The sequence below is a fragment of the Homalodisca vitripennis genome, chromosome 2, assembly GCF_021130785.1.
Source record: "Homalodisca vitripennis isolate AUS2020 chromosome 2, UT_GWSS_2.1, whole genome shotgun sequence".
Lineage (NCBI taxonomy): Eukaryota > Metazoa > Arthropoda > Insecta > Hemiptera > Cicadellidae > Homalodisca > Homalodisca vitripennis.
In genome coordinates this window covers 107,004,971-107,119,445 of record NC_060208.1, presented here as the reverse complement: position 1 = coordinate 107,119,445, position 114,475 = coordinate 107,004,971, and the positions used below count along the sequence as shown (strand labels likewise).

General features: G+C 34.2%; 2 protein-coding genes across 3 annotated transcripts; one reads left to right on the top strand and one right to left on the bottom strand.

Moving 5' to 3' along the window:
- Positions 1-6,777: 6,777 nt before the first annotated feature.
- Positions 6,778-35,571, top strand: LOC124354521 (protein mono-ADP-ribosyltransferase PARP16). 2 transcript variants are annotated; one of them, XM_046805047.1, is made up of 7 exons: positions 6,778-7,000; positions 9,429-9,704; positions 11,638-11,778; positions 19,717-19,926; positions 26,153-26,318; positions 29,258-29,405; positions 31,680-35,571. In XM_046805047.1, exons 2-7 carry the CDS (start codon positions 9,450-9,452, stop codon positions 31,843-31,845), a joined length of 1,086 nt encoding a protein of 361 aa, XP_046661003.1. In that variant the 5' UTR covers positions 6,778-7,000; positions 9,429-9,449; the 3' UTR covers positions 31,846-35,571. The 2 variants fall into 2 exon arrangements, with proteins under 2 accessions (XP_046661003.1, XP_046661004.1); XM_046805048.1 differs by lacking the exon at positions 11,638-11,778.
- Positions 35,572-40,784: 5,213 nt separating this feature from the next.
- LOC124354520 (sodium-independent sulfate anion transporter-like) lies at positions 40,785-105,849 on the bottom strand. The gene is made up of 14 exons (XM_046805046.1): positions 105,764-105,849; positions 79,047-79,831; positions 53,686-53,852; positions 52,242-52,337; positions 51,613-51,808; positions 48,258-48,478; positions 47,231-47,408; positions 46,923-47,087; positions 45,889-46,050; positions 45,145-45,285; positions 44,163-44,308; positions 43,357-43,530; positions 42,123-42,276; positions 40,785-40,985 (listed from the first exon to the last, which is right to left on the bottom strand). Exons 2-14 carry the CDS (start codon positions 79,243-79,245, stop codon positions 40,948-40,950), a joined length of 2,037 nt encoding a protein of 678 aa, XP_046661002.1. The 5' UTR covers positions 79,246-79,831; positions 105,764-105,849; the 3' UTR covers positions 40,785-40,947.
- Between the last annotated feature and the right edge of the window lie 8,626 nt (positions 105,850-114,475).

Sequence of the window (114,475 nt, the reverse complement as noted above, 5' to 3'; positions counted from 1 at the left end):
CCATATTACGGCAGACGCGGAGGCCCTTCAATTTCAACTCTTCAACGTTTGGTAGCTAAGTTCGAGAAGACCGGTTCTGTAAACAACCAGCCTACACCCAGATGTCAAAGGAACAGCAGATCTATCGAGAACGTCGCCACTGTCCGTGAAAGTGTGCAGAAGAACCTGAGGCAGTCAATTCCTCGCCCACTTGCTTATGGAGGATTTGGAAGAGGACCCTAATCTCGGCCGAAAAATTGTCTTCAGTGACGAAGCACATTTCTGGATGAATGGCTATGTTAACAAGCATAATTGCCGTATATGGGACAATGCAAACCTACATGAGGTTCACCACAAAAAGTTACTATTTGGTACGGATTTTGGGCTGGCGGTTTGATTGGTCCGTATTTTTTTGAAAACAACGTTGATGATGTCATCACTGTCAATGGCGAACGCTACAGAACTATGATAACAGATTTCTTTTGGACCAAATTAAACGATATGGATGTAAACTACATGTGGTTTCTGCAGGACGGCTCTATGTGCCACACAGTGAACGAAACCATGAACGTATTTTGTATCAACGATTTGAGGGTATGGTTATCTCTTGCAGAGGTGACGTGAATTGGCCACCAAGATCGTACGATTTCACGCCCCTAGACTTTTTATGGGGTTTTCTGAAGTCACAGGTCTATGCCAATAGGCCTCAATCAACTGATGAACTTAAGATCAACATAACCCAGGCCATCGCTCAAATTCAACCGGATTTATGCGGCAGAATAATTTAAAATTGGACCACTCGAATCCGTGCTATTGTGAGAAACCTCGGTGGACATTTGAACGATGTTATATTCCACACATAATGGCATACATGGGCCTTTCAAATGACAAATAAATTTCGTTAATATATCATACATAGCGTGTTTTATTTCGTCTCAACATCTACCCGTCCAAAATGAAAAACGCTATAGTATTTTACATAATAATTATTCTTGTTCTATAAAATGATTTGACAGAACATTTGATGTGTATAACACTGGTTAACAATTGACTCTTTTTTATTCTTTTTTGGAGAAATATTTAAAATATCTTATTTGTATGTGAACCCCTGGACTGCTATTACTTACTAGTGTGAAGTTGACACTACTTTACTGCGAGGATGTTCACAGAACAGGATAGTAAAATAATATTGTTTAATCAGTCCGCAGGTGGCCACCAATGGAATAGTGTATAGAACAAACATCTTATGAATACTCAAAACATCAACTACTGTTCATTGATTCTTTAAATTACTACTTTAATTTGTTTTATTTTAATTATCATACTAAGCATCAAATTGAAATGTGGAGTACCAGTCATTGTACAGAATTGTCTGGATACTTCAGTTTATCCCAGTCATTAATGACAGCTACTAAATTTCAAAATTCGTGTTTTTGTAAAATGAGTAAAAGGCACTCTTATGTACATAAAATTGGCTGGTAGCTAGTGAGCCACATGGTCTATAATTAGACAAACAAAAGAATAGCGAGAGTCTGTAATGCCACCAACTTTAGTGCAGCACAGTGAGATATACTCTTGAGGTATGGAGGGAATCAAACCCTAGAATAATCCCAGCTTTTTGTAAAGTGTTCTTCACAATATGTACTATGTATGTATGTTCTTGTTTTAAATGAGCAAGAATTTTGTATCCAAATTTAATACTGTTAAGCTATAGGTCAGCACAAAAGATAAAATGTTAAAAGTCCCTAATTAAATAAAAACTAATTTTAGCAGGATATGGCTATACATTGTTAAAATTATCAAACTGATGAAGATGGGCATACAGCGTGTCAGGTATTCAGCAGGCAACATAATGCGAAGTGTATAGAAGGTAATCTAAGCTTTCTTAAGAACTTCTATACCAAAAGATTGAGGTAAAGCACTATTTCATCTGAAGCATACTTATATAAAAATTCTGCATATCCTTCTCACATATATAGTTATATAGACTAAAGATACCGAACTCACCCGTCTGCTATAACCGAGAGCTTGTATTAAGAGTTCGCCGCTACAACCGACGGAACAGCAATTAGCTTGTACCACTATCAAACAAGTGCCGGAAGTAAAGCCGCTGTCGACAAGGAACGACTTCGTCGTTGATAATATACACGGCATACATTGGGAGGACGGCCTGATTTACGAACAGCTTCAGAGGTACACGGCGGCTTTGTTCGCGACCGGCCGCGAGGTGGTGGTGAAAAGCCGCTACTAGGTGGACGTTCTGGTGAACAGGCTGAACATCAGGAGATCGGACGTCACGGTCCTAGGAGACGTTTGTCCTTGACTCGAGGTGCTGAAAACCCTGCGGACGGATGTCCGCCCCACCGACGCGTAGACCAGCACCTGAGATGCGTCTCGAGAAACGTCCACGCGACGGCGTGTTTCCGTCTCGGAACCACAACGAATGACGGATGGACATAGGTTGGCATGCATAGTTTCACTATGCAGAATCGTTCCTTATCACTATATTATATTTTGTGAGTAAATTCTAATCGTAATAAAAACACTCAACCGTATTAATTGTTTTAATCAGTATTCATAAACTTAGCAGACCCCTAGTTTCGTCTGACCCACACGCTGTTTCAGGTGACAATACTGACAGACTTATTGATTATTTATATATACACGGGTGTCCAAAAAGTCCCGGGTCGGTTAAATATTTTTCAAAATATTTAAAATAGAGCTACAAAACCTTACACAAAGTTACTGGACATAAAAATCTATTTTATCACATATTCAGTGATCCGCTACTTCCTCAGGGGGGCGGCCCGCTAGGAGTCAGAAGAAAATCTTAAATGTAAGCATAGGTTGATATGCATATCAAATTAAAAGTCTATATTAGTAGAGTACAGAGCCGCAAACCCGACCTCAAACGGACAACCGAGTCAAAAATGACAGCTGTTCAAAGATGGCTAAGAGTTTGCAACTTAGGTTAATGTAACAAAATACACAGATGAGCTTTTTGATTTTAACTTTACTAACCCAAAACTGTTTACAATTTAATGAGTTATTCAAATGACCCTCAAACACCTCAAGAAACACCTCATGTCCATATTTTAATGTTAGGAAAGTTAAAATCAAAAATCTCATCAGTGTATTTTGTTACATTAACCTAAGTTGCAAACTCTAGCCATCTTTGAACGGCTGTCATTTTTGACTCGGTCATCCGTTTGAGGTCGGGTTTGCGGCTTTTTACTCTACTAATAAAGACCTTTAATTTGATATGCATATCAACCTATGCTTACATTTAAGATTTTTTTCTGACTCCTATCGGGCCGCCCCCCTGAGGAAGTAGCGGATGACTGAATATGTGATAAAATAGATTTTTATGTCCAGTAACTTTGTGTAAGGTTTTGTAGCTCTATTTTAAATATTTTGAAAAATATTCAACCGACCCGGGACTTTTTGGACACCCTGTATATTTATTGCATTTAGTACTTATTAACAAAACCACAATAAAAATTCTGTAATTATTATGTTGAACTATGCAAACCATGATCGTTGTGTTTTCTAATCTGAAATATTCACGGACCAATTCCTTGAAATTATATTTCCATATTCCTTATCGTAGGTTATCTGTACTAGCTGTAGACACGGTCGATAAACTTCTCCGGGTGATCCTGAAAATGTGTTTTAGATTTTCGTTGTTAACAACATTACATTTAGGATCAAATTTTAAAAATTATTTAATGTTTCTTTCTCTTGGAAAGTAATCTACACTAAGTTTTATGCTAGAGACATTAAAATACTTTATAGTTACTTTTCAGCTACAGATGGTATGACGGTTAGGGGTTTCTAATCAAAACATCTACTTTCAACCTTTTTGATCACTGGTCAATCATCGCTGGTAAACTTGTCGACAGAAATCCACGAGATGCAACATAACCTCATTTTCAAGCCTTGTGACCATTATACTTGGGAATCGTCTTACGACTGATCGTACCGTACTCAGTAACAATGAGAGGGAACAAGCAGAGAAATGATTGGAAAACGCGGGGAAATGTGGGGAAAACGGACTTTTTACGGTTAGTCTGGTGTTAGGGCTCGACGACGACGGTCATATATGACAAAGTGAGGTTATCTTTACCAGCAGATTTCATTCCTCGCAGTCAGTGAACAAAGTATGGAACAAACGTCACTGTTTTGACAAAATAACGGGACAGAAAATTGCTTCATAACTCGATACTTTTAATGTTACAATTAATATTAGAGCAAAACCGAGTATGTTTTATCTATTGTAATATATTAAAAACGCGACATATTAGTGTTTTTTTATATTACCAGTATTTTTACACAGGTCAGTAAAAAGTAACATTTGTACAAAAGATTTATTAAACATACAATAACAAATAAATGCGCTCTCCTTAACATTCTAACCGTTTATATTCAACATCTGATGTTGTGCTATTATTATAGCGCCAAATCAACCGCCAACGCTTCCGCGTACTTCTCGTCTACAATCAACACCGGAGGCGGTGCAACCACGTTGGCCCACTGCTCTCTGATCATGGCTAGGGGGTAAGTCCAACAAATGCAATGGTTTTCCGAGTCGATGTTAGCCATCGCGTAGTACGTGGCCATGATGGTGTTTCCACCCAACGCCTCGTCCGTGGTGATGCCGAAGCACATCCACGTGAACAGTTCACTGGCCCTCAGGGCCTGCACCAAGAACTGCTGGCGCTCTTTCATGAAATGTTCCATGTGCTTGGCGTACGTGTTGGTGAATTTCGTGATTGACGAGACGACGTCGGCGGCGGTTTCGGTATTGGAGTTATTTCTGTTGGCCTTCTCGAAAAGGGTCTGCATGTTGTGCATCCGTAGAGAGGTGGACTCTTGTGTATCAACGTCGGGCCAACCCTCATGGACGAGGGAATGATCAGAGATTCGGTCTTCGTGTTGACCAGCTCGGCCGCCGACTTCAACGCGTAGCGGTCGTACAGTAACCGCATGTACTGCTCTCAACGGCTGCCGTCGACGTACTGCTTCAGGGAAGACGTCTTGTCCGTGGACGACCGGGTGTGATATTTGCTCAAGTCGAGGCCGTTGCACTGGAACATGTAAAATTCTCCCAGCTTCTCTGCTCCAGATACCGCCCGCTGATGAACATCGGATTCTCCAGTCAATACCAGCGGGTCGGGATCGATCGCATGCAACTCCTCGACGATCTCTCTCAGCGCCTTGCAAACACCAGGTCCAGGGACATTGGATCCTGTTTGCAGCCGGGTTTCAGAGCGTACATCAGTGATCTTTCGTGAAGATCCGGGTTGTAGTACAGCGTCTGGTAATCGTAGCCGAACGACTGCACTTTTGCGCAGAACAGGTAGCTGTGAGGGTCAAATGTTGGGTAGTCGGATGGAGGTTGTTTTCGAACGGCGTTCGGACTTAGATAGATCATGAACCTCGTCCCCTCGCCGAGCTCACTCATTTTGACGGTGCATACCAACGCCTAAATGGGCATACGCTGATTTTCTTGGTGCACAGCTCCTTGCCTCGCAACGGATCTAGCACGAAACGCTCCAGATCGAGCGGCGGCCTCGGGCGCTTGTGTGTGGCGGACTCGGAGACGAGCGAAGCGGCTCTTGAAGCGGAATCAGGTTTGTGGTTCCGCATCGTCTCGAGCATTTCGTTGGTCACGATGTCGGTCGCCTTCGGAGGATGTTGTGGTCGGGTCGGTGGGTGCTGTGGTCGAGGAGCGTAAGTTCCTTTTGAATCGGTGGGTGCTGGAGTGCTCTCACGGGTTCTTGCAGCCTTGTTGCCACGGCGTTTGTCGGGAAACTCTCGGGGACGCTTCGGAGAGACGGTAGGAGACCGAATCGAGCATCTCGACCGGCTCCTACTTCTCTCTTTCCTCCGTCGCCGCTTTTTGACATTTGTATTTTAAAATTCAGGTTACAGAGCACCCGTTTACAAATTTTCATTACGGGCACTGGTTTAGTCTCAGAAGAGACTTTTAGTAGAGAACGCCCGTTTAACAATACATTTTCTACGGTCAAGTTTTTATATTTGGGATTTTTATTTATTATAGATTTAACGGGAAACATTTGTGGAAAATATAATATACGAAATACTATAGATTTTGAGAAAGATCACTTTTTAATAATTAGTTTTATACATTTTATATAAGTTTTTGAATTTTTTGCAGCGCCTTCAGATTGAGAACTGCAACATTGATGCACAGAATACAGACGGACAATAACTTCACGGTCTGGACGACAATTAATTGGTGATATCTGTTCCTGTACTGGCACCCTTTTTTATTCATTTGTTCAATATTTTTTTAGCTGTTTATATGAATTATATTAAACTGTTATATACCTCTCAAAATTTTTCAAATTTGTACAAATTTAATTTAATTAGCTTCACGGTGGTTCCGCGGCCCCCATCTCATCATGTATGTTAATCCTGACTTCATGATTCTCATGACATCTATCCTTAGAATCTACCACTTAAATCTAGAATTTTTGACTAACATTACATTGATAGGATACCTTTTCTAATAATAGTGATATGTTCGTTTTAACAATTTATATATATTCACCAAAAATAAGACCTATTTATAATGTTGTATGTTTTATTGATGTCAAATAACTCATATCACATTCAACAATATTTCTATAGAAGCAACCACAATCGAACCAGACCCCCCCCCCACACACAGCAGTACACCTCGGGGCTTCATGATGCCAAAAAATCCCTCTTTTTTATAAAGTAAACTGGAAAAAAGGAATCATCTGGTCGTCAATCTAGTCGTCATCCATATCACCATACTGTAAACGTAAACAAGAAGTGGTTGAGAAGTAATTTTGTTTTAGAATCATATGAATTTATTAGTTAAAAAATTTTTCGGTATAGAAATAATATTTTGGAGGAATAATCTGTTGCTAATTTATGTATTAATGCACCAGTTTCATATGTTTCACAGTTAATTGGGAAATATTAGATAAATTGATTTGCTAAAATTGAATCTCTGAGTTAGCCTCTAGTAAGTACAATTTCGTTGTGTTTTTATAAATTATCTTGAATTTATAAGAACTTGCTTATGTTTAATCTATTTATCTTAAATTTACAAGATGTAAATACATAATGATAAAGCGTAATAAGATCATTATATAACCCATGGTGCATGAACCAAGGTGAATTAAAATTTTTAAATGCAGGCTTATCTTTTTTGTGTATTAGGCATAGGTATACGGTTTTAAGACAATTTTATAAGAGTAGACTATTGTTCTGTATGATCTATGCACATGAATGAGAACAGAATTTGCTCTAAAGTATCAAATATAACAGATGATTGTTTTAATTATTAATATCTCAAGATTTTAGTTCACACCTGACAAAATACTGTTTAACCCTCTAATTGGTGATATCTGTTCCTCCTGTACTGGCACCCTTTTTTATTCATTTATTCAATATTTTTTAGCTGTTTATATGAATTATATTAAACTGTTATATACCTCTAAAAATTTTCAAATATACAACTTATAATATATCATTGTTTTCAGAATATTCCAAATAATAATAAATAAAATTCATTAATATTTTCTTAGGGTAGGGTACGATAAGCGGACCCAGTTTTTTTATATCGAAATTGGCAAACGATATTACTTAATCATAACCATCGATATAATCAATCGATACTGATTAATTATTTTTAACGATTCATTAAATAATCTACATCAATAGTTGTAAACACTTTCAAATAATACTCTAAATGTAATATTTCAATTTTATATAAGTAACATTTGATTATTAAAAATGACAGTCAATTTTAGAAAACTACACGTCATTGCTTTGGAAGATGATAAGACGTGTTTTTCATGACTTCAACATGTTGGACTCGTGCGGAAAAACCCATTATGTGAAATTTGTGGGAAAGAAACAACTTTAACTGTGAGAGGAGTAAATATGGTCATCATCAGTTTTCCTAATTTTGGTTATAATAATTTGTTTGGTCACTGTTAATATTAGATTTATATTTTAATTTAAAACATATGATTGTTATTGAAAACTATACATACTTTATATCGATTGATTGTCTAGGATTTGAGATGCGAATATTAGGTATATCGATGATTACATTCTTCCATATAAAAATCTGGGTCCGCTTATCGTACCCTACCCTTTTCTTATTTAAAAAAAATTTGTTTGAATCCGTTTGATATAAATTAAAAGAAATATTTTATAACTTTATACAATCTTATCATATGAAAGATTAAAATAAACAAAATATATATATATATAGTTTTAGTGGTTTTACTTAAAATATATTTACTGTTTTAGCAGTTTTTAACTTTAGCACAAAATCCACGAAAAAGTATTTTTAGCCATTTGTACAACAGGGATTCCATGATAAATGGTTGTTACAGTTGGACATGTTTCTATTAAGTAAAACTTATAAAAGTAGGCTACACAAATATAAAATATCATTAGAATTTATTTGAAGTATATTGCCCTAAATTGTTATACCAAGCATCATATTGATATATTTTCAGCTTGAATTATAGTTACAAATTAACTAAAAATTACTTGTTTAAGGGCACATTTTACCACAATTGTACTTTTAAATAATAAGTACACAATTAACCCTTTGGATGCCAGCCCCCGAGGCTGCTGCCTGACTCGTAACCACCAATGCCCGACAGGCCGGTACTACCCAAAATCGTCAATGTTTACTTGTACACTTTTACAATGCTTTATGTTTTGCTCTGTACTGCCCTTAGTTTTAATGTAAATTGAATCATATCTCTTTTGTTTTATAGCTTTTTTAGATTGGCTATCGATTAGCTATTTATATAAAGTGCACTATGAATATAACATATTTGGTAATTACAAAGCAATAGGTCAGACAAAATCTTCTTGGACAGTAGGTTTAAGACCTAGTTAAGGTCATAAGCATCACATAAATCAAATTTATAACAATAACAGTTACATGAAGAAATTAAAAAAATAAAACAGCAAGAAATATTAACCAAAGGGAATTTGAAATTAAACAGCAATACTAGTAGTAATAGGCACTTATTTACACACACTGCCTTGAAGTAAAATAGGAAAGTAAGTGTTCAGTTTTTAGTTTCTGTACCATTTATTAAATAACACTTGTCAAAAAAGTAGTAAAATTAAGTGCATAACAAATTAAGTTGTAAGATTTTTAGTGTTATTATATATACTTAAATTAGAATACTCATTGGTACACAGAATGTTTAATATATTGAGTTGGTAATTGAATATTGTTAATTGTTGAAGTGTTGCTTATGTAACTCTACATAAGACTACACCATACTCACCCATTACAGTCATAATTTATTCTTAATATTCCTTAAGTATAAGTACATGTAAACATTTTGATCTACAGAGTTTTGACTTGTGAAGGCTGGTATAAGGTGTTGTCGATAAATACACTTTTATTTTAGGCACAAGTGAACCACGTTCTAATGGAAGCGACTGTTGACGAAGATAATGTGGTATTGAAGACAGCTGCCGATGTGACAGCAGTCTCAAGCTGTGTACCAGGAATGGAGCGTTGTATGAAAAAAGAAGTTCTCTCGGCTATCCAACGAGATCTAACAGCAGCCGATATCAGATGGAGCCTATTTGTAGCAGCATGTCAGAGCTACAAACAGGACTCTTGTCTTCGCCCGTTTCCTCCAATGTTTTTAGTTGATGGCACTAAGGATTTTTCAGCCCTGGTAAGTAGATATTTAATAGCACGTGAGAGCTACAAGCATGATTTTGTCTCTATGTTGGTTTCCTTTGCTGTTAGTAGTTGAAGGCAGTAAGGATTTTGTAGGCCTGGTTAGTAAATGTTTAGCAGTATCTCATAAATACAAGCAGGAATCTTTCTTTACCCATTTCCTCCCTATTTGTAACTGATTGCAGTAAGGATTTTGTAGGTCTAGTGAGTAGATTTATAGCAGCAAGTTGTAACTACAAACAGGGTTTCATCTTTACCTGTTTCCTCTGCTGTTCTTAGACGGAGCAGTAAATATTTTGTAGGCCTGGTAAGTAGATTTGTAGCAGCATGTAAGAACTATTAGTAGGATTTTGTCCCTCCGCTTGTTTTCTCTGCTATTCTTTGTTGAAGAAGTAAGGATTTTGTAGGTCTAGTGAGTAGATTGTAGCAGCAAGTTGGAGCTACAAACAGGGTGTTATCTTTGCCTATTTCCTCAGCTATTTGTAGTTGATGGCAGTATGGTATATTTGTTTAACTTGTATTGGATGATTTGTTAATAGCCAAATTAAGTTAATTTGAATAGTTTAAAAAAATATTTGTTTGTTCAATCATATAGAGTTACATTAGAATATTAAAAATTAATTTATTAGTCACTTTCAACCAATTTTCTAGTTTAAGTATTTTTCTACAATTTAACTTTGGGTTGGTAAAAAAAATTGTAGTATTCACACAAGTTTCTTGTTATTGGTTTTTTAAATTACGTGATTCACACTAAGAAATCTGTTGATATTGGTTATTAAACCTTAAAGCACATTTCAATTAGCATGCATTTAGAGATTTGAACAAATCTGTTTTTGGCAAAGTTAAATTTACTTTCTGTTTAGTGGAAGAAGAAATAATGAATAGATAAATGTTTTTAAATAAAAAAGCTCTACTGGTATTAGTGACAAAATTTTACTTGTAGACGCATATATCCGCATACCATGCCACATATTGTCAAATAAAACGACGATAAAAGAATAGTACTGGTTATTGATTTGTTTTTGGTATGACACGCAATCCAGTTTGCTTCCTGAAAGTCATAAATCAACACATAAGGCATTTCAACACATTTGCAGCTTTTTCTTGAATTGTAATGTACACAATAAATTAAAATTAGACAATATGGATATTCCTGTATGTCACGTTTAGTGCAATTCCAATTGTATGAATGTATCTGTATGCTGTGTATTAAGAGTTAAACTAAGGACTTCACACACCCAACAGGGTTCACTTCTGTCTGGTTTATAATTAAACCATTTGAGTCCATTTAAACTCACACTGGGCACAGCAAAAAACCGATGTGTCACTTATAACTAGGCAAACTTATGGATGTTCAGGAGTGGCACATCACTAACTGCAAATGTCAAGATTCTGGGGCGCAAGGGCAAGGGTAGTTTGATAAGTCTAGTCTACTGCGGGAGATCCACCTTTAGTTAGAGTTGGTGGGGGTTCCCTAAGAGTCAAAGGTTCTTGCCAGCCTATACTTGAGGGCGTGCTATCTCCTGCCTGCTTTGACTGAAAAGGCTGGTTCAGAGTTGGCATTTCCTTCCGAGGAGATATGACTGAGATTAATGCCCCAAATATTTCCTCATGGATCTTGACAAGAGGTGGCCTCTTACCCATCCAGAATGCCATGTCACTCCAGAAGTAGCACAAAGATCCTTTTAGGACTAGGTGAATTTCTAAGCTCCTAAGAGAACAAAATAAAAAGACTTCAGACAAGAACTTTTTGGTATTCCTTAAATTGTGAACTTTTGTGAATGTAAAAAATTTATTGCACTAGAATTTAACATTTGCTCCTGTTCTGAGGTCTAACAAAACTTGGTAGCCAATATGATCTATTAATCCAATGTTTGAAAAATTACTCCTATCATGCAAACAAATTCTCAGATGAATTTTTTCTGTAGATGGAAGCAATTGAGACTGTACCTCCGTTTGTGCAACTGGAATCTTCTATACACACTTTACTGAAGAAGACTTTGATGCTTCTACACTGGTTGCTTGTTGAACTGAAGGATCCCTCTCTGACAGTTGTCCACAAATCAAAGGTATGGAGGTGTTTCATTCCTTTAAAGAACTTTCATAACAGTGACTCAAGTTTGAAAATTTGTGTGAATGTTCTTTACGTGAGAGTAAAAAAAACAACATCCAAGAAGAAATAATGAATAGATGAATGTACACAATGTACTTTGACACAATGCACATTTGCACATTACACATTAAACTTAGATTGTTGAAAAAGTGTTAATAACAAATTATTCAAAATATAACTTAGTTTTACAATAGTAAAAACATCTTGGTTTTAAATGTAATGTAAAACATCAGACAAAAGACTAATATAATCTCAAAAAAGTGCTTGATTAATTTGAAAATAATTGAAATATTTTGTAACAGAGCAGCTTGTAACTCAAATATGATTATTCCAAACAATTTCTATGTTCAAGCTATTCAATTTTATAATATAATCAAAACAATCCCTTAAAGTCTTAAAATAATTAATACTACACTGAAAAATAAATCTTCATTACAATGTGTAGTAAATTATATTATATAAAAACATCAATTATTATTTAAATGATATAATATTTCAAAATAGCAGTTATATTACTGTCATGTCTAAACACTGGCTAGGGTATTTTTATACATCAGGGAATTATTTTATGTGTTTTGATTATTTTGAAAAAAATGTATTATTCTAAAGAACTGAAAAACCTATTGGAATGTTAAAATTATTTACTAAATATAATAAAAAGATCAAAACATTTGAAATAATTGATAATTGATTATTTTTGTTTTTTAATGAACGGTGACTGCTGAAACCTATTGAGCAGCCTTATTTTAAAGTATTTTTTTAAGTAAAGCAGTAAATTTTTAATTGGCCTATAATTGTCCTCCAAACATTGACTGTGCAAATAAGACGAATGATGCATAGTGGGCCTATACACTGAAGAGATAGAAGGGATATAATCCTAAAAACTTTTTCTAGAAGACATGTATGTGCTAACTATTTTTAAAAGTTTTATTCCGTAAAAAAATGTAAAGACTGAAAAATGTAAAATATTTCATGTCTGAGCGTAACATTACTGTAAAAGCCTACTTTATAACATTTTATTACATATCTTTGTTTACAATATAACGGTAAAAGTTACATTTTCCTAATATACGTTTATAATTGTATTAGAAAGATTCATTAAAAATAAATTTTAAATTATATATAATTTGTTCTTTAAATATTTTACATTACTATGTGAACAACGCAGAGGAAATTGAAAAATAATTCCGATCTAGAGAGGCAACAACAAATATGGCCGCCAAGCTGTCAATGACAGTAGCGCGGCAATCTGTACTGGCCATACAAGTTGCGTGGACAAACTATGGCAAAACTAAAGCAAGCTGTCTGCATAAATTGAGTTACTAAAACATGAATTTTGCACTCCTAACAATTGCACAAAAACTTTTAATTTAGTCCTTACCGAGCCAATGACGTTACTAGACGTCATGCCTAAACTAGTGCTAAAAGTCAATGACGTCCACTGACGCAAAATCAATTTTTTATTTTAATATTATTTAAAAGCATTTCTGGGTAACAAACTTAGTAAAAACTGTTAAACAAGAGACAACCGTTCATGTCTATTTTGAAGGTCACGGCTCTTGTTCGATCGACAAAATAGCGGGCGGCCGGATGTTCATAGTCTCCCGCAGAGCCAACAACGTCTACTGAAGTGCGCTCAGTCCGCCTTTAGACTTCCGTGAGGTTAGATGTTTATTCGCCCTTCCATTTTCGATCCGCGTATTTATCTTTTTAATTTTGATGTTAATCAATATTTTTTATCAATGTGCAGTGTAGTCTATGTATCTATATCGTGATGTAGAGCTTTATTGTCAAGTTTTTTTTTTAGTTTCATTGCTTTTATTTAATTTGTATATATAAATTTTTACTATATTCTTTATATTTTCTCTAAATAGAATTTACTATATGCTTGTTTTTTGTAAAATATTACAATAATTGTGTTCAGCTATTGTTAATTTGATATATGAACACATAGAATGTCAAAATTAAATTTTTTTAATTTCATCATAGACCAATAAAAAAATAATTAATATAACCCCAAATGAAAAATTTTTTGTTTGTATGAATTAATATTTTAAATTAAAATATTTATATGCTTAACTTACAGTTAAAAAACCTTTACATTTTATGTACCGTATGCTTTTTATGTTGGATATGTATAATGTTGGACCTGACTGTTTTCTGCTTATTATAATCAGCAGCAGACCACCAATCACATATAATGTGAATGTCAAAATAAATATTTTTTTCAAATCTGTTAAATACATACTATAGTAACTATTTGTTGATAAGTATAATTAAAAAAATTGTGTAAGAAAACAGGTTTAATTTAGAACATTTTTAAAGGTGATATATTTAGGCCTACATTATTAACCCTTTTAACCCCAGAATTTTTTCATGGACTTGCTAATACCCAGGGTGACACTATTGGGAGTGGATGAGTTGAAGGTATAACAGGGTTATGGAGATTTGCATCCCACAGTAATAGAAACATAATGTTTGAAGTCCTGGCATCTCTTTTTAAGATGTCTGATCCTAAAACACAAATTTACTCCTCCGACTGATACTAGTAAATTCACAGAATGATGCATTGGTATTTGTCCTTGCATAGTACGCTTTTCAGATATAAAAAAAGTGCTAAACAGTTAGGAATAAGTGTTGTATGTAATTATTTTGTTATAAACCAGAGAAATTGTAAAACAATAAAAATATGCATTTACCAGAGCCTTGTTTTTTTTATATTATTTTTTATAAATTGAAAAATGTTTATATTTGGTTTTTCTAAGTTTTACTCATTATAGCTTTTACATAACTTGAAATCTAAGATACTTCATATATACAAAATGTACACAGTTTTGTGGTAAACAAAAAGATATAACATATATACACTTGTTGATATCACAAAAAAGGATTCTTTTTGTAATTATTTAAATTGAAAGTATTTACTACTCTTTTTAGTCATCGTCATTGGAGTTAGGCCCATTTCTCTTCCCTGAATGTTAGCCTAGGGTAGAGCTCCGAACTTGTGTGGTAACATGTAGGGAGTGGATGCCACAGTAGTAACTGGGACTCCAGAAAACACTTATTTCTTTTTATACTTGGGTTATCAGTGCAAACAACAAATTCTTTAGTTTTTTAACAGGTATGTATGCAAGTAAATGACCACCATCACCCATATCATTCAGCCATACCTTCCTAGCTAACTAAAGCTCATTTTATAAACTAAACAATCAACTACATAAAAAGCCTAGCAACAATTGGTAAGAATAAACATCAATATTGAGGAAGGCATCATCATGCAGCAAATTGTGTAGTTGGTCAGCTGCGTGCTGTGCGCTCTTTGGATCGATGATAGCTGATAACTTGTAGTTTTAGGAAAATAAACTATGTAAATTTATTTTTTTATTTATGAGCAGAGGAATCCATTGTGCAAGTTATATCTATATACTTAAACCCTAGAAAGCTAAGGCGTCGTCACTGTGACGACGCGATACAGTTTTTTTTTCGAGTGTACCGAGCTAAGTTATTGTGGCTACAATGAGCTGTGCGCGATTTGATTTTTTAGTGGAGGCCCTTCGATTTGATGGATATGAAACAAGGAATGAGAGACATAGGCAAGATCGCTTCGCTCCAATAAGGGAAGTCTGGGAGATGTTTGTGGCGTCTTGTAGAGACAATTACAAACCAGGGTCATACTTAACATTGATGAACAGCTGTTGGCATTCAGAGGTCGTTGTAAATTTTGTATGTATATCGCTAACAAACCATCAAAGTAGGAATCAAGATTTTGATGGTTTGTGATACAGGTTCTAAATACATGATAAATGCGATGCCATATTTGGGTAAAGGAACCACTCCCAGAAATATACCACAAGCCGAGTTCTTCGTAAAGGAGCTGACACAATGCGTCTACGGTTCAAATAGGAACCTCACCATGGACAACTGGTTCACTTCGATCTCATTAGCAACACAACTTCTAAATCCACCAATAAATATGACTTTAGTTGGGACTCTACGTCGGAACAAACCTGAAATACCTCCAGAGATGAAAGAAGCTGGAGATCGACCGGTTGGGGTCTTCAATGTTTTTATTTTGACGGACATAAAACAATGGTAGTCGTACAAAAGCAAAGAGTAAGAGAGTCGTGTTGTTGCTCTCAACTACTCTTGAGCAACCATCCATCAAACCCAAGGAGCAAGAAGCCAGAGATTATCGAATGTTACAATGCAACCAAAGGTGCCGTTGACAGTCTTGACTAGATGTGCAATAACATGTCGTGCAGCCGAAAAACTAGAAGATGGCCATTGTGCGTTTTTTTATGGCATGATTAACATAATGTTAGTCAATTGCTACACAATTTACGCACATAACATGGTTGCTCAGAGCTCAAAGCCAGTTTCGAGACGTGATTTTGCAAAAGAATTGCACTGTGAACTCGTCAAGCCTTGGCTTCAACATCGAAATCGCATCACAACTTTGCCAAAGCGTCTACGCGAATCTATCGCCAGCATCCTGGAAGTTGATATTCCTGCTGCCCAAATAGATCCTCAACTTGTCCAGGGAAGAAAGATTTGTGCATTTTGTCCTTCAAAAACACGATGAATAACCTCCCATTTCTGCCGGCGCTGCTCAAAGGCAATGTGTGGTGAACACCAAGGGAAGTGGTGTGTGGACTGCACTTGTTAAGTTTTCAATTGAAAAAAACTATTATATTTGATGTAAGTAAGCTTTAATATTACTTTTTTCTCATTAAAACCCTTTTTATGTAAAATAAAAATGTTTTTATTAATGGTAGTCTCCCTGACGAATGTTTAGCTGTAACGTGTTTTTTACGAACCTTAGCTTTCTAGGGTTAAATTTGCATAATGAAGTTGACCGGAGCGGGAAGTTAACCAATGACTGTGTCATCTATCAGTTAATAAGCGGTATTGATGAATGTCTGTGCCGTCTGTCATTAGTTTGAGGGTTAAGCATGTGACAAAACAACAATTCAAACACATGGCAATGAACACAAAGTCCGTTGACAGCAAACATATCAAATATCAAATATTAAATATCAAAAACATAATCATAACTGAATTCTGCACCATGTCAGGAGAAGTGCAAATAAAAAAATATGACACAACAAAAATGTTTTCAACTGATTAGCTTTTTGTTTCAAAAAGTTTTCTTCACAATGTATTATATTTAACCTTCATCCTACTTTTGTACCAGTAATGTTGAGCAATTCTAGACTTCCACTAACTTTTTTCTTGTTTCATCTTTCTGTTCCTTAATTGTAATGTTAGTGCTCTTACTGTCTCACCTATTCATTTCCTATTGCAAAAGTATTTTATACTGCAAACACAGTGTAAAAAAAATCTTTAATGCTATTTTTGGTTGGGTTTTTATGAGGCTGCCTCAGGGTGTTTGAGTTATAAATGCAGTTCAATTGTTATATATTCTGCCTACTCTTCTATTTATTTATTAATCTTGGTTCAGAAGGGATTTTCTCAAGTCAAAATTTAATTAAAAATTCAGTTTTACTAGCAGGTCTGAAGATGTTCTAAGTTTATGGAGTTTCAGGAGATTATACCTGTGTAGAATTTTATAATTATGATGAGTTAACTTATATGTGCATTTATTAAAAAATAAAGAAATACTCTTTATTTTTTAAGAGTTTTCAAAATTGTTCACTAAAAGACATGTGTTGGATCCTTGTTCAGTATAGCAGATTTTACCATCAGATTTTACCTATGCTGATGACGTTTTTCATAATATTATTAATTTTCTAAATGGAAAGTCCTTTTTTTCTGTACTAATCAAAAAAGAAGGTTTCATAACATAACATTCTGAGATTTCAATCACCTTGATGTAATATTATGTTCGTAGTTGATAACATATAACAAAACAAGATTTTTGTCAAATTCAAATTTTGACAACATATTTTGTAGGAACATTTCTTCCACATATTTACAAAATTATTTATATTGATATATTCCTCATAAAATTGGACAATATTTTTATTTTTAAAATTGATCTTAAAACATTCATGGTGATATCAAAATAATGCTAAAAGGAAGAAATTATATGTAAAAATTTAAACAATCTGAATTTACACATAATGTGGCTGTGATGGGAAGGATAAATTCAATGTGAATACAGACTTGAGTCGTGGAATCTGGAGTAGTGTTTGTCTGAAGAGATTTTAAAAAAGTCGATGACAACGGAGCTCAAAATGAACTCTACATTGTTTCAACATGTATAAATATGAGGAAATCTTACACGTGTTGTGACTAAAAAAAAAACTTTCAAAGGGCTGAAAATGGGGTAACCATTTTGAACATTTAATATTGTACAGATCTTAGGTTAATGAAAATGATTTGTTAGAAATGGACTGTGGAGACAGAAAAAATACATTACAAAAACACCTAATTATTCATGAACATTTTCAAATTATCAAATCTATGCTGGTTTTACTGATCGCCTATGTTAGGACATGCTGGCATGCCCAAGGAACTCAAAGGGTTAATCTATGAACAGTAAGTGCACAAGTTGTAAGTACAGTATAAATAATTTTAAGTCAGCTAGCTGTAAGGCCTGCAAATGGTCTACTTCTAGCGCATTTTGTGCTTTGTAGGTTAGAACGATGGTGTCTTCCATTAAAATTACTTTAACATGTACCATAATACCATAATTACTTTTTAACATGTTAATGGTTAGCCATGTGAGGGGTCTGTCAGTTTTATTGAATTGTTTTGTGCATAGTGAGTTAGTTCAAGAAAAATAGTTGTAAACAGCTAATTTTTACCTCAATTTATTTCAAGAACTTACACATTTTAAAAACTATAAAATACTTAATTTAATATTATAAAAATAAATGATTTTTCTGAATTAAGCAAATATATTTCCTTCAACATTACAAATGTAAAAGATGTACTAGGCAAATTGTACTTAGCAATTTTCCACTGACATATTCTTCTGCCATTGTAATACATAATCTAATAAAATATATTGAAGAAAAAACAGAACTGCATGTAAAAATAATATCATAAAAATACGCCTATTTGCAAATTGCTATGTCAGTAAAAATGACAGTTGACCATCACATGCACATTAGTAAAATGTTCACATACTGATTTAATGATCGATCAGTACCAGACCGAATACTGCTGAAGACTGATTTTACCCAAAATCAGGTAATGGATTTAATGAGTGAGGATAACATCCCACCTTTCCTTAAAACAAGTTAATGGGAATCTGTTTTTGTGGCATTTTGCTGTGGGAGCATATAACAACGAGCTAAACAATTCACAATCACACCAGCACAGGCTATAGTGAGATGATGTGTAATTGTCTTACTCATGTGATTGTGCTCGGGACTTGCATCCTGTGCAGTTACAGCACCTGGACTGGACTTCAAGCAGCTTTTGGGTATGTTTGAACCCTTTTCTTTCCCTTTTTTCTTCTTTCTGTTCTTTTTTGTACATATTAATACCTCCTCCATCTGATGAAGAGAATAGATTCCAATCCTTGAAACGTTATGATATACCATTTGTAACATATAACAATGGTAAATGTCCGAAATCCTTTTATTTTGTAATATATCAGTTTTGTGTATCTTAAATGGCTTTTGAGGTAGCACAAAACTTCATCTATAAATTCTCGATTAAGTTCAAGCTTTAAAAAACATTCACAACTCCGTTATTTATGGACAGAAAATACAAGTCTAGAATAATTTTAAAATTTTAATAATTTATTTTTTATCTCCAACAGTTTCACTGTGTACATCTAATCAGATAATTAATTAATAATATTTCAGATATCACAAAATCTACCTACTTCTTTCAACTGAGCCTGAAGGACTATTTTTCTAATTATAATATTTTTAATAGTTGCACGCTTTGCTAAGTCATTTGATAAATTGTTGTACAGATGTCAGAAGTGATGAGTCTAGTGCCATGTGAGATGGCAGTCCCACCCCCTACCTTGATACTGAGAGTGGGCCCTCGCCCTGGGTCAAGTGCTGAAGGGCGATGGGCAGAGCTCCAGCAAGACTATGGCTCTGTACACGCCTTTCATGGTAGCCGGGTAGAGAACTTCCATTCCATCCTACAGCATGGGCTACAACAGTACATGACGAAGGTGGGAGCTGACATACTTTCTCTTTTACGTACTAGACATTGTATTTCACAAATCGCAACCGTGAAAATGGGCTATGAATAGTCAAATCAAAATTGTCTCTTTGCAAAACAAATTGCTTTTCTTTTACAAAAAACTTTTGTCACTTGCTTTAACGAATTTGTCCTCACTTCTTATATTTTATTAAAAGCAAAATATTTATTTTTAAAATAATTACACAATATTTATGTTATGTTATATTAAACATATTAACTGTAATAACCAAAACAATTGGTAGTGCACCACTGGTGCAGGTACAAATATCACAAAAATGTAACTAAAAAAAACCCCAGCTGTACCAGCTAAGGCAGGGACAGAATGCAGAACACTAAGACCAGTAAATTGAACCTATTTGCCAGAATACTGAAATATAAAGAAAAAAAAAAAAACTGGCAATATTCTCACTACTACAGACTAACACATACACATACATAGTGGTATTCAGCATGGAAAATGTTAATACATCACTTGATGATTATTTTGTGGTTTTATATATTTTGTAATTTTCAAGAGCATTCACGACCGGGCTCTTTTACATTTGTGTAGTATTTTAAAATTGTCATTACAACTCTTTATATTATGATTTGCATTATTCAGGTGTTCAATAATATTGGTTGGGGTAGATGTTTAGTGAATCGTTTGAAAATGAACAACATGATTGTCTGACATAGAACTTTGAACATTTGTTACGTGCTAATTTGTAGAGGCATGTATCATCTAAAATGTCATAATTCTTTCTTATATTTAGATAAGGAGTTCAAACCTATTTCAAATTTTATATGCAGAAATTGTGTTGTTTTCTCAGTTCAATTTTAATAATACAGTGTATACTATTTCGAAATTTAGTTAATATAAAAATATTGTTTTGTTTTTGCGGACATTTATGATTTCTTGTTTACTTGTGATGGTATGTATAATATTATTCTAGTAATCATTCATTGCTAACAGCTATGTTTCAATATCGTATGTATATTCATTATTCAGAGACATTAGAACCCATGAGCTTATTGGGTATTCAGTTATAGCATGGATTATGTGGTCTGTAGTCATTGGTTTTGGCCTGTAAATCTTATAATTTATTTATTGGTTTTCATTTACAAAGTTTAACACCTTTACTGTGGCTCTATACTGTCCATTCTCTCTCAGACTCGCCGTAAGATGTCAGCTGCAGTCAACGTGTTAAAGAATGATTCTGTTAGTTTCCAAGGTGAAATTTAGGTTATTTGTTATATTTTTTGTTTTTGTTTTCTTTTGTTTGTGTTACCAAGCAAATTGGGGATTTACTATGCCACTGCAAGAAAATAATCTTGCTATTTACAATATACTAACTTGAAGATTGGAGTTGTGAAATAGATTGAGGAATATTCCGACTCTTCACTTACATTAATGGTATTCCTATACCAATAATTCAAACTGTAAAATTGTTATTAACTGCATTAACATGATTTAGATTATTCCTGGTGAATTGAAATATTTTAGAAATTTAAAATATATAAGGCAACTAATTCTAAATTGTACTGTGGTTTTTGTACGACAAGACAAAGATTTATTATATTCCACTATTAAAAAAATTTCTAGTTTAGAAAATTTTGTCTACACAGTGATATTGGACACAGCTGCACTAAGATAATGTCATCATTAGAAAAACAGACGTTGATATCCATTTTGTCTTGTGACCGTAAAAAAGTCTGGAAACACTACATGGGTGTTTGAACAACTTGTAAATGCTGTAATAATCAATGTGAATATATCAGATCTGTTTAACTTTTTTCACTCATATCCATGAGGTTTTCAAAAAAGTAAGGGGGTTGGACATTTCTATTACAGACATCACATCAGAATAACTTAAAAGTACTATAATAGTTAATCCAGATATATCAAAATTCTCAAGTTGTCTCTCTGTTGACTAGGAACACCAAATGGACATTTTTGCAACAAGAGAATGCTGTAATAGTCAATCCAGGTGTATCAGAATGTTCAAGTAGTGCCCTCGTTGACTAGGAACACCAAATGGACATTTTTGCAACAAGAGAATGCTGTAATAGTCAATCCAGGTGTATCAGAATGTTCAAGTAGTGCCCTCGTTGACTAGGAACACCACATGGATATTTTTGCAAAAAGAAAATGCTGTAATAGTCAATCCAGGTGTATCAGAATGTTCAAGTAGTGCCCTCTTTGACTAGGAACACCACATGAACATTTTTGCAACAAGATAATGCTGTAATAGTCAATCCAGGTGTATCAGAATGTTCAAGTAGTGCCCTCGTTGACTAGGAACACCACATGGATATTTTTGCAACAAGAGAATGCTGTAATAGTCAATCCAGGTGTATCAGAATGTTCAAGTAGTGCCCTCGTTGACTAGGAACACCACATGGATATTTTTGCAAAAAGAAAATGCTGTAATAGTCAATCCAGGTGTATCAGAATGTTCAAGTAGTGCCCTCGTTGACTAGGAACACCACATGGATATTTTTGCAACAAGAGAATGCTGTAATAGTCAATCCAGGTGTATCAGAATGTTCAAGTAGTGCCCTCGTTGACTAGGAACACCACATGGATATTTTTGCAAAAAGAAAATGCTGTAATAGTCAATCCAGGTGTATCAGAATGTTCAAGTAGTGTTCTTGTTGACTAGGAACACCACATGAACATTTTTGCAACAAGATAATGCTGTAATCCTCAATCTGGATATATCAGAATTGTCTATTAGTGTTCTTGTTGACTAGGAACACCACATGCACATTTTTGCAATAAGAGAATGCTGTAATCCTCAATCTGGATATATCAGAATTGTCTATTAGTGTTCTTGTTGACTAGGAACACCACATGGACATTTGTGCAACAAGATAATGCTGTAATCCTCAATCTGGATATATCAGAATTGTCTATTAGTGTTCTTGTTGACTAGGAACACCACATGGACATTTGTGCAACAAGAGAATGCTGTAATCCTCAATCTGGATATATCAGAATTGTCTATTAGTGTTCTTGTTGACTAGGAACACCACATGGACATTTGTGCAACAAGAGAATGCTGGTAATCCTCAATCTGGATATATCAGAATTGTCTATTAAGTGTTCTTGTTTGACTAGGAACACCACATGCACATTTTTTGCAATAAGAGAATGCTGTAATCCTCAATCTGGATATATCAGAATTGTCTATTAGTGTTCTTGTTGACTAGGAACACCACATGCACATTTTTGCAATAAGAGAATGCTGTAATCCTCAATCTGGATATATCAGAATTGTCTATTAGTGTTCTTGTTGACTAGGAACACCACATGGACATTTGTGCAACAAGAGAATGCTGTAATCCTCAATCTGGATATATCAGAATTGTCTATTAGTGTTCTTGTTGACTAGGAACACCACATGCACATTTTTGCAATAAGAGAATGCTGTAATCCTCAATCTGGATATATCAGAATTGTCTATTAGTGTTCTTGTTGACTAGGAACACCACATGGACATTTGTGCAACAAGATAATGCTGTAATCCTCAATCTGGATATATCAGAATTGTCTATTAGTGTTCTTGTTAGACTAGGAACACCACATGGACATTTGTGCAACAAGAGAATGCTGTAATCCTCAATCTGGATATATCAGAATTGTCTATTAGTGTTCTTGTTGACTAGGAATCACCACATGGACATTTGTGCAACAAGAGAATGCTGTAATCCTCAATCTGGATATATCAGAATTGTCTATTAGTGTTCTTGTTGACTAGGAACACCACATGGACATTTGTGCAACAAGAGAATGCTGTAATCCCTCAATCTGGATATATCAGAATAGTCTATTAGTGTTCTTGTTGACTAGGAACACCACATGGACATTTGTGCAACAAGATAATGCTGTAATCCTCAATTTGGATATATCAGAATAGTCTATTAGTGTTCTTGTTGACTAGGAACACCACATGGACATTTTGTGCAACAAGATAATGCTGTAATCCTCATTTGGATATATCAGAATAGTCTATTAGTGTTCTTGTTGACTAGGAAACACCACATGGACATTTGTGCAACAAGATAATGCTGTAATCCTCAATTTGGATATATCAGAATAGTCTATTAGTGTTCTTGTTGACTAGGAACACCACATGGACATTTGTGCAACAAGATAATGCTGTAAATCCTCAATTTGGATATATCAGAATAGTCTATTAGTGTTCTTGTTGACTAGGAACACCACATGGACATTTTGCAACAAGATAATGCTGTAATCCTCAATCTGGATATATCAGAATTGTCTATTAGTGTTCTTGTTGACTAGGAACACCACATGGACATTTGTGCAACAAGAGAATGCTGTAATCCTCAATCTGGATATATCAGAATTGTCTATTAGTGTTCTTGTTGACTAGGAACACCACAATGCACATTTTTGCAATAAGAGAATGCTGTAATCCTCAATCTGGATATATCAGAATTGTCTATTAGTGTTCTTGTTGACTAGGAACACCACATGCACATTTTTGCAATAAAGAAGAATGCTGTAATCCTCAATCTGGATATATCAGAATTGTCTATTAGTGTTCTTGTTGACTAGGAACAACCACATGGACATTTGTGCAAACAAGAGAATGCTGTAATCCTCAATCTGGATATATCAGAATTGTCTATTAGTGTTCTTGTTGACTAGGAACACCACATGCACATTTTTGCAATAAGAGAATGCTGTAATCCTCAATCTGGATATATCAGAATTGTCTATTAGTGTTCTTGTTGACTAGGAACACCACATGGACATTTGTGCAACAAGATAATGCTGTAATCCTCAATCTGGATATATCAGAATTGTCTATTAGTGTTCTTGTTGACTAGGAACACCACATGGACATTTGTGCAACAAGAGAATGCTGTAATCCTCAATCTGGATATATCAGAATTGTCTATTAGTGTTCTTGTTGACTAGGAACACCACATGGACATTTGTGCAACAAGAGAATGCTGTAATCCTCAATCTGGATATATCAGAATTGTCCTATTAGTGTTCTTGTTGACTAGGAACAACCACATGGACATTTGTGCAACAAGAGAATGCTGTAATCCTCAATCTGGATATATCAGAATAGTCTATTAGTGTTCTTGTTGACTAGGAACACCACATGGACATTTGTGCAACAAGATAATGCTGTAATCCTCAATTTGGATATATCAGAATAGTCTATTAGTGTTCTTGTTGACTAGGAACACCACATGGACATTTGTGCAACAAGATAATGCTGTAATCCTCAATTTGGATATATCAGAATAGTCTATTAGTGTTCTTTGTTGACTAGGAACACCACATGGACATTTGTGCAACAAGATAATGCTGTAATCCTCAATTTGGATATAATCAGAATAGTCTATTAGTGTTCTTGTTGACTAGGAACACCACATGGACATTTGTGCAACAAGATAATGCTGTAATCCTCAATTTGGATATATCAGAATAGTCTATTAGTGTTCTTGTTGACTAGGAACACCACATGAACATTTTTGCAACAAGATAATGCTGTAATAGTCAATCTAGGTGTATCAGAATGTTTATTAGTGCCCTCGTTGACTAGGAACACCACATGGATATTTTTGCAAAAAGAAAATGCTGTAATAGTCAATCCAGGTGTATCAGAATGTTCAAGTAGTGTTCTTGTTGACTAGGAACACCACATGAACATTTTTGCAACAAGATAATGCTGTAATAGTCAATCTAGGTGTATCAGAATGTTTAAGTAGTGCCCTCGTTGACTAGGAACACCACATGGATATTTTTGCAAAAAGAAAATGCTGTAATAGTCAATCCAGGTGTATCAGAATGTTCAAGTAGTGTTCTTGTTGACTAGGAACACCACATGAACATTTTTGCAACAAGATAATGCTGTAATAGTCAATCTAGGTGTATCAGAATGTTTAAGTAGTGCCCTCGTTGACTAGGAACACCACATGAACATTTATGTAACTTGATAAAACTGTATTGGACATCTTGGATTACCAGATCCAAGACATACCAGATTTGCTTAGTAGTTTCCTTATTTAACCTTATTCGAATTAACAAGTTGTATTCTTCACACAAGCCAGTGGCTTGTATAAGAGTATTAATTAAGAAAAGTTTTTTAACCAACTCAAAGTGGAACTGTTTAGTTCATTGTGAACTAGAATATATGTTGTAATTGAAGTTTTTGTTTTCTGTGCAGCAAGCCTTGTTTGGTCAGGGTGTCTACCTGTCCAGTGAACTATTAATATGTCTTCCATACAGCAGGACTGGTTTGGGCTGGACGCACAGCGTGCTGGGTAGTGTGCTGAGTGTAGTCGTGCTCTGTGAGATCTTGGACCATCCTACTGTCAGCTGTCAAACTACAGGTGAGTGTACAATATACATATGATGGCCACAATTGCTTGTTTCTGGAGGGAAAAAGAAAATTCCTGTGTATACATTTAGGTGGCCACAAAAGGTCTTCTTTAGAAAAACTTTCTAATGTTGTCTACGTCTCTCCTTTCATGGCTGCCACCCTTTTTGTTACCTTTAGAACAAGTGGCAGAATTTCTGATGTGACAAAGAAAGCTTCAGTCGAAACTGTCCTGTAAGAACTCAACTTTCAGAGCCATTATTCGTTGCAATTCCATTGATCAAGTGTTTCCTCGCTTTCTTTATTTTAAGCATAGAAATCCATGCTGGGGATCTGTACAATCTTCAAAAAGAATTTGTAACATCTAATAGGTTTATTGCTGGCAATAGAAGAGAGTGTCTTACCCTCCTGCATCTCCTTTCTTGTAAGTTTTTTTTGCAATATGGAGCTCCTGTAAAATGAAATATGGGATATTAATCTCTGCAACTTTCTTGTAATCTGGAATTTGGAGGATTAGAAAGTCCATTAGCACATACTCTTTCTAGTGTCTAGTTCTTGTTTCTATTTCCGAATAATTTTACACAGTCCAGAAGTTTTACACATATGGTTCATGCCTTAACTATAGGGCGGGATTTGGAATATATGGACTGTGGGTTAACCTAGCAATGCCCCTGGGGAAAACATTCCACAATTTTCCAAGCGGAAGTCATCGCAATAGAATCATGCACCAAAAGACTCATACGAATTAGACCAAAAGGAGCAAAATACTTAATACTTTCTGACAGCCAGGCTGCACTGAAGGCACTTGATACCTATTCATTTGATTTGAAAGCAGTATGGGAATGCAAGAATGCTCTGGTAGAACTGGCTAAGAAAAATAGAGTAACACTCGGTTGGGTGCCGGGCCATGAAGGCATTCATGTAAATGAAAAAAACAGATACCCTCGCCAAAAAGGGAGAGGAGTCCTTTATGGTAGGGCCAGAGCCGGGTTGCGGGATAGCTTTCTCCTACAGCAAAGCTCTTGTGAAAGATTGGGAAAAGAGGACAAGAAACTTTATTTGGAGTAGGGCCTCAGGATTAAGACAATCAAAAATATTTATCTCTCCTTATGCTAAAGGGTGAGTATCTCTCCTAGATCAGAGCAAGGAGGATATAAGAATGATAATAGGGATGCTGACAGAACATGGCCTCCTTAGAAAACACCTCATGAAGGTGAGCCTTAGCCAGACTGATGAATGCAGACTCTGCGGAGAAGAAGAGGATCAGCGGAGCATATTTGGCTAATCTGTCCTGCCATATTATCTAAAATTCGGAAAAGATTCCTACGGGTATAACAACAATATTTATATAACAATAACACATCAATAAAGGTTTGTAAGATGAATTCAATAACATATTATCTGATCTTAATGATGAATGTACTGATTTCACTGGTTACAAATTCATGTACAAAATAAAATACATTCTTGGAAAAAAACTACTTGAAATAAATTATTGCGTAATTGTTCCACATGGCTTAACCCACTATTTAGAGTTAAACCCAATTTGATAGATTTGAAATAATTATAAAATAGAAGAGTGTAATAAAAATATAATCTTTTCAGTCTTTTGGTCATTTACAACTAAAAGGTTTAAATTGAACCATTCTAGAACTGTTTCTAAAGGTCAAGACTCTTACATCTGATCAACTCACCGAAATATTTTTGATGGTTAAGAAGTGTGGTATCATTTCTATATAAAAGGCAAAGCCCTTCATACACTCACTTATCACTAATTACAATATCTCAAAAAGTTGAAGTTTAGCACACATATGCCTCGGACTGAGATAGACAACAAAGCATTTTCTTGAAGACTAACCACTCATAGGTTGAAATAGGTTTGCAACTCCTAGAAGAACTATATTTTTGTTTTGTCAGCATCCCTATGCCCTAGAAGGATGAAATTAGAAATGTGTGTATGACAGATAAAATAAAGATTTTTCATGTATATCAACCAATCATAGGGGTTAGAATAAGGTTATGACCCCTTGAAGAAATATATTTTTGTTTTCCCAACTTCATGATGTACTCAAGCAGTTTTTAGTATATTGAATCTTTTGACAATGCCACTGAACATGTTGTTACATGCCCTCATGGCAAAATATCGCAAAGGCAGATTTTTATAGTTTGAGGACAGCAGCAGTGGAACGTCCATATTATCCTTATTCCCTACCTACACTACCTGATTTTGGGTAAAATCAGTCTGCAGCGGTCTTCGGTTTAGTACTGATCGATCATTAAGTTAATATGTGAATATGTTGCTTTAGGGTATGTGATGCCAGACTGTTGATTTTGACTGTTGTGAGCAAATTGCTAACAGGTTTATATTTACTTAATTTTTTTACTTGCAAATCTATGTGACCTTCAATGTGGTAATATATTACAGTGGCACAGTAATAAGTACCGTACACAGAAAATTTCTAACATAGAGTGGAATCGTGGCATTAAATGTTTTTATTTGCAATGTTAAAGGAAATATATACTTTTTAGTTCAGAAAATTATTTTCATATAAAAACTCGTATATATTAAATACAGTGAACTAACAGAGAAATTTGCTCATATTTTGGAAGATTTTTTTTTTCATTTTTATCATTTGTATCGATTGTACAAGATGTGAGTGAATTGCTGCAGGGCGTGTACTTGTGCACAAACAGCATGGGGTCTAATGACATTTTTAAATATCCTCTGTGGCACTCAGCATCCCAAATTTTATTAAAACCCAGATTTACAATTAAACGCCTATCATTGCCAACACTCAACCGGAGGTTTGGGGGAAAATCCTGACCAAGTGAAACCTAGTCATAAGTATGAAACTGGATATTAGCTTATGTCATTGATAAGACAAAGAATTTAAAGCCTTAATTGTCGATTTTATATTTTTAGTTAGATAGTTGATCGATATCCTATTACAGGTGATGAAGCGAAATCACGAGCAAGGCCAGAGGACAGTCTAGCTGGGGAAGTGCCTCACAAAGTGTATGTGGTACCTAACAGCGATTTGCTTCGTTTGCGCTACTTGCTAGTCTACAAAGCTCAGCCTTCATTGCTCGCACAACAACAGTAAGTCTACAAGACCTTAGTAAAGAATGAATCAAAATATTTTGTAATTTACTGACATTAAAACATAAAACCAACATTTAATACTTTTATTTTTTGTGAGGCCTTTCGATAGCTACCGAAAGGCCTCACAAAAAATAAAAGTATTAAATATTGGTTTTATGTTTTAATATAAGTAAGTTATCAGTAACCAATATAAGCTCCATCTACAACATATTTTGTAATAATACATTTTTAATTCATTTGAAAAGTATACATACACAAAATATGTATTTACAATAGTACAGCTTCATGTATCTTGTATCTGAATTAATTGGGACCGGAAGTGGTCCAAATAAAAAAGTCCATATTGCCTGGAAATACAATACAATCAAAATAGACTACATGGTAAGGATTTTTTGTTACAAATACAGTAATAAAAGAGAGCCAATTTATTATTTAATTTTACAGAGTTTAATTATACAGACAAAAAATAAAATAAAAATAGGTGTTTACTATTTGATGAGAAAAGTTAATTTTTTTCTACTGTGGTACACTGCTTCCAGTAAGCATGATCACATGGACGTTTCAAGGCTATAATTTTCCCTATCACGACATGTTGGAGTATCAGCAAAAGTAAATAATCAGTCGGTTTATCTCCGCCACTGTGGAATCAGAGTGACTCATGACATCTTTTGGTTCTTTATTATTAAATTCGTTTTCACTGATCTTTTTTATCATTGAAGAACAAGCTGCTAATACAAATTTATGTTTGTTATCAAACAGATGCTACTGTTGGTCTTAAGCCAATCATTTACATCTTTCAGATTTACACTTATCAATGTATTGTAGATATACTACAACATTGTTAATTTGTAACACACTTAAGTACATAACTAAAACAAAACAAAAAGTTATGATGAAAGAACCACTCTTTTTGATTCCATTGATATTTTAATATCATCGCCAAACATGATTTCCAATATCTTAACAATAAAATCATGTGATAGCATCATGATGTTAAATTTTTAATGACTGCCACTGCGGTGGCTATTTTTGTCGTTCAAAAATTAAACGACTAACAGCTCCAGAGTTCAATGTTTTATACAGGGTGAAGTTGTGGAATAACATAAAAGTTTTCAGCAGGCTGCCATTTTGGGTCATGTTGAGAAAAACGTATGACTTGCTCGAAATAAGCCCTATTAGTTATTATACTTCTCTGTTTAAAATTTGTTTTTGACAGTGGAAAAATTGTGAACAGTTGTTAAACAGTTGCCAAGCTGGAGGTTTATATCTCAAGAGTTTAATATGCAAAAATTCATAAGAAATACTTACAGATATATGTATGGTTTGGGGTTATGTTCATAGCACTATTTTTCCATTTTCATGAGTACGTTTTTCCAAACTTATGTTTTGTACGGGGTGTTTTACGAGAGGTTAAGTTCAAAAAAATCATAGTAGATACAAAAACTAGCAAAAGAATTCATATGAACACATGTACTGTATCACTTTTTTTAGTCTGTCTATATGTGTTTTTTTTAATGTATAGAAGCATATCTCAAAAACGGTTCATGAGTATAACTTAAACTCAGGCAATTAATTTCAGCTAATCAAAGAGATGTTATTAAAAAACGTAATAATTAATGTAACTTTCCATTTCAAATTGGGAGCAATAAAAACTTATCAAAATCAAATATATTGAAAACTGTTAATCCGACATTATTTAATACTCGAATAGTTTGTTGCAAAAATGGCCAATTCAACAGAATCCTATTTGTGTAAATTGGTTGAAAATTTGTAAAAGTCACAGCTATTTTAGTGGTATTTGGGTGTTTAAGATTTCTTATGCATACATTTTTGACTACTGGTTTTTGCATCATTTACAGCTGTTTTTAATTCACGTAGAGCATTATTATCCAAAAGGAAGCTTTTACAAACACTTAATAACTAAAATAGCCGAAACTCTTATTTCTTTTATTTGAAGCAATAACTTAACAAACTAAAATTATTTTGTATTTATGTTTTTATTACTTTTTAGTTATACCCTTGCATAAACCTTGTTTGAAATTTGTCTGCCAATAAAAAGTAAAAGAACTGCCTCAGTTAAATTTAATTCATAATTTTTTAAATAATAAGAACTGAATCCATCTCCACCCTCGTGAAATATGGGATGAGTTTGGCCTTTCTCCATACTCCTGGGAACTTCTACTGTGGATAACATAAGTAGTAAGTGGATAAGATTTATGAAATGTACGCATATTTTTGAAACACCTTAATAATTAGTCTTATCACTTTTAGATTGAATCGTCCAGGTTCTTCATGCCTGTCTTGGCTCAGCAGCAACAAGATGACCATCTCTCTAGTCATTTACGTGATAATGCTTGCATCAATTGGTCTCTCGCGCAGTGACACCTTTAAGCGCTATTGGCAAAAACTGTGCCATATGCTTGGATTCCACTTCTAGCAAATCTGCCAAAGTCTTACCAAAGTTTTTGTGTTTGTTTATAGTTCAATGTTATGGTAGTTGTTTAAATGTAAGATTATTATTGTTTATACAATCACATAATTATATACAGAGTTTATAAAAAGTACATTTTGAACTATTGCATGTTATTTTCAGAAAGGTATTTAGTACATAATACTTGTGTTATTTTAAAAGTTAAGGTTATTAATGTCGTAAATACCACAACAAATAATTTATATTAATAGTATTATTTTAATGAGGGTTTAAAATAACTATGTTGGTTAGTATTTATTTTGCTTTACTTCTTGAATATAGATCGTATCTTACAGTTGGGCCTGTTTTATTACTATTAGATTGAATTGTCCAAATTCTTTATTCCTGTCTTGGCTCAGTAGCAACAAGATGAGCATCTTATAGTGTTTGCATAATGCAACGTGGTAATGCTTGCATCAATTAGCCTCTCGTGCTGTCACCTTTCAAATTCACATTCCTATTTAAGCGCTAATGGCAAAATCTATGGCGTTCGCTTGGATTCCACTTCAAGCAAATCCGCCTAAGTCTTACCAAAGTTGTTGTTTACTGTTTATAGGTTCAATGTTAAGCATTTATGGGGTGCTGTTCAGTTATGTATGGATTACTGTTAGCTTAGTATGTACAGAAAGTCTTATTAATTAATTGATCTGTTGAGTTTAAATGTTTCTCCATTATTATACACAAACAAATGTATTACATAACATTACGTTTAATACATACTTATCCCAAAACAACTCTAAAAAAATTGTCTTCAGTTAATACATAAAAAATTCATAGGATATATGATACAATGCTATCTCCTCTTTCTAACACTCTTTGCATTCATTGTCAAATTTTATGTTGACTGAGCCTTTTAACCCTTCGCACACCACTAATAAGTCCATTGGTTTCCCTATAACACCAATATATTTATATAATATATTTTTCTTTAAGATAAAAACTAATTTTTATTATAAATATGCTATAAGAGGTAAATGCAAAAAATAAAACAGAAGGGCATTTTGATTAAAATTAACATATTTTTTGATAAAAATCTAAATACAACTATTTACCATACTGTTATAATTGATCTATTTGATCAATAATTACATCAATAATAAATTTGATCTAAATTCAAATTTATTATAAATACAATTTTAAAAAACTGAAACATTATATAGACTAATAATTATATGAGAATTTTCTTGTCTAATGTTTCGTAGATAAGGTCTATGGTCTATAATATTATCTTATCATCTGGGCAGACAACTGATATATTTGGTTATGGCTCTATAGGGCGCAGAACAGATGAACAGGTGGAAGGAACTAGACAAATGGCTTCCCCCTCCCCTGCCGCTGAATTGAGGTTGTCTATAAATACTTCCTAGCCAACAGAGATAGGCACGCACCGGCCATTTCTAAGTCCTTTTGTGAACTAAAAAACTCGAATATTGAATTTAATTGTGTTTGGCAATTTGGTCAAAGTCTACCAATATAATGTATCCGTTTATAGCGTGGTAAGGGTTAATAAGTTTTGCAATCAATGTAGATTTTGCTAAAAGTAAAAATTAACTTAAATAAATTTAATAACAGGTTAACCCTTTAAGTGCTGAGTTCTCAACGGTGCTGTCACCTAGTATTGCTGGGTTTATTTGCTGTATACAAATCCGCTTCACAATAGCATACATGTTGCGTGTTTCTCGTCTATGAATCAATTTATTAATTAACTAATTAGTTTTAGCAACATCTTTATTTACTAAACTGCCGCCAGAATCTCCTGATTGTCATATCAGATTGTTGTTAAAATATTGAGTACACACCCGATCACCATCATTCTCAAAAAAGTTAGGAACTGCTGAACACCTGACTCACCTAATGCATTTAGACTAATCTAAAAATGATAAAAAGTCTTTATCAGTATTACAAATCATTCCTGCCATACCGACTGAACCACAATCAAAATAGAAAAACTACAGTAGCTACTTTAAAAATGCAATTGAAAAAACTAGTAAACTACAACGTTCTGTTTCTGATGTCCAGGTGAAACTCCACCATGTGCTTTCATGATAGTTCCTTAGTTTATCGTCAGAGTGTAGTAGTAACACAGCACTACTGTGGATTTGTAGTAGTTCAAATAAACACTACCAGAGGCCAGTGTGTATCATCTTATAAGTGCCATGCGTCGTGTAGTGAAGTAGCCGTTTGGAATGTGTTAACACGGGTGTGGCAGTTGAACGCAAAGTAGGATCGCTCATGTTACCACGGGCATGGTAATTAAGTGTTTAAGGCCATCTCTTTTGGTGATGGGTAGTGTGTGATTTTATAAAGGGTATTACTGCCAAAAACGCCAAGGCATTTTCAGCCTTCAAGCAGATTTAGTTCCAAACATCATATTTATTTTTAATTTTCATTAGAAATGAATGTAGTAATATCTACTTCTTGGTTATATATTATTATGTCCTACATATTTCTTAGAATTAATCTTTTATAATGAATACTAGGCATAAACATTGTTTATAACATTTTTACATACACAATCACAATCTAAATTTATATATTAGCAAAATGGAACAAATTTGAAGTTCCTACCTTTTATAGAATTTAAGTAATAACAGTTTATGTGAAAGTTACATTACTTTTAGGTTTATTAGTGTATATGTTCTTAGCTATTTGCAATTACTTACTGGTAAAAAACTCGTAAGCGTAAAAAAATGGTTTTTACATATACATTTAAAATTTAGCAACAATAAAAACTAAGTTTCCTCTTCATACCTACAAAAACTTGTTGCAGTAAATTAATAATGTTTTTTAAAGTCATTTGATTTAGAGTACCCTCAAGAAAAGAATTTAAAAAAACGAATGCCGCCCACTGTGACACAGATATGTTTACTTAACACAAATCTTGTTAACATTTGATTTTTGCATTTAGTGGAAGTTTATCTATATTACTGAATGTCATTAAAATTGTACTTACTTTTGTGATAATCTTTTAAAACTTTGACTTAAATAATTGAAACTGTTTTTAAGCTAAACACACGAACACTGGCACAAATACAACACTTTGAATACATACAGAAACCATAAAAATTGTTTTGTATTTAACAAAAAAGTTATGGAGTATATAAAGGACAAAAGAAAGAAACTAATTTATTTAGTATTTAGTAACAAACACCCTTAATAGTGTTTGAACATATCACCTTATAAACAAAACAATTAGAACAGGGTATAATTGTGCGCTAGATATAACTATGTGCTAGGTAAAATATATTTTTATGTAAATAGGATTTTTAAATATTTTACAACTAGTTTGCAAAAACCATGATTTTTTTGGTTGAAACATATTATTACCAAATATATTTACTTGTAATATTTGTAGCTATTGTAATTTATACAAAAGTATTAAAAAATTCAAACACTTGTAATGTTGGTGTACAAAAGACATTTATGTTAATGGTTTCTTATGACATTTTGCATTTGTTTATTGTATGTAGAATTCATGTTGGACTCTGATATGTTAAAATCATTTACCTGTTTTAACATTTTTTTAATGTTACGTTATGACAATTTCTAGTAGAATAGTTCCTTATAATACTATAATATTATTTTAGCTATGGTTAGTGTAAATTTTGATTTGTTAAGGGAAATATGTAAATATGTCTGTTACAGATACCTATTACCAAAACTTAAATCAATTAAAAATAAATATTTGGAGAACTCCATCTATTATTTTCTACCTCTGCTGTATAATTTCATTAGTGATTTTCTAATTTATAATAAACTCTGTATAATCCTTACTTTCTGTTTTTAAGAAGTCTGACCTCATGAAGTAAGCTTTTCCAGAGAATGTTTGTGTGTGCATGTGTGTGTGTGTGAGAGTTACTGTACAGTTATGTGAGAGCTATCACTCTGTGGAACTGACACAGGTGCCGACAGTAGTCGTAAGTCTGCGGCAGCATTTCAAACATTTCCAGAGAAGAAAAATCACTATTGCACCAATCTGGAGTTTGAATGGCATTATTATCTGGAGTTGTTAGATTGTGTTGATTTTGAATTTAATATATTTTTGTTTCGGTTTTTAGTTTAAGGACAAACTGTCAACACAGTATTTTACCTGGAGGTGCTCAAGAGACTGAAATGTTGGGTCACATGTGTTTGAAAGAGAAAAACTCCAGTTGAGGATTATAATGAGGTAAAAACTGCATGATTCCAAATGATGGAGCGGGTGTACACAACTAACTAAACTATACTACACAACTACATCTCCATGGAGTTGTGTAGCATCTCAAAACTTTTGCCTGGTCTTTACTCAATTCAACTTGTATTGGTCTGTCAATTGTTTTGGGACCCATGATGTGGACAGTTTCTGATATCCAAGGGTTTTTGTGCTGGTTTCGTTAACAGAGATCTGGAGATTTACGGAAATATCGCAAAAAGTTCATCCAAAGCCAATCATTACGGAGTACATTTCCAAATGTTTCCAGAATTTCAGTCACAAATTGGAGGTCTTCCACTCCTCTGATCATTATGCACAGTCGTACAACCGTTTTTAAACTCTGACATCACTTGGACTAATTCTTATGATTTTTAAGCTTTATCACCAAATGCAGTTTTTACCTTATAGGAAAAAGTCTTTCCTGACACGAGAGCCTCGTACACTTATTTTCTGGATATTCCTCGTAGATGACATTGCAGGTTAAGCTAAAATGTTCAAACTTTTTATGAAACCAACCAGTCCATCAAAGTAACTACAACGTGTGTTGACAAGTAACTAAAATATATCATGTTAACCTTCACAATATATTCTGTTCACTGATTTGTTTATTCTTGTACCTAACATGGTTTTCCATTAGACCAATATAACTATGATAACTCTTGTGACAGACAAAGATTGTAACTCCCAATAGTTTGATGTTTACTATTGTTAATACCGATGTAGAGGTAGAGAGTTTCATATTAAACTTCAACCCTGTAGGTCAACTAATTCAACAAAATTATATATCATACAGACAAAAATTGAATTTTGTCATCAACTGGTGGTAGAGGCTTCACTAAACACTTGCCCTCAACCAATTGTAAAAACAAATCTACTAACAGATATTTCTTTTATTATAGTACAGTATTAAACTATACTTCCTAACATTATCATCTCACACTCATTGGAAACATTCAGTTAATAGTCACTACACAATACATTTTACAATAATTAAACCAATTGGCCTATTCCATCCAGTTCATAAAGAATAGGTTAAAATACAAAGGGCAACAAAAAATAAAATGTACTGAATAATTAACCCTCTGGATGCCACAGCGATGATGTTTCATCATTGTTTAACTAAACTAGAAATGCCAGGGTGACAATTTGGGCAAAAAATAAATTTCTAACTGTAACCATCTTTTACTGCCAAATGATAGAGTGAATTTAACCCTTTGTGATTGGGAGGCTTTTGCGATCTCTCGCTCAGTTTGGATTTAGGCTCAGGTGGTTGTCCTCTCAGCTTGCCAGGCCATGCATAGTGATCAGCGGCGTTCTGTATCACCACTTAGGTTTGCGAAACTATATACGTTACTTTTACTTGGATTTAAAATGCAGTATTTAACCTTCAGCTCTTTAAATGACAGATTAAAATTAAATTCCCAAAAAGTTTATTAGACTAAAGGTTAAAACCTTATCGATTGGTTATTTATTATTTGCTTTTAAACAAACCAAGTAGTATAAAATTTAAGTTATAGGTTGATTTGTTTATAATTATTTTTATTTGCGGAGTAAAAGTACAATCCATCTCAATTAGGTCTCTCGTACCAACAGAATATAAATTTGTTTCCAATTTTTGAGCTTTATCTCCAAAGGTTTGGAGGCTTTGTCTCACACACTACTCAGTCCTCCTCCGTAGACTAATGGTTATAGTCTCGGCTCTCTAACGGAGAGATCACGGGTTCAAATCCCAGGGAGGTAGAATCATGTACTTTGTACTTTGAAAATAAAAACCAGTGCACTTCGAAGCCGGCATAGCTGATGTTGAGGCTTAAATGAGATAAAAAAAAATTAAAAAAACGCTGCTCAGGGGAATAGCAGTCTGTTTGGTCACATTTTTATAGGTGGAAACAGGATTTTTCCGGACATTTGCCATCGTTCAGTGAAACAAGAAATCAGTAACACTACGTTTTGAGATCTGCTTCAGGTAAAGAACTAACCTAATACATAATTACAAACTAGGTTAAAATAAACAAATCTTACCAAAGCGTTGTGGCACGCCTAGGTCAGGAATCACAACCACCATATTGTTTGTCAACTTCACTAACTCTATAAACATGCACTTAATAAAAAACTATACACAACACTAATCATTAAAACTAAAATACGGAATACAGGTCACAATACGTCTTCATTCATCTACTCTCGAAACGTAGTGTTACTGATTTCTTGTTTCACTGAACGATGGCAAATGTCCGGAAAAATCCTGTTTCCTTCACAACCCTTCCATCGTCAAAAATAACCTTCAAACAAAAAATTTTACAGGTGGTTAGAGGTTAGGGTTATTTAAGTGCTTTATTACAGTTGCATGGATCGCAGCCTTGCAACTGTAAGTGAAGTTGACAGACAACTGTTGAGTGATGTGTAGTGACATTGGTAGTGTATATTTGGTGATAGCACTAATGAAGATCCTACTTACACACTAGAAGCACAAACGTGACCAAGGCCTGTGAATCACCATTCCCTGATCATAGGCATGCACAATGACATTGACTCCTCTAGGCCTTTAGTTAAAATTGACAGACAAGTCTTAGCAACAGTTCTGTACATTGATGATGAAGTTAATGAAATTTGGTTGTCAATCAATTATAGGGAAACCAATTTTATTAATTACTGTATTTTTAGAAGCTGGCTATTTAGGCTATTGGATTTAAGGGTTGTATAATGATCAGGGCAGTGTTTCCAATGAAGTTTATGGATGAGAATTTCAATGGCACAAATGCATAAAGCCTTTGAAGGCTGTGCATACGAGATTGGTCTGCCTGTTTGAATAGAACAGAAAACCACTCCTCTTTCTCCCTCCTATTTAAGTATGATTCAAAATATCCACAGACCAACAGGAATTGAGTAAGGAAGTAATAACCCCACTATGCTTATTCATTGTTCACTTTGTAATGTTCTCAGTCAACTTTTTGGTTTTACTCCCGCAGGATTCAGTATCTCAGCAAATTTGCCAACTCCACATGCTTTGTTCAACTCACTTGGTGCTGTTTGAAATACTCTTACACAACTAACTGGTTCAGAGAAATTACAATATTCCCCTATGAATTTGTTAAAAATTAGTGTAACTACCTGAAAATAATCTTGAAATAAATCTTGGATGTTTGCAACTTTAATTATTTATTTTACAGATACTTTAATATAGTACATGGATTATATTTATAATTGTAGTCTTGATTTGAAATTAAATTCTAATTAATAATATTTAATTATTTACTGGGAGTAAATTCTGTTATACTGCTAAATTCAGTTTCACAAGACAAACTTGAATTTTCATTTTTTAAAGAAATAATTGGGTCAATTATCTGAATAGGAGCAGTTTTTTTGGCACATTCAAAATCTATATAAAGTAGAACAGTCATACTTATATTATTGTTTTCTTTAGGAGTCAGCTTTGACATTATGTACTATAGTTGGTGAAGTACTGTCAGTAAGCGGACCATCTGGAGCATTTGGATCCTGTCACATCACTGTATTACAGTTATTTAGTGCTCTAAAGGTTATGGAACTTGCCTGATAAAGCCTTTTGGTTAATCAACAACTTTACTTCTATTTGACAAACAAGCTAATGATGATGCAGTTACACAAAACATATTCTGAACAAAACATATTTTTTAGCTGAACCACAGTACGTATGTAATCTAGTTTGCATAAAATATTTACTCAGTACTGATGAGTGCGAAATCGTGAAACATTTTGTAAAAAATAAAACTTAAAATACAATACTCAAATATGTTTAATTTCTACAAATTATTACTGGAACCATATGATAAATATCTTTTCATTCTTATTTTCAAAATTTGCATTATTCCCCAATTGATTTCTGCTACAGTTCCATCTTATACTTTAATAAAATCTTTGCATAATGACTCTGACAACACCATTAGCTTCGCACCATGTAACATTTCATTAATGAGACAGAAAATTATGTTTGAGGAGGATTAACTGCTATTCTTGAATGGCTGGCTCTAGACCAGGGGTGCCCAACCTTTTTTACCCAAGGGCCACATTGTAAAGCCTTTATGGCCAGGCGGGCCAACATCCCAGGGGATTTGAAACCTCAAACAAAACGTATTGCCCGGGGTTTGTTCCAGAAATCTTGTGCAAAATATGAGTTTTAAGGTTATTTGGCCCTTGTTTCCTGATTATTGTAATTTCTTATTATTTATTAGTTCTTAGGTAAAGGTTTATAATATATTATGTTTTTAGGTTCTTTTAATAGAAATAAATATAAACCCAGACTTTAGGATGTTTGCTCTAATTCTGAAGGAACAATAAAAAAGTCACCAATACATTGAATACATTGATTTTAATTAATCCTACTAGGAGTTGGGTAGGGGTTACGTCGCCGCACCGCGTGCTGTGTCGTGCTTACGTGCGCTCTATTCGCCAGCCGGCAGCCACCACCGTAGTCAGTGAAACCTGTCTACAACTACTTTACTGCTTTCAACACTCATACTCCACCAAATGAATACGGCTCGTTCTACGTGAAATCGGCTGGACTGCTTGGTTCTCAAAAGTTATATTTATTTAATATTTTAAATGCTTGTTAACAAATTTGGTTGTTTTGGCAACAAGGCGGGCCACATAAAACTGACTCGCGGGCAGTATTCGGCCCGCAGGCCGTAGGTTGGGCAGCCCTGCTCTAGACTATGGAAATAAAAACTATCAAAAGTCAAACATAAAATATTTAATTAACAAATAAATACTGTTTTCACTAATCGTTACATTAAACTAATTTAAAGTTAAGCTAAATCACAATATTCGTTATAGTTACAAAAGTTTACGAGTCTTAGAGTAAATTATGTCACTATTTGTCCGTTAATTGTCCTTAATTTTCACTGAATTTGAGGTGGAGTTGTTTTCGCACAATGACCTGGAAATTAAGAAAAAGAAATTAATAAATAAACTAAATATCTTTTTAAAGTTCTAAAATACAATATTTACTGTTATAAAAAAATAAACACTAATGCACATACATTGTTTACTGAAATAATGTAATTATCTTGAGAATCAAAACAGTGGCGCTGAGTTTTTTCAAGATAAAATTGTCATGTCAGTATTGATCTCAGTTTATTTTGACTACTTGTATTAGTAATGTGGTATTTAAATCTATTATAACAGTGTGCATTTTTCAAATTTACATGTAAACTACTTTTTCTGTGATCCTGGTAACAAGAAAAAATCTAAGATAAAAGTGTCTTGCTGTGTAGTCTCATATGAATAAACCAACAAATTATTACCAGACTACGGAGTGTTTGCTTGAAGTTACCTAAGTTATTGACATGCGTTTTTTCAAAATACCTAATCCGATATCTATTTACATTAATATATTTTTATATTACTAAATAAAATTTCTTTAATATCTACAGTACATGGTGTATATCCAATCATTTATAAATTTAGGTTTCGTGATAATCTTTACTTTTCAATTTTTCTCAAAACATGGTTAAAGAATTAAATTAAGCATTGTTAAAGTTATTGGTGGCTGATAAATCCTTTTTGGACCTTAATAGTTAAAAATGATCAGCTAATTCCTTTTGTAAATTAAAGCTTTGAAAATAATAAATCAAAATTATATTTCTATAATTATATTGTATGCTTTTTATCCTTCGTATCTACCAATTTCTTCACAAATTGTATAAAAAATAGCTGGGACCAAGAAAGTACCTTGTGGAAGCTTTTACATTTTCTGTAATGTTACATTATATTACACACTGTAGGGTTATCTTTATAATTAATTTAAAAAAGAAACTAAAACCCTTTTTAAACATTTATTGCATTATAAACATGTGCTTTGGCATTATTAAATTGTGCATTAAAAATTGCTTAATGCTAAAACATGTCTACAATAAAATAAATGTTTGAGAATGGTTCATTTCTTTTTTCATATCAATGTTACATTAATTTTTAGCGCTGGTCTTGATTAGCTATAACTAAAAATATTCCTTTCCTAATGCCATTAACATCTTACAGAAATCAACATAACCTAAAACCAATCAGTGTTACCAACCTCTGAGCAGGCTGTGTAACTGCTGCTCAGTGTCGCAGTGCAGGAACTTGACGGGTTGCATAGCCTGGAACACTTCTACAACGCTGGGTTTGAGGTTGTAGAAGAGCAGTGGTTGGTTGCGGAATACAAAGTCATCTATGAGTGACTTTACTCCCTGGAACATAATCACAACATTAGATTCAAGCAACCTTTGTCATTTTGTATACATGCTATCTTGGATTATATAAAGATTCTTCAGCATATCATCTCTAATATTGTGGCATAGTTACCTAATCTCAGATTTTCACTATCTAATATCTTCCAAACAAATCCAAATAAAATAGTATGAAAAATAGATAGTACAGATTAATAACTACTAGTAGTAAGTAGTGTTAGTGTACATCACACATTTGTTGCATACCAAGTAATCTATTATATATCATATCAAATGTTCTCACAGGATCACAATCTAGACTACACAGAATTAATTTGCAAAATAAACTCCATAAGTTATCAATTGAATAAAGTCAGTGTTGTGACAATTTTTTTTTCGACTGTATACTTACATTTTTATAAGTTTAACTTTAATCAAATAAAAACTTTGGAATGTTTTATCTAAGAATTAAAATGACAAAAAACTAAAATTAAAAAAATTAAATTAAAAAATTAAATTAAAATTAAAATTAAAATTTCTGTACATGTCAAACAACAGTGAGGTAAAGTAAGCTCACATCAGCAGTTTTTTTAATGTATTGAACACTAAAGTACAAATACTGAATAGGCTGTTGAAATATTTAATTTAAACTAAAGAAAATTGGCTTTCAGTGAGAATTTCTTAGTATCTTTAGTGCCAAAGGCAAATCTCGAACCAGGCCTTTTCTGAAACCTTTTTTCAGACAATATTTTCCCGCGCCTGTCCACATGTCTGTTTGAAGTGTCTGTGTTGATGGAGGTTGACGCATTGGTGGGACATGATGTAACCAGTCAAATATCTTTTCCAGGGCCTGCCAAAGCTGAGTACAACCCTGCCTTGAATTGTGTTAATATGAAACAAAGATGTTATGCTGAATAATTTGTTGGATGAACAATTTCATGTTAGACGTCTTACAATATAATGTGGCAAAAGAAAATTATTCTGGACTGCGGGAAAAAAGAAGGTTCCTTCAACCGTCACAGAAATGTGGCTCAATCTCAATACAGTATAGTAACAGTTCAACAATCACAACGTGCACATTAAATGATATTAAACTATTACCTTAGCAGCAGTGAAGTCAACACCTTGCACGTGCCTGCTGTCAATCACAACTGGTATGCTACTGGAGCCATGCTTTACTCCTATCTTGCGTACAGTGCTGCGTACATATTCTACAGAGGGGAAGACAAGACTTCTGTCCGGCGTGATCATGAGATACTCACAACCCCAGTCTGTCTGTAAGAGAGAAAATATCATAATTATGCTGTGCCCTTTTTAGAAGATGGATAGATCAGTTGTCTTAGAATTAAGTCTAAAAGAATTATTGTTATAAATATTCTATTCTGTTTTGATGGAAATACAGAATTTATATAGTTAGGTCTTCAAACAGCTTTTCGCTCTAATTTTTGATTGTAGAATTATAGGAAATGTCTCATTTAAAAGATCAAAGCCCGATGGTCAATTAGATCATTGTCTAAATTGATACTTTTAGATCACTTTAGACATTTGCAATTTGGAAAACATTATGAAAGCCAAAGATAAGAAAATAAGATTCTTTGAGCAAAAGAGAGGTGATGAAAGGAAAAAAGGAATGAGAAAATTAGAGATAGTTGAATGAATTATAATAATGAGGTAAGAGATAGAAAGGAATCAAATGGACCTATGAAAAATATAATGGTCAAACACGTTCAACATAAAAAATAACGACACATAGAAAGATTGTATAAAAAAAGTAGGAAGACATAATTTAGTAATGAGGATAATGTACTTGTTAAAGTATACTGAACAAAATTAAAATGATGTTGGTAATAATCTAATGTATAATAAATTAGATCAGGCATTTACTCCACACGCTTAGAAAAGCTTACCCTATGTTTCTCTACATGAACGGAAGGTCTTGCAGATGCGTACAAGAGACCTATAACGTTGATTGAGATCCCGATGACGATACCGAGTTCCAACCTTATAAGCAGACAACTGATAAAGGTGGCTGCAGCTGGGATCAAGTCCATTTCTGAAACAAACAAAAAATACCAGTTAGGAATAGTCAGTCTTAATATGGCATAATTGTTGGTTATACCTACATCTTTTAAAATCAGCTGTTTGATAAGTTTTTTTATGGAGTCATTGAAATAAAAAAATAAAAAATCAAAAACATACATAGTCTCATGAAAAAATCACATTAAAGGTATTTGAGCAGTGGCTAATACCTTTGCCAAATAAAAGGTGAAATAGGAATGTAGCCTATAGAATCCAAGATTACAGTATTTATTTTACTTTTTACTGTTATTGGATTCTTAGGGACTTTGACGCAAGATTTTGGGTGGCTGGGAGAGAAGATACAATACTTCATATTCTAGCCTCATAGGAGGCTATTGTTGAGATCAGCTTCTAATAAATATTGCATATGGGAAAGATTCAATTTGAATCACATAACACATTGAAACATTGATATACCTCAGTGCGTGTTTTAAGGTGAATGAAGGCATGAGATATAGTCTTGTTATTAGTCAAGCTCTACTGTTTCTTAACTAGTGTTACAGCCCACCAATGGGAACTGAGAGTGTACACATATTTACAACCCCAACAACTGTCATGCCAATCTCGTGGGCTGCTGATATCTAGTTTTTAATGCAGAATTTCATCCTCTTACTGTGCAAAAGTCACCTAGATTTTACAAAGGCTCTTTCAAAAGGACTAATTTGAATGTCTGATCACACAAGAAACCTGATTACAATACACTCTAGCCTGAAAACATTCATAACATGTGACTTTAAGTAACTGGATTATAGGTCGATACCACAACTCCAGGTTAGACATTGTAATTTTGCTTTTATAAAGTATACATACTGTTAGTCCTCCAGATTGGCTTGATCACATGGAACTCCACCATGAAGACAACAGCTGCAATAATGACTGCAGCCAAGGCAGCCTTGGGAATGTAGTGGAAGTAGGGGGTGAAGAAGTACAGTGACAGCAACACTAAGATACCTGCAAGTACAGAAATTACATGAATAAAAGTATTTTTTACGTTTGGAAACAACTACACAATGACAAGAACCATAAAATGCGGAATTTAAAACATTTATTAACATGCTTTGACATGGTTTTTGTGTACATATGGTTTAGAGTCTTGCCTATCATTAATTCAACATTTAGAAGACTTTCCCAAAATAAATTAAAAGGATAATTTTTCTGTAATCAAACATAAAATTTAGTATATATATATTCATTATGGTTAGATTTTTCTTTTAGGTGTGCATAGAAGTTAATTCTTTGAGACCTGGTTTCCATTGCATATAGCAATAAGAGTTTTATTTATGAAAACAGTATAATTGAAGAATTACTAAATGGTGTTACAAAAGCGTTTCATGAGATTCAATCATCTTTTTAAGATAGCTTTGAGATTGAATTAGACTTCCATACTTGTAATAAAGCTCATTTTCCTTAGGAAATTACGTGAAACTTAATAGTAGATTCAGTTTTTGTTAAAACTGAAGAGAAAGTAGTTTCAAATGATGTACTGTAATAATTTGATATTTTCACTTGCATATGGGTTAAAGCCATCATAGCCAGATACAGGTCTAAACTCACCAGTGTAGATACCACCACAAGTGGTTTTAACTCCACTGGCATTGTTGACTGCACCTCTGCTGAGAGCCCCAGAGACGGGCATTGATCCGACAAAGGCAGAGAAGAAGTTACAGAGACCCAAGGCGAGCATTTCTTGGGTAGCGTCGATACTTCGTCCCTCCGCTGTAGACAAGAGATCATTCATTGCATGTTACATATTAACTGACGACACATAAGCTAGAAGAATTTATTAAAGATGTGTTTTGTTTAGTTACACCCTTCTATAAAATGTGTAATGGATCTACCAAATGCCTAATGCTAGATTAACAATTTTTGTCCACCATTTACTTGACTATGAAAAATTTCAATGTTGAGGGCAGCAGTATCTTCTCATCAAACAAGATCACTTCTTATGACAACTGTATTTTCAGAACTCTAAAAAAACTTAATTTCTTGATATGGTAGCCAAATTATGACTAGGTATTTTCAAGACAGCTGTATGAATCTTATTCAGTAGAAGAAGATAACCATCAGAGTTAAAGACGCTTTGCAAGGTCAGGTAGCTCTCCCACCTCTAAAAAGATTTCTTTCTTTTTTGGCTTTAGTAGAATAAACCTCTTCAGAATATTGTATAATACATTTATATTTACTTTTACAAGATTCTCTTTTTTAGTTTTGAGATAATTTAGGATGTTTAGTCTCAAAGTGAATCACTTACACGAAACTGGTTAATTGTCCTAATAATGTGGATATCAGACAACTGACCATTACTGAGTACTTTGAAAGATATTTAAAATCTCAACTTTACTAAATATTATAACATAAATCATTTTGTCTTTTAATGAAAATACTCAGACAGGAGATTAATTTCTTATATTTCCGTTCCAGGAATATATACAGTATACAGAAGCTATGATCGGCTCATCAACCTATGCTGTACCGGGTGTCAGCCTCGTTTCATAAAACTACTCACAGAACAGTTCTTAGATGGATGGGCAGAATAAAACATGAACGAAGCCATTTAAAAACATTTTGTAGTCCACTGGAAAACTTACAGAAGACTTTGGCAAGTGAGATGTTTTCCAGGATAGACAAGAGGGGAAGGACGATGATGGCCGACTGGAAGCTGGAAGTCATGTCCAGGAAGCTATGGGTCACGTTGTTGGTTGTCACAGAGAATGGCGGAGGCTGAAAGGTCGGGAGACCTCCCTTCACGTGGGCTGTAACAATTTCAAAATAACAAATTTACTATAACAACAATTGATACAAATCCATAAAGAATATAAAGAAATTCATTAAACAAAAATCTAAGAGAAAATTTGACAAACAATGTTTATCTGACCAAAAGCTCACTTCTGTTTACCTGAAAGGACAAAAGGAGCAGTGCCGTGCAGCTCAAAGACGTAGGACATGACTCCACATGCCAACACGACCAGGATATTTCGTGCAGTGGAGATAAACCATAGTCCATGTGCAAGGCAGCTCTGTGCGCGTGTCCTCTTGTTGACATCTGCAGGGCCCACCGGCAAATCCTTGATTTTCTACAACATCAATCATGCTTAGTCAACTATTTCAATTTAATCTTTTTGCTGTACAACTATAATAATATTGTATATTATACAAGATATAGTCTAAAAGAAACCAGATCGAGGCTGTCAAACATTATATTGATTACTATTTATAATATTTAGACTGCCCTACTTAACCTAGCTCCTTGGTGCTTACATTACCATATGTATTTTCATTATGCACAAGAATTATTTAAGTAGTTTGCCATAAAATCACCATAAACTCAATTGTTTTAGTGAATAAAAAAATACAGGGAGTAAAGTCAGGTGAATGGAATATGTGTGGTTCAACTTTCAAGATCTTGATGGACTAAGTATAGTGAACTGACATTGTTTTTAATTATGGAATTCAAGAAAGAATTTCAGAAATTATTGAGCGCTTTATTTATGTTTAGTGTTAGTTTTAGTGTTAGTGTGTAGTGACAATTTGGTGGTTATCATTACAATGAAAATAATTAGACCAACAACCATAACCTATGTTAAACTATCGATCCTTTATATTCACTGGTCGTTGGGTTATTAGATCACCCAGTCTTGGGTGGTAACAACACTACACATAGCACTCACACTTATTCTATGCAAAATTTGTCTTGTATGAAGAGTTTGGATTGTTCTCTTTACAAGTTAATAATGTCACTCTTAAAAAAAGACTCCAATTATATTTAGTGTACTATTTAGACTTCCAAGTTAAGATACAATAAGGAAAGGAAAGAATTAGCTTTTGAGAGACCAGCATTAAAAATGTAGCACCACAAAATTATTCATTAATTTTATTATCTAATAATGTTTCTACTCTTCCATCAATATCTTCCTTGTACTCACCCTCAGGAACAGAAGGACAGCCATACAAGTGACACCGAGAACGGCATCCCAGACCCTAGTCTGCCCCAGGTGAGCGACCACAGCCTCCAGTGTCTCCAGGAAACTGTTGGCAGCGAATTGGAGTCCCAGGAGATCCTTGAGCATGGTGGTGGCGATTATGATGGCGGCGGCTGAGGTAAATCCAACTGACACAGGTCCGGAGATGAAATCTATCAGGAAACCTGAAATGGTAATTAATGAGGTGAGAGGGTAAGAGCTGTGAGCCTGAACAAAATTTTAAGTAGAAGATTCCAAAAATGTCAAGAAGAATTTGGTATCATAAACTAAATTGGAATAAATTCTATAGAGTATGAGTTATTGTGAGAAGTGAACGCCTTTCCCTATAAAAAAATAGTTGAGAGAGAAAACAGGTTATAACCACATTGAAGATACCTGTAGCATATCTATATGGTATCCAAACAAGTAAGTAAAACGTTTAACTTTTTGTAAATATGTATAAGATTGAGTCCCACTTGTTTAAAGAACCAATGTGTTACCTTGTTCAATCTTCACAAAAACATTTTGGATTTAAAAAAATCTTTATTTTTATAATTTTTTAGTTTCTTTAGGCCATTTATTGAGAAATCTTTTATAAAGTTTGATTATGTAGTATAGCATGTGCAGACATGGATCTAATCAGCACAATGATTGTTCATCTTAGCCGATATGTTATGTTACTTTGGAGATATATAAAATGCTTGATTTGAGTGGAACACATTGAATTTTACTATTGTCCCTTGACATATCTTATAAAGTACTAATTAATTATTTGATTAATGAAAGCTTTAAATGAAACAATGCCTATGACTGAATTTCTAACAAAAAATGGTCATTAGATTTTAGCTTATTGTTTTTGTTCTCCTTTTGCACTGTACACTTACCCCAATATTTCTCACTGCGTCACTTGGTAGTCAAAGGTTATCCAGTGAGAAGACTTCATAATATACTCAAGTAAAATAATAAATTTGGCAATGGTTTTATGGACTTAATTTTGTTTTTATTGTCATACACTAATATATCTAATGTTATGAGGATAGAATAGTGTGGTGGGTAAAATCTGAAATAAAAGGTATTTTGAGTATGTGTGAAAAAATAAAAAAGTATAAATGAGAAGAATAAATAATTTTTTTCTAACTGGCCTCAAGAACATTTTATTATGCACCAAAAGAAGAAAATCGTCAGCAAATTGTTGACCTTGCGAAAACCCACGAAGCATCTATCGAATCAGTATGAAGGAAAGGATTATCTGAAGGCCATGGACATGGGTGGTTCCCAAATCGATGGACCATCTTCACACTACAAATATAGAAGCAGTGGAGGTCATTGCAACAAAAACAAGTGAGAGAGGATCCACTGTCTCTCTGGAAAGGTAACTCATTCATTTATCCTTTGTCAGAGTTCATTGCTATCTCAAGGCTGAAGGATGATGACTATCCAACATCAATTATTCTTTTATCATAACACAACTGTTATAACAGTGACCTTCACAGAACAGCTCTCAAGCCAATGATTGTTCTTAATGTCTGAGTTGATTAAGAGAATTTTTACATTGCCTCTTATAGCTGTTAGAATTGATTAAGAGCACTTAAGGTAACTTCTGTACATAATGCTTTTGGTGAGTTGAGAATGAGTTGAAGATTTTTTCATTCCATGGAAGATAATCCGACATAAGCAAGTGCTACTCTCAGAGCTATTCAGTAGTTCCGGCATGGCTTAATCATTTTACAATTGCTCAACTTATAAAAGTGATTTAATTCATCTTATATAATGTAATGAACTATTGATGATAATGTAATGTGTTGAATTGAATGATAATCCAACATTGGCATGTGCTAAATAAAGAGCTATACATTAGTTCTTGCATGGCATGATCATTTAGAATGGCTCAATTTATAAAAGTGAAATTCCAGTACACATAATGAATAAGCAAACATTTTTGTATACCATCAGTAACTTTTCAGATGACATAAGTATATTGTTTCAAAATAGCATATCAAGCAGAACTGAGTCATAAAATAGCTAAAATTTCTAAGACATTTCATTGAATGGCTCTAAGATTTCAACAGTAATTGAATTATTTTAGACTAATTGAGAAGAATCCTTACACCAGAGTCTGTAGCTTTATTAGGGAGAGCACATATGATGGATTATGTTGAGTCCTTTGATAATATATATGTTATTGTTAATTATATATTAAATCCCTAAAAACGCACATGTGTCTGCTTCTCCAACCATATGGCTGGTTCTTGTTTGTACCTAATATTTTCGCTCTTGGGAAGTACAAATATCGATTTACAATAAGAATTACATACGTTTGTATGTATCTAAACAGCATTGTATTCCTTTTTAATGCAAAATGGTCTTGCTGTATGGTATCCTCGGACCTAAAAAATGTGCACTTGGTGTCTGGTGCACTACTTTATGAATCCATATTTTTAAATGTAAAAACCCATTAAGTGACACCTCACTTGAAGGGTCTTGATAAAAAAATAAGAACAGGGGAATCTAGAACTTTCTATCTCAACCCAGTACAAAATGGCAGCTCATTGAAATTAATTAAAAATTAATTGAGGCAAAACATGAACATCCACATTCGGAAGTAAATAACAATAGACAACCACTTCCATTACAAACTCAAACCTGTTTTACAGTTATTACTTAATCCATCAAAAACTTAACAATGTATCCTATTTTTAACTCTCCCTGTATATTTATGGTTAAAAGTTATGTGTTCACAAAAGCGGGCTTACATTAAAAGTTACTTTTTGTCATTAGAGCCCCCATGGGTAAGTTGTTTTGTGAAACTTGCATAATGTTTTATGATTTATTGTAAATCTATTTTGTTTGTACATTTGATTTTTAGTGAATTACATGTACAAAATATTTTTACTTATTTAGCATTCAAAGATTACAAAATTTTGAAATGTAAAATTTGTTTATACAATTACTTATGGCATTACATCTTTTAGCCCAATGGTATCTGCTACTCAAGCAGTACCTCAGGTAAAAAAAGCTTTAAGCTCTTTACTTGATTTCTTAGAACCACTTTAGAATACCATTTTTTCTTTAATTACTGCCTTCTCCTGTCCAACCTCATTAGACTTTTCATAAACTCATTGATATGGATAGAATAAGTGCAGTTTCAAAACTGTGGGTATCTCAAAATTTCAACTTAGGTACAAAAGGTGTACTTTATCCACAAACAGGAACTGTCTCATCCTCAAATAAAATATTAAAAACTCCAGGTCCTTAAAGTTGACTCTTTGCTGTTGTATTGTAAAATCTTTTCTGGGGAAAATTCTCAAAGCGGACTTACCCAGTTGCAGAACACCCATGAGCAGCTGAACACAGCCTGTGAGAAAACATAGTAGGACTGCTCCCTGAGGTCCCATGTTGTGTAGATTCTCCCTAGTCAGAATAGCCATGATGGCTGTCGGTCCGATGGGAGAATCCTTACAACTGCCGAAGATTGCGTAGATGAAGCACGCCATGAAGGAGGAATAGAGACCGTACTGAAACACAACACCAGGCTCTTAATCTTTAGACTTATGTTTTGGTGCAGTTTAAAATAAAAAAAGAACTGAAGAAGTTAAACTACTTTAAATATTTTAAGGACTTTCAATTGTTTAGGAAAAATACCTCTCAATTTTGATCTGTAAATTCTTCTCTTCTTGTTTATCTAACTGTATTACTTCTTTGAACCATTAATAAATAAAGCTTGTTATACAAATGGCGCCATAATAATGTCTTCAACATGACATAGGTTATGTAAAACTATTTGTCTTATTAAAACTGTTCTAAGTTTGTAATGTTTTAAAATAATTGCCTTTGAATGGTTAATGTTATACATATTTCGAGAAAACCGTGAGTATAAAATGTTGGCGAAATGTGAATATAAACATTCCATATGAATAAAAGGAAAGCGGGAATGATTTCCTTACATACCTGGGGTGGCAGCCCTGCTACGTTGGCGTAAGCGATGCCTTGAGGGATGACGGTAAGGCCGACTGTTACGCCGGCTACGAGGTCACTGACAGCCGACTATACAAGATAATACAAAATTTAGCTCAGTTGCAATAATAATGTAAATTTAGCTCAGTTGCAATAATAATGTAAACTAAAATATACATAATTCTGATAGTAAGATTATACGATTTTACATTATAGCAGATTTTAGGTTTCACTTGTAAGTAGCCTACTCTATTTTAAACTGAAATTATGTTCAGATATTTCATCTAAATAATTGCCTTTGTTTAATTATTTAACAAATGTCCAAACATATTAAAACAACGAATTGTTCTCATGCTCGACAAAGCCACAATACAATAGTACAAAGTTATTTTACCATATTATATAAGGTACAAAAACTACAAAATCGTAAAAATCATGAACGATTAGAGACGTTCATAGTACGGTAACTGAACTTGCATCAGGCAATAAACAAAATAAAACGTAGATGGTCACGCTCTGGTGCCTAACTATGGTACATCATTAAATTCAACCACGTCAATGTTAGGCGCATCACCGCTTCTTTTGATTACTAGCAGAGACAATAAATCCACTTTTAATCGAATGTGACTCAGTTTCCATTTGTTTGCAATTGCCGTGAGACCGTCAATTCTCCATAAAATGCACTTTATATCACCTATCCAGAAGTCTACATTAGATGTGACTCAACTGTTAATAAACGACGCCAATAAATGTTCGCATGATCGTCAATTGTAGTGCTGTTTGAATGTTATATTATTTTTACTGCGTCGCTAAATGCATACACATATAAAAGAATAATTTCTACAAAATTAAGTGTATTTTATAAATTTATTTAATTAAAATCACAAGGAAATATAGCACCATCACGTTAAATTTGTGTAGCGCTATGCTATATTTTCTGAATGCTTTTTATAAAGTATTGTAAATCAAATTATTACTATAAGTAGGTATATAATATATATTAGATATATAATGTACGCTAATGATTAAGCTGTCAATGGTATGTGCTCCATGTGCTCCAATCAGTATACTATAAAATACTAACCACGTTATAGTGAGAAATATAATGAGTCTTCACTAATGTCAAAATGTTATTTTCGTCAAAGTTATTGACATTCCATCTTATTGCCTAATTGGATTTATAACTTCTTTGTTGACTTTATTTGTTTTGAAAGAACACAAGATCGTTATGGACATTTTTCATCATTATGAATCCAGTAACAGACACACCAAATTTCGAGATTTGGTTTCGAATCTCTTTTTCAATATGATACACAATATTAAAGAATACAGTTTTTTCTTGAATACAAAAATTCAAGGCTGACAATAAAAAAAAAACGTAGCACTCAACCGTTTTGTTAGCCTTCTGAATATAAACAAGCAGATTGTTGTGACCTACCCCAGTGTCGTAGTGGGGAAGCCAGCCCAGGATAGGGACTCGCTTGTAGAGGTTTTTCCGCGTGCAGGCTCGCCTAGCGCGGTGTGCGCAGTAGCCCAGGATGGAGTCCAGGGGTCTGCCATTCCTGCCGGGACAGTGCTCGTCACCCAACGTCACAGATACACTTCCTGGAAACATCGGTACATTTGTTGATAATGTTACAAGGTTACATATCCTGAGTTGTTATTCTCTTTATGGAAGTAACAACTAGAGTTCTAGGAGACGACCACCAGAACTATGAAGGCCGTGTTGCGTACCTTTACCGTGAATTGGAGTAGAAAGCATTACTTAGAAACCAAACATATACTGCGGCTCATCCTAATCTCTCTCCTGTCCATCTTACCTTCTATCAACTAAGTAAGTTTATAATTTTTGTACCGTAAAATATTGTAAAACGAAAACATTGCTGGGTTGTTATTACGATTATGATCACACAAACTGATGCAATGATCGATTTAATGATCTGAGATAATGTTTGCGAGTGGCCCATTTCCTGCACATAATCATTAATGAGATCCAATTAATACTGAAATTGTGTAATCAGCTCTGATTGAGAATATATTTCGTAATTTTCTGTTTTTGTTGATTACAAGAAATCCAAAATATGATAGATGATACTAATGATACTCTTAAGGCAGTTGGTTTTCGGTTGGGTTAATTTCCAAAGTTAAAACAGTTTTAGTCACAAGCCTATAAGATTAAGGGGGGGGGGTTAGTGAATTAGTCACTTAGGCTTAGCTGTTGGTCCCCAGGTTAAGTGTTAGAGAGGGCTTCTTAGTAAAACTTTGCTTGGTAAAAGAAGACATCTTTACTATTCTTTACTTAGATTGATTTCCTGGTGAAAATAACATTATTCCATGACTTCCTCATGTATATATTTAGGATATTAATTGTAGCATCTTGTAATGATTGATAATAAAAAGATTAATTTTTGTAGTATGTACAAAAAAAAGACACATACCTTGCCTTGTTTTCGGTTGTTTTTTGAATCAAAGGAATCCCCTGTTTTTAAGATTAAAAAATATCTGTACAAAACAATTAATGGTATTTTATTTAAAATATGCATTTTACTTAAAGTACACTTGATTAAAAATATCCGTTTTTTAAATAATAAAATCGAAACACATTCTCTGGGATCATTACTAATTCACATACTAATCTTCTAATTCTTTATTTCAGTAGTGTTTACCTGAGACTGGTTATAAAATGTCAAAACCAGCTCCTATTTTAAACGCCTACAATACTTTGTAGAGTAATAGAATAACTCTTTTATACTTTTCCTGTCTTCAGGAAATTATCGTAAAGGCTCTAACAAAGGGGCGTATCTAGTTATTTTTTTAAATGAGCCATCCAAAAACTATTTACATCAGTTACTTACTTTATAAGACCCTTCACCCTAAACATGCTAAAACGTTCAAATTATACAAAAAACAAAAAAAAAAAACCCGCCACGTCATTTCAGTGTCTACACAATAATACAAAGTGTGATAACAAACCTTATTAGAAATAAACACTGTTATTATTACACTTAGTAATGTCAATTACCGACATATGGTTGTAATTTTACTTGATAACTACGTTGAAGGTCACATAATACTGTTTTACTGCCATATAAACGACAACACCCAGGAAAACTTGTGTTGCGGCATTAAACCCCGTAATTTCAAAAAATTGGGAACAATGGCAATTTACTATAATTAATTTTAATTAACAGGACGATTACAATAATTGGAGGTAAAACGTAATGAATGCAAAAGTAGTTTACTGTCAAAAATGTCATTGGAAGTCTATCGAGATGTTTAATGCACCAACGTGTTTAAATATTCTTAAGTGTTTTTACTTAAAGTTGGGCTACAATTTTAATTTGTTTAAGTTTTTTTGGACTTCCAATTTCATTATGAGGCGGTTTGAAGAAGAAATACTATTAATATTATTCAAAACCCATTTAATTCAGTATCTCCATGAGAACAAAGGTATCACCCCCATACCTCCAACAAATCTTCGGATTGAACTGAGCTAAAGCCAAGGCTTTTTGCTCAAATTCCTCTTTAAAGATACTGGCGAAAATAGGAGACAGCGGAGAGCCCATTGCCATTCCTTATCTTGACGGTCCTTAAATTTGACTCTTTAACTCAAAATAATTGCATTGAGGGCATAGTTCTAACAGTTCCATAATTACTTGCACGGGAAGTTTAGTTCTATCCATGTATACTTGGTCTTCTTTGAGACGTGACTCAATGATTTCGAGAGTTTCTGGAAATGGTACATTTGTGAACTGACTTTCAACGTCAAAACCTACTAATTTGTCAGGTTCAGGCAACTTTAGGGATTTTTAGTTCTCTACAAAATTCATTTTTACTAATTTTATTAAGCATTACTTCTTGTTCTAACTTACTTCATATTTGTTATCTCACTGGTAATTATCCAGTGGAGTGAGCATCTTTGCTCAAAGCACCGTACCTAACAGAACCGAGAGAAGAAAGATCGACTAGTCTGACGTCACAGTGGACAAGGACTCAAGTGAAATGTAAACACACATTCCCTTCCTTGCTTTTTCAGGAAGGTTTACACAGAGCAATACCGTTTGCGGCGGTACACTGGGATCGTTCAATGTCACCTAGTTACGCCCATTAGTCAGTCGCCTTACACATGGAAATTGGCTACTAGTAAGTTCGGTACTAAGGGACGTCATTCGGTCTCGGTCTCAATCAACGTAGAGTTGAGAATCACGTCTGTTAATAATTAATCAGAACTATACTTAACTGGTTCGGATCCTAATAGTTGTTACACACCGTGATAAAAATGGATATCCGCTTTACTAAGTTTAGATTGATAGAGAATAATGTAATTATAGTATGAGATACCAATGTACACTTCCCTGTAATAGAAGATTTTGCATTGCTTCTGATACACAACAAAGAGATAACGATTTTCCGATGCAGTGATGTAAGGAGATGGCGTGCGGCCGGATAAGGCGGTGAACACAGCTGTGATTAGAAAATAGTTGATTGAGTTTTCCGCCAGATTCTCCCATAATCAGCTGTTTCTGCGAAGTAAACACACGCTCTCTCACGGCAATCGCTCGCCATTATTCTCACACGGCAAGCCGCATGGATATCCAGTATTCAGGATCTGATGCCCAGGATCTAGGATACAGGATACATTCGAGTTGACGTCTTCCGTTGGAGCGGATTACGAGATGATGAGCGGTCTAGCGTATTAGCTGACGTTGATTTAACTCTTATTTACGGTTGGTTATATTTCGTAGAAAAAAATATTTCAACTACAATATTTTTCTCACCTAATATTTTGATTACATTAAAAACCAACCGTCAGTAAGGCAAATAAGATAAAAGTATGAAATACGCTTTTGTTTAAAAATTCGTAGGTTTTAAGAAACAAACATAATTTTAAATCTTAAAAATCATCTGATAGAGTTTGTTTTTACAGCCTTGAAATATATAATGTCAAGATTTTCTGACAGTGTTATAAACATGAAAGCGCTTAAAGCGTCTACCTGCTATCCTCTAAACTTAATAAACCATTAAAATCCATTTATTTGTTGTGCTTCAAAAAGGTTGCCTATAAGAATGTGAAGATGAGGAAAACAATAAAATGACGTTAAGGAGTCAGTAAAACGAACATTGGGTAGTTATAATTTCACTACGCATTACTAAATTTAATTGAAATGTTCTTAAGTTGCAATAATTATTACTGTCTTCTATTGCCAAACCGCAATTATCAAAGTGGGTTTTAGAAATTGTCAACTTTATCCCTCATTTACAGAGTGAAGTTTTTTAAAAGAAGTAAATACAGATCAATCTGTTTTTTGTGAGAGTAGTAGGCTACCCAGTTTTTAGTAAAATGAGGACCTAACTGATATAAATGCAAATACACAACATTTAACGAAAAGTTTCTTTGACATTATATCTAGTATAATTAGCTCCTGCCTGTCTGTTTAGGGTTTTCCTTGCGATAAATAATTCATACACAGTATTAGCTTCTAAATTAGTACAAAAACTGTAAAAAATATATAAATCTCATTTGACAGTAACAGTTTTGAAAGTTTCATGTAGCAATGCCTGAACAACTTTCACATAACCAAAATAAACAGCAAAAATTAATTTTACCCTAACCTTGTGTCGCCAGAATTACCTGATTTTGTGTACGACTTTTAAATAATTCAATAATTGAAGTATACCATGTTTAGGTTATTCTTGTGCCAAAACCAATGAACATTTGTATAACTATCGTAATTGTTCAATCCATGAGTAAGTAAACCTTTTGTTCAGTTGTTAGCGTTGGGACAAGATGACAACAAGCCATGCAACAGACAACGCCGTTACACATTTTAAAATTATGGAGTTCTATGTGCAACACACAAACTGACAGGCATGTACTAAAGGAAGCGATGCAGGACACATTAATATAAACAATAAATACAAATTCTTTTAGTAATAGAATCATAGAGTTGAATGGGAGATCTCTGCAGCGGCCTTGGTCCTAGAGGTGACGTCATCGATCAGGTGTGAACTGTGACCACTATGACGTCATCAACGGCAGTCAGCTGTTCTTGACACCCGGTAAGGCGGGAAACCTCTGTCTCAGTCTCAAGGACCGCTGAGGTTTTGTTACGCCCCCCCCCCCGTCTTGTTCGAGTCATCATGCATTGGTTACAGTTGGGTAACAAGATCTTATCCGGGTTGCAAGGAAACTCTTTGTTTTGCGAGTCGTCACTAAAAATATACAGGCTTGAAACATACAGAAGTGTAGAATTTAAGCACACTTGCTCTAAGGCGGCTTCTGTTTTTAAAACTAAATCAAAGGAAATGATAAGAAAACTATATGCATATTTCAGTTTTGAAAAATTAACACCTTGTAAATGAAAACAAATAACTTTATTCAAAAATTAGAAATATTACTTGGTACAACATAATGTTAAACACATAAATATCCAGCATTTCAATTTATGGCCTATGGGTTTGTGTAAAAGTCCGCTCCAGCCCCATTACCACGCATAATTCTGAAACCTAATATTTCATTTTTAAATAGGATAATTTTAAATTAAAGGTAGGCCTACTGGGTGTTTATAGAACCGTACCAAATCTTGCAGACATTGTAAATACTTCGATTCAATAGAATAGTTTCTTGAACCACTATAAGTTCTTCTCATCTTCTATTTAATATCACGTGTGATCGTATAACTACAGTACGGCGAGGAACATGAGTATTTACATATTTATATTCTATAGTTGTAAATGATATCAAAAATATGACGTATATATCATAATATTTAACCCTTCAAAGCCGTAGTTTTTGAAGTGAGAGTATAATATTCTGTGTAAATACTGTTCGTATTTAAATAGCCATGCTAGACTGTTACAGGTACAATTAATTTTTAAGCAAACAATTTTCGATTTTAGTCAAAGTAAGATGATAGTTAAAGCAAATAAATGCCATACAAAAACAAAATTAGCCAAGAAATCCTTAAATCTCTTTAAGAAAAATATATATTAGATAATTTACTTTGATAAATGTCAAAAAGCAAACTGTATATTTGGAATATATCTTTCCACAAAAATTGACAACACATGTATTTTTTAAAACACAAAATGGCGACGAACAACTATAAAACTGAGAATACCGGTAATCTGCGCCCCCCCCCTTCTGGTGCTGACCATAATTGATGTAATTAAAAAGCATGCAACCACTGGGTTCAGTTTTAATATTTGTCTTTCAAAAGTTCGGAAAGATTTAACCCCCCTAGCTCTTCAGCTGTTAGCACCAAGTTATATCCCAACAACACACATAACAACCCTGAGACAATTGTCACTGCTAGGGACTCTAGTCTGTCACGCGATACACTTCAGTCACGGTACGGTTCACATTGCCGGTAGCACTCACTGCCTATCTATGTCCCAACAACACACATAACAACCCTGAGACAATTGTCACTGCTAGGGACTCTAGTCTGTCACGCGATACACTTCAGTCACGGTACGGTTCACATTGCCGGTAGCACTCACTGCCTATCTATGTCCCAACAACACACATAACAACCCTGAGACAATTGTCACTGCTAGGGACTCTAGTCTGTCACGCGATACACTTCAGTCACGGTACGGTTCACATTGCCGGTAGCACTCACTGCCTATCTATGTCCCAACAACACACATAACAACCCTGAGACAATTGTCACTGCTAGGGACTCTAGTCTGTCACGCGATACACTTCAGTCACGGTACGGTTCACATTGCCGGTAGCACTCACTGCCTATCTATGTCCCAACAACACACATAACAACCCTGAGACAATTGTCACTGCTAGGGACTCTAGTCTGTCACGCGATACACTTCAGTCACGGTACGGTTCACATTGCCGGTAGCACTCACTGCCTATCTATGTCCCAACAACACACATAACAACCCTGAGACAATTGTCACTGCTAGGGACTCTAGTCTGTCACGCGATACACTTCAGTCACGGTACGGTTCACATTGCCGGTAGCACTCACTGCCTATCTATGTCCCAACAACACACATAACAACCCTGAGACAATTGTCACTGCTAGGGACTCTAGTCTGTCACGCGATACACTTCAGTCACGGTACGGTTCACATTGCCGGTAGCACTCACTGCCTATCTATGTCCCAACAACACACATAACAACCCTGAGACAATTGTCACTGCTAGGGACTCTAGTCTGTCACGCGATACACTTCAGTCACGGTACGGTTCACATTGCCGGTAGCACTCACTGCCTATCTATGTCCCAACAACACACATAACAACCCTGAGACAATTGTCACTGCTAGGGACTCTAGTCTGTCATGCGATACACTTCAGTCACGGTACGGTTCACATTGCCGGTAGCACTCACTGCCTATATATGTCCCAACAACACACATAACAACCCTGAGACAATTGTCACTGCTAGGGACTCTAGTCTGTCATGCGATACACTTCAGTCACGGTACGGTTCACATTGCCGGTAGCACTCACTGCCTATCTATGTCCCAACAACACACATAACAACCCTGAGACAATTGTCACTGCTAGGGACTCTAGTCTGTCATGCGATACACTTCAGTCACGGTACGGTTCACATTGCCGGTAGCACTCACTGCCTATCTATGTCCCAGTGCTTCTTCTGGGACATAGTTATACCGTACTGTTGCAGCTTCTATTATTGTATTTAGCCTATACATGTACAGTTTATTTAAAATTAATTTGTACATCGTTATTCTGATACAACTCCTGCACTTGTTATTTTTAAGGTAATTATATACCGATTAAAATAGGTTAGTGAATGGTAACCGTGTAAATGGTAAACTATCTCGTAATGAGGTTTAATAATATTGAAAGTGAATTTTGTCATAATAAATCTTACATATATAAAGTTTTGTATATGTTAGAAGAAATCTGTCCTTTTCTTGTTGTTTTTTTTATCTTTTACATATTTAACTTATTATAGTTTATGAAGTGGAACATTTTTACTAATTAACCAAACTCATAACATTAGTTTGAAAATAAATCGCTAATATAAAAGCCTGATTGTAATAACTTAATTACTGATTATACCCTACTGGTCCCATATGTACAACTTACCGAATATATCAAAATCTTATCATCCTACCCTAAATAATAATGTGATTTTATGGCAATGAAAAATATTTAAGAATTATTTCAGATCAACGTTAAACCATGATATAGTATGTATAAGTTTTTAGTTTAAGAACAAGATCATTAAAATTCGACATTTATTTTGGAAGAAATATATTTAGGAAACGTAAGACACATACACTTAAAAAACACAAAAAGTGTTTATTTTCCTTAGTTAAGTTTTGTTTGCCATATAAAACAGTTATGTGAACTTTTTTTACCTTAGTTCTTTAAGTTTTGTCAAAACAACCTAAACAGTTAATTTGGAAGAAGGCATCAACAAAACTGTTATCTCCTTAAGCGTTCAACCCTCTCAATAACACTAAGGAAATAGTGGATCGGAAGGACATGAGGTCATTTATCAATTGTTTGACGAAACCTTCACTTTACGTGGACAGAGTACATAAATAGAGAAGAGCCATGAACCTAACCTCAAACGTAAGGTTCATTGGAACGACTGACGACGAGACGCTCCGTGACGGTCACTCGATTGTTGTTCAACTAACGTGTTCATTACAGACAAGTGTAAGTTGTCTGTGGTGTTCAAGTTCCTCTCTTAGCTCGTGATATTGATGGACATATAAACGGAATATTAGCTGCAGCAGCTTTAGTGGCAGAAGACATCTTGTGCACAGTTGGGATTCAGCTATCGATTATGCTGGAGGTATAAAACATTTATGACACTCTTTCGTAAACTTAATTTATTTGTGAGTATTTCAAATCTTAATATGTTTGTATGAAGCGGTTTTAAAAATAAATATATATGGTTAAAATAGGATTTTGAAATACCCTGTAATATAAAAATGCCTTTGGAAGGGGTTTAATTCTTGAAGAAATGATTTATCACTAATAATAATTTTGATACTTTAATAGCCATATTATGATTTCTGATTGGATCCACGACCTCTAAGATGTCCAAATGAAATTAAGTGTGATTACGGTAAAATTACAGTTTGATTCTGAAGGCAGTGGCGACGCAAATATTTGATGAGAAAAAGGTACAAAGAGAAGAAGCGGAATTTGACTGTTATGCTACATAATTCTAATATATGGGTTTATATGATTTCTAAGTGAATAGGCTAAATACTCTTTATTTTACCCTGACACAAGGAGACAGTAATATTTTTTTGTAAAAAACAGCGTCAACATAAATTATTTATTAATATTTTAACAACTTTAAATTAACAAAAGTTTAAATCATATTGAAATGAGTGAGTTAAGAACACTAGGCAGCACAGGTAAACTTATCTTACCACCTTCTTCTAATTATATAATTTCCCCATTGTTTCTACTTGTGTTGCTGGCAAAATCACATAACAAAGTTAATACATTTTATAAGTGACACAAAGTTAGCTCAGTTTTGTTACTAGTTGACAAATGATTGTAACTGATTAGTCTTGTGTACGTAAAACGAGATCAAGTACCTCGTGTGAACGAGGAACGAGTATAGGCTCCGACTGCTAAGTAAGAACACAAAGCGAATTGGTCTCTACGATGTATGAGGGCACAAACAACCTCACTGTGGTGTCCATTGCCTTATCGCCTTATCGCGCCTTTCGCGTTGGGGTTACAGACCACTCTAACCGCCAGTTATACCTATTGTAGCATTGTTAGGTTTAATGGATATTATCGAGCACTGGTGTGTGTGTGTGTGTGTGTGTGTGTGTGTGTGTGTGTGTGTGTGTGTGTGTGTGTCACGTCACTTGTCAGTCTGAGGCAGTCGAGATGAGTCAAACGCCGCGGCGTAACGGTTTATCAAGAACGGATGATGGCTACATACAAATACGACTACACTACTGATGACAGTCACTGTCTTGAAATCTGGGTTTCTTTTGTAAACTCACAGTTTGCACTTTGCCGACATTCATACAGATCTACATAAACATGTTCACTAACGTCAGCCAAAACCTATGGAGCGACATGCACCATAATCAAACTCAATATTGCTTAAATAGGGATTAAGTTTACTTTTAAATTTGAAGTCTATAGATCAGTTCGTTTTGAGGTAGACAGAAATGAAAATGTTTACAGTCCCTCCAGTGATAGGATTCGCTAACGCTCAACCAACAACTGTTGGGCAGAAGACTGGGACTGATCCAGCTACTGTGAGGTCAGGTTTGTTGTGAGACTCCAAGTCACTGGTCATCCATTACACCTGCCCGGTAGATCAAGTGTCCAACACTGAAAACAGCCGGTAGGATCAAGCATGCAACGCTTGAGAGAAAAGGGTGGTTTCAGGTTAGGATGGTTAGGAGTCACCTTTCGCCCGCGCTAACCTCCTTCAGTAAATGTACATATAATCGCAAAATAAGCCAGGGTCACGCTTGATGGGGAGGGAATTAAATTTGCAATTTGAAACTAGATTTCAGTAACCAAAACCGAGTTATAAATAGGAATGGTAGTAACTCTGTAGGCTTACTCTCTTGGTTTGGGCAGAGATGCACTCTTTATATCAGAGAGCATTTCTGATATTATTAAGTCTACACCTAATTCACATATTACTTATCTTTCATTCGTGACATTCATAATCATCTTAACATAAATTTTATTTATCGATATATCAGCGTCTCAAGTTAGGAAATGATGACAGATCCGATGAACCATGATAATCCAAAGAAGTTTCATTCCAAAACTTACAGCTGAAGATGCTAAAACAGGGAATCACAATCAACTGAAATCGATATTTAACGCTTGAATCGTCACTAATAGCATGAATTAACTCGTTAAACAACCCCGAACCAATTAAATCTAGCTAGAAAAATAATAACACTCATCACACATTACTTCATTTAGTTTTCCTGTGTATATTCGTGCTTATCAAAGCTTAATATTAATTATACGTGGATGTAAACAAATATTTCTATAGTCTTGGTAAGGTTAAGGTAAATTTTATAATTAATAATAATAACAATGAATTAATAATAATATTGAGATAACAATAGTTAATATAATTAAACAGCAGTTATTCTTTCACGTTTTAATTAAATATGAAATTGTTATTACTATTTCATCACCTCTCTACCTGATCAAAATTGAAAGCTTAAAATTGAATATATAAAAATATATCGTTTAAAAGCTTTTATCGTTAAAAGTGGCTTCACTATTCTTAAAAGTAACCTTATGCTATTTACCATTCTTCCTCGCTAAACTTTTTTATTTCTGATCATTAATTTCAATAATTTTCTTTTTTAATTTACCTCAAAACTCTCATGCTTACAATCCAACGTTTTTTTCTCTTATTCTCCTAACCTAATTTGTATGGTTCTTTTTGATAGTTGTCATTGTATTCTTCTATTATTATGTCATACAATTTTAATGTATTTTTCGTTTAATTTCACACCAATGTTTCGCCAGTTTTAGATGATTCAGTGCTTTTCAGATTCAGTTTTATCCATTTCTTTATCCCTTTCCAAATGTCTATGTACTCTATTCTTTTATCACCTAGGGTAGCTGCATTATTCCACTGCAGAAAGGAGTGAAGATGTCATGTTTTGTTTCCTCGTGATAATTTCTTATCACGAAATAAATAACCTATTTCTTTTGTGATAATTCTAGGTTTTATCTAAAAAAATATCATTAGTGACAAAAAATGGTCGTAATATGCATAAACTGGTGCCAAATTGGTAACCAGAAACTGATACACAACCAAATTATCGATGCAGTTAAATTACTTTGAATAAACAGTTCCTATGGCGGATAAGAATGGAATGACCGGCACAACTAACAGGTGGATCATTTCGCAAGTGACCATGTGTAGCCGCCGGGCCGCGAAGTGAAGGGACAGGCGCATCAGTGACTGGACTACAAAGTAGAAAGTTGCAAGGAATGCCGTCCAGATTGCCATCTTGCCATCATCAACTCGCCTCGCCGCGTCAGAACTGAAACCATGGCCTTTATGCGTCTGGCCCTGCAGGAGCTTATGGCGAGGCATTCCTTCTGCCACAAGCTACACATTTCTATTTTAGTACATTTTAGTTACATTTGCTACACCTTTGTACTATCGGTATTTCACATTAAGTCTTGGGTTTTGGATTATACAATGGAAAAATGGTTGCAAAAACTTGTAAAACTCCAGAATCCATCGCGCAGAACACCTTTAACTCCCATAAAAGCCTCAATGGGAGGTATATTTTGAAGTTAATAATTTGTTTATCCGAACTAAAACCAAGCAATTAATAGATTATATATTTTAAAATTTTAACTAAGCTCGATATTTTAACTACTAAACTTACGGTCTGTCGACAAACCCCTCTGATGAGGGTTTTGTAGTTTGCATCACCACCGACATATCGTAACCCTCATAAGTATTTTAGACACACATTCGAATAATATATTGCACTTAAGGACTAAAGATGATTAAACTTTCTAGGGAAGGACATTACATTTGCCTTTATAATAGGGCAGATTGAGACGTAAGACATTTAGAAATGATTTCTTAGAAGGAGAGCTGCTTTTCCTACATAACATAACTGAACCAGACTTGCTACTTCTTATCTGATGGCAGCAATCCAGGAATTATAGTGTATTAACGGTTCGTAGACAACGCCGGAGGGATGCTGTCCACGTTTCGCAGTACGCCCTTTGTTTACGCATGCGCACGAAACCGTTACTCTTGACGCTGCGTCTCGCTATAACTGCGCATGCGCGTTGCGTCACTGTCCACACCACACTCACTGCAACTGCACGCTGTCAGTGCCTGATGGCCTTGATCAGATCGACCTTCGATTATCCAACCGCCAGATAAACGGAGTTATAATTAATTATTTCCCTTCGTTCAGTAATTAGACTGATCTGTATTCCGTATTTGAAATAAGGCCTTAGTGTCCTTAGTGTTGAATTGTAGAAGATAAAATTGTTTTAAAAATATTAAAAATCAATAAAAATATAAAAAGAGCTTTTAGTTAGAGCTATTCAAAAGGGTATTTATTTAGGAGAAGTTAGTATAAAAATTAGTTCAGAGACATTTGTATAAGACCGTTAAGACTAAAATAGAACACAACCAAGCATTAACAAACAAACGTCTACCTTCATAAGAAAACAGCCTTATTGTATATAAATGTATGTATATTTATAAATGTATAAATACTAATTATTTTCGAAAATATATGCAAAGTAGATATTGGTCTAATACTTTCAAGTGTCATCCATTCACATTGATTCCGCTGTATTATGTGTTGCGGTACCATACACAATAAACACGTTTTGAAATGTAATTTCAATGACAATGTCTATAATATGAAAAATAATAAATAGTTATTAAAACACTCATAGACGTGAAAAAGTGAACATTTATTGTAATTTCCTTATGCTGCACGATTATTTGGGCACTGTTATATCGTACACTATAAACGGCACGAATTGCAACAATCTGACAGAGACACGGGGCTCCGGATTTGTTCGAGTGACGTACAATAAACTGCATTCCTCTCCCGCGTTTCATAATTCTTCAAGTGTAATTGTTACGCGCGAATATTGCGTAATTATCGTTGTTACCGGTCTTTGTTAAGTTCAAGGTTACATCTCAAGGTCAATTGTTCCAGGAGGATGAGTCGGAATAGCGTTTCCGTGTTAATGCTTAGGTTTCCTCGTATTTATATAATATTCGTCGATTAAGAAATCCATCCCTTCGCTAGGATTCAGTATAGTGAATCTAGGATGTAAACATACAGCTCGAAGAACTTGTTTTGATGCTCTGCACACTATCGTTTGGATGGAGGGGATCACTGCGTATTCCGGTATTCAGACGATGACTGCGTTGTTCGTTTTCTACACATACGGTATGTTGTATTAATTTGGAGTTGGGCATCACTGGGTATTCCGGTATTCAGACGATGACTGCATTGTTCGTTTTCTACACATACGGTATGTTGTATTAATTTGGAGTTGGGCATCACTGGGTATTCCGGTATTCAGACGATGACTGCGTTGTTCGTTTTCTACACATACGGTATGTTGTATTAATTTGGAGTTGGGCATCACTGGGTATTCCGGTATTCAGACGATGACTGCATTGTTCGTTTTCTACACATACGTTATGTTGTATTAATTTGGAGTTGGGCATCACTGGGTATTCCGGTATTCAGACGATGACTGCGTTGTTCGTTTTCTACACATACGGTATGTTGTATTAATTTGGAGTTGGGCATCACTGGGTATTCCGGTATTCAGACGATGACTGCGTTGTTCGTTTTCTACACATACGGTATGTTGTATTAATTTGGAGTTGGGCATCACTGGGTATTCCGGTATTCAGACGATGACTGCATTGTTCGTTTTCTACACATACGGTATGTTGTATTAATTTGGAGTTGGGCATCACTGGGTATTCCGGTATTCAGACGATGACTGCATTGTTCGTTTTCTACACATACGGTATGTTGTATTAATTTGGAGTTGGGCATCACTGGGTATTCCGGTATTCAGACGATGACTGCATTGTTCGTTTTCTACACATACGGTATGTTGTATTAATTTGGAGTTGGGCATCACTGGGTATTCCGGTATTCAGACGATGACTGCATTGTTCGTTTTCTACACATACGGTATGTTGTATTAATTTGGAGTTGGGCATCACTGGGTATTCCGGTATTCAGACGATGACTGCATTGTTCGTTTTCTACACATACGGTATGTTGTATTAATTTGGAGTTGGGCATCACTGGGTATGCATAAACAGTGGAACAAACTCTCCCCCCCCCCACTTCCAATGAAATAACAAATGATTGGTTTGCCTCCCCTGCAAGTCAAATCCTAGATACTTGTATACCAGCGCTGGATTCTATCTCTCCGTTAAAATAGTTGACTATCTTACATATCTATGTTATTAGTATAATATTCCAAATAAATCCCATACTAGTTAGTTTACCATTACTGTCTTTTATGAATAGAGAATCCAAAAAGTTAGTAAAACTCTTATAGTATATTAATCTGTATAAAATAAATACACTAAAAATTGCATGTTCAAAATTACGAGTTTTTGAACGATAAAAGATTTGAAAGGGTTCAGTAATTTTTACAACATTGGCCGTTGCGTTTTGTGAAAAACTTTTTTAGCGTTAGACTCTTTAAAATGGTTAACTACGAATAACGCTTGATACAGACTTGAAAGTCGCATACAATAAATTTTGTACATCTTCTTTAAAACAAATATGGTGGTTTTTGTACAATTTACGAGCATACATTAGTGTGATATAAATAGTAGGAACTGTGACGGCTACATAACGGAGGCAGTGACTTTTGCTAATTAGACGTTTCTATGCTTGCAGTGCTCTGATGTGTCATCTGTGACAATGCCTCTTGTATCACAATAAACAGTTGAATAAACACTCAGACAGACAGACAGACAGACAGACAGGCGCGGTAACATACCATAGCCTTGGCTAACTGTTTACTTTACGTGTCACGGAGACGCAAGATCCAGATACTTACTGGTTATATAATCTAAAGGTTAGCTAATCTTAGCTCATAGTAAGTAATCTGTATTTTGGTATTATAACACCCAATCACAAGAACAAGTCAATTCATGTTTAACAATTATTGTGAATTGTTCTAGGAATTATTTATTTGACGTTCTATTTGGAAACCCTTGCTTTATATAGCAACAATGCCGGTCATATTTATTAGTAAACTGTGTGATTTTCGTTTGGGCCAAACATTACGTTTCAAACAAATTATTACAGTAATTAAGAACAAAAAGCAATGATACAAAATACAGTGCACTTTTTGTGTAGACAGTATCGTAAGGTTACAAGTTAACCAAAATGAGTTTACAACATGCTCAATTCGGGCAAAATATACAAACAGGAGCTTATCTAGGGATTTATCCTGTTAAAGGTTCAATTCCATTCTGATATCAAACTCTGACCTAACCATAGACTATGGGAAATCCACAAGTATAACTCAAAAGTTTGGAGAATTATTATTATCAGCATTGGACAAGAAACCCAATAGACGAAATTCTTATAACAGAATTTATTATTTTCTTCGCTCGCTGTGGAGGGTCTGGAGTGAAGTGTGTTGCAGATCTGCGAGTGCGCTATAAACGCACAATAATTGTGGTTATCCAGGCTCCAGGCTGCGGCAAGACAATAGAACCTAACCTTGTACTTGACATTCAAACTCTGGTCATCTGGAAAGGCGCGCGTGGCCATTAAACGTTTCCGGTACCGGTGCGGTGCAACAGTTGTGCCAATCTTTGGACATAAAATTAGTAACTCAAATACCTTATATATATAAAGCTTGAAATTTACTATAAGGAAACTTAGTTATAAGATATTACGTTGCATTGTAGACTCAAATATGTTGCTGGTAGTGATCGAAAGATAAAACTCATCTGTTAAAAGATTGAGCCTTTAGAATTGCTAATTAAAAAATTTATATTCCTTAACGAAAGAAGTTTTTTTTGAAAAAAAAAAACATTTCTAATTAAAATATATTTTTTCACGAAATCAAAATATTTTGCAGGAATAAACAGAACATTATTTTATTAACTGGCATTGCGGATTCCACCAATCATAATTTCATCGGTGAGGAAGTGATAAATCCGTATGCACATACGAGTAGATAACTGAACTGTAAAGCAGAGTGAGTTGCAACAGCAATAATACACTCGTAACAACTGGAACGACCAAGCATTTCCGGTAGCGACACAGGTATGCGGACTATGGTGACACAAAGTACAAAGAGGTTATTATGCAGCACAAAGAGTAAAGTACGCCATTGAACCGATTACATGGAGTAGGGGAAGTGAGCGAGAAATTCAAGGTGATGATGTGTGGTAACCGTGAACGTTCAGCAAGTTGGTTAATATTACGGTCACTTTCTCGTTTCATGACCGTTGTTTTAGTTAGCAATATTCGGTATAATATCTTTCCGAAGAGAAGATCATAACATGTATTCCAAATCATGTAGGAATGAGAAGTGCACTAATTTGATTACTTTTTTATATCAATTTCTTGACATTTTGCGGAGAGGAAGGAGAACAAACGTTTAACTCTATTTAACGCCAATAATATTTTTTATGATTTGCACTTGAGTACAAAATTATAATTGGGTAAACTATAAAAGCCATTAAAAATGCGACAGAGTTGAATATGTAAAGACGTTACAATTAAGAGTAATTTCATTAAAAAAATAAAATTTATTGGTTACTTAACATATTATATATTTATTAGTTAAATATAACAATCAATTAATTAAAAACAAACTATTTTTAATTTATTGCAGTACTCAAATGCTTTCAATAAGGTTAAATGTTGTATGTAGTTTAAAAGAAATTATGTACGTATATATATATACAAAATCTTTTAAAATTTGAAATTTCCATATAACAAATTGAATTGCTTTAAAAAACTACATTTTAAACCTATAATCAAATGTCAAAAATAATTACTTTGGATTTATTGAAACCTGGAGTAGTGTATTAGCGGATATGAGAGCTAAATACCTGGTGATATACGGGTGGTGGCAATAAAACATTTCTTATAGATTTGCTAAGACTTTACTTGGAGTGGATAGAAAAATATAAACTCATGTAAATTACATTACTGTATTCCCACCCCAAAGTGTTGTTAATAAAATAAGATCACACATATTGGTGCTAAACTAAAATTATATGTACTCACATTTTTAAAATGTGAGTGTACATTGTGATAATAAAAATGTGATATTATAATAAGACTCGCCTTCGGCTCGCTGGGGGCTACGCCCCCAGGCCCCCAAAGTAAACGCTTGCAAATTCGGGGATAAGCGGAATTCGGTGACTGGGTTAAGTCCGGACATTAAGTAAATGACAAGGGATTTAAAAATTGACCTTTTTCATAGATTTTTTTCCGGATTCGTAAAATCTTTTGACTTTGAGGGCATTTTGCGGCTAAACCGTTAGAGATACGACAAAAAGTGACCGGACCTTTCTTGTCGGAAATTTAATTTTGTGTTTCAATTATGCCATCAGATTTGAGCTACGAGCTCTGGTTTAGGAAGTACAGAGTGTGGTAGTAAAGTCTGCACCTGTCAACTATTGTAAATTGTTGAGTGGAAATATAGTAAAACACCTACCCCTAAGTCAACATTTTTAAGTTGCTTAGGGGGTTTTATTTGCTCAGGAGTGTATATAGTCATGCCAGGAAATTCCCAGGGGGGAAGTTAATCTTACCGAGGTTAAGCCATCAGGGGGTTTAATTTTACTCAGGAGGGTTATCTAGTCATAACAGGAAATTCCCGGGGGTGGTTAAAGGAATTTGGTGATTGGTAGATCTGATGTACGCTAGCAAAATCGGGGATGAGAGGGATTTGGTGATTGGTAAAATTCGGACATGAGGTCATGCCGAGAAATTCCCTGGGGGGGGTTTAATGTTATCGGGGGTTAAGACATCAGGGGGTTTATTTTACTCAGGAGGTTATCTGGTCTTACCAGTAAATTCCCGGGGGGGGGTTAATGTTACCGGGGGTAAATGACACACTGGGGTCTATTTTTGAGGGTGTTGTGTCTGTGAACAAAACAAAACTTTCACTCTGTCCATATCTACTACTGACGCTTAGCTAACGCTCAACTAATTTCTAATGTGGGGTTGTATTCACTCGTTAACCTAGCAAAGCAAGTGCAGTCTGAATCTGGAATGAATTACACAAATATTTATCGCACATAAATTTAAAACCCAAAAAATTGCCAATCCCACGACAAATATTTTACCATTTATAGAGTTTTCCAGGCTTATTAAAGGATGTAAAACTAGGGTGTTTGCCTAATTAAGGGATAAGAGTGGTTTAATGATAGGTAAAATTCGGACATGAGGTCATACAAGGAATTCCCAGGGGGGGAGGGGTTTAACGTTACCAAGGGTTAAGACATCAGGGGGTTATCTGGTCATCCTGGGAACTTCCCAAAGGGGGGTTAAGAGATTTGGTGATTGGTAAAATTCTGTCTAGTTTATTGAACATTTAGGATTAAGTTATGACCAATGGTTCGGCTGCTACTGCCTCCAGAAACAAAATGTTCATCTAAAAATAATAAAACATTTCCTTTAAACAGGTTTTTTAGGCCAGACCACTTAGGATAAGGCAAAAAGTTACTGGACTTTTTTTATAGAACACGTCGTTTACTAAAAGTTTTTAAATGACGTGTTTTGAGCTACGACCAACCGTTTAGCCGCTATCAAGGCTGGAATGAAAATTTGTAGGCGAAAATTTCCAAATATTTTCACTTAATCGCGTTTTGCGGTCAAAATAATGGAGATATAGTAAAAAGTAACTGAACCTTTTTTTGTAGATCATATTATTTACTAAATCTAACCTTTGTTTTATTTTGACCTCCGACCAATTGTTTCGCCGCTATCGACCCCAAAAACAAAGTTTTTCACGTAAAAATTACATAAATTTTGCACATAATCGCGTATTGCGGTCATACCGATGGAGATAGTGCAAAAAGTCACCAGACCATTTCTGTTAGATCACGTAATTTGCTAATTTGATGGGTCAATCAGATTTGAGCTACGACCAACGGTTCGGCCGCTATCGGGCTCGAAACATTATTTTTATCAAAAAAATCTCTGAATGTCAAATGTTCGAGCGTTTTGTCGCTTAAAACCATGGAAGATAGAGCAAAAAAGTCACTGGACCTTTTTTGTTGTTCACTTCATTCCTGACTAACGATTTTTCGTCAGATCGAAGCTAGCTCCAACGGTTCGCCCGCTATCGGGCTTACAAGGAAAGGCTTGCAAGGGTAAAGAATGCGCGATTTTTTCGGGAATTTTTTTGAGGGTTTAAAAGTAAAAATTCCCGGTTTTCAGACTTTTCCTGTTGGTTATACGGCAAAAGGTACCTGCGTGCAAAATTTCAAGTTTCTAGCACTTCTAGAAGTAGGTTAGAATTTGTATACATATATCAGTCAGTTCAGTTTCACATGCGGCTGTATATATAATAGGATTTATAGTTATGAAATCATTTGTAAATATTCGGATTTTGTTTCATTCCTTTGCTTTCGTTTGTCGGCAACAACATTGGGAGAAGAAACAGGGTAGAGCGAATAAACGAGCAGATCTATTATAATGTCAGTAGTTTTTACATATTTTCAAGGAATTCATCAATAACAAACATTATGTCTGATGCAGAGTTTCATATGGTGCGGAACCCATATAAAATTACGAGTTCCAGTCATGACCTCGAGATAAGGAGGAGAAGGTGGTAAGTGTGAGGGTTCGAGGGGGAGGGGGTTACAGTATATTATCCTGGGTCGATGTCCCTACCCAGTATGCCTTGAACTAGTTTCCGTCGCGTTGTCTGTATAGTCTGTTGTATAGAATGGTATCATACAGTGCTGTAGCCGGCGTGGACGGAGTAGGGGGCAGTCTCCCCCCACGAATAGTTTTGGTGACCGTGCTATTATCTGCCAAAACATATATTTCTAATAGACCATTAAATTTGTATGTAAAATTATAATAGATGTTAATAACATTGTGCAGCCCAAAGTGTATCACAAAGAGAAATAAATAAAATAATCACAATTTAAATATTACCGAGTAAATTTTCTCTTTGGTAGGAAATATTATTCATGTAATATAAATTTGCTCTCTGAGTTTATGTATTCATTGTTGTTACAAATGAATTGTGAAACAAGAAACAAATTTTGGTTTGAAAAATAAAGTACCGGTAGTCAATTTGGATATTCACAAAGAAACAAATTGACTGTGCCACACATTACATAGGTATAAACAATGTATAAAATTAAATATCAAATGGAGCTAATTATGTAAAGAGTTCTACGTGTCTAAAAAACTTCCTAAAACACAGAGACATTAATTTAGGTATATTGAGTTCGACTACTAATGTTAGCGTGGAAATGGGACACTTCTTGTACAATTCGTGCACAAAACGTACAGATTATTCATGACTATATGTATACTATGAGATATTTAGTAACTTATTTCAAGACGAGGAATCATAAATCCGAAACATTTTAAATTAATTTAAATCCACTAGACGGACATGGCATAAGCTAACATAGTAATCGTCTGTCCCTATCAATTGTTAGTCATTACACGATGTAAGTAGGTAATGGGTACTTATTATATACATCAAAATAAAAATTAACCTTTTTGAACTCTTACGTGACCTGACATTGAATTTAGGAACTCGAGAGGTCTTTGACGGCCAAGTCGGAGGGAGGGGGCACCAATGAAGCTTTTATGAAAGATACTTTCTCGACCTCTGATTACGATGGGCGATCTGGGACGGAAAAGTACCAAACACCAACGCCCTTGAACATCAGTGCGGGCTTCGGTGGTCAGCGCTCCGCCCTCCCCTCACTTCTGGCGTAAAACAGTTCTAGAGATAGTACCTCATAAAGTTAAATGTGCCTTTTTCTAATTATAATATGTGCGTACCTACCTAACAAATCTATATTGCGTAACAATAAATTGTAGATAGAGACAGCAGATTACTATGTTAGATTCATACAATATTTTTAATATTGTTGTGTTTAGTTTATTTCGCCTTTCCGACATCTGTAATCGTCTCAAACGTCGATAAAAATGTCTAATTTGATTTAAATTTAAATGGTAAAAAAATTGAAGTTCATACAGTAATTGTAGGCAGAACGACTTGACACCTCCCCTCAGAAGAACTAACCTGCACAGAGTCTCTGGTTATGTGAAAAACGACCTGTAAAGTTCGCACAATCCAAACGCCACACTTAATTGTATTGAAATATCACAGAATAACTGAACATCAATTTATATTCCTTAATAACATATTGGCATACAATAAAAAACAAATCTTTCTGGATAGAACTTTTCGAGAATGATTCACCGCTCGTTCCTTCTTCTCTGGTGGCGAAACCTGGTGATCCTGATGTTGGCAGTGATGATGAGAAGAGCAGGATAGAAGACCGCACTGATGATGTAGAGGTGGTGCCATAGCATATCCCCACCCAAGAGTTTCACCAGGTAGCCCATTGTGGATTTTAGAATAGCCATTGGTAAATTAAAAAGTTACATATGCACATTATATATTACTTCAAAAAACAGCTGGGATTCATACATTGACTGTTACCAGCCAGTGCTTTCTTGATTAAGTCGTTTTGTGAATCCGGCTAATGATTTAACATTCCTAAAGTTTTTTGTTTTAGTTCAAAGTGATGGAACATCTGTGTATTTACGATAAAGAAAACAATAAGGCCTTACTGTCTAGGGCTTGAGAAAGTGGTTACAAAGGTAGGTAGGTACAAGGTACGCCAAACCACATGTTACAGGCTTCGCTGTAGTCGCATACAAAATTTCAAGGATACAGCTAATTTAAATCCTGATATGACCTGTGGATAAAGAGACGGACAGGCAATCAATCGTAAATAACATTGTATTTTTCAGACGCCCAGGCACACAGAAGGAAATTGTCGTAGCGTACTGTGGTAGGCTTCTATTAAACTCAGTCAAATACCATGGATGGACAAGTACCATCATCGAGCTAATTCTTGTCTCTGTATAAATAAAGTTTCATGTAATATGCCTACAAATAAAATATTTCCCGAGAAATCACGCGGATAGTTAGGCTACATGTGTTACTATGATACATCGTGTGATGTTACTCAGTTTGTTTACAAATTTTATGCAATTCTCTTGTCGCCATCATAGTACCTATAAGACCAATGTACATATTTTCACTAACGCTCAGCCTAATCTTAGGGAGTAACATGCACCATCACAGAACTCAGTGTTGCCAGTATAGAAATGAAACTTCGTACAACATATCAAGCCTGTTTGTTCTGAAGATATCGGGTAGGGTCTGTAACGTTCAGCCATTTAGATAGCAATCGATTGTGTTCTCATAGTTAGTAACGGTCTCGATGTAAGGTAACTATTCGAATGAAGAGACCGGTTGCAGATTTCACCAAGTGACCGGCCGGTCGGTGACGCTGACCGCACCTGAATTGCACCGGTTCGAGTTTCGCGGCCCCAGAGTTCGCGGAATATTCCGAGCAGAACCACTTCTACGGCGCCCTCGGGTAAATAACCCACGTCATGGAAAACGCCCAGCCTCATATGCATATGGTCGTTCGTGCAGATAAAGACTGTCACATTTTGTTCGCCGTCTGGAAGAGGGGCTAGCTATTTGCATATTGATTGCGAGAAGATTTTAGGTCGGATTGGGAATTTCGCGAAAATGACGTAAGTTGAAATTTGATATCGTTATTTGCGTCATTCTTGTTTTCCTCCAGGACTCGCTTTCCGAAAAAGTTGTCACGTGCTAACTGATCTCTAGAGGATGCTCACCTGGAGTACAGTATCAGATGTTAACCCTTGCTGAGTTTATGACAACTGCCGAGTTCAGGTATAGTTCACTGCACTGGATGTGAATAATGCAGACGAGACACAAACGAGAGTTGCTATCGGTAGCAATAATTCCTGGGACGGAAGTGCACGTGATTGATCCTCATCCGGTCCGCGACAAGGCTGCCAGTGTAGATTGTTCAACTTTGCACCTTCCTGTACAGAAACGCGCTGACGAAAGTCCCTGATTACTTCATGCTCTGTACACATAATGTGCTCTATCTAGCTCAGCCACATTTAGTCTAGAACTTACATCTGTTTACGAGTATATGACGATTGGGTAGAACACATTTTCTGTGATATACCTAGTTTGTAGTTTGTGTGGTGATATTTTAGATAGAGCTACCATGCTAATTCTTTTGTTAGAATTTTAACCAATTTGAGTCTTCAATTAATGACCCAATTTCGATTAATAAAATTTAAAATGATGGGTATTATATATTATTGTCAGAGCTTACCCAATATTACATATTAGATATTATCTAATACTCTTCTGTAATATATTTCATAGTCACTGTTTCTTTCGTTTAGCACTAGATGGAGCTTTACCTTAAAGTTTCAAGTGGAAACAGACTTTAGCTTTGGATTGGATATCTAGATTTATAGTCTATGATTTAGCTAATAGTTTATTACATGGAGTAAACGTTATATAGCGTTTTCCAAACGCCTTAATGGGACCCAGCAATATGTCGTAAGGTATAGCTCGCGGCGGCCTTTGCAATTACTTTGTCAATGCATCGAAAAAAAAACCAAAATTCTGGGTTTGTCAAAGTATGACGAAAATACGTGATGTGATTTAATAAAAGGGCACAACGACTACAACTGACCCTTATCTGCATTATACGATCAGGTGTGATGGACATTTTAAGAGGATTTTGAATATGTGATATACTTGACCGACCGACCAAAATGATATAAAATAATACGTTAGATTTTGTTATTTTTAAACACAGCAGAGAGTTCTAATAAATAAATGCTCAGTCACATTATGGTTTTAAGTATTTCACCTATAGTGAACCAATAATAAAGAAGGCCTACTACCGTTCCTGACTTGTGGTCATATTGTTTCTGCCTTAACGATCGCCATCTGATATAGTCCACTGATCAGTAGTCACTGGTTGTTGTGTGCGATCAGGCGTATTGTGACCTAAATTATTTATAGTTTATTTGCTTATAATTACTTATTTTTATTAAGTGCACGTTTAACAGATAGAGGGCATGTAGTTGACACATAACGTGTTTGTTGTGATTCAACTTATGCGTAGCACATCGATTTGGTATGATATATATCTTTCAACATAGATCGTAGTTATGTGTTTGGTTTGTTTTCCACCTGAGAAAGAGATAAAATTGCATATCTCTAAACGTAGTTTTACTGATTTGTTTGTATCACTGAACGTTGGAAAATGTGCGAAACCCCGTTTGTTACCTTCACACACCTTTCGTTGTAAAAACAAATTTTTAACCATGTCCCGTTGCCCAATACATAATTTGAGAGTCAAAGGAAGATTGATTCTTGCTACGTGTTCACATGTAGTCACACACTCGACTTGTATTTAGCGACATTGTGCACGTGCAGAGTATTTTATTCCTTCATGGTAGTAGTCTGAGCAGAGGAATCTGGTTTCCACGAAAACTTTCAGACCTCTGAGTCATCATGTTTGAAAACATGCGTGCGTGTGCCTCATTAACTGCAGAGATAACGAAATGACAGGTTTGTAGCGGAGACAACAAAAACAGCGGCAGTCAACAATGCTGATGTTGCCGGTGTTAATGACAGACTCGGTTGTTGTCCATTTGTGGCCACAAGAATTATAGGAATATAACATGTATACAATATTATCATCTTTAACACATGCCATTTCTTCTTTGTTTTTTCGGAATGGCCGATTAATGTAATGTGTGACTTTGGATTGACCTTTGTTTCCAGCAAACTTAATACATACACACAGTGTGAGGCTTCCTGCTGACAGCCTTGCAATTTACTTGTACAAGTATTTGGCAACTTAGATCAGCATAACAACGGTCTACATAAAGCAGAATCTCAACAATACTCTAGTTCTTACAAATTCGTTAAACTGGATTGTTACAGATGTCAAAGGTAGTCTTCAAACTTGGTAAATTGTAATATTACGTCAATGTTAATATTGGTACCTAAAGTAATTTACTTAATCTAAAATACATGATTATTTTTAGTGCATTGTTTCTACGTTACTCCAGATCAGAATTGATTACTTTTGGTTGGGAATAAAAAGTCCCATAAATTAAAATCTCGAGCAACTGGAATATTCCAAAAGGCTTAGGTTTTAATCTAAACTCCAAATTTGTTTGAAAACTCACCCGATAAACCGTTGTTGGGGAAGTCCTCTGTCGGCATTTCGAAACTGCCATTGACGTGTCCATGGTCTTGCTTCCTTCCCTTAGATGGCGGCGTGTCCTCGCCGCTGTGGAGGAATCCTGTCAGTGTTACCTGACTCAAGTTATCACCGTACCCCTTCCCTGTCATGTCGTACGAGTAGCAAGTGTGGCGCGGGAACATAGAACCAGACTACCAGAGAGCCATCCTCGATGCTCTAGTCAAGAACGCACAAGGTCACTAAGGATTTCGGCAAAATCGATATAATACCTATCTGCAGTCAGTCACTTTTCCAACATACGCTACACTTTAAACAGTTTAAAACGCACTATGGGGCTAAAATATAAATAAATAAATATACGAATGACGTTGGTCGGTAAAGTTAGTAATGCTTTTATCACAGCTGCTTATCCTATAAAACCCAGCGTAAAAAGAAAACAATAAAAACTGGTTGTTGAGAAGTCCTCACAACTGATGTATAAATAATTTTGGAACTTAATAAGAAAAACGAAATCAAACAGATCTAAAATACAGGTACACTTTTGTTCCGAAGGGTTAGAAAGATACAGACTTTCTTCAATTGTTCAATTATTATCACAGTTAAAATGTAAAATTAAAACTTCGATTTGGGAGCCGTAAAAGACCTAGTTTGTCCATAAATCCCTAACAGCTTATTGACAACTGTGTCACTGTCTACACTCTATTGATCAGTCCTCTAGGTGACGTTGGAGAAGGGAGGCATCGCAATGATCAGAAATCCGGAACAAATCTGGAACAGAACAATAAAACTTTAAAAGTGAAAACTTTCTGGCAATTAAGAATGATAAATTGAATGTAGTTTCACTTAAGAACAAAGAGTATGATTTGCAAAGCAGGTTGTCGTCATTATATTCATAAAGAAGGTTAAACGTGTACTCTTCGTAACTAAGAGTTTTGGAAATTCTAACTTAAATTAAAATTTTAAAACTGCAGGTTAGTCTTTCTTCGCTGGATGCTTTTAGTCACTAACATATTTATAATTTCTTGATTACGCCTTCCTAAAAATTACGCCTTCCTGTTTATCTGCGCATTTCTGTAAAATTTTATTTGATCTTATTTTTGAATTTTAAGAAGTTTGCTACAGCAATGTAGCAAACTCATAAACGATTATCCTAAATATTCTTTGAATAGAGTAACAATTCGATTCCACATTCTCTGTCGTGCAGTAACTTTTATAGTAAAAATTTAATTCTCAACTCAGAACTTCTGTTACATAACATCCTAAATTATTGTTATTTTAAAGATTGAACTAACTACCACAATCATTTGTCCTTCTCCATAGCTTGGATCGTATAGCTACATATCTAAACCATAGGTTCTAATCTTGGTGATATAAATACAAATTTGATTAGTGAGTTTAGACAGTTTCTAACTGAACAAGTTTACATTGCGCCGAACAAACTTCACTGGCGTTAATATATTTAAAAAAATTAAGGGCAGATTTAAACATCAAACTTAGTAAGTTTTATCACTACTGAAGACAGAAACAAATATTAAACAACGTTGCAGAAGGCGTTCTGGTTTTCCTCTTTGTGTAAAAAGAATCGGATGCAAGACGAAACCGGATGCGGTGGATTCAATTTAGTTATGCGGAGATTGCGGCAAGACGAGGATGTGAAAACGATTTCTCCATAAACTGTGTAGAAGCTAATGTCGCTTTTGTAAGGCGACCATTACACATTCCACTAAGTGACATAAACATCCGTTTTGTGGCAATGTTTCAAAATGGCCCACTTTGATTTTAGTTGACGGCATACAATGATTTTTAATTTTAAAGAATAGCAGTGTTGAAATTATCTCCTGGAAATTCAGCTAAGTAAAATTTTAGAGTGAAATAAACTTTTTAAGGCATTTACGAAACTTGGAACGATTGAAATGGGCCCAAAGCCAACAATATTTACCAAAACAAGAGTTGTTAAGAATTAAAAACATTCCCGTAATATTGTAAGGCACTAGTAACGTAGCCAAGATTTTCTACAGGGTTGTTACCGACAATTTGAAGATATGAACATTGAAACAATACCAGCAAACACAAAGCATGCAAGTTGCGTAAGTATAAAATTGCTGTTTGGCAACTGTTGAACGCTATAGAGTGGATTAACTTTTCCAATATATTTTTCTCATACATTATATTTTAAAGCTCCCTTATTTTAAAGACACCATCGGGGTGGGGAGAGGTTTGTAACTCTGATAACTCACACCCTCGTATACGCCAATAATGGCAAAGGACAAGAAAATTAATCATAGGATTTATCAACTAACATTAACCTATACGTTTCACGCAATAAATAAAGCTCTTATGCAGATTTAAATGGAAAGAGCAAAGATTGAAATGGCCGAGAGCGAGTCAATCAGCTGTTTCGAAGCGTACGGCTGCAAGCTACAAGGGCAAAGTGAGCCGGCCGCCCTTCCGTCCTTCCCGCCCATCCGGGGACGTCATACTCTCGTATGTATGACCCTTCCTGGCTTTGTCATGAATTACATTCACGTCAGACTACATGGTACGCCATTCTTGGCGAAAGAGAGGACATCAGGAGGTCGTCTACTGTAGAAAAACGTATCGGTGTGGAGCTCTCAGTTTCGATTCCTGAATGCGGTTACAATTGTTTTGGGGTACGTCAGTGTCTTTTACTACTATCCAGATATTTATAAAGTTGGAAATTAGAGAGACTATTCTTTTTTGAACCTATGAGCACAGAGAAACAAAACATATCCTCGATTGACTGTGCAATCAGGTTCATAATGAATTGCAGAGAAAGATAAAAAAACATTAAACTCGTTCTAGACTACACTTAGCATCGACACCTATTCTTGACTACTCAGAGTATTAAAGCTCATTCTAGACAAAAAAAAAAAAAAAAAAAAAAAAAAAAAACATTATTAATCATTTTGGACGACACGGAGCATTCATACGTTGACACTTATTCTGGACTAAATAGAGCACTGATATTCTTTCTGCTTACAATCACACACACATTTTGTTTGAGAAAATGATATATTCGATTACAAAAATCTCTACGTACCCGATTACTTTAATACGACGAAGTCTATTTAACATTTATTATGAATTGCTACATGCTCTTGGTATGTTTATCATGTTACGAAACGATAAAGGTTGCTAGTATTACGGAAATATAGATATCGCCTACCAATATAGCAACTATTGACCAAGTGATAGATGATAGTGCAATATTTATAGACTTAAGAAAGTTCAAGAGAAGTCATAAAGACACCGAGGCCCCTCGTGACCATAACAACAAGTGAGATTACTCTAGGAAAGATTTTTTTCTAATTAAAATGCCATCAGCATTCGAATTAATTACTTGAATTAGATATAGGGTACAGTAATCACAAGCGAAATTTTCAACGGTACTTTAATGTTATGTTTTAAGATAGCTGTGCTAGGTTATCGTAGCTTTTTTATTCGTAATAATAACTTAGATGATCGTAAACTAGAGCTTTTACTTGATGATAAAAACATCATAAAAAATGGCTGAGTTTAACTTTAAGTACGCTACATCACACGAGTATTATGATGGAGATCTGAATTAATGAATGATAAGGACACTTTTACGTTAATTTCATAGTACTTGTTTCATGTAAATTGTCATGTCTTTTAGAGAAGGAATTATCACTCTATTGTTCTAATGAACTCATCCAGTGTAATCTTAAGAATAAATTAGTTTGGATAAAGCCAACGCTGAACAATGTGTCGCAAACAGTTTTCGTTATCTTTTTCCACTCTGAAGAAACTTCCAAAATGACCCTTGACTTGTTAAAAATAATGTTTCTTGTGTATATGTTACAGATCAAGGCCGTTTTCAAATGTACTTGACGTTTGTTAATAATTATGATTAGTATGACATGACTAGCAACCTTACGCTGACGCGATTATGTAATCGTAAGTAATACTACCAATAGTACACGTAATACTAAATAACCTTAGGATACACGTAACGTCTGTAATGTTATCATTATGACTACTACTTCTGTACAGGAGTCGACCCCGTATGAGGTTACAATAAAACAATTGTAATGGTTTAACTAGGTGAGATTACTACCTAATTTATTGTGGTTTATTAAACAAAAATACATTTTGATAAAATGTTGAAAAATTAAAAATTTTTCTATTTTGTAAAAAGTTATTACATTACCATTATTAACAATTTATTATTCTTGACCGGACAGTCCAAAAATTTCGTTATCGCTCATGTTATGGAGCTCTTAAAGTCATTATCTTGAATGTGAAAATTGTGAACCACTATTTTAAACGTTTAATGTTTAACAGAGGTTTAATGCTCGTGTTTATTATAGTGGCTGGCGCTAGCTCATTTGAACGCTCAGACCGCTAGACTGCCGAGGCATAACCGCCCTTTTTACACATCATTCTAAAATTAAATACTAAAACACTATATTTGTTTTTATATTGCATAACAATTTGATGTTAACTGGATGAAAGTGTTCGAGTTATGGATTTTCAAAGTTACAATTGGGTTGAAAAGCGTCGAAAACTGGTACCTTATTTCGCTGTCATCGACATAAAAACTAGTTTTGTGTAAATTATTTGCTTTGCATGTATAAATGCAGAAATATAGAGTAGCTATATTTTTTGATACGAGAATAAAAATGTTAGGCATGTAAAAGTACGAATTTTAAAAATATGAAGATACACAAATTTAACACAACTACTTTTCTGGAAGGTTAAAGGCGATGATGCTTACTTCCATGACAAGGAACGTCTACCCATTCTTCGACGTATTGCTGTATTGTAACTTAGCATGATGCATAGCTCTTCTTACAGATAGTATTAATAGAGACATGGTCATGAGCGCAGTGAAGTGTTACAGCCTATGGGGCTCACTCACAAATGAATACCTTTCCAACTTTATGAAGGCCAAGATGCAAATTCCATTCCCACGTCTCTTTTGTCCGCGATCTGCCGTTCCCTAGTCTCAAGGGTACAATGAACGGTCAGACGAGGGATCTGCAACACTGCACTTAACTCGCCATTCCGTCAATGATACAATCAGTCTGTATTTGTAATTTTTGTACGTTCTTTTCTACACATTTATTGTTATTTTCCAATGTCGAAATTTCAGAAACAAGTGTGGAAGTATCTTACCGTAAGTATAAAAAAAACATGCTCCAATAGTAAATTGGTAAAGACTCTGACGTGGATGTAGTTAAAACTTTAACGATAATATCGAATTATATTCATAAAAAATATCTAATATATCGAATAACTTAAGTACAGGTAACCGAGGTTAAAGTATACACCATTACAGTTGTAAAATTTTAATTAATGAGGAATATATTATATCATCGTTTAATACCCTCCCTGTTGTTATTTGTTTAAACTTTCTATAAGTACGAAGAATGTAAATGTAGTATAAATAATAATATTTGGTATTGAGGCACTAATTAAACGCATTAATTACACAACAATTAGAAACGTAGAGTTTCGGTCAGGAGATTATCATTCATGAATAAAAAGATGTCAAAGAACAGAATAATAAAAACAAACCAATTACTGAGGTATTACATTCCCTTGAATTAATCAAGACAGAATTGATTAAATAATTAAATACAAATGAAGATGCTGTCGTTTGATGTTTTTCTTTTGGTGCATTCTTTTATTGTTGTTAAACGTAGCATTCAATGGAAATGCGTGTCACCATGGAACTAAAATCTCTACGTTTGATGAAAACGACAGTTATTTCCTTTGTAATAAAGAAAGCCAGAAACATATTTAAATACTCAGTGTTGTGTATTAACATTTTTAAATCTTGAGTGTTGTGTTAAAATTTTAATCGACAGAATAGTGCCGTGACGTGCACAGTTTAAAAAACGAAATGTATTACAATTAAAATATTTGTGTTCTCAAAACTAATCAGACCTCCTAATCCTATCTCAGGGGCTTTTATCCACTTGTGTGAAATTAACTAATGCAAACCTATCACATCCAGCCAATGCTTTTGATTGATATATTGTACTGAAAATACATGTACTATTTGAAAGGAATTCTGGTACTTTTGACGGTCACATGTAACAAAAATAAAACGCTACGTTTCGAGGGTTGAAATGGAATTGGTTGATGGAATTTGGTAAAGGGCACACTGGACCTCAGTAATTTTGTAAGTTACTCTCTGTAGTTCTGCCTCCTTTTTGGACTAAGAATACATTTATCCTTTATTGATGCAAATTAGAAGGAACATTATATATCACAGAGTACGAAGGCTACACTTCACTCATCCCTCATTCATGTCCACCGTGAGTTACGCGTCTTCACTCTAGTGTGTCGGTATTTAAAATGGGCAATTTATTGCTTTTTTACGTCGTGGTTTGAAGTGAATCTAGTTCACAAAATCAGTTGGAATATCGGCTGAACAAACCGCTTCATGGTAATCTACACACGTTATTATCGTATTGGTTCATGTATGTCATAGAGATGAGATATGAATCTTAAACGGTGATTATTTACTTAAATGAGACAACGATATCAGCGATCGTACAAACTCTATAAATCACGGTCTTGACTGTGCAATCAACCACGAGTAATGGGTGTTGGATTTTATGTTGGGTTTCGTCAACAACCATTTTATTTTAGACTTAATGGTCAAATCGGTTTCCTCACTACTCTGTTGTTTCAATGCTATGCAAGTCCTGTTTTGGTCACAGTTTGACCATCATCAGGTGTCTTCATGACGACATCAAATAATATTAAAAACGCAAACACAACACGTACACGACAAACTAAGTACATAGTATGCCTACTGCGAGCGTCTCCAAGTTTGGCGACCGGTGCGCATATTGGCCGTCCTATCCGTAGCGCTTTCTCCAAGCGTATAAGAGTAGTGTTAAGAAAGTGGACGAGCTTGGGTAGCCAATATGTCTGGTCGCCAAACATTGAGACGCGCTCGCAATTGTTGTAAGTAGGCATGTGTTTATTTGTTTGTTTGTTTGCCCGCCGGTTTGTCGTGTACGTTTTGTATTTTTTAAATTGTATCAGAGGATATCATGGAAACTGATTAAACTAGTAAAGTTTTGATGATATTGGCAGAACTGAAGATTTACTGTTACTGTACAGAACTGTTTACATTGTAAAAATAAAGGAACACAGTCAAGAAGGCTTGGGCGTACTACAGGAGGTTGCACTTCACAGTGTATCCCCCAATATTTGTAATTACATTGTGTATTTACTGTATCGAAAACTGTTTCATTCGACTATCCGGTGTGTACCTAGTTTTATTGGAAATTGATCAATAGCAGTTCATTGTATTGTGGTTTATGCTAAGAAAGAAATTTCTATCCTTAAAAATAAAACGAAAAATCACTTTTTAAATAATTATAGGATAGAGAAATATTTGCATATACACAACATATGTAGGCCTACTAGGTATTAGAATGCGCAATATGTTTAGAGTAGTAGCATGTTTATACTTTTTTTACATTTCCGGCTGACTTATAGGTCTGAATATTACCTTATAAGTGCTAATATTGAAATATACAATTATTATTAAAAAAAATCGAAATTTCAATATGAAATTCATTGAAACTACACTAGATTCCAAATTATTTATGCAATGTATAATATAAATGCTAACAGTAGTACTGTAAACGGTACTGTTATAAATTAACTCTACGTTGTTGAAGAAATAAACATTCTAAGGTTTGCAGAAGCTACATAAAAACCTTAGTTATTGTTGAAAACTGGAACCTCAGAACATAAAGAAAAGCAGGGTATTATTATATTGGTAAAAATGTTCTGGTTATTGTTTAACACGCCAGACTCTATGAGTGGTGTGGTTGAATGGTTGCTATCTAAGGTATTCGATAGTCACGTGCTGAAACCCAGACCTAACACAGCACGTTTCTGTGCTGACACACCTAGTTTATTGCACCTTAGAACAGTACGCTAGCTGGTCGCGGGATTCCAAGAACTGCTCGCTTGTTTAGGTGCAGATTTTGTGAGGTGAGATAGACAGTGGATACGTCTTTTGAGAAAATATACTCTTTGTGGAAATATCCTTGTTCTTGGATTTCCGATTTGGCAAAGAAACTCTGCTATAGTTGAACTAATAATACCGTCTAAATATATACATTTAGATAAATTCTAAAAGATCCTATAAGGTTTTTAATTAACGCTATATTGATAAGTTTAAGTAATAATATTGATGGTACGTCCATTCTTATTCTGTGTATTGGTTGTCTCTGTTCACCTCGTAAAAAAACTGGATCACTAAATGATGGTTTTTCTTCCACGAGGTTGAATGAATCTTGTTAAACTTAACATAAATGATCATTTTCAGTGGTTTTGTACTCCATTTCCATTTACTTTCCCTTGCAGTTGTTACTCATGTTTTCGTATTTGTATCTTCCTCTAAAATGAGCCCTTCTTCACTATGAAGGATGAACACTTCCCGATTTACAGAGGACAAAAACTGGCCAACCTTAATCGGTCCATTTTCCAGTGGTCTGCAGTCCACATAAAAAATTAAGGAAGTTTTTGACAATGAAGGAATATGAAGGTAATAGAATATTTTCGGAAAATTACCATCCTTTAGTCATACTACAGTTGTTCAACAGTGAAAATTCCGTCAACAAATAACTATAAACAAAGAACTAATTCTCGGTACGGACCTTGAACCAGCAAAAACACATTACCATTAATAACAATGCCTACGAGTTTCTTTTTAGTTGCAAGAGCAGTAGGCCTTATGTTTGAATCAAGCAACAACCAAATATCAAAATTTCCTTGCAATAACGATGGAAGAGCGTAGATTGAAAACAGTGTTTCCAATTTTATTTTGCCTTTCCCTCACTCTTATTCTTAATATCAGAATTTTGAATTTCCTTTTACACTCCATATCTTTTGAGGAACTCGTTTTGCTCCCAGTTCTATGTCACCGTAAACATACTTGACGAATATTTTAATCAAGCAATTAAACACAATTCAGATTCTTTATACCCGATTTCTTTTCTGCTACTTCAATATTTACTACCATTAATTCTTGAATTATCTGTATTGGACCGAGGCTTTTGATAATGAGTTACAAGATTCCAGAGACTCTCTTCTTAGAACTGTTTTAGTGTCGTTACCCGTGGTTTAATGTACCGACTGACGTATAAATCAATCGAGGGACCAATAAAGACGACAGGATACATAAAACAATGATGATGAACAATCACGATCTCCTATACACCGTGTTCCATCCATGATCACACTAGATCAATTGTGACTGGCACGACCTTCGGGTTTGTGCAATAGTGATAAATGCAATTATGTAAATTAATGTTATCACTATTCGTTGATGTCAAGCTATCACTACTATGTATGCAATATTAGCGTCGATAATGTTACTTATATCCTGTATCGGCTGAAAGTCCTCTCTGAGGGATGAATATTAGTACTGTCTTTTAGAATCTATATTGGAATGAAACTTTATCGGAATCCATGAATGAATCTGTGTTAAGATCTTGATATTAAGCATATCCATATCACGAAGATGTTCTTAGAGGAGAAGAGCTTTTCTCAGTCCTTGGCGAGAGAAAGCTCGTCGCTTTAATAAGATTCATCCGCTTGTTTCTTGTGAATTCGAATAACAATGTACTTTAACAAAGAAGATGAATACGATTGTTTTGCTGTAATTATTTCTTTTGCAACTTGTATGCCTACTTTCCATCTGTCTATCTTTTAACGTCTACAGAAATAGTAACTATGTTATTTGAATGTTGAGAAACACTTCTTGGAAGCCCATCTCCCATGTTGTACTTTCACTTACCTCAGATAAGTTGCAATAATGAAGAAAATTATTCTCAAATACACATATTTTGATTCGTACTCATATGAGGGAGTTTTCGACCAACGTTTTAAACAATGTTTTAAAACCAGCGTCGTCTTTGGTATATGAGGTTTTTAAAACCAAAAAGCCTTCTCCTTAAAGTCTTGCTTGCCTAATTGACTTTGAAATGTGCGAGAAAATGTTAATTTAAAAGTTGCTTTGTATGGTCAAGTAATTAATCCATAATTCATCCTCCCTTTCTATAGTTTCTTCACTTGTTTTTATTCTTATCATGTTTTCGAATGTTATGGTAGACTCGATATTATAACTTACTTTGGTACGTATTGTATTGATACAGGATGAGTGGATAAAAGAGGTGTAAATTTGTTAAAGTAAGATCTATTTTATTGCTGTTCAGAAAATCTGTTAAAGTTTTAAGCTGAATCAAACGAATATTATAAAAAAACGGCTTTACTCAACAATCTGTCTTCAGGTCTATTAACGCTGATGGATTTCCTTTTTCGGTCACAATGTGGCCATCATCAGTTGATGTACAAGGTTATTCAGTCTTCAAGTTGTCAAAGAGACTAGGAAAAACGAATTCTGATATTCTTACATAATGGTTAATACTCGTATGGCTGTTGAAATTCAGTTCCAAGCGTTATATTTCGTACATTGCCAACCCGAAGATGATGTGAACAATTGTACAAGGTCCATGACGTCTGTGAAAACCGATAGGTGACTGGATCCGGCAGACAGAAATGTAAAAATGTAGAAATGTAAAAAGTGGATCCGAACCACGTAATATTTAGACAATGTCAGTCAGTACATTTGACATTCCGATTTGTTGTAATAACTCATTTTCACATTTAACTTTTTAAATCTACAACTACATGTTGCTATTAACAATTTCTGTTTGATAAAATGCATGTGTAGGCTGGACTTAATATGGATACATTTAGAGCCGAATATGTAAGATTCTGATTGCTCTACAACTCTTACCCCTCTGTACAGAATGCAGAAAAGTTCAACGAAGTCTGGTCGAACTGTTTTACCCATCTCAAACCCATCATCGACCCATCGTACCGAACCAGTCACAGAATTACAAATGACGTTCCCAATCATGATAAACCGGTGTCAGCTTCCTGGTGGCTCTTCTATAGAAAGCGGGCAAACTATTGTTGTCCCATAATGAGTTCCACCCACACATCAATGCTTCGAACCATCGAATGTTCTCGCCGTCACTCACAGTCGATTATTAAGGGTTCGGTTGGTTGACCAGTATACAACGCGATGCATGTCTCATATATCAGAAACATATTTCATATGTTTTAGCAACTTTTTGAATCACAAAATATAAAATTCTGATTCCAATTAAATTTTTATCGAATAGGAAAACTACATCATCATCGGATGTTTATTATGATATAAATATAAGTTTTCATATATAAGCTCATAAATTTTCATCTGAGAAATACTCATAAAAAAGTTATAAAATATTGATTAATATTTTGATATTGATCATTACAATAAATGTTTAGAGGTGATACAACCGGGACCGGTTTTTGGTTGGATTAAAGTTTTGAAAGTTTCAGAACCACAGATTCTTAAGATAATTGTTGACAATTTTGTAACCCGGCCCTCAAAAAATGACGGAAGATAAATATTTGAGTTTTATAATATTTATTTGTTTGTGATTCATGACAGTGAATGACATGTATTATCAGGAATGCCTATTAATAATTATATCGTTTCGAAATAAGATTATTAAATTGCTGTAACACGTGATTTAATAAAATAAAGTAGAAAATATTATTTAATGTAGCTAAACGTTTTAAATATACCTCTGAAACATGCGTACTCTGCACACCTGTACTATAAATTTCATTTAGATATAAAAAAACCGTCTTTGAACTTGTTACATGCAAGAGTGCAAAAATTCTGAAATCAATAACATACTCTTTTAATGTTTTAAATCTGATTCTGGTTAATAATGGTGCAAAATGAAAACATTTTGTAAAAACCCCTCTTTATTGTTCAAAAACTCTTAAAATACAACCCAATTATCAATGCCATCATTCCAAATTGTTAATATTAGTAATATAGAGCGCATCTTTGTCAAAATTCTGTAATTTCGTACGAAAGAAACATATTTGGAAACTAAGTTCATATTGTTTTGCTAGAAATAGAAACAACAAATTCGGAGACTAATGAGACTTTACGATTGGAGGTACATAATAAACAAACTTTCAAGGCTAAAAGAGGAGAAGGTTAGAATTTATGTCCGAAAATCGTTGCAGACGGTGAAAGTAGAAGACACTTTATAGAAACAACACAAACACATTGAACTGAGACGATAGTTTCCTCGTATTATACGCGTATTGTTGAGTAACGTTGCAGCCGCTGGACTGGACTCATGGAAACAACACTAATGCTACTGACTATTATTATACAGTATTACGTTATCTGATGATCAGTAATTACACGAATTCGTCATCCACCATATTATAGGGGTAATCAATAGTAACTGAACATATTTAGATGTCTCGAATCCGTAGCTTCGCTTGAACCAGCTCTATTATAACAACTGTTTGATTGCAGTATGCTTAGAATGAGTGTAGATGCCCTGTATAGTTTCAGACCATCTGATCTATACAAAGGAACAGCTAAGGAACAAAATTCCAATTTTTAAATCTTCTTCAACCTACTCACGTATCGTTTCCAATTATTGAACTGTAAATACTGATGCACAATCCACTGAGACATACTTCGATCTACCAGCAATCTATAGAGAAGTGGCTTTAAGCCTTGCTAGCTGACAGAGCACTAAGAACGGTTCTTCCAGACGGTTCAGCATAACCACCATATCATTCGTTGAACATGTACCACTCTCAGCAGAGCATGGGGGGAACGGTTATTTGCTGTTTGAAAGCCAGCAAGCAGGAAGATTATTCTAGAGGTGTTCTTCTTCAAAGCAAAGGCTAAGCTGAATCGTTGAACGTGCAACATTTTGATTATGATGCCAGAACATGGGGGAATGGTTATTTGCTGTTTGAAAACCAGCAAGCAGGAAGATTATTCTAGAGGTGTTCTTCTTCAAAGCAAAGGCTAAGCTGAATCGTTGAACGTGCAACATTTTGATTATGATGCCAGAACATGGGGGAATGGTTATTTGCTGTTTGAAAACCAGCAAGCAGGAAGATTATTCTAGAGGTGTTCTTCTTCAAAACAAAGGCTAAGCTGAATCGTTGAACGTGCAAAATTTTCATTATGATGCCAGAACATGGGGGAATGGTTATTTGCTGTTTGAAAACCAGCAAGCAGGAAGATTATTCTAGAGGTGTTCTTCTTCAAAGCAAAGGCTAAGCTGAATCGTTGAACGTGCAACATTTTCATTATGATGCCAGAACATGGGGGAATGGTTATTTGCTGTTTGAAAACCAGCAAGCAGAAAGATTACTCTAGAGGTGTTCTTCTTCAAAGCAAAAGCTAAGCTGAATCGTTGAACATGCAACATTCTGATCATGATGCTTAGCACCTGAGGGACGCTTAATCCAAGGGGTGCTACGAAACCTCCCTTTCAGAAGCATCAGGTAGAGTAAATGTTACCAAATCTTTATCATAATTGTCTCTGGAAAAACTTATGACTTGTTCCTTTAGAAAAGTATAACTTAACTGTAGCAAAACATTTACTTAATAATAAGTTAAGTTAAATTAAAGTTAATGATGAGGTGTGTACTCTTGTTGCAGGTGATAGCATGACCTTGGACTTATAATGAACTAAGATAAGAATAAACGGTGTCTAGAAGGTTCCTCATCATTAAACAAAGAAAATAGCTATTGCTTTGTTGATAAATTAGGGACTACTATCTGTTCACCATTAGTCGTAGCTAATATGTTTCTATTATATTAATTGCTAGTGCCTTCGTCATTTTGACAGGAGCGTATCTTATAAGGGGGATATGGGGATGGGTGGATTTTTCCGTTGAAAAATGAAAGGTTCTAATCTCTGCGTATGCATGTGTGCAGATATTGTCAATTTTTCTGTCCGCCCGGTTCAATTCGTAGCTTATAGCCCAGTTAATAAGAAAACTCTCTATAATGTCATAAACGATTCGGGAAACCTGAATATTTCCTTTGTTTCAATCATAGTCATAATCTAATACCAAACAAATTTTAGCCAAGTTTCAATAAATACGTTTTATACAAATTACGATAATACAACTGTCACATAGAATATTTTCCTCTTAATTATACGAAATTATTTTGTATCTGCTTATTTTTGCATCTGTTTTGAAAATTGGCAATAAACTACTGATGGCTTAATTTTTTTAAATATATTATTTGTGTATTCCTTCACTAGTTTCAACGAATGTTATTCAGTTTTGCTTTTACCACTGAAAATGGTTTTAGAGTGTTCTAAGGCAGACGTATTTCATATTATTTTACAACTAATAATATTAATACCTATTTTATTTTCATTTTTCTCAATGGCCCGTTGCATTTCTTCATTTAGACCTCGTATACTAAAAAAATCTAGTATTTAAAATATTTCAATAAGAGAGCTGGTTTGTTTAGACTTTGTCAATAAAATATCCTTGTTAGATGTTAATATAATTTTGACAACGTGGAAGTGTTTTCAACTATACGGGTTCCTTCTTTCTCCCCGGAAAGTAGGAGAGAAATGAAAGTAGGAGGCCTTGCAGGAGGCACCCCGCTGGGGGCAAGGCCTTACCTTTGGCGCCATTCTGATTTTGAGCCACTATTGCTTGTAAAGTGGAAATGCAATTTTAAACTATAAAATTATGTAAAAATTTGTTATTACACAAAATTGTAAATATGACTGTTTTGTGTTTGTTTTAGGGCTGTATTTGTGTATTTACTTTTGATCTATTTACATTTTAAGGTGATTTCATGGAAATGTATTCACCAAATTTGTGGCAGAACTTGGTGAATTGTTATAATCTAGTGGTCTGAGGAGCACCGATATTAGAAAGGTATAATTTATTAACATTCTGTGCCAATTTTGACGGACTAAAATTTCCCATATTTTAATGAAGTATTTCGTTCACTTAATTAATTATTGTTTTGTTAATACTGTTAACGAGACAAGATAGAAAGAATTCTTTTAAGTCACATGTTCAGGCTTACTTCACTATGGAGCCTTCTGTAGGTCTTGGGTAGCATTTTCAATAGCCTATAAATAAATCATGGGACACTGCAGGACAATCTTGGCACCATTAATAATTGGTCTATTATTAGTTAATGATACCAGCGAAAAAACAACAGATCTCAGCCAATAACAAAGATGAATTAAACACACATTTGACACTCACACTCATATTCCTTTCAATTTAGTGTGTCGACGTCTCAAGTGGGCAATTAATTTGTGATTATGTCTAGTAATAAATTATAAATAAATAAATATATATTTATTTATAACAAATAGTTTCGTTAATGAATAATGTAGTTGCAAGGGATGCTGAAACGTACAGTTGATCGTAATTACAACAGGAAATAGATCCGTATCTTCTTTTTTAGGTTATGTATTTTTAGGCTTTACCACATCCTCCTAGTCCTTTACTTAGTAAACGTGGATGAAGATATGTTCCTATCTATTTTGCTACAAAAACATGAATCAGCCTTGTATATTTACTTTGTTTAATATTTTATGTGTACTAGTCCTATCTTGGAATAATTCCGAATCAGTTTCCACCAGTGAAATTTCCAAAAACACTTGCAAGATACTGAACCAAGACTATAAGTAATGTGACGTTTCAACTATCTAATGGACTTACCATCCATAATTTAGACCGTGTGGAAGCATCCGATCTAGCTCTCTTAGTTCTAAATCGATACTTTTGTTTCTGTGAACTTTTAAAGTAAAACTGCATTAAATGTATAAATTTATTAAACACTAAAGCAATTAGTTAAATTATATGTTTGTCAGTTTTTTGTGTTTTTCCCTTAGACAGACCCTTAGTTGATACCGGATGCTCAAGCCTTTCTCTTGAATACGCTGATGAGTACTGGACTGTGCCAACGTTTTAAAAGCTAAAGGTTTGATCTCATTCCTCTGAGTTTGAAGCTATTTAACCTATAAAACAGCTTTATTGTGTTTCATAACAAAAAAGCCCATAATATTACACTTAATAAATAATTAATATAGTTGAATAAATAATGAAAGAATTACTTTTATTTCTAATCCGTTATAAAAGAAACAAACAAAGAATCTAAACGGACTATATAAAATAAAATACTGTCACTGGCAGTAATGTTTTCCTACCACCTGTTGTTTTGCCGGCTACCTGTGCTCCAGCGCGGGCTATCACCTGTGCACAGCTGATCATTCCAGCACGTAAGAGGCCTCGAGACAAGGTTGCACCTAACCTAACCCAACATAACCTATTAAGAGCAAGGTCGTTTGTTGGCAATTATGTTAGACTTTGCTACTTCATAGTTTCGGCTGACTAATTAAGCTTTTCTATTTATTATTATTAATTAGTCCTAATACGATTAATTTGTTTAAAATCAACTCTTGTATTAGAGTAGGGACAACTGTTGTGTACAATTGCTTTTCACGGTAATAATAATTCAATAACAATGGATGAAGGTAAAGGATAGGGTTTCCACAGTTTTGTTAAGACGCTACACAGTCGTACAAAGCAAATTAAAAAATCTGAGAACTTTATGAAAAGGCAATTTTGTTCCTCTTGAAATAGATGTATGTAATTCATAACTGTATATCTTATTGACATAAATAATAACTAAACAGTTTATTGATTGACAATATTGAACTGTTTCAAGAATAAGTAAATTAAAAATAATATTGAATAAATTAAATTTGTTTGAAATTCATTTTAGTACATCATCGTATCATATGAATGTAGAATAATCTTAACATTTTAATATTGTAAATATGTAAACGCAGTAGATATATACATATTAACACTATAAGGTATTCGAACTAAACAACTGTTAATGGGACTAGATAAAAACCTCTACAACTCTCATTATCTTTCAGTTGTACTTTATATATGATGTTACTTTGATGAGAAACGATGATATGATATTGTAGTACACAAATTTATCGGAGCGTTTGATGTACCAAAGGAACACAGTTGACATGGTATTGCCATATGTGCCTTAATAGCATTTCGACATAGCCAGGCACTTTTATGGCTTATGACGGTGAAATTCGCCCGCTTGGAGAGTTGTAAATATAAAGTGAATGACCCGCACAACGCCGTAGTGCCGCTCCTGTCTGGTGAGGCAATGGAGTCCAGCTACAACTGCCGACATACAAAAATAAACTATTCTTTCTGTATTTTGTTTTTGAGAAAAGTTTATTTTTTTACCAGCCAGTTATTATATAATATTAGGAGTAAACTTGAATATTTTCAAGTGTTGTGTTAAAGATACAAAGTGTAGAATTTTACGCAACTATGTAGTTGTATTTTGATACAATAAAAAGTAAAGAATGTAAGAAATATGTCATAATATACGGGAACACTAATGTACAAGGAACTTTAACGTTAGGTTGTACAGTTTCATCGACTCCCCGACCCGGACGCACCACATTGCATTCTGTGTACCGCCATGGACGCTTTGAATACAGCCAGGATGATATGTAGTGTCTATTGGGTCGCAAAAGGATGGAATATAGGAATAAAAATAATAATTCGGTAGCCTTTATGTATAGCTAAAATCCAAGTCCTTGTTGGTCAGATCCCTTGGTTTTTGGATTTTATTAACGATCCTTCATATTCATAATTCATTCATTTTTGTACATTTATTAGCCTATTATACAATAACTACAGGAAGTCAATTCTTACATTCGTGTATGCAACTTGGGTGTGTCAATGACTGTAGGTAGGTAGTTAATATTATGGTAGAATACTGAGCAAACCTCTTAGGAAGAAAATAGATCTTAACATTCTGTATTTAGATTCATTCGTTTAAATTTTACCCTATAATTTAAATAAAACGCAGTGTAACACAAGACTTTCCATACTTAACAAAATATAGTAACTGGCCACTTCAGTGGTCGCCGAAAGGCCATTATGACGTCGTAGTTGCAATCAGTCGATTATTATCAATTGCTGTTTAGGAGTGAAAGCGCGGGAAAGCGGCTCGCCTTCTGTTCCACGGCAGGGTGGGAAAGCTGCACATAACCTAAACCTACGGAACTACTATATTTAATACAGCACTCGGAAGGAAACACACGGATGAATTATTTATCGACCTCTGAAGTAGTTCTAACCTTGCAGGTTATGCCTGTTGCGTATAATAAATAAATACATTTTTAACTTATCAAATAAGCACTATAAAACACACACACACACACACACACACACACACACACACACACACACACACACACACACACACACACACACACACACACACACACACACACACACACACACAATTTCCTTGCATTTCTCATCCGGTTCACTGATTTTCTCTTCGCTTGTCATCACTGTTATTTTTAAACTGGTATAATCCATTTTTGTCATTAAAAATTAGTTTAATTGAAATTAAATAAATTAATTGAATTGAAGAATTGAATATTTCTTACACCATACTTATTCTTTTCATATAATGCGATGAGAACAATTTATCATAGACTTTGTAAATTTTCATGTAGACTAAGTTGACATATAGAGAAACAAAATACAAAAAACGCGATATTTTATATTATAGTGTAAGTGAAAAGTTAAAGTAAAAACATGTTGGATTGAGATCAAGGTGGATATAAAAATAAGTGTTATGCCAAACCAAAACTGTAAAACTTTCAGATAAAGTGGATTCAATGCCTTCGTTTCGACAGATACATGTTTTACATAACGCGTTTAATGACTATATGAAACTGACAATCTAGATCACAATCAAATAGCTAATTAAAGAATTGTGACACTCTAATTACACTCTTAGTCATGCTGTGGACCAAAAAAGCTTAATGTGTTTCTAAAATTGTTGAAAACCAGCAATTAATTCACCATAAAAAGATAAAGCAATGCTAATCTTTAATTTAAAAATTCTGATTAGAATAAATGAGATACTTAGCACGATTTAATGTGAACTGTGAACTGGTGGTCGAGTGATGTCACTCGAGATTAGAAAAGAAAGATTTACTAGCCAGAAATAACTGGAATTATTAATTCACTTAAAAGCTTCAACATTCGAACATGTTTTCAATTTTCGACGAGTTCCTTCTTAATTTATGATTATTTTTACCTCATGGGAGCAGAAGCCGTAATTAATCGTTTAGAGAGCCGCACTTTATCCACAGGCTACGTCATTGTAGTCATCTGGATATTTTTGTTTATTACGAAGGACTATTGCAATAGCCTATAATAGTTCACAATAAAACTTGTAATTTGGATTTATACTTTTTAAGAATAATTTTACAATCTAGTCATAAATTATAATAAATATTGTACTTTGTAAAAACCTATAGTAAATACTGACGTGTAAAGTTTGAATTTAAAAGAATTCACATTTAAAAAATGGGTAGTCAAATGTATTACAAAAATTGAATAACTAAATAGTAAATTAAGAGAGAAATATCCACACACGAGTACTTTTAACTACCATCTAAGTGCTTACGTAAAAACTCTGATAACACAATTAAAATCTTGAAATTGTTTGGTCTTGCTGTGAAAATACATATTGACTCAACAGGTGTTAAGTAGGATCATCAGTTTTGAATTAAGTAAAACATTAATTATTATACTAGCAGTTGCCCGCAACTTCACACGCAATTTTCAAAATCGAAGGCTATAGCTTACTTAGTAAAAGCATTTATAGTGTAATAAAAAAAAAATGAAGGAGTCCTACAATTGTTTTAAAAATATGAAGACATATCATGTAAATAATATTTTACTATCCATGGTTGGGATGTTTAAAACGTAAATAGAATGTTGAGTCTTTCTATTTTAGGTTTTGTAGCTTGAACAAATATATACATGTAAGTCTTGGAAACTTAATCTGGTCAAAATGTATCAACTTCCGTCTGTTTACGTTAATTTTCTATCTAAGGTATTTCAAGTGCCATAGTTGAGTTTGACTTGTGCACTGATCATAAAAATATATACCAACAAAAACCAACTTCGATTAAAAAGTCTACTTTCGGCTCTTTTAATTTACTTTCTGTCTAAGATTTCTCAAGTGCCATAGTGATAGTTTACTTTTTTGTCCGCTTATAAAGACTACTTTAGTCAAAATGCACTAATTCCGTCGCTTGTATTCTGCTTCTGATATTAAGGGGAAGGGTGTGCCATCCATTTGCTTTTCCTTTAGCTACAGTAAAATTTTTAAGATAGACAACCAGTTTCCCTTATGTGCCAAACAATCATAGCTTCATGAAGGTGGGTTTTAGGTCAACGGTTAAATATTAATTTCAATGCATTAGATATGGTTATTCGTCACTGGTGTAATCTTAAATAAAAATTAGATAGAAACTTGGTCTTTGCAATCTGCAAAACACTACTGATCAGGCACTGTATAGCACAATAGTTTCTAAACGTTAAATGTAAACAAACGTTTTGCCACTTTAGCGAACTTTAGCTGAAAGCATGAACAGCTGTTTAGGATCAGTTAACTATGGATTATGTGTCGTAAATATTATAAATATTCTGAGAAACTTTTCCACCTTTTAAATCTTCCTTGGACTTCTACAAAAATACCAAAACACGTCATTCCATACAACGAGAATAAAACATGATCGAAACTAATCAAACAAGTTTATTAATATAAGTAAATTATCGTTCTGTAGGTTAACCTACATATGAGTATCTGGTGTAGTTATTTTAGCCGGTGTAGTAATTACGAATACAGTGTGTTAGTTTAAGGTAAATCTGTTTTGCCCCACTGAACCTAATAACCTAATGCAATACCGCTTTGCACCAATTAACCGAATAACAGGCATTTCTATAATCAAATAGTATAAACACGGGTATCAGGGCATCAGAAACCTTTCATTACTATCAGAAGCTTTCAATAGAGGTTACAGTAAACCCAACAATCAGGCTGGTGCTTTGGTTTCTCTGAACCGACTTTATCCGGTTCTATCCGGTTATTGCCCAGGGAATAAACCGGTTACGAAAATAATCCGCATTTACTGAATGAGGCATTTCCTCCGGAGTTGATTGGTGTGTAAGGTTTTTCGGACGGCTTACCAAATCAAGTTTGTAAACAAACAAACTTCATGAATAGACTGAAAGTCCGAATATATCTTGAATTTGGATTATATTTGTTTTGTACAAGAACAAAATGTTTGATTTGAATAGAGATATATATGTATAATATTATAAAATAAGTTTACAAGAGAGAAAGGTGGAGTGATATTAAGCATGACGCCCCAAAGTGTTTGAATAACTTAACGCAATTATACAATGTTATATTGTTTGAAAATTTTTACAGCTTTGTTTTTTAACCTTTAAAAAAAACCTAGTTTGTGGCTATTAGGGTTTCTTCACTTTAACCTAGTAGTAGGTCTTTGTCTCCATCTGAGAAAAAGATGTAATTGCAAATATCGAAACGTAGTGTTTTCTTTTCAATTAACGACAGATCCCTAGTCTTTAAAACAAATTTAAACGCAAAGATAAATCAAGTTTTAAAATTTATTGCAAAATATCGATTTTAGCAAGTTTAGCATAGTTTTTGGGTTGTTAATATAGCCTTTAATAGTACATTGCCAAAAGAATATTTGATTTTATTGAGAATAAGACAGTGTTTTATATCAAATTCGTAAGTTTTATCTTTGTTATATCAAAAAACTTCCAAAAACCATACATTTGTTTATTTATTATTTATAGCAAACAATAAGGTTGTAGTTGTCAGGGGCATTTAAATTTAGATGTTTATATAATGTATTTTAAAATTTCATGTAAGCTTTTGGAAAGCAATTTTTCTCGATACATAACTTTAATAAATTATTTCAACATTCAAATTTGTATTTGGGGCTAAAACCTGATTTGCGTTTTTCCGATAGGCTTGAATAACAAGCCTAAAACATGTACAGAAAATATAGATCTCTATATTACTTTAATTTATAGTCTAGTGTAACAAAGCGTTTCAACTTGTAAGGTAAAGGCTAACCCTATCTGTGCTGTGTAGAAGGTTTGTTTATCAACAGTGTTCTTGGCGAGAAGGTTACAACAGTTGTTGAACAATATAATTGTCTATTAAAGCAAACAATAGGGACGCTACATCTTTGGTGAGGCTGTCTGTACGATATAGTCAATTATCGTCATCTAAGGATACTATCTTATTTTTAAGATTTTGATATATTTTGATAAAATAATTTCTGGTACATTATTATACCAATTTCCAGCAAAATGATTCCAGAATGAAGGAATACTTGAGGGATGGAGGAAAAAATGTACAAATTGAAAATGGTCAGTCTTTACAATTAGTGCGAATACCTGTACCTTGCCCTTTAATTAAGGATCTCAGTGTTATGTAGAATAAGGAATGCTTTGTATCGTCTTGTTAGACCAAGTCCAACGATTGTCTTGGGCCGGCTAGAAAGATTATGTCATGACCGTCTAGAGTGAATGTAGTTGATATTTTATATCATGACATGTAAAAAAATTAGAAAAGAATGATTCATATGAAAGATTTTTTTTATTGAATATGAAGCACTTATGTAAATATATTATTTTATTTACAACGAAACTGTGAGAAAATGGTTAGTGCATAGCAAAGTAAACAGTATAAGTTCCTATAAACAATTCTTTTTGTGCTTTATTTAATAAAAATTCTCTAATAACGTTATTAATTATCATGACATATATTATTTCTGCATTTGCGTTGAAACTTATCAGAAATTGTAACTGACTTTAATTTTCTAGATACCGCTCATTTGGTCCGAACCAGTTAGTCTGTTGGTAAATCTACCAGTGGAGCCATGTATGATAATTGTAGGGTCTATGTGTAGTATACAATAATGTTGATTTCCTGTGTGTTTTAGATCGATTTAGTGTAATGTATGTCCTACGTGTTTATAATGAGTGTTGGTTGGCTCTGTTTAGTTTATTATACATTGATTGTGAAAGTTGTATGCAATATAATGTTTTCTATGTAATGTGAAATACATGTTGAGAGACCAGGTTTAATTCCTATTGACAGTGTTCTGAGCACACTGACAACCTTACTGTTCCTTCTCTAGGAATCGAATCCAAGTCAGACAACAATGGTTATTCAGTATACACGAAGTCCAAATATCACGCTTGTACAAGTTCGCTCCTCTTGTATTGTGCTAACCTTCAGACTTATAAGATATGTCCACGCAGTATGATTTGTATATGGCAGTAATAGCTGTCGAGCTTTATTCTTGTACCAGAATATCTAACGGAATAACTGTTTGTTAAGCGTCGTAAATTGCAGAATCCCATCCTCCTGACATGCACCAGCGGTTAAAAAGCGATAATAGAGTCGCGTTGTTGCCAGATCGTGCTGTCAGTCAGTTCTTGCTGATACAATAGCGGGGAGGACAATAATATTGTGGATTGATACTGCCCGTGTTCTTATGTAAAGCGGTGTTGCCATATTGTGCATTGTCGATCGACAAAAGAATCGGGTTAGGCGATGGTTATTGAACCGGGTATTGGTTTGTTTATTGTGTGTGTGTGTGTGTGTTTTACAGATGGAGGTTTATTGGTGTAAATTGGGTTTTGCACAATACCATATACACACATACAGTTTGAGTACATAAAATTACAAATACGCAAATGTGTACATACAAAACGTTTATTTAATAAAATTGTTAATATGTATAACACAATATGAATAAACCTTTTAACACTTTTTTAAGGTTACTCAAGAGTACCTGAAGATGAAATCGCAGATTTCGAAATGTACATTGTAAGAAAAATAAAAGTTTAAAAAAGTGTTAAAAGGTTTATTCATATTGGGTTATACATATTTATAAAACACTTTTCGAGGCAACATCTCTAAAATTGTTAATTTTCTATATATATTTGGAAAGCAAACACATGGAGGCAAAAGAAATAGTTTGTTGTTAGTTACAGGCTAGTATCCCACAGGTTCGAATCCATTACCAATCTGTCATGCGGTTGCACCATTTGACGTATCATAATAATGAGGAAGGACGTTATGTATATTGCAAAGAAAATTCCTCGATATTTTTATTCGCCTTAAAACTATGAATCAGAACAAAGAGTTTCATTAGTTTACACACGTGTTCCATTTGCCATCTGAAGTGAGTGTCATTATTAGTTTGCGGTTTGCATCAGTGTTTGAATACAGCGAACAATAACATAAACATTCCACAAAATATACACGGACCGATCATTAATGAGACAATTGGTCAGTGAAATATAACAATGGCATGAATGTAATAAAAGCCTTTTTCTTAGAGAATTAAATAAGCTATGGAAGTGTATCTAGGTTTATAACATTATATATTCCTGTTTCGTACATATTTTGCTACCCTCGAGAGTAGTAAAATTTTGTGTATACCATCACAAGTTATAATGTACCATATTCTGTACTTGGAATATGTATGTAGCCTACTGGTGTACGTACAGTTCTCGAATACACTGTAATGTTGATTATAGACATGTGCTTACCGCCACTTGAGTGCAACCAGTCACATCTGTGCCACTAAGACTATTAACATTTTTAATAATTTCGTAGATTAAAACTTAGCTATTGCATTTGTGTAATGTTGGTAAACAGGTCTCCGCTGATTAGTGTGTGTACTTAGCGGGGCCCAAATATTGTATCGTTTCGGAAATAAATACACGCATTCGTATATATACGAGTACACGCAACCGGGCACACACTAGAAAATGATCACATTTGAAGCTGATCTGATCTAAATTACAGCCAAAATATTTACAGTATATATTTTAAATTTAATGTTTTTTTGTTGTATTTGAGAGAGTTTTAAATTCAAGGTATAATTTTCGTAAAACAAAATGTAATTTAGATTGTTGTGGATAAACAAATTATGTAATAGTCCTTGCTTATTTATTTATATGTAAATATTTATTTTAAAACGTTAAAAATGTTTGAGTAACTACATTACACACAAAAAACCTTATGTGGAATATTTTTTAAACAAAATATCAATACAGCGTTTATAAATAATTATATCACCAGGCCTTAAGTAACGTTATACCTGAGAACGATATTCAATGAGCGAGCGATTATAGTGTACGGAGAAACGTGCACGGGATGATCCGAAGTATCAAAATATTTAGAAACATGAAAAAGACAGTTAAATTTAAAGTTTTTTATTTGAAAGTGGTCACTCTGCGTTTATTTTTATTATAGAAACAATTGACTACGCAAGTGTAAGAACTATAAATAATGAATATGTTAATAGGTGTAGGGAAACGGTGGCGGTTTCTTGATTCCACCACAAAACATCTTGATTCTTAAGACTTGCAGCTTAAATTCCGTAAGTTGCTTTCAATTCTTATTCAAGACACAGAACGATTATTATTTAAAATTTTTAACTTAACACGAGGTTGAATTATTTGTGTTGATAATATCAGATTAAGATTTGTATGCGTGATCTCTACTTGTGTAAGAAATTTATAAATATAATTATTAAATTACTCTCCACTCAATAATGAATCTTATTTATATAATATAACTTATTTATTCTATCTTAAATTTACTACACTTACAAATCTTACAATAAATGTAATTTTTTTCTTTTATTCAACTTGGTGTTCACATGTATGTACATCACATGTATATGTACGAGTACATATCACATATATATGATATCGTATAGCCTATACGTTGTTGACGCATATATACATATACGCATATAAGTATGTATATACCTTATGTTCTTCGTAGCCTGTTGGGGTTGGACAAACTCATTGGGAAATTGTTTCACAGAACACACCATACGGACAACAACAAATAAAAATAAAAGAGAGAGCGCCTTTCCCTTGCACTATGATATTTTTACCTCAGAAACGGCAATATAGATATTAGTCACTTAGTAGTTACACCATCATATGAGAAGCAACCCGCCAAGGTTTATGCAAACATCATAATGCAAAAATGACTTTACTTAAAACCTGATTGACAGAATGGGTCGAAATATTACAGTATACTTTATTATTAAATAAAATGGTGCTATACAGATCCATACGTTTCAAATTAGCTTTATACTCTTACTGAGAATAAATAATACGATTGTGAGAAAATCAGGATTAATGTATCAATATATCCGTTATTATAAACAAATAGTAATTTTCTTTAACCTTACAAATTAATATTTATTATGAGGTAGTTGCTTTAATATACATATTTTTTGGAGAAAAGAGACAGAGAAGATTTTGATTCATTACAAAGGTAAGAGACGTTCCAAAAGATAAACTGTAAAGATGGTTAGACTACTTTAAAGGTCAGTGATATTTCCAGAAGTATTGTTGATGTGTGAGCTGTAAGAAATAGAAGCGTAATGTTAAATTACAATATGCATTGTATGTTGTTTAAATGAGAATTATTACTTGCAATTTTGTAAGTAAATATAATTATACATAATTTTGTGTTTGAATGAGAATATTTTTAACTATACGAAATAATTATGTTGTTATTTGTATTTCGTTAGTCAGAAGAAATATGATACAATAGGAGAGCTTCATAATATGATAAAAACGTCTAAATGACCTAGATAATTGGAGTATAAAAGTACCTTAATAATTATTTAATTTTAAATAAAATTTATGGATTTAGGGGTCTCTTCTAAGGTGGTGAACTCTCCACTTTGTTTTACTAAGTTTAACATCAGACTTCTAGAACTGAAACTTACAGATAAAATGAGTTGAGAACTGAATTTGTAACATATACATATTATCTGTTAAGTGTTAATGGTAACTTACCGACTTTCAGTGATGGAATCGCCGAGAGAACACAGCACGTCCACTCTAAAACGCTCACTGACACAGACTGAATATACGAGTAGGGGAGTTCTCTGTGTAGCCCGTTCTATGACGTAGTTCCCCTTCCTACCACTCGGGGCGCGTGGTACTGGTTTTCCACGTTTATTTACCCAACCACACACTGTACATCGACTCCAGCCTTACATTGACAGCCAAAATAGTCGCACTGGTGCGCATGCGCTCCAGTTTGATACCCGGTTTTCCTGGAAATCCCTCCACCTTCTTGGAAAACTCCAGCTTCCTGTTCTATTACGGGGATCTGGATTCAACAATGTTGACGTACATAAGTCCCGTTAAGTCAGAAGTAAGGAAAACAATGTAGAAACTAAATTATACAGTAATAATGTTAAAAGCACTTCTAGTTCGTATAATCTATTTTGAAACATAGTTTTGTAATTTATGTGAAACCTTTATTATTTACTTCTTTATATGTTCATAAATTCAAGCAAACTATGAGAGATTTGATATTGTTAGCAATATAATTTTCAGATTCTGAGAATAGTTTATTGTTAGAGTGGGTTGAAATAAACCATACTGTGTCGCAGGACGTATGCTCTATCCTCTTGACAGCGGTACAGTGCTCTAGGTGTTGAAATCTCCTTTTGGTGGGAAAGATTGGCATGGCCAGCAATGTGATTGTCAGTTGTTAAAGGTAGTTTGATGTTAGAACGAGTTGATGTCAATGCTCCCTTTTCATTTTAAGTCTGCACTATTACCGTGAATGACATCAAAGTAGTTGATGACGTCTCTTTTGGGTGGAAAAGATTGGCAAGGCCAGGAATATAAAGTTTTGATGTTAGAATATGTTGTAGTCAATATTTCTGTGTCATTTCCATCTGGAATATCGTCACGGATGTAATAAAAGTGGTCAGGTGCTTATTTTCTTTGGGTGGAAAGAATTTTACATAGTCAGCATTATATAAATGACAAATTTTTAGGATGGTTTGATGTTATAGTGTGTTAAATCCAATATTCCCTCAAACATTGTACGCCATTTTTTGAGTTTACAATACGTTGTGTTGAATAGTTTTCAATAATGTCCTTATAATTGCAGTTTCCTTCGTTTGCCGCTAGGTAGCACACAACCACAAAGTTTCAAGTGACAACAGATATTGGAATTGGATGCAATATCATGTTATAGTCTGATGCACAATGAAAGGTGCCAGTCAACAAAACGTTATGATAGGTTTCTTTTACAAAATATTTAAAAACGTAATGGTGTTGAGATAAATTGAGGCATTTTGGCCCATCGGTCACAAGGTAGATCATCGTTCAAAATACCCGCGTTTAATATATCCTAGTCTGAATAACCTGGTTCTTATATCCTATAGATTCTTAAAGCACGAGAATCTGCGAAACAACACTTGGAGGCCCATTACACAGAATGTCCCGTAACAAAGGTATATAAATATGGGTCTATGGTGCTTGTTTTCCATTTTCAGAGCCAACAATACAAACATTGAATAAACGGCAACTCCAGAATATCTTGTGCTTGTTATTGGTTTTACTGTTGCAAATGATGCAACAGAATTTAAATAAACGTTTCAGGTGTACCTAAGGATAGTTTATAACCAAATATTGTCCAATTAATTTATTTTGAGATCTCATTATATACTGTTGGTTTAGGGTTTATTTGTTTTACTAAAATTTGGGAATATGTGGAGCTGATTTTTGGTATATTGCAACACTAAACCATGGCCATTTTATTTTCACACGGTTAGTTGCTTTAATTGCCATCCTAAAATACTTTTCAGTCGACCGCTTTTATAAAGCCAGGAAAAAGTTAATAATTTGTGATAAAATTGTATAAGCGTTGCAATCTGCCTGATAGATTTAGATATACATACTTTTAAATGGCAGACATGGACATCGTACATAATGTGAAGTAACCGTTCGTATTTCTTGTACATCTCCTACAGCAACAGAGACGTTTGTGGAACATCAATTCGTGTGTACTCCCACACAATGTTTTATGTCTAGTCCTAAACCACATATTTTATGCCTAACAATCTGACCCAGCCACTTAAACACGTACTTTCAAACAATAGACAATTGAGATGTGTGGTGATGTCAGTTGTTTAGTAAAAATACACATGTAGTATTCAGCGTTTTATATAAATTTTATAAATATTCTCCTGTATTTATAGGCCACATAACTCAATCTATCTGTTTTGTGTTATTTTGTTTTTGAGTGACTTTCTGGAGTTGGCTGTTTCTATATTTTACTTAACAGCAACATCTCGTTTGCATCGTAAAGGAAAAAGTGCTCTATGGTTTCTGGCGTTGTTCAAGGAATCTTCCAAGAATAACGGACCGTCGATTTTAAGGCCTCAAAATGTTTTATTCTTGTGACCTAACATTTGATTTTTAAGAATTAAATTCAGGTTTTTTGGTTTATATAATTTGTTTTTCTTCGTAATTTTGAAAACTTAAGTAAGAGGTCTATATAATATTTGCAATCGTGTTTAATTAGAACAGGATTATATTTTATTGTTTGGAATAAATTGGTTTGTACTTGTATTCTATGTCTAAATAATCGATAAGCAGGGTACATTAGCATCCACTTGAATCAGGCACAATTACCAAATTAATGATAATTTAGCAAAAAGAGCATTTTTTGCAAAAATGTCCATTTAAAGAAGAACATATCTCAAATCAAGGATACTTTTCAAGAAAATCTCTCCTTACACAGAGAAGATTCCTTTGTCTGCGTTAAAAATGGAAACTTCGTTATTTGGAGGTTTCAAAGGTTTAACCAGTGCATGTTTTAGAGTTAGTCAAATTGACACACAACATGGTGGTTGTGATTCCTGACTTAGGCGTGCCACAACGCTTTGGTATGATTTGTTTATTTTAACCTAGTTTGTAATTACGTATTAGGTTAGTTATTTACCTGAAGAAGAGATCAGATTACAGATCTCGAAACGTAGTGTTACTGATTTTGTTTTCACTGAACTATGTCAAATGTCCGGAAATTCCTTCACAATCCTTCCATCGTCAGAAATAAACTAAAAAAAAAGAATTTCATAGGTCGTTCCAAATGTTCAGCTCTTCTGTTGTTATTGGGTCGTTGCATTCCAGGACTAATAAAAGTCCTGCCAACATTACAATTTCTAATGAAGGTTTGTAGTGGTAAATGAGTTGTAATGAATCAGCTCTGGTTGTAGCTAGCTAGGTCGTGCATTCGCAATGATGTCTCATCTTGAGTGATAAGTTTGCTTAGTTGCACAACATGAAGTAACGGTTTCATCTACTGTCTCTATCTCAGCAGAAGTCCTCTTTTTTGAATGAGGAGAAAAAAGCTTCTAAATTAGCAGAAGCAGTATACTTTTCCGCGTTGAAATAGTTTTTAAAGATGAAGGTGCCACAAAAACATAGTCTTATCAAGAAAAAAATGACAGTTCAAGGAAAAAATCATTAAAAAAGATTCGATGAGTCGGGATTAAATGTCTAGGTGTAACTGTACCATTTGTGAAATAAAAAGTAATAATGATGTAAACAACTTAGTCTAGCCTTTTCAATGATAACAATAGGTCTCCTAATATGAATTACCTAAGCAAAAGTTTTAAGGAATTTTCTATAAGCGCATATAATACGAAACATATGGTATAACATGTAAATACCATCTAACGATCAATTCCAATATAAAAACAACGGATATTTGTAAAAGTACTGGTAGCAATAATATTCGTATAGTGTTAATATTATTAAACGCACCCACGTATAAAACTAAAATATGCTTGTAAAACCTTATTATTTACGCTAATAGGTCTAAGGTCTACTATCATTATTTCAAGCACGTAAGAGAGCAAAATTAATGCACTCGTGGATAAAATAGCAAAAAAACACTTTTTAAAGCTTTAACACTCTTTACTGACACATTTTTCTTCTTTTTCAAATTATTTCTTCGAACTGTACAGTTATTCAATAAACTTGAACAGTCCTCTAACCATAAATATATTCTAAATAGTACATTGTTCAGTGTTAGTTATAAAATTCCAAGACCATAAAAATAACATTAAAAATAAAAAAAGGAGTTTTTAGACTTAATAGATCTTAAATATAGAACATCAAATCTTAAATTAAAGAACTTTTATTATATGAACCTATAGAAATACACAAACTACGTGTTGTTTTTAAGCTAAAAAAAAATAAATTATATTTTATATAATTAATCGATTTGAAACTATTAATTAACCTGGTGGACTAGGTTTAACAGATTTCTATGCCTAAATTGGTATTTGTTTGTGAAATTTAGACGGATTTTATTCATGCAGGCAGAGAATTTCATAAACGCATAAGGAAGCCAATGTCACTAAAATTAATAAAAAACTGTATGTTAATGTAGAATGTATATACCTCCAATGAAACATTATTCGACCAACCTTCATTTTTAATTTAGAAACTCCTGCTACAATCCACAAAGTTTCCATACAACGCCACTACATATTTGAGATGCAAGTAAACGTGGGCTAGTTGAAAATGTTTTCAAAATTTACTACTATAGGACCTTATGTGGATTATAAGATTGGCTTATTTTAGCTACAATCAGTATTACGTATTCTTTCCATTTTATATTGCTGTTCACCATAACTCCCAAGAACCTTTGCAACAACAACACAGGTACATTTAAATTTTCAAACTTCTTATATGATTTGGTTTGGTTAATTTAAATCTACTTGCTGCCTCCCAAGAGAATGCTTCTCAAAGAGTCCTTTTCATTGAATTATAGAGCTCAGGCTTATGTTCATAAAAAATTGTTAATGTGATATCATCTACAAAAAGAATCACTGAAGTATCAGAGAAAACCTGTAGGAGAACATTCATATATACAAGAAATAAGACCGGTCCCAACACCGACCCCTGAGGCACACTACAATCATTGATTGCCCAACAGGAGTGGAGGCTGATTCCTTGATACAAAACTCGTCATTTCTTACTAATTCTCTAAATGCCATGGTTTTATCCAAGTATCGACTGCCCAGATTTTATTGTTATCACTAAAACAATGTGATGGATTTCTCCCGTTACTAATAATTATTTAAGCTAGAGACGCTAGCAAAATACTCAATTATCAACACGTCTAACTGTAAAATGAAAATTAAGTTATTGGTAATGTCTCCGTTACCTCCCAAGGCATGCTGATATTTAATTTCATAATTAATTAATGGTAAAAGAAATTGGAAAACGGTACCAACCGATGGATTTAGCCGCGACTTAACCACTGATCTATTTGGTTCTGCTTAATACTAATAATTGGTCTAGTAGTCAAAGACATTTTGGGTACTTATCAAGGCGGGCGTTAGGGCCTCGATGATTATACACTAACTGATGTTGACGGAATCAACCGATTGAATATAAATTGATTCGTTCAGTTATGATAAGAAACCGATTCATTCGGTTTTCATATCGGTAGAATTTTGAACTGGTTTTGAATCGGTTGATTTAGTTCTGACCCTTGGTTTTGTTCAGTGGCTAACGGTGTTTTAGTAATCTTGACTTTTCATTCGGTTCATATTGTTCCATTCAGTTGTTTTTATTAAAAGAATGTAATACTAGTTGTCACGATTTGTCATTCTTTGGAATGTGTCTGCAAGAAATAAAGATTAAACGTCATAGAAGATGATAGATTGGTCATGCTGTTAACGATAGTTCAGATTATTTAGAGTTCCTTTTTATAACCATTATATTAAAAACCCATATAGTTACAATAAAGGATGTTATTTTAAGTAATAAAGTTCAGTGTAAATGTAGTAGTTGTAAACTTGCAGTAAACGTTTATTTTCAACACTTTTTCCTTTCGCAAGTTTTTATCAAATACTTGCTATTAAGATTATTGTGTAAGAATTCATTATACACGGTAATAAAACGTAAACATGGGTGCTAGGTTTTCAATGAATTTTTTCATTCAACAGAAAAATATCGACTGAGTATATAAACAACCGATTGAAAAGAGATTGGAGAATTCAATTGGTTGTCCCGTGACTGAGTGGTTCCGCCTCATTCAGACTGGCACGCCATCACGTGGTAGGCATCAAGACCTGCCAGGAAAGGACATACTTAAACCGATAATTACCTTTACTATGACACGCGATTGGGTACTAAAAGGGGAGTGGGGGAACAAGCTAATTGGGGAAAACCAGGGAATTTTGTAAAAATACATGTCTATTCTAACATATGTGAAAAATTCCCCTTGTAGGAAATTACTTCCGACATTTAGCGATTTTTGAACTTTGTTTCCTGGGTTTTAGTTATTTTAGTTATTTAAAAACATTGAGACATTGCCATAATTGTATTCTTACGGGCTTATAAACACAGAAAACAGAAGTTAGGCTTGAATAAATTGTTAGTTGGCACTACAATTGGAAGACGATTCTTCAACACTGATCAGAGGGTCCCATTCATATATATTTAGTAGTTTTATTACTCTAATTCCTCATTCCATTCCATTCAAAAAATAAATCCTATATTAGATATACAATGTAGAAATAATATTTGTACAGTTTTGATGTTTTCCAGAAGCCACAAGCCAGCAAGTCATACCTGAAAAATGTAATCATATTCAGTTACATATAAACAATTTCAACCATCCTGCCATCAGTAGAATTTAAAAAATTATATTTGTGGAATTAACGACGCTAGAAATTCAAAGATTTAATTCAAAGAAACAATTAATTTAACTAATAAGGTTTAAAAATGTGTTATACATTTAACATTTTAAATGAATTGCGTAAAAATGGAGATATTTCTAACAGTTGGATAAAAAGATCGTGTTTGAATAGAACAGAAAGCAAATGTATTTATATAAATGTTTTGTACAAAATAAGGATAAGAGAGTTGATAAAACACATTTATTTATTAACGAATAACTTTAGGTAGTTTGATCCTTACTAATGGTATAACTAAATAAATGATTTTCTTTGAGCAAAAATCCTAGCTTTATCATTTCCCCAAATATTTACTGTCTAGTCTTAATGATGTAAATATGTATGGATTTGAATATCTTATTTAGTAATTAAGGCCTTTAGTGAGTCATAATATGGGCTGCTTAGAAATGTGACTGAATATGTTAGTGACAAAGCCGGCCCGAGAGAAATGTTTGAACCATTTGAAGTGCTGTTTGGAGCCTCTTCCCCCATGTTGTTCGATTGCATAAACCCTAAGAAATAGAAGCGAAACTTCTAATTTGAGTTCTTTATTCTAGAAATTTTACACAAGTTACATTGAGTGTGTGGGATATTTAATTCTTAAGCGAAAGTAATGTACAACTCTCCACTTTTTACATCTAATATAAAAGTACAGTGTTTTCACAGCACTTTTCCTAGGGTCAGGAAAAAAACCTTTAGAAAACCACACACATGCTTTGTATCTTATTTTAAACCTAATTTAAAACATTTCCAAGAAATAAGTACGGTCCACGTTCGGTTCCATATGGAATTCATTCTATTCTGTAGAATTGGTTACATGTTACACAGAAATCATCTTCTCATTGAAGCTTAAACATTTAATTAGTGTTTAAATAGTTTTAATTACATATATACACGACACCTAATATGTACAAAGCAATATTACATTTTCAAAATGAATTTTTCATGCGTTAGCATTACTAAATTGGCCAGCAACTTCAACGAGAACTATTTGAGCGGTTTTGGTAATGTATTTTATATATTAACGCTCCGATTCCGCCTTGCGATTCCTATAAAACGCTCCCGACTGTTTCTTTCTTCCTGCCATATTTTTATGAAAAATATTAAATACTTCATAATTGTATTGCTATACTAATAATTGTATGATGAATGATCTGGCTACTTACAGTGCTCTATATTATCTAATAATGTGTTTTATGATGTTGTTGCATAGAGCTCACAGTAGAGTGCAGGTGAGTGTACCGGTAACGCTAACTCTGACCGCTAGATCGCAGGAGTGTTGTCGTTTCTTGCTTATTGCCGTGGCTGCCATGACTAACTTTAAGTACAGTTACATCTAACTACGAATACACCCAAAAGCAAGAGAAGAGGAAAAGCTAATTTCCATCCTTTGGATTTAGTAAATAGTCAGTCCCCTTCACGTTCTTGCACCACACATTCTCAGCAACCTTCTCTCTTGTTCTGTATCTTCATGGTTCACTATATTCGGGCTTCTGTACAGATACGTCTTCATAAATCCGCATTTCTCAAATGCAAAGAAGTATAGAGAAGTCTCCAAAATCGCAAAGGACAGTGACTGGAAATCACCCGATATACGGGAAGCACAGTACTGCCGGCAACTTGTGCTTGATACTTTCCGGTGTAGGGTTACACAGGAAAACAGAAACACCTCTCAACATTCAAGGAAATGTATTTACATAGTTGTAACACGTCAGAGCGTCAGGACGTTGAGTAATATAAAAGATTTCCATTTCTCATATTATTTGCAACAAATCTGATTATTCATTCTGAACCATTACTATCTACTAAGTGTTTCGAACCCATTTAATCACGAATTTCCTCTTTTGTGGCTAGACGTCACTATCGGTCAACAAGAATTATCGTTAAAGTTTATTGAAATTCTGCAATTTATCAAACCTTGTCGTGAACAACATTAAATTATTATTATTATCTTATTAATTATTCTTAATTACTGATAAAAATCCATATACTGGGTGAGTCATGA

Excerpts from the sequence above, each read along its gene's own strand:
- LOC124354521 (XM_046805047.1), top strand. The coding sequence starts at position 9,450 with ATGGAAGCGACTGTTGACGAAGATAATGTGGTATTGAAGACAGCTGCC. Across the intron at positions 11,779-19,716 it reads CAGTTGTCCACAAATCAAAG|ATGTCAGAAGTGATGAGTCT; the intron begins GTATGGAGGTGT and ends ATTGTTGTACAG. Across the intron at positions 26,319-29,257 it reads TGTCAGCTGTCAAACTACAG|GTGATGAAGCGAAATCACGA; the intron begins GTGAGTGTACAA and ends ATCCTATTACAG.
- LOC124354520 (XM_046805046.1), bottom strand. The coding sequence starts at position 79,245 with ATGTTCCCGCGCCACACTTGCTACTCGTACGACATGACAGGGAAGGGG. Across the intron at positions 53,853-79,046 it reads CCCCAACAACGGTTTATCGG|GAAGTGTATCTGTGACGTTG; the intron begins GTGAGTTTTCAA and ends CGATGTTTCCAG. Across the intron at positions 51,809-52,241 it reads TAGCAGGGCTGCCACCCCAG|TACGGTCTCTATTCCTCCTT; the intron begins GTATGTAAGGAA and ends GTTGTGTTTCAG.